The sequence below is a fragment of the Zootoca vivipara genome, chromosome 6 (genome assembly GCF_963506605.1).
Source record: "Zootoca vivipara chromosome 6, rZooViv1.1, whole genome shotgun sequence".
Lineage (NCBI taxonomy): Eukaryota > Metazoa > Chordata > Lepidosauria > Squamata > Lacertidae > Zootoca > Zootoca vivipara.
The window spans coordinates 19,188,767-19,312,019 of record NC_083281.1 but is presented as its reverse complement, the minus strand read 5'-3'; the positions used below and the strand labels follow the sequence as shown (position 1 = coordinate 19,312,019).

General features: G+C 48.8%; 3 protein-coding genes across 4 annotated transcripts; all 3 read right to left on the bottom strand.

Annotated features, from left to right (window-relative positions):
- Positions 1–16,689: 16,689 nt before the first annotated feature.
- Positions 16,690–27,388, bottom strand: CALM3 (calmodulin 3). The gene is made up of 6 exons (XM_035119432.2): positions 27,128–27,388; positions 21,087–21,117; positions 20,424–20,567; positions 19,436–19,542; positions 19,065–19,200; positions 16,690–18,270 (listed from the first exon to the last, which is right to left on the bottom strand). Exons 1-6 carry the CDS (start codon positions 27,128–27,130, stop codon positions 18,242–18,244), a joined length of 450 nt encoding a protein of 149 aa, XP_034975323.1. The 5' UTR covers positions 27,131–27,388; the 3' UTR covers positions 16,690–18,241.
- Positions 27,389–34,166: 6,778 nt separating this feature from the next.
- On the bottom strand, positions 34,167–82,326 carry LOC118086696 (protein jagged-1b). Of its 2 annotated transcripts, none has more exons than XM_035118633.2 (14): positions 82,034–82,326; positions 77,373–77,675; positions 62,311–62,374; positions 61,352–61,606; positions 59,309–59,369; positions 54,172–54,302; positions 50,059–50,178; positions 47,765–47,899; positions 44,103–44,216; positions 42,657–42,824; positions 41,158–41,204; positions 39,663–39,839; positions 38,541–38,682; positions 34,167–37,639 (listed from the first exon to the last, which is right to left on the bottom strand). In XM_035118633.2, the coding sequence occupies exons 1-14, from the start codon at positions 82,103–82,105 to the stop codon at positions 37,278–37,280; spliced, it is 2,151 nt and encodes a 716-aa protein (XP_034974524.2). In that variant the 5' UTR covers positions 82,106–82,326; the 3' UTR covers positions 34,167–37,277. The 2 variants fall into 2 exon arrangements, with proteins under 2 accessions (XP_034974524.2, XP_060131551.1); XM_060275568.1 differs by having other exon boundaries at positions 42,711–42,824.
- A 16,001-nt stretch (positions 82,327–98,327) lies between these two features.
- Positions 98,328–121,953, bottom strand: PPP5C (protein phosphatase 5 catalytic subunit). The gene is made up of 13 exons (XM_035119566.2): positions 121,710–121,953; positions 116,318–116,559; positions 114,642–114,789; positions 110,811–110,932; positions 109,196–109,261; positions 107,851–107,949; positions 106,248–106,353; positions 105,805–105,947; positions 105,606–105,693; positions 103,695–103,735; positions 102,917–103,095; positions 100,905–100,986; positions 98,328–100,265 (listed from the first exon to the last, which is right to left on the bottom strand). The coding sequence occupies exons 1-13, from the start codon at positions 121,840–121,842 to the stop codon at positions 100,203–100,205; spliced, it is 1,512 nt and encodes a 503-aa protein (XP_034975457.1). The 5' UTR covers positions 121,843–121,953; the 3' UTR covers positions 98,328–100,202.
- Positions 121,954–123,253: the final 1,300 nt, after the last annotated feature.

The window sequence follows — 123,253 nt, the reverse complement described above, 5'->3', positions numbered from 1 at the left end:
TTCTGCCCATCCAAGCACCTGTAGCTCCTGTTCTTCCTCCCCCAAGTTGCACCACACTTGCCAGAAGTGCCGGAAGACTTAAGGCCCCAGAGTAAATATTTCCTTTACTTGCTAATCTCCTGCATGTTCCTCCAGATCTCTCCATCCCCGCCCCCCTCCGCCCCCCTCCACCATCCAGCTAAGCAATAATCCCCTCTGTGTAAATATTTGGAATCCAAATCCCAAGACAGGAGTACTAGAATTCCCCCATCATAGCTCTCTCTGCACATGTGCCGAACCAAAGAGCTGTCTGTTAGAGGGCACTCTTAGCTGCCACCAATATTTGGGGCACCAGTGGGAGAGGAAATACCCCGTTTCCCCTATTTTAAGACGTAGTCATAAAATAAGCCATAGCGTAGGGCAGGAGAGAAAATGGACACCCTGTAAGTACACACAGAACTGCCACCTACCCCTCACCCTCTCTATTCAAAAGTGCCACCAAGGGGACTTTGCCATATACTTCATTTTATGGGGTGCAGGAGAATCTATAGGTAAATCTCAATTTTCGTTTCTCTCAGTCTCTTTTGCTTTTCTCAATCTTAAGTCCAGTTCTCCACATTTCCACATGAGTTTGCAATTTGCATGTGTCTGTGTGTTTAATAATAATAATAATAATAATAATTGATGCTTTTGAATTATGGTGCTGGAGGAGACTCTTGAGAGTCCCATGGACTGCTAGAAGATCAAACCTATCCATTCTTAAGGAAATCAGCCCTGAGTGCTCCCTGGAAGGACAGATCGTGAAGCTGAGGCTCCAATACTTTGGCCACCTCATGAGAAGAGAAGAATCCTTGGAAAAGACCCTGATGTTGGGAAAGATTGAGGGCACTAGGAGAAGGGGACGACAGAGGACAAGATGGTTGGACAGTGTTCTCGAAGCTACGAACATGAGTTTGACCAAACTGCGGGAGGCAGTGCAAGACAGGAGTGCCTGGCGTGCTATGGTCCATGGGGTCACGAAGAGTCGGACACGACTAAACGACTAAACAACAACAACAACAATAATAATAATAATAATAATAATAATAATAATATTTTATTTATACCCCACCCATCTAGCTGGGTTTCTCTAGCCACTCTGGGCAGCTCCCAACAGAATATTAAAAACATGATAAAACATCAAACATTAAAAAAAATCCCAAAATAGGGCTGCCTTCAGATTTTTTCTAAAAGTCAGATAGTTGTTTATTTCCTTGACATCTGACGGGTGTTCCACGGTGCGATCAGCACCAACGCTTTGAATTGTGCTTGGAAACGTACTGGGAGCCAATGTAGGTCTTTCAAGACCGGTGTTATGTGGTCTCGGCGGCCGCTCCGAGTCACCAGTCTAGCTGCCGCATTCTGGATTAGTTGCAGTTTCTGGGTCACCTTCAAAGGTAACCCCATATAGAGTATTGCAGTAGTCCAAGCGAGAGATAACCAGAGCATGCACCACTCTGGCGAGACAGTCTGCAGGCAAGTAGGGTCTCAGCCTGCGTACCAGATGGAGCTGATAGACAGCTGCCCTGGACACAGAATTGACCTGCGCCTCCATGGACAGCTGTGAGTCCAAAAAGACTCCCAGGCTGCACACCTGGTCCTTCAGGGGCACAGTTACCCCATTCAGGACCAGGGAGGCCTCCCCACCAGCCCACCCCCTCCCCACCCCAAAACAGTATTTCTGTCTTGTCAGGAGTCAACCTCTATCTGTTAGCTGCCATCCATCCTACAACCGCCTCTAGGCACTCACACAGGACCTTCACTGCCTTCACTGTTTCTGATTTGATAAGAGAAGTAGAGCTGGGTATCATCCGCATACTGATGAACACCCAACCTAACCCCCCTGATGAGGGGGGAGTGAGGAGGTTGCTTTATAGCCCAGAATTCCCTTTCTCCCTCCTCTATATGACATCCTTTTATATATTTGAACATGGTTATCATATCACCCCTTAACCTTCTCTTCTCCAGGCTAAACATACCCAGCTCCCTAAGCCGTTCCTCATAAGGCATCGTTTCCAGGCCTTTGACCATTTTGGTTGCCCTCTTCTGGACACGTTCCAGCTTGATGACACTTGAGATAGGGGCTTAGCCCTTGGGTGTTCTGGAAATGACTGCCATTAGCCCTGGTCAAGTCCGCAGTTGTAATTTTTAGGTCCTCATGAAAATTCACCAGCATTTTGGTGCAAATTTCTCCTCTAACATACACATTTTTGCAAAACGTATCTGCCCAGACATTTGTCCTTCCCCCAATATCATGCATTTGATACACTGTTTTCACATGCCTTTTAACACACTTTACACACTGTAGATGCATAAAACTCTGTTGGAGAACTGAACTGGAGAATTTTGCCCTGTCATGCTGCTTTCCCCTCTTCCCAGTTGTCACCAGGATGCAGTTTGCAGGGATAGCGCCATCTGTCTGCAGCCACGCCAATTACAGTGTGATGACAGTCTTGCACACATATAGCAATGGAGAGAAATAAAGCAGGCTTCTCAGCTGTGCATAAAGCAACTCATTTCTACATTTGCATCCTTTAGCTGGAATCCAACACCTGAGGATTCAGCTTTGCGGCCCAAACTTAGCAGAACCCTGATACTTCTGACCGTGGTGGCTGGACTGCGCAACGCTCTTCCTAGCACTGGTTGTTAGGCAACACACAGGCAGTACAACTCAGGCACACTCTAGCAGTCATGGCAGACTATGATAAAATGGCTTTAGCACAGGGGTGGGGGACGTGTGGCCCCTCTAGAAGTTCCTGGACTACAATTCCCATTATTCCCGACAGTTGGTCACACCGGCTGGGGCTAATGGGTGCTGGAGCCCAGCAAAACCTGGGAAGCCATTGGTTTCAAGTAGTTGTTTGAGAGAGATGTTTGCCCACCACCCCTCACACACCCCTTAGAAGACTCCACATGGAAAGCAGCTGCTCACACTAAATTGGAGGTCAATTTTTGTAGGAATCAGTCAGAAGTTTGAAAACAAGAGACCTAAGAATGTAAGGCCAGAAGCCTATCCTTCAATCTTTTCCCAATAAGAATAGGGAAGCACTGGCGCTGTGGTTAAACCACTGAGCCTAGGGCTTGCTGATCAGAAGGTCGGCGGTTCGAATCCCTGTGACGGGGTGAGCTCCCGTTGCTCGGTCCCAGCTCCTGCCAACCTAGCAGTTCGAAAGCACGTCAAAGTGCAAGTAGATAAATAGGAACCGCTACAGCGGGAAGGTAAACGGTGTTTCCATGTGCTGCTCTGGTTTGCCAGAAGCGGCTTCGTCATGCTGGCCACATGACCTGGAAGCTATACGCCGGCTCCCTCGGCCAATAATGCGAGATGAGCACGCAACCCCAGAGTCGGTCACGACTGGACCTAATGGTCAGGGGTCCCTTTACCTTTTATTCAATAATAATAACAATACCGTAAAGGTAAAGGTAAAGGTAAAGGGACCCCTGACCATTAGGTCCAGTCGTGACCGACTCTGGGGTTGCGGCGCTCATCTTGTGTTATTAGCCGAGGGAGCCGGCGTACACCTTCCAGGTCATGTGGCCAGCATGACAAAGCCGCTTCTGGCGAACCAGAACAGCACACAGAAATGTCGTTTACCTTCCTGCCGGAGTGGTACCTATTTATCTACTTGCACTTTGATGTGCTTTCAAACTGCTAGGTTGGCAGGGGCCGGGACCGAGCAAGGGGAGCTCACCCCGTCGTGGGGATTCAAACCGTCGACCTTCTGACCGGCAAGCCCTAGACTCTGTGGTTTAACCCACAGCACCACTCGCATCCCATGTAATACCGTATTGGCCCGCAAATAAGGCGCACCTTCAAAAATCACTGGGGGAGGGCGAGACAATATCAGAATATAAGCCACTCCCTTAAAATTCCAAAGGCACTCACACCTGTTCTGTTTTACTACCGGTATATGTCTGTTTCAGCAGCGATATCGCAAAAGCCCGTTTTTGCAAGGTTGTGAATTTAAGCCGCACTTTAACTTTTCACGGTCGAAATTTGGAAAAAAGTGAGGCTTATATTCAGGCCAATATGGTAATCGTAGTAGTAGTAGTAGTAGTAGTAGTAGTAGTAGTAGTAATTATTATTATTATTATTATTATTATTATTAATAATAATAATAATATTATTATTACTGGGTTGCCCCAGCCACTCTGGGCGGCTTCCAACATTTATAAAAACATAATAATTTTTTTTATATAGAATTACTTATCTCCTTGGCTCGGGGGTGACATAACTCCACACCACCCAATGTTTCTCCAATTAAAATAGGGACATCCTACAATACCCTCCAACATTTCTCTGGTGAAAATAGGGACGTCCTAAGGAAAAGTGGGACATTTTGTGATCAATTCAGAAACCGGGACGAGTTCTGTAAATCTGGGACTGTCCCTGGAAAATAGGGACGCATGGAGGGTCTGCAGAAGGAGAGAGCGCTGCTGGATCAAGCCAGTATCCTGTTCTCATAGTGGCCAACCAGATGCCCGTGGGAAGCCTGCAGGCAGGACTTGAATGCAACTCTGATGTGGTTTCTGGCAACTAGTATTCAAAGGCATACCATCTCCAAAACTAAGGTAGAACCCATACAGACAACCTGTCCCCCTCCCCACCTTCCATGGCCACTTAGCAATCAGTGAGTGTGTCACTGGTGCTGCCCAAGAGCTGGGAGGTGTAACAGCCTGTCCAGTTTTCCTGGAAGAGACGCAAAGCACTGGACGCCCAAGGACCATTGCAGAGACCAGCATCCTTTGTACAACACAAAGGGATGGTTCCGGGCCTTCCATTATCCCTGCACAGTCGAGAGCCTGCTCATTTGGGGGAGGGGGATTCAGCATCTTTAGCTCAATCGGGGGGGGGGGCACGCACCATTAAGTCTCGCTTTGAAAAGCTCTTTGCTGCCAAGCGTGAACCTCTTAATGTCTCTGCTGGGAAGAGGAGATCCCAGGTCGCCCTACCTGGAGGCAAGACACAACACGTTCAGCCACCTCCAGCTGACCGGCAAAGGGAGCTGCCGGGATGGAAATGCAAGGAAAGAGATATCTGGTTGCCCCACCTCAAAAAAGAGATTGCAGAGTTGGGAAAAGATTTGGAAGAGAGACTGAGATGATTAAGGGGATGGCGCAGCACCTCTGTAAAGCTGCAGCGGGAGAGACTTTTTAGTTTAGAGAAAAGGCAAGGGAGGGGGTGACCCAAGAGAAGTTTATAGAATTATACTCAACTTTGAGAGAGTGGGCAGAGAAAAGTTTGTCTCCCTCTCTTAACACTAGAACCCAAAGACTTCCAATGAAGCTGAATGCTGGAGGGGGTTGCCTCCTCTGTCTGGCGCAACACGTTCAAGAAGTTCCCACCACTTTCCTGACCCTCCACCTCTTTCTGTGCACATGACCCGCCTTGCGGAAGTGCCTGGTCATTGCCATTCACCAGGCAGATGGGTTCGCAGGATGCAAGGGCGGGTCCTTCTGCTGTCCTAGGGGTGGTTCGGCCCACGGTTTGAGCAACTGTGCTTCTTCGCAACAATCCCCGACTTTGGCTGGAGGAAACAACACCAGTAGATGGGGAGCAGTCAGTTTTACCCCAGAGTACATGTCAGCATCAGAAGATTTTCATGTGCTTCGCCCCCAAGAAAACACACAGGAAGAGGCCTGCACATGCTGCATCAATAGGAGTATAGTGCCTAGATCAAGGGAAGTAATAGTACCACTGTATTCTGCTCTGGTCAGACCTCACCTGGAGTACTGTGTCCATTTCTGGGCACCACAGTTCAAGAAGGATACTGAAAAGCTGGAACGTGTCCAGAGGAGGGCAACCAAAATGGTCAAAGGCTTGGAAACAATGCCTTATGAGGAAGGGCTTAGGAAGCTGGGTATGTTTAGCCTGGAGAAGAGAAGGTTAAGGGGTGATATGATAGCCATGTTCAAATATATTAAAGGATGTCATATAAAGGAGGGTGATAGGTTGTTTTCTCCTGCTCCAGAGAAGCGGACACGGAGCAATGGATTCAAACTACAAGAAAGAAGATTCCACCTAAACATTAGAAAGAACTTCCTGACAGTAAGAGCTGTTCGGCAGTGGAATTTGCTGCCAAGAAGTGTGGTGGAGTCTCCTCCTTTGGAGGTCTTTAAGCAGAGGCTTGACAGGCATATGTCAAAAATGCTTTGATGGTGTTTCCTGCTTGGCAGGGGATTGGACTGGATGGCCCTCGTGGTCGGATCCCTGGGAACTGTAGTTCCCCCCCTACAGAACTACAATTACCAGCACCCACAGGAAACTACTGTTCCCTGGATTCTTTTTTGGAGGGGATGTGCTTTAAATGTATGGTGTGTACGCCAGATGTTGGGACAAATAACAGGAGGAGTTTCGTCTTCCATATTCGGCTTTGGAGTTTCAGGTGACCGCTGTTGGGAACAGTGCCCTGGGCCAGAAGGAACCTAGTTCTAGTGCATCACAGCTCTACCATTTTTAGCCAATTTCTGAATCCCTGCTGGTAGTGCAAGTGAGCTTCGAGGAGGCTACAGAAATAGGCATCTTCATTGGTCACGGGACCTCCACATATTCTGACTCCCTGCTAGGTTAACTCCACTGTGCTCAACCACTGATCTCTTCACCGCCAGAAGGAAAGCAGAGGAAAAAGAGAAGATGGAAGTTTTTCACAAGCAAAGACAATGCGCATGACATAAATTCCCAGATAACTCTGCGGAGGTTTGCACACTTCATTCCTGTGGGAGCAGTTTAAAGCGGGGAAAGGTGTCTAGGTCCATTCCCCTCCCCCTCCCCTCTTAATCATCATATCACGTTATCGAAGTCAGATTGACAGCCATTAAGGCTCGAATGTGGCTTCTGCAAAGCGGCATTGTTTCGTTCTTTATGTTGACAGAGAAACCCACCGGAAGACTATTTGTGGAATGAGAATGATGGTGCAGTTTTAAAGCATGTGCTTTTATTGGAGCGCACTAAAATATACACGTATCTTAATGGCAACCGAGACACTGACTTATTTCTGACTTTCCTTTTCAACAAGTTTAGGATGATGAACAAAGCAAATCTAACATGGGAATTGGTTAAAACAGCCCAGAAGGAGGGCTTTGCTCTATGCCTCTGGGGTAGGTGTCCTGGTCACTGGTGGGGGCTTGAGAAGGTTGGAGGTGGGCAGTCAGTCACCTAGGAAAGACCCCCCCTGCCTTTCCTTCAGGCAGGCTGTGGTCCAGCTTGCATTATTTTTTTTAGGGGTGGTGGAGCCCAGCATCATCTGAAGGGACAAAGGTCCCCCATCCATGTTCTACAGAGCCATTGGTCCATCATACCCATTTGGTCTTGTCTGGCTGGTGGTGCTTCTCTAGGATCTTTCCCAGGCCTTGAGATCCTTTCACCAAAGATGGACCAAGGATTTTGTATGTGTAAAGGAGGTGGCTTTAGCACTGAGCTATGCTCTCTCTGTATACAATTGGGCTTAGGTGGGCATGCGGCATCCATCGTCCTAATTTAATTTTACCCTTTGCAAACTGCAAGTAGAGGTAGCAGATGGACACACACACACAGAGAAATGTGGTATTCAACCAAGTTTTAGTGCTCATTCACACTTCTGCTTGTGCCTAGAAAGCACAGGGATGGGTGGTTTTTCACTTGATCACACCTTCTAGGCATGGGTTCAAGCAGTTTCTTCCCTGAGCTGCTGCTTTCCAAGGGAAAACTCACTCTTTAGTGATAGGTTGGAGCAAATGGCAATGCGGGGTAAACCTGATTTGCCACTTGCTCAAACAGGACCATAGGATGTGCAAATGAGCCCTTACTCAGAGTCGACCAATTAAAATCAATGAATGAGTAGGTGAAGTTCTAAGGAGTGTGCAGAAATGGCACTTGTATGGCTCAGGCGGCAAGAATGAGTCCATTTGTTCTGTGCCTGCTACTGCATGGCATCTCCTCCGAAAAGTCAAGTGGTGGTGTGTGTGCGTGCGTGTGCATGCTTGAGTCAAAGCACCTGGTGCAATGGAAAAAATGCCAAACAAGGCATTGACCTGGCTGCCTTTGAATAAACAGCGGCGCCTGCATCTCATCAATCCCAAGGTGGAATGTCAATGCATTAGCTGAGCACCCCATAGATCTCAACTGTCCTTGCATGCAGACAGGAGGGAGGAGTGGGTGGGCAGACCCCACACCCCACCTATCAGTCACACGGAATTCATAAAAGCAGAAGAGGAGAAACATTCTTGAAGGATCTGATTACTTAGAAGCCTGAGCAACCAGATACAGACTGTTAAGCAACCAGATACAGAGAAGGTTAAGGGGTGATATGATAACCATGTTCAAATATATAAAAGGATGTCATATAGAGGAGGGAGAAAGGTTGTTTTCTGCTGCTCCAGAGAAGCGGACACGGAGCAATGGATTCAAACTACAAGAAAGAAAATTCCACCTAAACATTAGGAAGAACTTCCTGACAGCAAGAGCTGTTCGGCAGTGGAATTTGCTGCCAAGGAGTGTGGTGGAGTCTCCTTCTTTGGAGGTCTTTAAGCAGAGGCTTGACAGCCATCTGTCAGGAATGTTTTGATGGTGTTTCCTGCTTGGCAGGGGGTTGGACTGGATGGCCCTTGTGGTCTCTTCCAACTCTATGATTCTATGATTCTATGATTCTATGTTGCTGAGAAATGACTTTTTCAATGTTATTTCAAGCAGTAGGGTGGGGGGGCAGGCAACCCTTGCTCTCCAAGGGCCCCCACACTTCTGGTAGCTGAAGCGTTACATCTGCTTGTGATGGCCACACATTTCAGCTCCCCCCCCCCAAGTCCTTTTAGAGAAGAGTTGAGGAGCAACATGTTGTTGGACTCCAGTTCCCATCAGCCTCAGCAATCCTGGCCGATGGTTAGGCATTATTGGATTTAGAGAATCCCAGAATTGTGGAGCTGGAAGGGTCAACTAGTTCAACCCCTTGCAATGCAGGAATCACAGCTAAGTGCTATTTTCACTCATCATGCATTCTTCGTGCCAAACCTTCGATGTCCTTGTTTGCCGTGGCTAATATTGCAAAAGCAAAATAAAAAGTATCATCTAAGATCCATACAATACGAGAAGAACTGGCTGCCAATACGCTTCCAGCCCACTTTCAAGGTAAAATGTCTGGGGGACCACAAGTTCTCAACCCATTTTAGAGTAGTGGGGGGAGAAGCAGAGTCACCACATACCATATCTACCCTTATGTTAGACCAGCCCTTGTGTTTCCTGTGTTTCCAAGATTGAAGGGAATGTCCTGAGTAAAAATGAATGAATCTCTCAATTTCAGCTTCCTTCCATCCTATTTCTCGTTTTCAAAATCTTAAATGCAGTCATCTACTTTTTCACATCAGTTTGTGGACTTTTGGGGGTTTTTTTTAATGAAAACTTCTCAGCCTTTTAATGCTAATTTCTCATAACATGCATACATTTTTGCAAAGCAATTTCTCCTAAAATAGTGCATTGTTTTCAATAACATACATTTGTATGGATGATTTCTTCCATTATATGCCATTTTGTATGCATTGGTAGGCTGAAGAACTGCACTACAAAATCAGGAGAAGCAGACATTTCGACGGGTGGCCGTGTTTTAGCACCCAGTTCTGCAGCAGCTCTACCTGAGAAGTGCTCAGTTCCTGCATTCACCCCCAACCAGTGTCAACACAGATGTTTCCATGCTGTACCATACAGATTAAACAGCAAACCACACAACGGCCATTTGAAGAGGGAGAACTTCCTCTTGAAAGAATGATGACTGCAGCTGCTCCCATGCTAAGACCGCAACCTTAAATTTGCTGCCGCCTGGACAAACAGCTACATATAAACAGTCACTTGTTGTTGTTTAGTCGTTTAGTCGTGTCCGACTCTTCGTGACCCCATGGACCATAGCACGCCAGGCACTCCTGTCTTGCACTGCCTCCCGCAGTTTGGTCAAACTCATGTTCGTAGCTTCGAGAACACTGTCCAACCATCTTGTCCTCTGTCGTCCCCTTCTCCTAGTGCCTTCAATCTTTCCCAACATCAGGGTCTTTTCCAGGGAGTCTTCTCTTCTCATGATGTGGCCAAAGTATTGGAGCCTCAGCTTCAGGATCTGTCCTTCCAGTGAGCACTCAGGGCTGATTTCCTTCAGAACAGTCACTTCACATACACAAATCCAAACATGCTACAATATAGTGGGGGGCGGGGTAGGGAGAGAATGGTGGCCGCAGTTGCTTAAGGTCAGATGTGTACTGTACCTTTCTTTAGCCATTTCTGCTTTGTTTCTGCAGCTGTCCCTTTTTGGACCAGCTCTTGCACTTCCTCCAGAACAGCCCGCAAAGATAGCAAAAGACAGACCACAGCACGCGGGCAGGGCAGCATGTCACGCACTCGACACTTAAGCAAATTATTGACATCAGGCTTCCCCAGTCTGGCACCCTCCAGATAACTATAGAATATTAGAGCTGGCAGGGACCCCAACGGTCGTCTAGTCCAACCCCCTACAATGCAGGAATCTCAGCTAAAGCATCCATGAGACGGCCATCCAACCTCTGCTTAAAAACCTCCAAGGTAGGAGCGTCCACAACCACCCAAGGGACTCCGTTCCACTCTGGAACAGCTCTTACCATCAGACAGTTCTTCCTAAAGTTGAATCGGAATCTCCTTTCCTGTAACTCAAATCCATTCTCCAAAGCAGGAGAAAACAAGCTTTCTCCATCTTCCATGTGACAGCCCTTGAGATATTTGAAGATGATCTTTATATCTCCTCTCAGTCTCCTCCTAAACATACTCAGCTCCTTCAACTGTTCCTCATACGGCTTGATGGAGTCCTTAGGGAGTTGAATGGCACCTTGAATGCCTCCTTCTGCCAACTCTTGCAGCCCAGCTGATGCCAAATGTCTTGCTCTGCTTTCCTTTGGCCGCATCAGTGAGGCAGGGGGGGGCTGGTATTGTTTCCTGGGCAGCCCAGGACCCCCATACACTGTGCCCAGGCTTGCGCCCCGGGGAGGTCACTTTGGCAATGCTAATGCAGCAAAAACAATGCAGTTACCCGTCTCTGCAGCTACAGTGGGCGCTGTGATTCTTCAGTAGTTTGACTTCACCCCCAGAGGCACACTCCATTCTCTCCAGATTCACCTTGAGATGGTTTGTTGTTGTTGTTTAGTCGTTTAGTCGTGTCCGACTCTTCGTGACCCCATGGACCATAGCACGCCAGGCACTCCTGTCTAGCACTGCCTCCCGCAGTTTGGTCAAACTCATGTTCGTAGCTTCGAGAACACTGTCCAACCATCTCGTCCTCTGTCGTCCCCTTCTCCTAGTGCCCTCAATCTTTCCCAACATCAGGGTTTTTTCCAAGGATTCTTCTCTTCTCATGAGGTGGCCAAAGTATTGGAGCCTCAGCTTCACGATCTGTCCTTCCAGGGAGCACTCAGGGCTGATTTCCTTAAGAATTGATAGGTTTGATCTTCTTGCAGTCCATGGGACTCTCAAGAGTCTCCTCCAGCACCATAATTCAAAAGCATCAATTCTTCGGCGATCAGCCTTCTTTATGGTCCAGCTCTCACTTCCATACATCACTACTGGGAAAACCATAGCTTTAACTATACGGACCTTTGTCGGCAAGGTGATGTCTCTGCTTTTTAAGATGCTGTCTAGGTTTGTCATTGCTTTTCTCCCAAGAAGCAGGCGTCTTTTAATTTCGTGACTGCTGTCACCATCTGCAGTGATCAAGGAGCCCAAGAAAGTAAAATCTCTCACTGCCTCCATTTCTTCCCCTTCTATTTGCCAGGAGGTGATGGGACCAGTGGCCATGATCTTGGTTTTTTTGATGTTGAGATGTTGAGATGGTTTAGAAGGTGATTAATAAATCAAACAGCAGCCGCAATCTGGGCTGGCTGACCTGTAGCCATCTGGGGTTGTGGGACTACAATTCCCATCATCCTTTGCTTTTGCCTACAGTGGCTGGTGCTATTCGGGAGTTAGGGTCCAACCTCTTAAGGTGCAGAGGTTAGCAAGCCCGGTGTAGTCACACTTAATTTTTGAAGTTCCCCCTTACATGCAAGATATTGAGTTGCCATAGCAGATTTTTTAAAAATTGTGTGTAAAATGGGCACAGAGTCCAGAAGCTACGAATGAGATCCTGGCTGGCCTGAAGGCTTTGGCCTACTCTTAAGAAGGCAGGAGAAGCAAAGGGTTGGGTGTGCAAGCATGGAAGCTGCAGTTGCAGCCATGTAATGAACATAGTCTGCACCTAGCAGGTACCTAACAAATGAGATTAGGCAGGCGAGACCTAGCTGGAAAGAGACCAGGGCTTCGACAGTTACCAAGTAAGAAAGCCTCTTCAAGAAGCCATCTCCCCATGGTGGCTGGCTCCCTCTGCTGTGCGCAAGGAGACTTTGCAGATTCGGATACCCTTTGTCTCCCGTCAACTTCACAGCCAGCCGTCAGTTTTGCTTGTCTTCATGTCAGCTCCCAAATCTGCCCTCCTATTATTTCAAACTGCAAACGCCAGAGATTTGAGAGATGCCCAAGGCTATTTTGAAGAAAAAAGAAGAAGTCAGCTTTCCCCATCGACCTCTATAACCTATTTAGAATCTCAGGAGGACGATCAGAGCTGGCAAATGCTTGGTCCTGTAGGAGGAAAAAGTGAAAGAGGCAACCATCATCTTTAGGAAGGAGAGATGAACCCAAAACTTTTTTTTTTAAGATCCAAGCAATTCAGGACTAGGAACCTAGCCACGGGTTATCATTTATTAGACCCTGCTGTTTCACTTGCTCTGAATTTATATTTATCATATCCTATTCTTACTAATTACAGGTAGATAGCCGTGTTGGTCTGCCATAGTCAAAACAAAATAAAATATATATAAAAAATTCATTCCAGTAGCACCTTAGAGACCAACTAAGTTTGTCATTGGTATGAGCTTTCGTGTGCATGTATCTCGTGTGCATGTATCTGAAGAGGTGTGCATGCACACGAAAGCTCATACCAATGACAAACTTAGTTGGTCTCCAAGGTGCTACTGAATTTTTTTTATTATTATTCTTACCAATGTTCACTTGTGCTCTATCGTACACCACTTTGGTGTTTGCATATGAAACCATCTCTAAATACTGTAAGTAAATACTTGTTTTCACAACAGATGTTTTGAGTGCAAGAGTAGCCGACACAGACCCCATCATCCCTGACTATTGGCCATATAGCCTTGGGCTGATGGGAGTCAGAATCCAGAGCAAAGTCCTTGGGTCCCCAGCTGTGGTTGGACTACAAATCCCATCATCCCCGGCCAGCTTAGCCAATGGCCAGGGGTGATGGGAACTGTAGTCCAACAACATTTGGAATACCAGGTTTGAGGAAGGCTGATCTAGAGGGCCCCGTGTTTGAAAACACCAAACCACTAAAAAGGGGGAGCAGCAAAGACATTACCCCAACTTAAGCTTGCCAAGGATACAACTGATAAGTGTGCTGAAAGAACAGCAGGGGCTCCCACAAGAAGGTGCCATCAAAGGAGGCTGTGAGAGGCACTGGTCTGGCCCCACCTCCTTCCAAACATTACCTTCCAGGGCAAGTCAATCCGCTGCATCTTTGAACAGTGGAAGTGCTGATCAGAGGCACCATCTTTACTTTTCTCAAGAGACAGCTTCCCATTGCATCTTGGCACAAGCCCCTTCCAGTCAGACAAATCCACCTCAGAAACAGAACACAGGGCTCCAGCAAGGGTGGGTATGTATGTGAGTAAAAGCAAAGTATAAAGGTAGTCGCGGTTGACTCTGGGGTTGCGGCGCTCATCTCGCTCTACAGGCCGAGGGAGCCGGCGTTTGTCCTCAGATGTGGCTAGCATGACAAAGCCACTTCTGGCAAACCAGAGCAGTGCACAGAAACATCGTTTTACCTTCCCGTCAGAGTGGTACCTATTTATCTACTTGCACTTTGAGGTGCTTTCGAACTGCTAGGTTGGCAGGAGCTGGGACCGAACGGGAGCTCACCCCATCGCGGGGATTCGAACCGCCAACCTTACGATCGGCAAGCCCTAGGCTCTGTGGTTTAGACCACAGTGCCACCTGCATCCCTAAAGCAAAGTATAGGAACGCTTAAACTTGATCCCGAGAGAACCAGGATGGCAAACTGGTTAGAGCAGCTTTAGGACACCTCCAGCTAAGTGGGGCTTAAGTGCAATGAACGGATGGATCCAGGGCGGCTGGGATTCTGCCTCGAAGCAGCTCATGGCTGACCCCCTACGAGCAAGAAAGCTGGCATCTGTCAGGCAGCTGTAACCAAATACCCGTATTTCTGAGAACTCAACTTTAAAAGAGGTCTTTGCCATGTTTCACAGCAGAGGGTGTCATCTTCCGCTCTTGCAACTTGCAAAAACCACAAGCATTAGAAACCCCAAAAGTGCACACTATACTTTTAACAGCTGCAGATTTGTTTCTATCCTGTGTTTCTGGCTGTTCTTACTGTTCCCGGATTTTAATTTCTCTTCTTGTTGACAACCACCAAGAGGACTTGTGTTCTAGGGCAGCCTATAAATACTGTAAATAAATATTGCATGCAAGAGGAACTGGGTGGCCAGTGGGGCAGGGTTTTGGCAGCTAGTGTAGAATTTAAGTGCGCAGGCCACAGATAAACTCTCTTGGGCAGCTGTCCCCAACCTGGTGTGCTCCAGATGTTAAGAGACTTCCAGCTCCTATCGTCCGCAGCCAGCACAGCTCTAGGTCTTGCAGACAATGTTGCACTGAAATGCAAATGGGACTGGCTCATCCGCAGGTAAGTGCATGCAGACACACACAGGCACACACAAATGCCTGCTGGATCAGGCCAATGGCCATCTAGTCCAGCATCCTGTTCTCAGTGTGGCCAACCAGTTGCCCGTAGGAAACCCTCAAAAACAGGATCCAGGAACAAGAGCAACTCTCCCCTCTTGTGGCTCCAGCAAGTGTTATTTGGAAGCATTATTACATCCTGCTGTGGAGGCACAGCAAAGCAATCAAAGCTATCAGACAAGTGATAGCCCTCTCCTCCATGAATTTGTTATGAGTGTGAAATACAGTTCTCTATGCACTTTCCCCATGCCATGTATAATGTCATAAACTTCTATCCTGTCCACTTTAACTCACCTTTTCTCTTAACTAAAAAGTCCTGAACACTGCAACCTTTCTCTTGCCGTTTTCTGAACCATTTCCAACTCTTCAATATCCTGCTTGAGGTGAGGTGACCAGAAACATACACAGTATTCCAAATGCAGTTGCACCATGGAAGTTTGTAATGACATTCTATCAACCATTTTATTTTCAATTCTTTTTCTTAATGACCCATAGCATGGAAATTGCCTCACAGCTGCCACACACTGGGTCAATGCCTTCATCGAGCTACCTACTTTAACCCCAAATTTTTATTTGAGGTCAGTCACTGCCAATTCAGACCCCATGAGCATATATAAAATTAATGTTTTTTGCTCCAGTATTGCATTTGCCATTTTACCACCCACTCACTCAGCTTTGGGAGGTCCTCCTGAAGCTCTTTACAATCTCTTTTGCTTTAATGACCCAGAACCATTTAATATCATTTGCAAACTTGGCCACCTCACTACTCACTCCTTTAGATCGTTTATGAAGTTAAATAGCAGAGGTCCCAATACTGATCCTTTCTACTTCTCCCCATTGTCTATTTGTTCCTACTCTACTTCTTGCAACTTAGCCAATTCCAGATCCATAAAAGGACCTCTCCTCTTATTCCTTGACTGCTAAGCTTACTCAGGGGTCTTTGATGAGGTACTTTGTCTAAAAGCTTTTGAAAGTCTAAGTACACTGTGTTAACCAATCTATACCCATATGCTTGAACTCCAATAGATTTGTGAGACAGGATTTTCCCTTGCAGAAGCCATGCTGGCTCTTGCTTCAGCAAAGCTTGTTCTCCTCTATGTTTGGTTATTTTATCTTTAAGGACACTTTCTACCAGTTTTGCTGGGGCCAGACAGTATGCTAACAGCAGTATGCTAACAGCATTCCCCCCTGCATCCTTTAAAAAACAACAAAAAAACTAGCATTATATTGGTTACTTTCCAGCCCTCAAGAATGGAGGGGACAAGTTATATACTTTAGACAGAAGATCAGGAATTTCACATTTGAGTTCTTTTATAACTCTCGGGTGGATCCCATCTGGACACAGTGATTTGTCAATTTTTCGTGTTGCCTACTAGGCTCAGAGCATCATTTCTCATCATAACTATCTGCCCCAGTTCCTTAGACTCGCCACTTGCAATGGTTAGGTTTAGGCACTGGGATCTGCCTGTATCTTTGGTTATGAAGAGAGATGCAAAGAATTCATTCAGCTTTCTTTGCAATCTCCTTACCCTCTTTTCACGATTTTTTGGCTCCCTTTTCCCTCCATTTCCTTCCTTTGCCCACCCAGAATCAATGGGAGCAACATAAAGACAGAACGCAGCTGCTTCTGCTCAGAGCGACTAAGTCAAATGATGCTTTCCAATGCAAGTAGCTCCAGGCTTATACCAGGAGCCCATGGAAGTGGCTCAGCGATTACAACCTTCAGAGGAAAGCTCTTACCAATTTGTTTTCAAAAGGTTTCCCCAAGGGGCATTTGCTGCATTCGCCCCTGGGGAAAAGAGACACTCACATCTTAAGCTGTTCCAGCAACTGTGAAACAAAACAACAGAATGAGGTGGTCCACAGGATACCAAAGCAAACAGCCATTTCAGGTAGTCACTGCATTTTATTGGAAAACATTGATATAATTTTATTTTCACAGCTTGAACTGAACACAACACCACCTGCTTTCAAAGACATTCTTGCTCCAACCTTCCCCACGCCCCCTGCCTAAGTTCTCAGGTGAGATCCCTCCACCTCTGCTCAACACAGGAGTGCAGAAGACAGGAAATAATAAGAGGGGGCGTGGTCAAATCCACCACGGACTGCGCAAAGCACTCTTCTTTCACCCGGTTTCAGGGAAATTCTGCAGCTCTGTTTCGATTTCCCCTCCAAAACTGGTTTTTCTTTTCTTCTTTATTTATTTAAATTTTTTGGATTAAAAAATAAAAGTGAAAAAAGTAAAGAGAAGCAAGTTTGCGGCCCATGCTGTTTTGCCGCGAGGAAAGGGGGCGGGTGGGGACGGGCGGAGTTAAGGAAGCAACATTAAAAGAGCACAGACACTGAAGCCAAAGGTGCGGCACAAGCGTTAAAACCGAGAGCCACTACGAAAAAAATGAAGCGTCGCATGAGGAGGGGGGGAGGGGGGAGGGAGAAGAGGGCGTTCTGGCGCAGTTGGCATTCACTCAGCAGCAGCTTCACTGTTTTATTGCGGTTCCATTCTGATGCCCCCCCCCAAAACCCCTCAAGCTGCCAATCAAAAGCATTCGCCATCGCCATACGTGGGGCGACCCCCCTCCCCACAAAAGGGGCCTGTAGCATCAGGTATTTACATAGCAGCTCCAATGTCTGGACACAATGCTTAGGAAACTGTAAGGACATTTACAATTTATACAAGGTTAAGAACAAAGACAGAAGTTAAAATTATGGGCGGTTGGTTCAGTTTTGCGTGTTTTTTTTTCCTTTAAAGAGCCAATCGGGCAGTTGTCGGACGCTCCCCCCTCCCCCTTTTAACAGCCTCTTCTCCCCACATCATGCTGACGGAGCTCTCTGGAACCCGCCTTCAGCCACAGGCACCCAGGCGGTGGGATAGCGCCCCCCTCCCACGAAAACGAAGGGGGGAAATCAACAACCCAGTTTCCTCCTTGTACCCCTCCTCGGTGTTCCCTGGGGCAAGACCTTCGGTGGCAACCGCCATGTCAATGCGCACGACCACAGTGCCAGACACATGCAACACGATTAAGAAGGTTTTTTTGCGCTCTCTCCACCCCCATCGTGTGGATTCTTGAAAGAAAGAGAAAGAATCTGCGCCCTGGGAGACAGGCCAGCTCTGGCTGCAGAACAGAAGACCCGATGGAAACAAAAGACATCCACAAGGTTGGAGGAGGTTCTCAGGGAGGTTTTAGGGGGGATGCACCAGGAAGAGGTGGAAGGAAGGAAAGGCGGGGAGGAGGAAGGAGGGAGAGCAAGAAGAAGGAGGGAGAGATGAGTGCAATCATGCAGCTTGGGAAGTTTCTTTTTCTTTTTTTAATTGCTTGGTCAGATTTATTCCACAGCCGATTGTTTTGCTTAGAGAACCAGGTTACTTAAGTAGAGAGAGTGTGTTGGAGAAAAGTATCGAAGGAGAATGGGCATTGCCTGCCACCCACTCTGCGGGCTTCACTTTGCGGTCATCATCTGCACAAACTCTGCAAGAGACACAGTGTAAGGAAGCAAAGTCAGTACGGGGATGGCCACACCCTTTTAAGCTGGAAGACTTGAGATCATGTAGTCGCAAAGCTCCCTAAAATAGACATTAGCCCAGTCAATGGTCATACTGTTACTTTGGCTTGACATGATTCGACTCTTACGCTCAATGTAGTTTTCAAAAGATAAAAGCAAACAGAGCTGTGATAATGCTATGAACTGTGTCTGCTCCACTCTCATAATGCCTTCATCCAGAGAAAACTACCAGAGGGGAAGTCAAGGGTACGCCCGCCACTGAACACAACCTTAATGTGTACCCTGCTATATTGAACAATGTGTGGAGTACCGTAGGCTTCAAGAACCAAAGAGAAGTCCCCAGAATAGTACCATCAAGATTTGAGGGGAAGGGCTAAGAAAGCCCCGGCTTTATCCAGCCAAGGTCTGTGGAAACGGCAAACTTCAAAGCCTTTGAATACGTTTTGCATATATGTGAACCTCACTGACGGACTCGGGAGTATTAAATTTGGAGTTATTTCCACACAGCTCAAAACTGAAGTGTGATACATGTATAATCCAAGGCATCTCCCCCTCAACAGGATATATATAAATGGTTACAGTGCTTCCACACCACCCAGATGGCTGAAGTCTGTGACACAATTACTGCTCTCGAAAACCAGAGGAGGGCCCATACAGTTATTTAGAGACCCTCTGCCTAAGCAGAACCTCAGTTCTTTCATGCAACTTTCTGGCTGCCAAAACAGCAGCAGGCAAGATGCTTTTCCCATCCCCGACTCACCTTCATAGTTGACCTGCCCGTCCCCATCAATATCTGCCTCCCTTATCATTTCGTCCACCTCCTCATCAGTGAGCTTCTCCCCTAGGTTTGTCATCACGTGGCGTAACTCTGCTGCGCTAATGTAGCCATTCCCATCCTGGAAGCAAAGGAATCAGTTAGCAGGGAAGAGCACAGCAAGGCAGCACCTTCCACTTTTATCCTGACAGCTGGTGTTTCCTTCTCCACTCTGTATGCTCCAGATTAAGGGAAGGGGACGCTGCTGTTTCCTTGCCATTCTCCCTGAGAGTATATGGGGATGCACAGCAGTATTCTGTCCACTCTCCTCCCTCCCCTCCAGAAGGCGGGTGGGTGGTCCTTCTCAACTTCCTCACCTTATCAAACACTCTGAAAGCCTCTCGGATCTCCTCCTCACTGTCTGTGTCCTTCATCTTCCTTGCCATCATGGTCAAGAACTCTGGGAAGTCAATTGTGCCGTTCCCTGAAAACAGAAATGAGCACCAGTAAGATGAAGCCAGCAGAAACCAAAGCAGTTGCAGACTGGGATGCCGAGACCAATCTCAAATAGTCACCCTAGGACAAAGCCAGCCTCGGAAGACTGAAGCCCTGCTTGGAAGGGAACCTAACTAGCTGATGTAATGTGTTGGAGTTGGCCACATTATGGCACAAAAGTAGTTCCACACCCCAACACTGAAATTAGTGCCTGCTAAATGGTCTGCCTGTGAAGCAATCACAAAGAATATCTCAGGATACTGCAGGTGTAATCCAATTGTTGATATTTTGTTTTTATTTTAAACATCTTGGACAGTGCTACTGTAAGGCAGTATATACACTGAAGAAAGTGAGTGGCATTTTCAATACATCCATGTTGTACCCTTCCGTTATCCTTGGAAGGAAATAGGGTGCTACTTCCTATTATTGCTATTACTACTACTACTACAACTATTGACTTTCTGGGTCGTTCACAAGCCTTGACCCACCCCCTACTCCACAGTCAGCTAGTACCCCATCAGAACCAGCCCCCACCACTGCATTCATTGGCAACTTAATACATAGGCCAGTCTATGTTAGTCTCCCAAGATCAAATAAATCAGTACAGTATTCCTCTTGCTTTTACCTCTTAACTTGCCTCTCAGTCACAAAAGGCAGGGAAACAGCAGGGGTGGGTGGATGTCTAAGCACAGGAGTCAAAGAAGCTCAGTGGGCAAGTGGTAAACTGTTCCTCTTGTCCACCAAGAATAGATAGAGCTGTCTCCCCAATCTAAGCAACCCCAGCTGAATTTCTGCATAAAGTACCAGCAGAAGCTATGGGTTTTGGATCCCTCACTCTGCCCAGACCCCCTTAGTGCTGGGGCCACTTACCATCAGCATCAACTTCATTGATCATGTCTTGCAGTTCTGCCTCGGTGGGGTTCTGACCCAGAGACCTCATCACAGTGCCAAGTTCCTTGGTGGTGATGGTGCCATCCCCATCCTTGTCGAAGAGGGAGAAGGCCTCCTTGAATTCTGCGGGGGAGGGGGGAGAGCAGGGTTGTTGAAAGCTACATAGAGATCATGTACTTGCAACCAGTGATTATCCTAGAAGTCTAGCCAGCCCCATTCCAAACACTTGGGAGAGAGGGGAACCAAGTGAGTCTGGTGATATATTTGAAATCCCAAGTGCCTAAAATGCTGGTGGAAGCACAAGCCTATTCACATTTTCCCAGTCCAGGGATTTGTTTTGATTTTTTGTGGCCTTGCCCTCACACCACCACCAAACCCAGCAGATGGGGAAATTATCTCTCCTAAAGGAACTGTAGTAAGGATTCTGCACTTTAAGGACTACCAGGAAAAAAATCCTCCTTCTCTGCAGAGAAGCTCACAAGCTGCCCCTGACCATGTGCATTCTGGCTCAGTTTGAGCAGTAGTTAACCCAGCTTCAAAGCCAGTGGACAAGGGGATGTACTGCTCGTCTTCCCTCAACATGCAGATCAATTCAGTGCCAGACAAGTTAACATTTGCTGCCACTGCATGCTGAGGACTCACCTGCAATCTGCTCTTCGGTAAGTTGGTCAGCCTGAAAGAAGTGAGAGAAAAACAAATATAAAATGAAGAGTCATCCCAAGTCAAACCTCGCTACATCTCTTATCAGCCTCCCTGGTGGGGAGGCAGCAGTACCCGTGCCATTTTCCACATCACCTGTAAGCCTCCAGCTCAGGTTTGCACACCTTGTGACCTACCAAGCTGGATGCAGTCCACTTGCAGTATCCAAAGGATCTCCTGCTGCTATATGCGGCTGCATTTGGCATAACCCCCAGCCTCAGAGATTGTAGCAGCAGCCCAATCCACAGAGGGTGAGAAGGGGCTTCCAAGCATACCACTCCTCATACCAGGATGGGCCATGGCCTCTAAGCCTGTCCCATCATTCTATTGCTTTCTCCCTACGATTGTCATTGCTGCCTACCTTCACTCTGGCTCTCACCAAGAAGTCTTAAACCTGGAACTATGCACATTGCCCATAATATGGCATAATGCAGAAGAACTGCAGGTGGATGGTGACAGCTGCATCATTGGGACAAGCAGGGCAAAAGATTCCTGCATTGCAGGGGGTTCCCCTAAATGACCATCATGGTCCCTTCCAACTCTACAGTGTTTAAGTCACATGCAGAAACCTAAATGTATCGGAGCAGGATAGGTGGGTTCTGAACCTCACTGGTTAGCCTGCTCCATTAAACCCCTCAAAAGCCAATCTATGCCTGCTTTGCTGAGCGCTGACCCAGTGGATTGTGTCCTCTTGAAAGGAATGACCCTGGTGAAATAACGTTCTCCTTCCTCTTTCTGCTGGCTTTCAAAAATTGTCAGGAAGGAGCAAATAAATAATTAAGACCAAGTCGGGAGAATTTTTTTCTTTAGGTGGCTAGATTCTTCATCAAGTAACTTACAGCATCTGCTGAAATACCATAGAAATTAAGCCTAACACTCTCAAGCCCACTTTCCCCAACTGTTGCTCTGAGCTAGACATGCCCAGCCCCCTTCTGCATCATGCCTATGTTTACAGGAGGCACCAAAAGGCCCTTGAAGCCATGCCAGTTTAAGGAGCGGTGGCAGCACCCACCCACCCATTGGCCTCTCACAATCTTAGGTTCTGCAATCTAAGCCACAGTGTATCATGACCAGAGAGCAGATGCATCGCAAAAGGTGCAGACAGAGACCATCAGCGCCAGCTGCTTCATGCAGGAAGGACTGAAAAAAAGCCACAGGGGTGGAGTCATTAGCTAGCTTGCCCATCAAATATAGAATTCACTGCCACAAGATATGGTGATGGCCATTTACACAGCCAGAAGTAACAGGACTGGGAAAGGATCTCAAAGCAATGATTTCTTCCTGTTTCCCATTTGCAATGCTTTCAGAAATGAAACCCAAAATGGCATGCCTTTAGACACAGATAATCTATTTATGCTGTTTCGTTGTATTTATATTGCAAATTTGTGATTTTATTGATGTTTTCTTTGCACTGTATTAATGCTTTGCCTTTGGGTTTATGCTAGGCTGCCCCAGAATGGAGGAAAGGCAGGATATAAAAAAGGACAGACAGTGCAACACTGCAGACTCATTTCTGTTGGGATCCATTGAGCATTCAATGGCTGAACCCAACCAGTATTCTTCTTCCTTAAAATAAGGCAACATTCAGAAGGCAGTTTTCTGGCTGAATTTTATTGCAGAACTGTAGGGCTCCAGGATGACAAGGGCAAAGTTTTAGAACTGAATCAGGAAGACACTGGCTCAAATCCTTAATCAGCCATGGCACTTAATGGGTGACCGTAGGCAACTCAATAACTGAGCCTACCTTATGTCACAGCATTGTTTTGAGAATGATTCATATCTTAGAAGAATGATGGGATAAAAATACAAATGTATTGGTCTAAGGAGGAGGGTGCTTATCAGTACAGGTAGTGTACAGGTACTGAGTAAAGTAGATTCCAAGGGGAAGTGAGGCACATTGCCACCTTTGCATTACCACATCATGGGACTTCTGGGTCTGCCATCCAAGTGGCACATCCTGGACAAGAGCATCTCTGCCGCATTCCCCCTTGTCTGGCCTTGCTGAAGTTGGCTGCACCACTCCATCATGCTTCTGCGTTGGCTAAGAAGCAGCCTGCAGCTCACACCCATTATGGTGCACTTGTTTAAAAAAAGGAGTTTTAACATTCTACTTCAGTGCTTTTGGAAGTAAGAACTGCAAAACACGAGGATTGCTTGGACTCCAGCCTTCACTGCAGTCCCAGCCAGCCCAACACTGCAGCACAGCTAGAGCCAGAGCAGAAGATACAAGGCAAACCTGATCCTGCGTGAGAGTCGCTCCTTGCAAAATGCAGATATCACCAAGGACTGCCAAGGGTGCAACATGCAGAAGGGTGAAGCCCGCGGGGGGGGGGGGGAGGGTTAGAGGAAGGGAAGTCCAGATGCAGCCATATGAAGTCCTCCCCATGCCCCAGATTCGGGGGGGGGGGCATTTAGGCTTAGAGCTAGAGAGTTGGAATATTTTTAGAATTGGAATATTTTTGCAGAGAAACTAATGCTACCCCGGATTAACAGGGGGCAGGGGCTCAGTTAAACAGACTGCAGTGGACTTAGGAGCCCTCAACTGTCGGAAAAGGAAACAACGATTATAAAGCACTTCCAATGCAGTGACAGAGAGTGAGGATCTGGGGAAGGTTTTAATACACTGCACCACAAAGGGTCACATCAATGCAGGAAAGGGTGGGTGGGTCCACCCACATCTCAGCCAAGAGAGGAAAAATCCTCATTTTGAGCTCAGGCACAGAACTGTTACGGGCAACAGGGCAGGAGGCAGTCAGAACAGCAACCTGACTTTCATCTTGGCCAAAGATTTCTTCAGGGCAAAAGCTTGAACTCTGACATCCCTGTCTAAACTTGTCAGATTGCATAAGCTACACAGGGTCTGCTAGACGAGAGGGAAATGCAAAGAGCAAGAAGAACTGCATTGCTCTTCAGAATCAGCCTTCAGAAGTGGCTTGGCATTTATAATGGCACCCCTACAGGACAGAAGACCAAGGGCCATGGTTAAGATCAAGGAAGGACAGTCCTGGCCTTCATCTCCCTCCCCAATCAAATCGTGCTATCCCCACCCCCCACCCCCAATCTCACTGGCCTTTTCAGCATTGCTTAAGATGGCCTACATCTCAGTAATTGCTAGAGAGAGAGAGAAAGAGAGAGATGGTGGCCCTTCAGAGTAGCCAATCTAGATGGCTTGAGGGAAAGATGCTCTAGAAAGTAGGTTAGCATGGCAAGAGCAGCCAGCATGAAAATAATAATCTAATAGCTTCTGGTAGATAAGCCAAGCCACCAGAGGGAAATGCAGACTCAAACAGGAAGCCACTCTTCTATATTGCAACGGGCTGAGGGAGGCTCCAGCAAGGGACTGAAGGAATTAGTGCGTCATCCACGCGCCGGAAGCTGCAGTAGGGAGAGCAAGATCAAAACTATAAGGACCCCTGGCTTCATTACAGGAGGGTGGCTCTTTAAAGGCATTCTTTCTCCATTTTGATCACCCTTCCCACTCACAGACAAGTGACCCTGTAATACTGATACACCAAACCTTGTGCTTACATCTGGGCTACATGATATGCCACCAATATGGGACAAATCGGGAGCACCCAAATACTTCTCTAGAAGTCAATCGTCTTGGCCTTCTTTTCAAACCTCCTGGCTGCTCTCCATAGGAAGCAGAGTCCTTATACAGAGTCAGACCATTGGTCCATCTAGCTCTGTACTGTCTACACTGACTAGCAGCGGCTCTCCAGAATTTCAGACAGCCTTATTGGGAGATGCCAGGGACTAAAACATGGGTCCTTCTGTATGCAAGGCATGTGGCTCTATTACTGAACTATGGCTCCTCTCCAAGCATCCCTGAGGTCCCCAGGATTCCCTCTCCTCGTCACCAGACTACAAAGTAGTCTTCGCACTATTATTTCTTGCCAAATTGTTTGTCACGCTGCAATTAGACCAGAACTACCCACTACATTTAAAATTACAGTATCATGTTAGATGGCTTCTCCACTTCCCCCCAAAGCCAGTCAGAGGTGAGACACGGAGTGGATTGGTTACTTCCACACTTTTGTTTGAGCCAGGAGTTCGTCAATTTCCTTGCTGAGGCAAATCAAAGTGGCTTCTGAGGCCCAGTGAATGAGAACATCAGATGCTGCAGCTAAACAGTAACCTGGAAAGCAGATCACCAGGAGTCTCATGGAACCGAAGGACATGCATGCAATAAAACCTTCATTAAGAAGACAGCTCAAATATATTTGTCAGGATCCACACCCATGTTCTCCTGCATCCCCAGGACAAGCCTGTCTGGCTCTTCTAGATGATGGAAAGTGAATTCTCATCAGCAAACCAGCCACACCATTTCCAGCCCCAACACAGCTTATGCTGCCAAGTTATCCCTTTTTTAAAGGGATTTTCCCTTATGCTGAATAGGCTTCCTCGCGAGAAAAGGGAAAACTTGGCAGCTATGCTTATGAGACCATTCAAAAGACTACCAACTCCACGCATTATCTCTTCAAATCATACCCCAAGCTCTCTCAATACACTTCCCCCTATCTTTTCTGCCTATTAGACCTTCCACTCCTAGAAACACCAGCCTGACCTTTGAGGGTCCTGTCAGTTCACTTCCTCCAATTCTACACCATTAACTCAACTCACACCAGATACTCTACATGGCCACCTCCCACAAAGGCTCATTGTCTGTCGGCTTCTGAACAATGGGCTACAAACTCTCCCACACATCCCCTTCAACGAATCACCTCCAGCCCTTTCCCCATGGCCCTCGCAGCAACTCTCAGCTGCATCATTCAGCAGCCATCATGTCTCCTTACAGCACTGTTACCCAAGAGAACATCTCCAGAAACAAGACCCCCTACCCAAGGTACTCCTGAAGGGCAGACCCAAACACCCTCAACGGCTTCATGCCACAGGCCTTGTGATGATCAGCTGGCACACTCGGCTGCCACCCTTCCCCAGCCCCACCCCACTCCTGCCCCATGACACCCCGCAGCCAGGTGGGCCTTCGGCCCAGTGCCCCTGCTGCCATCACCTCCTCTATTCAGCACCTGTGGCGCTCCCACCCCCACATCACCTCCCACCCCAAAAGCCAAGCTCCCCGAAACCTCATCCACACCTGAGCTGTTCTACATGCCAAGCCCTGCGTTTCTGCTCCACTCCCATTAACCCTGCCACCTGCTCCTTGCCCCAATTGCCCAAGAAACTAACTGGCCAGGTAGCCAGTCATTCCGGAAAACCTAGCATCCAGGGCACTTCCTCCCAGCTTTCTTGAGAATTAACGCCAGAGCTTTCTTCCCTTCTCCGCGCCCCATCAGCTCTCCACAGCCTCACCCCCCTTGACCCCCAGCATCAACAGCCCCCCCCCCACTGCTCATCTTATCACATCTCGCCTCTCCCCTTCGTGCTTCTTCGGAAGGAGAGCTCAGGAGAGAGAGGGGGGAATGAGATCAGCCTCCCCCCACGCCTCGCCTCTCTCGCTGCCCCACTCATCCCAGCCCCCAAATGCTCACTGCACCCCCCCTTCACTTCGTAGGAGGGGCGTCCTAAGCGCCCAAGTCTCCCCCCAAAAACCTCCCCTGCAGTCAAGCCGGCACCCCAAAAACCCTGCGCTCCAACTGCGCCCCCTCCTCCCCATATCAGCTTCCTCTCCAGCTCCATTCACTGACCCGCCCAAAAAACCCTCCCCCAACCACTGCTCCCCACCTGCAACCCAGAACTTGCACACGCCGACCCCCATGTGCCCTGCACTGCGGTTAACCCCCCCTCGTTTCACGCACCCCAAATACCCATCATTTGATTCTGCACCCCCAACAATTTCACTTGCGCCATTTCTCCCCTGCCCCCCATTAACACCCCCCCACACACAATAAAATCCATGGGCCACTTACCTGGCCACCTCCTCAGAGACCCTCGGCCCCCCTGAAGACCCCGCTCCATTAACCCCTTCCCCCTCGCCCCCACCCCCTTCCTCAATTAACCCCTCAGGCGCCCATGCCCCTCACCATGGCTGGGTCCGGGTGGCGACAGCAGCTGGAGCGTCGAGAGGCTTCGCGGAGCAGCGGCGGCGATGTCGGGAAGGGAGGTGGAAGCAGCACTAGCCGGAACCCGCTGCGGACCGCCTCACGCACACACGGCGCGAGAGGGATTCCTCCGCCAACGGCACACCAACGGCCGCCAGGGCAGCACCCCGCCCCTTTCTTCTCTCCGCATTCCGTGTGTCCGAGCTGCTCTCGGCCGCCGGGTAAGCCCCGCCCACTTTCCCTCCTCTTTGCGGGGTGGGGTGGGGAAGAAGAGGGGGACTATTTTCCTCTCTCTCTTTTTTTTCTCCACCCGCTGCCGCTTTTTCTCCCGTCCGCCCCTCCCTCGAACCGCCTTCCAGCGGAAGGACACAGTATTGTGACTGCGTACTTGTAACGCGCCCCCCCATTGGCTGGGGAGCGAGGCGCAGGATGAGACTGCCGCGGCCATTGGTCGCCTCTCACCTGCAATGCGTCAAAATCGGAGCGGGCCATGTCGGAGCGGGAAAGAGGGGGGGAGGAGGGAGGAACTAAATCGGGAGGAATGGGCGGAAAGGCAGGGTAGCCAGCGGGGCAGCGGGCTGCTTGTTTCGTGGGTTTCAGGGAGGAAGGCAGCCGCTCGCGCTCTTTCGAATGGTACAAGCCAACTATCCCCCCCCACTCCCAGCACAAATAGATCAATCTAGGCATAGGGGGCGGAGCCACAATAACAACCAGGCCAGTCAATAGCCCCGCCTCCTTCATGCAGCCACGCGCTCCTCGCAATCAGATATGCCACACCCCTGTCCCTCGCCGCGCCCCATCCCATGTTTCCCCGCCCCTTTCCGCTCCCAAAGTTTTTACAGTGTAACCTGCAATTTTTTTCCTAGCCTGGTGCGTTTCCTTTTGCTACGTGGATGAGACTGGGTGTTAACAACCGCAGTTTTCCCCACGCAGTGCAGTGCTGGAGGGCGCTTTACCTGTTGAACTGCAGCCTGTCAATGAAGAAGTTAAAGCTGCAGCTGCTCTCCCTGGCTTCTCTCCTGTCTGTTTATCTGGCCACATTAGAAATAAAGGTCCACTAAGCTCAGTAGTCCCTGCACAGTCAACTATTCTCCAGCTAGGGTTTGAGATAAGAGGCCCTCCCAGCTTTCTACCTGTTAAAAAGGGTTTGAATGCATGAAACGTAGATCTGTTCATGCCCCTTCCAACCACAGATACCATCTTTCAGCAGGTGAGGAATAATTTGGTCAGCAAAATGTTCACAAGGAGTTATGGGGAAGTACAGTAGACAGGAACTCTATAATATCTCCCTATGAAATCACTGAATTTGATCTTTCTTTCATTATTATTATTTTTTAAGTGGAGTTTTGCTTGGAGGGGGAAAAGCATAAGAAACAGGATCTCATGCATTAAAATGCACAGGCAACACAGACATTTGGCTCACACTGCTGGAGGGGGTCATGGAAAGCATCTAATGTTTTGTTTCCAGTCATGCCTCCAGCAGAAATGAAGTCCTCCTAGAGAGAGGAGTGCCTCTGAGAACACACAAAAGGCCTTACAGACATTGCTGAGGTAAAAACCTAGGAAGCTGCCTTCCACTGAACCAGACCATGGGTCACTTGCTGTTTATACCCCAAGTGTTTCCCAAAATGTGGTAAGCATATATACCCATTTCAAAGAGTACACAGCAGAATGTTTTATTTTACTTTATCATAGGGCTTTTCTTTTACCTCTGGAAAACAATTCAAATATTAAATAATATTATTAAAACAAACCCCCATATCTTTGCCCAAGAAGGGGGATGTTGGTAAGACTCAACTCTCAAAAGCGGCATGCAATTATTGTAAGTTTGGGAAACCCTGTTCTACAGAGATTGGCGAGCGCTCTCCATGGTTTCATGCAAGGAGACGCCTGGAGATGCTTCCAGATTTGAACCCATGACCTTCTGCATGCAAAGCAGATGCTTTGCCTCTGCGTTTTGTCCCTAGGTGACGCCTAACCTTTCAATCAGCAAATTGCTACTTTTTCAAGGGGTTAGACTTCAGGCGAAATATTTGACAGCCTTCAGTCATTGTTGCCTTGAAAGCAGGTCACGTTTGTCCCTATTTTACAGACGCAGCACAGAAAGAGTTAATCTATACCAGTGGCAGAGATGGAGTATGAGCCAGGAGCCAAGCCAAACTCTTCCACTATATTAATCTCAGGATATTAAAGTCTCAGCAAGTGTGGTATTCAGTGACATACTGTCTCCAACAGGGGAGGCAGAACATAGTCTTAACCCTCCACAAATTTGTCTACCCCTCTTTTAAAGCCATCCAAGTCCATGGCCACCCCTGCCTCCTGCAGGAGGGAGTTCCACAGTTTAATCATGCGCTGCATGCAGAAACACTTCCTTTTCTCTGTGCTCAATCTTCCAACCCTCAGCTTCCTCGGGTGGCTCTCAGTTCTAGTACCATGGAAGAAGAGGGGGAAACGTCTCCCTGTCCAATTCCTGGACATTTGTTGTTTAGTCGTTTAGTCGTGTCCGACTCTTTGTGACCCCATGGACCATAGCACGCCAGGCACTCCTGTCTTCCACTGCCTCCCGCAGTTTGGTCAAACTCATGTTCGTAGCTTCGAGAACACTGTCCAACCATCTCGTCCTCTGTTGTCCCCTTCTCCTAGTTCCCTCAATCTTTCCCAACATCAGGGTCTTTTCCAGGGAGTCTTCTCTTCTCATGAGGTGGCCAAAGTATTGGAGCCTCAGCTTCACGATCTGTCCTTCCAGTGAGCTCAGGGGCTGATTTCCTTCAGAATGGATAGGTTTGATCATAACCTGGACGTAATCATGCATAATCTTACACACCTCCTGCTTGCTCACCTTCCCTCTAAATTAAAAAGCCCCAAATGTTGCAACCTGTCCTGTTTCTCCAGTGCCTCGGTCATTTTGCTCGCCCTTTCCTGAACCCTTTTGCAGCTGCACAATTTTCATTTTCGAGATGGTTCGTCCCTCATTCTCCTCCTCACCAACCCCTAAATGCTAAATGCTTATCCAGAAACACACACACCTGGCCTGGCGCCTGTCCGTATCCTGATCTCTCGGTGCTGAGTTTATTAACGATTGAACAAATGGCTCTGGGCCACGGATCCTGTAACAGAGACCTCTTCTCGCCCGCTTACTTGCCTGCCTTTCATGGACTGTAATGGACTTTCAGCGAGCTTTAACAGGGAAGATAATGTTACCCAGGAGCCTTCTAAGCAGGGCAGAGAGTGCCCAGCCTGTGAGACGAACTTGTTTTTCGCTGTTGCTGCTTTTACAGCCAAAAAAGTGACCTTGGTGGTTCTGATTCCACCCAGAATCAATGTGGCTTCTTCAGGTCTTATCAAGAATGGTGCAAGAACATAGGTTTAGATTTTTGTTACTCTATCCATTTTCGTTCTCACAAATGAAACTGTTGAGTTCCCCATTTGCTTTGCTGTATTTCACATTCCTTTTTAGCTTGGTGGTGGCTGTAATAATTTTCACAGCCGCTCTTGAGGGCTGCCATTTTGTTTTCCCAGAATGCCCCACATATTGCATCGTTTTGGGGGGTGGCCCCCTTGCCAGCAGAGGCCACTATGATGTCGCGATGGCAGTTATTCAGCCTCACTTAGTACAAGTAGACATACAGGTTAATTCCCCCCGCCACTCTTCCCTATTCCAAAGATATATGTCCCGGTTCTCCCTCAACAGCAGCATATTAGGAACAGTTTATCAGGAATAGAAAATAGGATTCTCTGACACTGAGGGGATGCTTGTTGCTCCATGGGCTCCCCTCTCTCTCCAAAGCGGTCCTTCTGTCAGATGTCGCTCAGCAGGACTGCACATGCTCAGAAGAACTCTCCCCTATTCTACAATACTGAATATTGCTCTGGTGTAAGGCTAGGCCAGGCTTTTGTGGAAAGATCTTTCTGCTCAAAACGCCTAAAAACCTCGTGCAGGCAGTTAAGTGCACATCTTTCCACAATTGCCGGTTTCTGCTTTTAGCTTTCTGCCATATGTATAATTGCTGCAAACTGCTCAGATATATTTTACGAGTACAGTGGTACCTCGACTTACGAACGACTTGACAACCAATTTTTTTCGACTTATGAATGGGGCAAATGGCCACACGCATATGAATTTCTCGACATCTGAACGGAAACCGCGCGGTTTTAGATAGGGTTTTTTCGACTTATGAATTTTGAGATGGGGTTGCTTCGACTTGCGATTTTTTCCATTTCCAATGCATTCCTATGGGTATTTGCGTTTCCAATGGCGCTTTTTGACTTATGAATTTTTCGACCTACGAAAGTGCCTTCGGAACGGATTAAATTCGTAAGTCAAGGCACCACTGTAGTGGCACAGAAATATTGTCAAATAAATGCATGAATTCTGAGACCTCAGCTGCCAACCCCAGTGTGGACCCATGAGGTCTAGAAACTTGCTCCAAAGCGATGGTTGGCGCTGCGAGAGAGCTGCCCCTGTTTCCGCACTGCAGGCGGCTGGTTACAGTGGTGCCTCGACTTACGAATTCAATCCGTTCCGAAGGACCTTCATAGGTCGAAAAAATCATAAGTCGAAAAGCGCCATTGGAAACGTGATATCCCATAGGAATGCATTGGAAACGGAAAAATTTGTAAGTCGAAGCAACCCCATTTAAAAATTTGTAAGTAAAAAAAAACCCTATCTAAAACCGCTGCGGTTTCCGTTCAGATGTCGAGAAATTCGTAAGCGTGCGGCCATTTGCCCCATTCGTAAGTCGAAAAATTTGGTTGTCGAGTCGTTCGTAAGTCGAGGTACCACTGTATTTTGAAATGCTCAGGAGCTGGAAATTCCCATCCGCACCGGGATTTCTCCATCCCAGTCCCACACTATAGCCACTGGGGCCGGCAGCTTGTGTGTATATGTTTGTGTGTGGTGAGCCAAGTGCCCTGATGCCGGTGTGTGTGTGTGTGTGTGTGTGTGTGTTTTGCAAACAGTTTGCCCTGCCCATACAGGCTGGGAGCCGAGGAACCCAGAAACACAGCCTCGCTCTGTTCTCAGGAGCCAAGAGCCGAGGGCAAGGCAAGGGCAGGCCAGAGCCTGCCCCCAAATCACTGCCATCTGCACACAGAATGAGCTGTGCTCCACTTTGCCTGGCCACCCGTTCTTCCTGCGGCTACTGCGAGGAAGGTGGCGAGGTGCAGAGAGCGAGAGCCAGGCAGAACAGGTCAGAGATGCGGATCGGGTGCCAAGGAAACTGATCCTCCTCGCGCCCAAGACAGGAGCACCCGGAGGGGGTTTCGCTCGCTGGGAAAAGCGAGAGAGGAGATCCCGTCGGCCTGGGTTTGTCAGAGGCTGGCATTGCCGTCACTCAAAACTCCCAAAACAACAGGGGTGGGGGTGGGGGCAGAGAGTGCAGAAAGACACCTATTTTTGCCCACAAAAACACCCCGTTTGTAGTCTTTTCTGGTGTGAGAGAGGCCCGTTTCCAAACTGCTGGATGGATTGCTTGACCCCAGAGATTGGACGTTTCTGAACTCCTGCTTTTATCATGTTGTTTTAATGCTATTTTTGTACACCGCTTACGAGGTTTTTCTTTTCTTTTTTAGAAAGTCAGTTAAAACAGCTTTTAAATGAATAAAAGAATCTATTGGGATTCTCCCTCTTGTAGATATTACACCTTAATAACTGCTGATATATACTATTGCTGTATGGTGTATTTGGGGTCCATGGACCGCAATAAAGCTGAGTGTGGCTTTTTTGAGATGGCTCTTAAACCGGCATTGGCTGCTGCAGAAGCCCAGCGTGACGATACATCTGCGAGTGTATTGCACGTATTGTGGGTGCATTTATTCACATCTCACCTTATTCTCCAAGGAGTTCAAGGTGGCGCACATGGACCACCCTCCTCCTCCTCCTCCTCCTCCTCCTCCTCCTCCTCCTCCTCCTCCTCCTCCTCCCTGAATCCCCACAACGACCCTGTGAGGTAGGTTAAGCTGTGAGATGCAGTGCCTGGCTCCCCAGTGAGTGTGGATTTGAACCCTGGTCTCCCAGGAGGGAGGGGGGCAGCTCTTGTGCTCAGGTCTCATACAGGGCATCCGGGTGGCCACAGTGGGTACAGGATGCTGCCCTAGATGGGTCCCCTGTGGCCTGATCCTGCAGGCTCTCCTTAGGTTCTTTGTTGAGGGCCGGAGGGTGGTAGGGTAGCCAAGCTTAGTCAGTGAAAAGGAGGGCGCGTCAAATTTTCCAACTTTCAAACTCCAAACTTCTTGGGGTTCCAAGAAGCTGCAGCATGACTTGGGAATTCAAAAGGGATTTTGGTTAAATTCGGGGCTTTTCTTCAGCTGGAACTTACCAGCACCTCTCATCCAATGCAGACTTACCAAGCTAAATGTTGTCCAATTGCAAAAGCAAAAAAAAAAAAAAAAAAAAAAAACACCAGCAGATCTGAATTAAAGGTAAAGGCAAAGGGACCGCAGACCATTAGGTCCAGTCATGACCGACTCTGGGGTTGTGGCGCTCATCTTGCTTTATTGGCCGAGGGAGCCGGCGTACAGTTTCCAGGTCATGTGGCCAGCATGACTAAGCCGCTTCTGGCGAACCAGAGCAGCACACGGAAACGCTGTTTACCTTCCCGCTTGGAGCGGTACCTATTTATCTACTTGCACTTTGACATGCTTTCGAACTGGTATGTTGGCAGGAGCCGAGACTGAGCAATGGGAGCTCACCCCATCGCAGGGATTCGAACTGCCGACCTTCTGATCAGCAAGCCCTAGGCTCTGTGGTTTAACCCACAGCGCCACCTGCGTCCCCAGCAGCTCTGAATTACTCACACCCAAAAATAATATTTTAAAGACACCTCACTGAAGAAATTTGCAAAAATTAAGTTTCACCCCCTAAAATGGCACACTCTAGTGACACAAGGAGCCAGTAGGGTCCCTTGTTTAAAGCTGCCCTCTGGTGAAGTGGTTTGGATGCCATAGTATCCGCGATGACAATCGGAACTGTCCTGGGACAGACCACCCCAAGCCAGGAAATGAAATTTCTCCCAAGCCAATAAATGAGGCAAATAAAGTATTTACTCGGGTTTCTTCAACTGTGCCCCAGTACAAAATAACCATCAATTATCATCTTAAAAGTATCCAGAAGATCAACAACAAAAAGTTATAAAGTCATCTTTACAGTATATTACAATTTAAATACATTCACCCACTCCCAGTTGGGGTTGGGGATACTGTTACCCTCCCACCCACTGTTCCTCCCCTTTTTTCAAATCTGTACAAGTTCTATTTGGTTCAGAGTAATGTATTATTCTTATGACTGACAATGGCAACAATGAATACTCTGCCCAGTAGGGAAGGAGGGAGAGACGGGCCTCAATTTGGGTCGGCAACTGGCGGACCTTGGTCCGGATATGCCCAACAAACTCTGGATAACTCAGTCGATACAGCGTGAGACTCTTAAATCGGTTTTTTGTGGGTTTGAGCCCCACGTTGGGCAAAAGATTGGACTAGATGACTCTTGGGGTCCCTTCCAACTTTATGAGATTCTAAGGAAGGGGACTGTGGGGTCCCCTGTTGGCAATGCGGTAAGCAGAGTATATGGAGGCAGGAGGATCTGTGGCAATGAACATTTGTGATCTTCGTCAACCTAGTGCCCTCCGGATGTTTTGGACTACGACTCCCATCAGCCCCTGTCTCTAATTTCATTCATTTGGTCAGCTAACGTTGCTGCCTCCTGTATAGTTTTGGGGTGTCGCTCTTTCACCAGATACTTCAGTTCCCTATTTATGTTGGAAGTTAAATGTGCAATAGGTAATGGTTTGACAAGGATACGTTGAGCATGTATAACGTATTATTTTGGTTTTCCCCAGCTGCCACTTCCAGTCTCCGCATTTCCGTGCCACATCTAGTTAAGGGCGCGCATTTGAGAAACCGTTCTGAATATATTTAAAACTCGTTTATTCTTCAGTAAGATGATCTCAAGCGTTTCCCTGAATTCAAAGAGAAAGTTAATCCGGAGGCTTTCCTCATCTCGTTTGAAAGAGCATGCAACGGCTGATGGGAGTCGTAGTCCAAAACATCCGGAGGGCACCAGGTTGGTGAAGCCTGCTGTAACCAACAATTGAACATCTCCTTGGAAGCACCAAGCGCAACTTGGGGTATGCAATGCGCAGGACTACGGCAACCGGGATGGTTTCACAAAGGAGTGGCTGGCAACTGGGCCGCCTCAGAGGCAGATAAGGGGACACGAAGGGGTCCAGCTTGGCTGCAGGCACCAGACTCAAACAGGCCATTTGCCATACAAGACCTGCCCATGACACTACGCTGCCTGAGGCAAAGGGCAAGATGGCATCGCCCTGTTCTGCGTACAGAATCCAACCAGACGGACGGGTGACTCTGATTTCAACACTAGGTTGGCATCTTCCGCTACATCTGAAGGTCATCAAGCTAGCTTAGGAGGCGGCGAGTCAGCTAGCTTAGGGGACTTGAGTATTGGGGTGTGTTTGTGTGGAGAAACTGCTTCCACCTTCCCGCTAACTGCCGCCTGAGGCAGCTGCTCGCTCAGACTAATGGTAGGGCTGGCCCTAGCTTTCCCCTCCGCAACTGCTCACTGTGCAAACTGATGCACCCCTTACATTGTCTTGTGCAACAGAAACCACAGCGGGCATCTCCTAATGTGGAGCGGCTTCTACAACCCATCATGCATTAGGACCAACACCCCAGCTCATTTGGAGATTACGTTTTTAGTCTCAGTTTAGACCACCGGAACCCCCCCCCCTTCATGGCTGTGAAGCTGGCCGGAGAGCAGGGGCAGGTGTCAAGGCGCTAGATATCTATAGCCAGAACTCACCAGCTGCTGCTTCCGGAGGCTAGGAAAATTCTCGAGGACGAAAAGTCTTGCATCAAATGGCTCTTAAGCATGATGGACTAAAACTGGGCCTTCCAGACGTTCACTAGACTACAACTCCCATCACCCCTGGCCAACGGCCACACTGGCTGTGAGGGCCAGCGGATAGGGGCTGTAGTCCAGTAACACCCAGAGGACCACAGGTTCCCCCATCCCTGGCTTAAAACATCCAGGAGCACAGAGGCACTAGACTTAGGGGGCGGACAGTGTGCCCACCCCCACAAGAGCATCCCGAGTCACCCGACAGGCTGAAAAGGCAGAAAAGATGACCTCTGGCCTGATCCAGGAATGGAGGTCTTAGCTTTGATGTCCCGTGACAAGAGGTGGTCGATACAACTGGGGGGGGTGTACGGCCTTCAAAGGGCTTCTCCTTAGCACATGCGGCACCCCTCCCAGCAGGGCCGGCCCATCATGACGCTCGATGAGGCAGTTGCCTCAGGTGGCAGGCTGTGATGGGTGGCAGATCCAGCCCTCCAAGGAGTGTGACGCTTGCTGCTTCTTGGGCTTTTCCTGTTTTCCCTCAAGTGGCAAACCAGCCCTTCCTCCCAGGTATGTTATGGCCGGCAGTTGTCAGCAACACTTGACCTCAAGGCAATCTTCCGCCCAACCCCCCTGCACTCCATAATGTTGCTCGCCGGACCATGTAGCCAATCACTGGCTAGGTCCAGATGGGCGTGGCCCAGCTCCTCCAATCCCTTCTCTCCATTCAAATTACACCCCCCCCCACACACCTTTAACCCCTTTGGAAGCAGAAGCAAGGCATGGTGACTTTTCATCGTCCTCCGGCCAACCTGGACTCTCTAGGAAAAGTCCGGCAAAGGGAAGTAGCGGAGCCAAAATCCTCCCGGCTTCCATATTGCCTTTGCCAGACTAAAGTTTCTCGCATCGAGAACTAATTTCCCCAACTGATCCCCCTTTAAGGGGTGGGGTCGTCATCCGGTGACCCAACCTGTTGGGCTTCCGCCAGCCAGCACACATGTTTCACAGAAGCTGCTCCTCGCTGCCCTAAAGTGAGAGCAGACAGGAACCCAGAAATACAGCAGTGCTGGGCAAGTATGGACGGACTTCTACTACAAAAGGCTTGATTGGTCAGGAAGGTGCTTTGGGGGTCGCACCCCCCACTTTTTCCGGGGGGGGGCATGCCACTGGGCTCTTTAGCCCCTGATCGCAGGGCTGACGGAGTCCTCCTCTGCGCGTCCAACTCCCCTATCCGCCCTTTTTTTTGCGCACAGCTGAAACACCGTCCCCTCTCCCGCTGGGTCAGAGCAGAGGCCTCGGCAAGGCCGGGGCGGCGTTCAGCCGGTTCAGTTTGGCCCTCTCCTCGTTGGAGATGTCTGTCTTTGGGAGCCCGCAGGGAGGGCGCGTTCCAGGGGGTCGCCCCGCCTTGGCAGCGGCATCGTCTTCCCCGGGCCCCTGCTCGGCGTCGCCGTGAGTGAAGTTGCGGATCAGGTGCACGGCGTCGGGCTGCAGGCTGTTGTTGGTGGCGGGCTCCGGTGCCGCTGGAGGAGTCCCCTGGGATTTGCGGTGGATCCACAGTGCCAGGAGGACCAAGGTGGGGACCGCCAGGACGAGCAGCGCAGCCAGCGGCAGCAGCACATAGAGGATGGTTTTGTTGGCAGCACCTGGAAGGGAGAGGAGTATGAATGAGGCCTTGCCCGCTGGGAAACAAAAAACAGGCATTCTCAAGCTGGAGCCCTCTAGATCTTTCGGACTGCCACTCCCATCATCCTCGGTCAGGCAGCGTGGCTGATGGGAGTTGTAGTCTGGAGGGTTCCGGGTTGAGGAAGGTGGTCCCAAATCACCCTAGGGCTCTGTAAGCCTAGGAGGCCCCAAGTTCAGTCCTTGGCCTCTCCGGGGTTGGGAAAGATGTTTTGCTGGACTACAACTCCCATAATCGCCTGAAGAGGAAACAGGGCTGAGTGAGCTGGAAGAGTCTGTGGCAGAGAGCAGTCCAGAAGCAGAAGCTGGAGAGGCAGAGATTGGGCAGGCTGGTGAGGAAGCCAGGAAGTCCCCCCTGCCTGGTGTCTCAGGATCAGAAGAGGCATGAAAAAGGGGGAGCAGAAATTAGCATCACACATACACAGTCTCCTATTGCTTGGGGGAGGAGGGGACTTAGGCTACTGTGGGAAGCCAGGGACTTTCAGTCTTGGCAACTGATTCATGGGGCAAAACCTACCAGGTTGAGCTGCTGTGCTCCTTAGGCCTGACACTGTGCAGATCGTTGTTGTTTTTTGGCTGATAAACAGTTAAACTCCAACTTCTAATGGCTCGCTCTTTTGACAGCTGGGTTTGTGGGTTCAACGTGGCCCACCGGGCTTCTCTATGTGGCCCCTCGGGACTTTCCCCAGGCCCGCCCCTCACTGGCCTGACTTTGCATCCTTCACCGGGCTGGAATGTGCCCTTGGACCTTGACAGCGCTTCTTCAGAGAGGAGTGTGCATACAAGTGACAGCTGCTGTTGACCTCTCCTATAGCACTCTGGCAGCATTACCCTGGGCCCCACCAGCGGCTCCCTGGCACCTACCTTGGCACACGCCGTCGAGGCAGGCCTCTCGCAGTTGCCGGCAAGCAGCACCTTCAGGGCAAGAGCAGATGTAGCTGCCCTTGCTGCCCACACAGGAAGCATTGTCAGGACATGGGTTCGAGGAGCAGGGATCCACAAAGACCTGCCGGATCCAAACAACAAGGACACAAATTGGTTGCGGAGGGGTGGAGAGGGGGCTGCAACCGGGTGGGGCAGAAATGTTCCAGATCACCAGAGGTGGTTCTAAAGATGACGATCTGCAGAAAGCCTGGACTCCACTCTTCTCTCCCCCCCCCCCTGAAAAGGCATAATTTGCACAGGCAACATTCTGCAATCCATACATCACACAAAGTGAACGCATTTGCATGCATTTTGCATAACATATTCAAATTCCGTTTGTTAATGCACTGCATGAAAGCACAGGTTCTGGAAAGCAAGCCTTATGAGGAAGGTAGGAATGTTTAGCCTGGAGAAGATGGAGAGGTGATATGATATACAAGGTGTTTTTTTTAATGTTTGATGTTTTATTATGCTTTATATTTGTTGGAAGCCGCCTCAAGTGGCTAGTGAAACCCAGTCAGATGGGCAGGGTACACACAGTAAAAATATTATTATTATTATTATTATTATTATTATTATTATTATTATTATTATTACAACTACTACTACTACTACTACTACGGCCACCTTCGATCAGAACCAATGGATTCCAATGACAAGAAAGGAGATTCAGACTAAACACCAGGAAGAACTTTCTGACAGCAAGAGCTGTTAGACAGCAGACTCCCTCAGCAGGTGATGGACTCTCTTTCCTTGGAGGTTTTAAGCAGAGGTTGGGTGAACATCTGCCACGGACGGTCTAGGTGAGATTCCTGCATTGCAGGGGGTTGGACTAGATGACCCTCGGGGGTCCCTTCTAACTCTGCGATTCTATGAAGGCACAGGGGATCGCGCACAGCTTTTGAGGCTTCATGAGAAACAACGCCCAGGTTAATGAAAGAGATCCGCGCAGCACTGTCTCGACACCCTTGCCCTGTGATTCCTTTTAGGAAGTGTTTTAGTTTGGTGCTTTGACCTTGCCCCACAGAAGCCCCAGCCACCCCAGGACCAGGGGACAATTACCTCGCAGTGACTGCCACTAAGCCCAGGAGGGCAGCTGCAAAAGAAGGTCTTGTTTTCCATCTCCTGGCATTGCCCTCCGTGCAGGCAGGGGGCGCCACGACAGGCGCTCAGCTCTGTCTCACACTCTGCGCCTGTGTAGCCCTCCCGGCAGGTGCAGAGGTGCCTTCCGTCTTTCACCTGTTAGGAACAGAGAGGAGGAGGAGGAGAGAGAGAGAGACAGGAACTGGCGTTAGCAGGTCGCCAAGTTGCATAGGGAGGGGAATTGTGGAACACAGGAAGGGGCACAGGAATTGTGGAGCCATAGAGTTGTTGAGTTGGAAGGGACCCAAGGGCCATCTAGACCAACTCACTGCAATGCAGGAATAACGCAAATGGGCTAAAAAGGATCCTGTTAAACGAAATTGTGGACAACTCACAGATGAACTTGCACCAAGGGAAACTGGCCCTCCAAGTATTCCGAACTTAAAAATGGAAAGCGTAATGCTGGTGGTCAACAAAAGAGGTTTAAAGACTGTCTCAAGGCAAATCTTAAAAAGTGTAGTATAAACACTGACAACTGGGAAACACTGGCCTGCAAGCGCTCCAGTTGGAGAACAGCTTTACCAAAGGTGTCATGGGCTTTGAAGAGACTCGATCTTAGGATGCAAGGGAGAAATGTGCTAAGAGGAAGGCATGCTTGGCAAATCCACACCGTGATCAACTCCTGCCTGGAAACCAATGTCCCCACTGTGGAAGGACGTGTGGATCCAGAATTGGCCTCCACAGTCACTTACGGGCCCATTGTTAAAACCGTGTTTATGGAAGACAATCTTACTCGGCTACGAGTGATCGCCAAAGAGAAGAGAAAAGAAAGAGAGAAACCACAACCCTTGTCACCCAGCTCATTGGGATTTTGTGATCCCAATGAGCTTGTGGGATCTGCAGTCAAAGAGGTTCCCCATGCCAGAATGAAGTGGAAGTCTTCCTCCAGGAGGCAGGCGTAAGGCCCACAGAAAGATCATGGGCCGGCAGATATCACAGATCTAGAATACCTAAGCTACTTTATACTGAGGCAACCCATCTACTATATACTTTGGAAAGTTGTCCATCCTGTCTGTTCTCTATAGGTTTGGCTGTCTCTTGATCTCTCGTTGCCAAAGTCAGAGGTTCCTTGGGGGTGGCGGGGAGGCAATCTTTGTCTCTGTTTGGACGCCGTGTTGAATCAAGATGGCGAGCCAAATTGGGCCTGACACTCAGCCCAGTCTGTGGAGATGGTGTTTTCGCTAACAAAGAGCTAACTCCGTCTTTGAACTTTGTGATTACTGGCTGGTGGGCTTCTGTGACAGCAGGGCAGTGGCCCAAGAAAGTCGGTATGGCTGTGAGGATGGAAACAACCTGGCGGGAAGTCTCTGAATTTTTCAGGGTAGCACCCCTTAAACAGCACCCCCCCCCCAATTCTTGATTTTGATTTTTTTTTCTCTTTCTCTCAATCCGACCTGAGCACCCACACACTTACCTGGCAGGTCCCTCCATTGCGACATTGTCTCTGGCAAGAGTTTTCTCCTATTTGGGAATAAGGGAGGGAAAGCAGAAAATGAGTGTAACCAGTTCCCGTGAGAGAAATGCACTATTTATTTAAGACAGTGGTTCCCAATGGGTGCTTCCACATAATCCATTTAGGGGTTCTGTGGCACAACTCACATAACAAAAACTACCATTGAGATATCAAAATTTTCAAAAGTAAAGGGGTCCAAGGGGTCCATGGCTTGGCTTTCGAAAAACAGGGGGTCCACAGTACTTTGCTAATTGGGAACCATGGGTTTCAGACATTTCTATACCCCTTGCGGGACGCGGGTGGCACTGTGGGTTAAACCACAGAGCCTAGGGCTTGCCGATCAGAAGGTCGGCGGTTCGAATCCCCACGACGGGGTGAGCTCCCATTGCTTGGTCCCAACTCCTGCCAACCTAGCAGTTCGAAAGCACATCAAAGTGCAAGTAGATAAATAGGTACCACTTCAAGCGTTTCCGTGTGCTGCTCTGGTTTGCCAGAAGCGGCTTTGTCATGCTGGCCACATGACCCGGAAGCTGTACGCTGGCTCCCTCGGCCAATAAAGTGAGATGAGCGCCGCAACCCCAGAGTCGATCACGACTGGACCTAATGGTCAGGGGTCCCTTTACCTTTATACCCCTTGATTATTCCCCTTTCTCAGCTGTGTACATAAAAAACTACCTATGGAAAACAGGTCAATAAAACAATAACCATTTTATCCGTAAAACCAAACACTACCTTAAAATGTCTGCCGGAACGAGAAAGTCATACATTATATCCGCACTATGCATTGAAAGTGCATCCAGTGCACAGTTAAAGCATGTGGCTTTCCTCAAAGAATTCTGGGAACTGTAGTTTACCCCTTGCAAAGACACAATTCCTGGCACCCTTAACAAACTACAGTTCCCTGATTCTTTGGTGGGGGAGTCATGGGCGTTAAATGTGCGTGGGGTGTGCTGAGGGATCTGCCCTCAGTCTTGCGACTGAGTTCAGCAAGGAAGCCAACCAGATTGCAAAAGGCCATGATGGTTTTCAGCTGAGGTGTCTGGCTCAAAAGCAGCAGTGGGCAACTTCTGGTCTACAAATCCACCTTACAACACCTCCATCCCGGCTTTATCCAAACCTCTACTGTTGCTTAAAACCGCCATTTTAACACCTGCCTTCCCTTTTGCTCTCCTCCTGATGCAAATCCAGAATTGTGATGTGGCACCCCCTGTCCTCCAAAGGCGTGACGACAGCCTTACAGTTCTATGTCTATAGGAAGATAGCTGCCTGGTTCAGAGTCTCACTAGTCATCTATCCAGGGCTCAATTGTCTCATCTGATTGGACAAAGGTCTCTCTGAAGTCTCAGGCACAGGTTTCCCCCTAGCCTTGCTAAGGTGCGCATGTGTTCTTATCGCTGGGTAATAGCCCTTCCCCTTGCTATGAGTACAACTTGCAGTGCGTCAGCCAGATTAAGGCTTACTTTGCTCCGACTCCTGAATGCATGCCGCACCCCACTGGGGTCCCCCGTCCTTACTGATATTGCAGTTTGTTCCAGTCCAGCCATCCAGACAGTCACAGAAATAGCCCCCGATGAGGTTTTTGCACCCACGCGCATGGAGACAAGGGTTCTTCTGGCATTCATTCACATCTGGAAACAAGAACATGGGGAAACGCCAAGCCAAATCAGAGCAAAGGTCTATCAAGGTCAGCACCAACAGCTTCGAACAGTGATCAGCCAGATTGCTCTAGGAAGGAGGGGCGTGATGTCCTAAGGGTTGCCTCTCACTGGTTGTACCCAGCCACTAGAGATATACTACTCCTGTTAATGGAGGTTCAGTCTAAGTATGTGACTAAAACCCAAATGCACCCTTCCTCCAGCAATATGCCCAGTCTGATTTGTAAAGCCATCTAAGAAGAGTGTGCTTTGTGGCAACTGTAAATCACACCAGTTAATCATCAGGGTTCAGAACCTCCATAATGCTTGGGCAGAAGTCATGCCCAAGGACTCCAACCCAGCTGACTCAGGAGAAAAACCACAGAGATTACACCACTTTGCAAGTATCTGGCCTCACGGTTACAGAGAAAAACCTGAAACCAAGATGGAAAGTATCTGGTATCAGTGCAGGATTTAGGCCAGTGCGGGTGGCTCTCCTGGGGATGCAAAATTGAAATGATCCATAATGGGAAAAGATCCATTTGGGGGCGCCCAATCTTGGCCTTGCACAGGGCGCCACATTACAAAAGACTACCCAAAGTCTGCCCCGGTTAAAAGGCTAAAGGCTCCCTGCTTTTCACCTCCCCTAAGTGGCAGTTCTACTGTGGAGCAGCGGAACGAGCACAAACATTCTAACATCCGAGGAGGAAGTCCCAGCCTTCCAGAATGCTGAAAACAGGGCAGGGGTGGTAAGGGAAAGAAGGGTGTTGATTTGGGGGCAGGAAAGAAAAGGAAAATCACACGGGACCAACTGAAAGGGCAACTGAAAGGGAAGAGCAGAGCTGTATTTCCCATAGGGCATAGTGGTGCGTTGTGCCAGGGTGCCAGGCTCTCAGGGGCGCCCCAGCAAGTGGGAGAGCTGTGTGGCTTTGCCGGCGGCCTCCCCTTTCCCTGCGCACCTGCCAGCTGCGCCCCGTCAACCATATGTCTGGCGGGCGTGCAGCTTGCCTCCCAAGCCTCCGCAGGAGGAGAGCAATCCCTGCAGAGGCTTAGGGTGGAAGCTGCACACTGCTAACTATATGGTTGGCAGGGCGCAGCTTCCCCCCCCCCAATCCATGGTAATTTGGGGGCGCTGGGCAGATATTTGCACCCCGGCACCACATCTGCTAAAGACGGCCCTGGGGAAGAGGGGAGGAGGGGGTGATGTGACCCAAGGAGGAAGAGCGACTCCGGAGCACAGAACGTCATGCAACGAAAGGCAAAAAGCCTCACCAATCTGGCAGGTCTTCCCTGTCCACTGAGGAGGGCAGAGGCACTTGAAGCCGTCAGGGAGGTCCTTGCAAGTCCCGCCGTGGCTGCAGGGCTGTGAGAGGCAGTCGGTCACCTCTAGGGGGCAGCAAAATAATGCGCTGCAGTTAGGAGGATCCGCAGCAACAGAGGCAGAGGAAAATCCCAGTGCCTTAATAATCCCTTAACTTTACAGCCATCTATAGGTAAGGCAAGACACCTATAGATCTCTATTAGAAGAAAGTGAGGGAACTCTAAAATTAAAAGAATACGCAGAAATAAAACATTTATTGACCACCTGGCTGCAATATTTTGAAATAAATCAAAGATTGAAAATTGACAAAAAATTGGGGTTCGATGGGGAAATGTCAAAATTAGAGGAAATACTAATAGTGAACAAGAACAAATATATAAAAAATTTATATCAGATAATCTTAAAATGGAGAACTGAAGAAGAAATGACGAAGGATTTTATGATTAAGTGGGGTCAAGACCTGGGAAAAACTATCCCAATACAGAAATGGGAAAATTTATGGGGAAAAGATTCAAATTTTACGCCCAATTACGATCTTAAGGAAAACATCCTGAAAATGCAAAATAGATGGTACTTGACCCCACTAAAAATGTCTAAAATGTACCCAGGGACCAGCAACCTATGTTGGAGGTGTAGAAAGGGGGTCGGAACATTTATCCACATGTGGTGGAATTGTAGTGTGATCAGAGAATTCTGGGAAATGTTGTATAATGAATTAAAGAAAATGTTAAAGTATTCCTTTAGAAAAAGCCCCGAAATGTTCCTCCTTGGAATGATACCTGAGGACATTCAACCAAGCGATAGATGTATAGTCAGCTATGCGGTAGCAGCCGCCAGGTTATTGATTGCAAAAAATTGGAAAACCACGGAAATTCCAAGTAAAGAAGATTGGCAAATAAAGTTATTCAATTATTACAACTTGGCGAAAAATCATGAAGAAATTAGAGGGAAAAACCCAGAGGAGACCATAAAAATCTGGATACCATTTATTAACTATATTAAGAATAAATTGGAAAAACCAAATATAATCTTAGATGTCTAACAATTCTGTCATAAATAAATTACCTAGAGAATATACAATTGTGCTAATATAATATGTATATATATATATATATTTTCTCTGTTGGTATTGTGGAATGAATTAAGGTATGTAATGAATAAGTGGAATACATAAGGATAAGCTAGAAGCAGGATGAGAAGCGCAGGGGGTGGGATAGGGGAGGGGTGGGGGGAAAGAGATGAAGTGGGTTCAATAATGAGATGAGACAAATGTTTTTATTGATTTTATTGGTTTGTATTGTTTTTTCTTTTTTGATACTAATAAAGTTTCTTTAAAAAAAAAAAAAAACTTTACAGCCATCTAACGACAGTGGAATTAACGCAGCGCCCAGCGGTTTGCAAAAGTGCACTTCTGCTAGCAGTTACGGCAACCTGAACCTTAGAACAGAGATGCCGCTTTTGAAGGTTTATGCCTCTTACCGTTACAGAGTTGGGGAAAATGAAACCACACAGAAAACATGCATGTGGAATTCAATGCATAAATAGTAGAAGAGTTGGAAGGTACCCCAAGGTTCATCTAGTCCAACCCCCTGCAATGCAGGATTCTCAGCTGAAGGATCTGCGGTAGATAACCATGCAATGTATTGTGGCAAAAGACTTGTTAGTCTAGCCCAGCCATCACCAATCGGGTGTCCTTCAGCTGCTCTGAACTACAACTCCCATCCCACACTGGGGCCGATGGGAGTTTGTAGTCCAAAACAGCTTGGGTCTCTGTTGGCTTATAGCCCAAACATGGCTATTCTACTGGAATGAATTAATACCAGTTTAGCATTTATTGCGGCTTTAAAGTTCCCACACTTCAGCTTTCCTTTGGAAACACCTTGGGCAGCCCTGACTCTGACATCCAAAAAACCTCTGAAACCGTTGTACTTTAAAAAGTAGCCTCTATTTTTGATGAAGTTTATAATTCCTGGGGCCTATCTCTGGACTGCATCTCATTTTTAAGCATCCGTGTCCCCAAAACTCATCAGTCCTTCCCCCACCCAAAAAAGTGGGAGGAGGTCATCCCGTTAGCTGAAAGTACTGATGTTTGAAACATCAACAATTTATTTTTATTTTATTTATTTCTTAAACATCCAGTTGGCATATACAGAGTTTTAATGCATATAATCTATCAGCAAAATTAACTTGATGCAAAGTCGAATTTTGCATAACTTGGGCTGGAACCTCAATAAAGGAGAAAATAAAAGTAAGAAAAAAACCAAAAAAGGAAAAAGCGAGGGAAAATAGGAAACACTTATTCATCCATTTGAGGTTCCCTTTCTACTCGATGGAAAAATTGAAGTCACATAAAAATTAGGCATGTGGAATAAATGATTAAGTAGGCTCGATCTTCTAAAATTCATGCCCATCTATTAAACGGTCTGAACTCAGTAAAAGATCGACGTTTAATAAGCATTTTCCATTCAGATTAAAAATTTGCAAAGCTGAGTGCTCACACACATCATGCGCATCCCTCCTCGAAAACATTTGTGCATTTCCACCTTTGAAAAACTTTACATCTGTTCCCAAAGTTTGCAAGTGAGAGTTCTAACACTCTTGTTTCCTTCTTTGTAAGTAAACACGGTCATTTGTTTATTTTTAAAAATGCCCTTTAGACCTGGACTGTTAAGATTAGTAAAAGCAAACATCGCATTTGAGCTCTTCTCAAGCTATGGAAATTGCATGAGGTTCCCCACAGCTCTGAGAGGACATACTTGGCCTGGCAGAACAGAGGCAGGGGGCAGAGAGAGAGGGAGGGAGGGAGAGAGGGAGGGAGGGAGGGAGGGAGGGAGGGAGGGAGGGAGGGAGAGAGAGAGAGAGAGAGAGAGAGAGAGAGAGAGAGAGAGAGAGAGAGAGAGAGAGAGAGAGAGAGACTGGCTCTGAAGAGTCCTAAGAACCTAAGAAAAGGATGAAAAGAAGAGAGAACTCCAACTAAAGAAGAATGGATAAAAAAGATGATGGACTACACAGAAATGGCAGAAATGACCAGGAAGATCAGACACCAAGGTGATAACCAATTTAATAAAGAATGGCATAATTTTTTATGGATTACATTAAGGAGCACTGTAAACAACTAAAAACGTTAACAGGATTGTTATAACACTTGTAATTTGGTACGGGTTAAAAAGGGATGTAAACAAAGCTGGAAAAATGAAATTAGATGCAGTAAAAGATAAAAAATGAGGGAGGGGAAGCCTGCAGGTTCAGAGAACCCCATAATTGTGTAAAAATGATTATGTTTAAGTATAAACAAAATTATTTGTAAAAAAAAGCGAAATTTATTAAATAAAAAAAGAACCTAAGACGTGTTTGCTGGATCCGGCCGATGGCTCATCTAGTCCAGCATCCTGTTCTCACAGTGGCCTCCCAGATGCCTGTGGGGAGCCCGCAAGCAGGATTCGAACACAAGAGCCCTCTCCCTTCCTGGGGTTTCCAGGAACTGGTACTCAAAAGGATTGCTGCGTCCAACCGTGGAGGCAGAGCAGCGCCATTGTGTGGGACCGAACATTATCACTGACTTCTCTTTCTCCCCAACACCTCCCCAATTTCCTCCAAGCTAGAAGCCGCTTACCGTGCTGACACAACTCCCCACTCCATCCTGGGGGGCACATGCACCGGAAACCAGATGAGGTGTTGAGGCACGTTCCGCCATTGGCACAGAGCTCAGGAGTGCAAGTTAATTCGGCAACAGGTAACGGAAGGAGAGCTGGCGTCGGGGAGATACAGGTAAGAGAAGGCACAAGGCTGCTTTGCAAACGGGCCTACCCCAAAGCTGCTAGTCCACAGTAAGGTCTACTAGCTGGCCCTCCCCTTCATGCTTACGGCCGCCATGGGGTTGGGCACGAAAATTAAAACAGACCCCACTCTCAAGAAGTTCCTCAGTTCACCTGGAAATTATCCTCACCTCGCCAAAGGCGATCAGGCAGGTGGCTCAGGAAGCGAGCCCTCCCAGCTTCTCCAAGCTCCCCACTTTGACTGCCGAATCCCACCCAATTTCCAGAGCTGGCGCGAAATGGGCGAGGGAGACACAGGTCTCTTCTCCCAGCCTGGATTGGAAAAAGAACCCTCCTCCGTTTATGACCTCTGCATCTCCTCCTGGAGCAAAGAGTGGAGTCATTTTCCATGCCCAGACTATCATTCCGCCCAGTTCTCTGTTAACAAACCAGCTTCTGATTTCCAGTCCCTCCCATCACACAGCTGAGAAAACATTTCTGAAGCAAGGGGGGGAGGGGATTTTGTCCCATCCCAAAAAGCAAATGCACTTCCTGGCTTCCAGACTGTAGCTAAAAATTAATCATTTTTTCTGGGAGCCAAGGACAGCCCGGATATACAAGCGACCCCACCAAGTAAAATGCATTGCAAGATTATATTTTATGTACCATATTTCTACTGTATCTCAAACTTCCTCCACGGAGCTGAAGCTGGCATAGATAGGAAGTGGGGGCACCTCTTTTTTCTTTCTTTTTTTGCGGTAAATATTTATTTCTTAGAAGGTGAAATTTCAAACTGATTACCTGATTAGTCAAATAAACATTCTAGGCCTACTTATAAGTCAGGTGACTCCTAGGTTGCTTGGAGGTTTTTTCATAGAATCAAGCGTTATATGAGTTTTACAAAAGATATAAAAAATAAATAAACAACATTAGTATATTTGGAAATAAGTTTATATATAGCTCCCAGTTAGGTCACTTTGTGTCCTTGGGTGCTAACAAGGTACCAGTATTTCAATCAGAAAGTAAGCTGTCCATCCCACAGGGTTTTGGGTTCTCCTTTTTTTGTAATTTTAAAATGTGCGCTGTATTTATCCTCTTTAGTTTGTTCCTTTGATTGTTTTGTGGTTTATATATTTTGGGAAGTGCAATTTGTATCGCATCCCTGCCCTGAGGCTTTTATGATGATGGGGAGATTAGAAGCGTGCTTAACAACAAATGGGGGCACCTCATTCAATTAGCTCGCTGGCTGAGTGGGGGTAGGGACCCCTGACACCCATGTTCAACTCTGACACCCAACCACTTTGCTAGTTTAGTTTACAGTGGTACCTCAGTTTAAGTACACAATTGGTTCTGGAAGTCTGTACTTGAACTGAAGCGTACTTAACCTGAAGCGAACTTTCCCATTGAAAGTAATGGAAAGTGGATTAATCTGTTCCAGACGGGTCCGCGGAGTACTTAAACTGAAAGTACTCAAACCCAAGTGTACTTAAACCGAGGTATGACTGTATTTGATTCTACTTTGGTTTATTTTTGTATAGTTAGAAAGTATAAGAAAAGAGCACGTTTAAATCAATATTTAACGGTATAATTATTTAAGGTTATCATCATCATCACTATTACCTTTTCTTTGTACGTGTATTTAAGATTGTGCATGATATCCATGGATTTCAATTAATAATAATAATAATAATAAGGGGGGGAAGCGGGTGGCCAATGCAGTGCCCTGAAGATCAGGGGTAGGCAACCTAAGGCCCGTGGGCTGGATGCGGCCCAATCGCCTTCTCAATCCGGCCCACGGACGGTTCGGGAATCAGTGTGTTTTTACATGAGTAGAATGTGTGCTTTTATTTAAAATGCATCTCTGGGTTATTTGTGCGGCATAGGAATTCATTCATTCCCCCCCCCCCCAAAAAAAAATATAGTCCAGCCCACTACATGGTCCACGGCTGAAAAAGATTGCTGACCCCTGCCTGAAGATGGACTACAACTCCCATCATCCCTGACTGGCTATGGCCAATAGGAGTTCCACTCAAAGCATCAGGAGGAGTATACCTGCAGCACACCAAAATAGGGGAGGGATTAGGGGAGGGATCCTGCAAGGCAACCGTTCTGGAGGGGCTTTTCTCACCCGACATTTCGAGTCGCCGCTCACCTTCCTCGCAGTTCCGGCCGTGGAATCCATCGGGACAAAGGCACTCGTACTCGTTCGGCTCGTTGTTTGCACAGGTGCCACCGTTTTTGCACGGGCGGTGCGACCCGCAGTAGTTCAGATCTGGGCAAGGAGGAAAGCTAAGGTGATCCCTTGGTTCCAGAGAGTTTGCATCTTTCCATCATCTCTGTGCTTTGATCTAAAGAAGTATCCCCAGTCTATTGGCATGTATGAAGAGCACTTCTATATATCTGACAGCGGCCTTGCTATCAAGAGTGCTTATGAAGGATTTGCTGGAGAGTACCCAGGTGGCTCTGTGGGTTAAACCACTGAGCCTAGGGCTTGCTGATCAGAAGGTCAGCGGTTTGAATCCCTGTGACGGGGTGAGCCCCCATTGCTCGGTCCCAGCTCCTGCCAACCTAGCAGTTCGAAAGCACGTCAAAATGCTACAGTGGGAAGGTAAACGGCGTTTCCATGTGCTGCTCTGGTTTGCCAGAAGCGGCTTTGTCATGCTGGCCACATGACCTGGAAGCTGTACGCCGGCTCCCTCGGCCAATAATGCGAGATGAGCGCGCAACTCCAGAGTCGGTCACGACTGGACCTAATGGTCAGGGGTCCCTTTACCTTTACCTTTTACCAGCAAAAATGACTCCTGTGTGCTTCAATTCTTCCTTAATATACCTGTTTCAGGTTCAGGATGCACATATATCTGGGTGTACATCACACTAGGGATTGTCAGGGGCGTAGCCAGGATCAAAACTAGGGGGGGGCAAGCCATGGTCGTTCAGGGGCGGGGCCAAGGCACAGAAGGGGAGGGGCCACAAAGTGGGCGGGGCTAAAGGGCCAACGGGCCTGATGACATCGTGGCGGTGGCAGCAGCGGCTACCTTGTGCTTCTGGGGCTGGTAGCGTTGGCGGCTACCCTGCTTGGCTGGAGAGGACGGGAGGGTCGGGCAGGCGAGAGGGGGTGGCAGGGCGGGCGAGGGCGAGGCAAGACATGGCCGCAGCCACGACGGCTCCGAGGCGTTGCTGCATATCAGCATAATATTTCAACCATGGTTCAAGCCCCACCTTAGGAAAAAATCCTGCATTGCAGGGGGTTGGACTAGATGACCCTTGTGGTCCCTTCCGACTACAATTCTATGATTCTATTGATATATTACCATAGCATATGCATCATTCTGCCTTCTTGAATTGTCCTACTCCTAGGCATAGCATCCAACTCCTAGAGGCCTAGGTGCCCCCCCCCCATTACTGGTAAATACCGTATTTGAAAGAGTCATCCCCCCATGTTGATGGGCTTTCTATGTGGGGCTTATCTGCCCCCCCCCGTATTTTATTAAGGATGGAAGAGGGAGGGAAGGAAGGAAGAAATAGAGAGAGAGATAACTCATATTTGTGGGTGTCTCTGGATGACGCTGTGATGCTGGAACTCTGCAGCAAGAGGACAGGAGGGTCGGGCAGGCGAGAGGGGGTGGAAGGGCGGGCAAGGGCGGGGCAAGGCATGGCCGCAGCCACGACGGCTCCGAGGCGTTGCTGCATATCAGCATAATATTTCAACCATGGTTCAAGCCCCACCTTAGGAAAAAATCCTGCATTGCAGGGGGTTGGACTAGATGACCCTTGTGGTCCCTTCCGACTACAATTCTATGATTCTATTGATATATTACCATAGCATATGCATCATTCTGCTTTCTTGAATTGTCCTACTCCTAGGCATAGCATCCAACTCCTAGAGGCCTAGGTGCCCCCCCCAATTACTGGTAAATACCGTATTTGAAAGAGTCATCCCCCCATGTTGATGGGCTTTCTATGTGGGGCTTATCTGCCCCCCCCCCGTATTTTATTAAGGATGGAAGAGGGAGGGAAGGAAGGAAGAAATAGAGAGAGAGATAACTCATATTTGTGCGTGTCTCTGGATGACGCTGTGATGCTGGAACTCTGCAGCAAGAGGACAGGAGGGTCGGGCAGGCGAGAGGGGGTGGAAGGGCGGGCGAGGGCGGGGCAAGGCATGGCCGCAGCCACGACGGCTCCGAGGCGTTGCTGCATATCAGCATAATATTTCAACCATGGTTCAAGCCCCACCTTAGGAAAAAAATCCTGCATTGCAGCAGGTTGGACTAGATGACCCTTGTGGTCCCTTCCGACTACAATTCTACGATTCTATTGATATATTACCATACCATATGCATCATTCTGCTTTCTTGAATTGCCCTACTCCTAGGCATAGCAGCCAACTCCTAGAGGCCTAGGTGCCCCTCTCCCCCCCCCAATTACTGGTAAATACCGTATTTGAAAGAGTCATCCCCCCATGTTGATGGGCTTTCTATGTGGGGCTTATCTGCCCCCCCGTATTTTATTAAAGATGGAAGAGGGAGGGAAGGAAGGAAGAAATAGAGAGAGGGATAACTCATATTTGTGGGTGCCTCTGGGTGACGCTGGTATGCTGGAACTCTGCATGTACAGGAGCCTTGTAAGCAGCTTTCTCTCTGCTTGATTTACAGCAGGCACGTCCAACAGGTAGATTGTGATCTACCAGTAGATCACTGGATGTCTGTGGTAGATCACTGGTAGGTCACTGGCACCCCTAAAAAAAGCTCACCCAAAATTTTCCTCCTCCCTCAAAAAAGTTGAACTATGACCTGAAGCCCTAAACAAAAATGGACCTCCCTCCCTCCTAAAAGAAGCTCAACAAGTTTGACCTAAACCCCAAAAAACAGGGCTTCCCTTCCTTTAAAAAAAACTCAACAGCTTTGACCTGAACCCCCCAAAAGGGGGTAGATCACCCCCAGTTTTAAACTCTGAGTAGATCAGAGTCTCTTGGGAGGTGGCCACCCCTGATTTACAGTATACAGATGCAGGAGGAGGGGCAGACTGGAACACCAATGCTTTTTATAAACATCACTGTGTCTGTCAAAGCTACAGCCCCCCCCTTCTTATTCACTTCTTTTTAGCCTTGCAGAGCCACCTTAGTCAAATTGAATCCCCTGAGTCTGCACCCTCATTAAATCGCCAATAGAACTCTTAATGCTCCTGAATGCTCATTAACAGCTCCCACTTAAGAACAATAGGGTGAAATGGTCAGCTATCGAATCTTGCCTGGGGATATATGCTCCATTGTCTTAACTGCTTAACTACTGGTAGCCACTTTGCTTTATTTATTTGATGTGTTTTTGTTACTGCTGTGTGTCCCCCCCCCCCCAGCAAGCGGAGACTTAGCTGCTCTTGCTAAAGCAAAGCCCTTTCCACTTCAGTTTTTGGAGGGGGAAAGTGCTGGTTATGGTCTGTAAAATACATTAGTTTTTTTGCTTCTAGGGGGGGGCAGCTGCCCCCTCCTGCCCCCCTGCCTACGCCCATGGGGATTGTCATGGTTTGGCTGCTTTGTTGTATAATTAGTTTAGCCAAAACTAAAGAGAAGAAGCGCCCATTTAACCTTGCCGCTTAGCAAATGGACCTCTGCTTCCTGGGTCATCAGAGGTACAAGAGAAGTGGAAGAGAAAATGCAGACTCTCTTATCCCTGGGAATAAAAACTTCGCAGTGTGTGGTTGCAGAAGCTGCAGGATCTTGACCTCTCTGTGTCTTAGAAGTATTTATTGTTGGGTTGTTGTTGTTGTTTGTATCTTTAGTATATAGATCTTATTGTGGTTTATGTGGAAATCATTCAGCTTGGTTGAGTATTTGTTTAATATTTTATGTATTGTTTATGACCAATTTTGTTATGTTGTAGTTATGTATTTTTTCATATTGTAAGTCGCCTTGAGCATGGTTTGAACTGTGCAAAGGCAACATACAAATAAAATTATGTATGTATGTATGTATGTATGTATGTATGTATGTATGTATGTATGTACGTACGTACGTATGTATGTATGTATCTACCTGTTTGGGCCTGACTCTGCTCCCTTCTCTGGCCTACCATCGCCAGGCTTTTCAGGCGCAACACAAAATAATTTAAAACAAAGGAACCTGTCAGTAGAACATGAAAAGCAATGGCAAAGAACCCCAGAGGTTGGGTTCAACTTGTGTCATAGAGTAGCCTGGGGGAAATTCCAGACTGTCCCATTTCCAGTAGTAGCCAAGCCTCTATTGAGCATGCTCCAGGTGGAGAGGGCTCACCTTTGTCGCAGAGGATGCCCCCCCAGTTGGTCTCACAGTCGCACTTCCAAGGCTCGGTGCAGCTGCCGTGGACACAGCCTGGGAAAAGAATGCACTCGTCGCAGAGGTGGCCGGTCCACCCATAGTGGCACCTGGGAAGAGGAAGGGGAAAGCTCAGAGCTGGTGCAGCACAGTGGTTATGAGCAGGAGATGCGAGCATCTTTTTAAAAAATACTTCCTCTCTAAAAGCGATTCCTCTCCTTCTCCCTGGCTGTCCTGGAACTGCCTCCTAGAATGGACTCTATGACTCTCTGGTGCCATCTCTCTCTCTCTCTCTCTTCATCCAAGTCCCTCCTCAGAATCTACTGTTTTGAGTAAGTCCTCAAGTGCCTCGGGGCAAGGGACTGTTCTTTTGTCCTCATCATACTGTAGCAGGGGTCCAAAGGGCCACAATTAAGGTGATAGTATAAATCCTTATAAATCTTGGAATATGCTTATATTAGAAGAGTGATGACATCCTATATAATAATGTCCATGTTGTCCCTGCGTCCAGATGTCCCGTGTGTCCCTGGGTCACTGCGCATGTGCCCCAGGGATACAGGGATTGGACAGCAGAGACTGCGCGCGCGCACTCTCCCCCCACTCTGCCTCCTCCAACCGCCGCTCCCGCCGGGGTGGAGGCCGGCGAAGGCCTCCTCACAACCCTCCCTGGCCGTGAGGAGCGGCGGTTGGAGGAGGCGGGGGGGGGGGAGAGTGCGCGCGTCCTTCCTGTCGGCGGCTGGGGGAGAGGAAGGAAGGAGGAGAAAGCGCCGCTTTCTCCTCCTCCGTTCCTGTCCCCCTGCCGCCGACAGTAAGGACGGGTCCCAGGGTTCGGAGAAGCGCTGCGCAAGCGCTTCTCCGAACCCCGGGATGTCTGCTTCCTGTCGGCGGCTGGGAGAGAGGAACGGAGGAGGAGAAAGCAGCGCTTTCTCCTCCTCCGTTCCTGTCCCCCTGCCGCCGACAGTAAGGACAGGTCCCAGGGTTCGGAGAAGCGCTGCGCAAGCGCTTCTCCAAACCCCAGGATGTCTCCTTGCTGTCGGCGGCTGGGAGAGAGGAACGGAGGAGGAGAAAGCAGCGCTTTCTCCTCCTCCGTTCCTGTCCCCCTGCCGCCGACAGCAAGGACAGGTCCCAGGGTTCGGAGAAGCGCTGCACAAGCGCTTCTCCAAACCCCAGGATGTCTCCTTGCTGTCGGCGGCTGGGAGAGAGGAACGGAGGAGGAGAAAGCAGCGCTTTCTCCTCCTCCGTTCCTGTCCCCCTGCCGCCGACAGTAAGGACAGGTCCCAGGGTTCGGAGAAGCGCTGCGCAAGCGCTTCTCCAAACCCCAGGATGTCTCCTTGCTGTCGGCGGCTGGGAGAGAGGAACGGAGGAGGAGAAAGCAGCGCTTTCTCCTCCTCCGTTCCTGTCCCCCTGCCGCCGACAGCAAGGACAGGTCCCAGGGTTCGGAGAAGCGCTGCGCAAGCGCTTCTCCGAACCCCGGGATGTCTGCTTCCTGTCGGCGGCTGGGAGAGAGGAACGGAGGAGGAGAAAGCAGCGCTTTCTCCTCCTCCGTTCCTGTCCCCCTGCCGCCGACAGTAAGGACAGGTCCCAGGGTTCGGAGAAGCGCTGCGCAAGCGCTTCTCCAAACCCCAGGATGTCTCCTTGCTGTCGGCGGCTGGGAGAGAGGAACGGAGGAGGAGAAAGCAGCGCTTTCTCCTCCTCCGTTCCTGTCCCCCTGCCGCCGACAGCAAGGACAGGTCCCAGGGTTCGGAGAAGCGCTGCACAAGCGCTTCTCCAAACCCCAGGATGTCTCCTTGCTGTCGGCGGCTGGGAGAGAGGAACGGAGGAGGAGAAAGCAGCGCTTTCTCCTCCTCCGTTCCTGTCCCCCTGCCGCCGACAGTAAGGACAGGTCCCAGGGTTCGGAGAAGCGCTGCGCAAGCGCTTCTCCAAACCCCAGGATGTCTCCTTGCTGTCGGCGGCTGGGAGAGAGGAACGGAGGAGGAGAAAGCAGCGCTTTCTCCTCCTCCGTTCCTGTCCCCCTGCCGCCGACAGTAAGGACAGGTCCCAGGGTTCGGAGAAGCGCTGCGCAAGCGCTTCTCCAAACCCCAGGATGTTCTAGCGCCCGTTATTGAACGGGCTGAAATACACTAGTTTATTAATAACAGAAGATGGGTTGAGTTTACTCATACACTGCTTTTCCACAGGTAAAGGGACCCCTGACCATTAGGTCCAGTCACGGACGACTCTGGGGTTGTGGCGCTCATCTTGCATTATTGGCCGAGGGAGCCGGCGTACAGCTTCTGGGACATGTGGCCAGCCGCTTCTGGCGAACCAGAGCAGCGCACGGAAACGCCGTTTACCTCCCCGCCGGAGCGGTACCTATTGATCTGCTTGCACTTTGACGTGCTTTTGAACTGCTAGGTTGGCAGGAGCTGGGACCGAGCAACGGGAGCTCACCCCGTCGTGGGGATTCGAACCGCCGACCTTCTGATCGGCAAGCCCAAGGCTCTGTGGTTAAACCCACAGCGCCAGCTGTGCCCAAAGTCGCTTACAACAAACATTTGAAACATAAAAATACAGAGCACTGGGGAAACACAAATATACAAACTACAGAGCATGTCAGCAAATTCCTATAGTATTAATAATAATAATAATAATAATAATAATAATAATAATAATAATAATACATGCCATGTGCAACAGGGGAAGAAATGGCAGATACTTATCGTATGAAGGAAATGTACAGGGGGGGGGGGAGAGAGACGTTTCTTCCTCCCCTTTTCCTAACACTAGAAGTCATTGGAGTCACACAATGACACTGATTCACAGAGATCGGCAAGGCCAACAGGCACAGTGTTAACCTCTGGGACTCACCGCCTGCCGCAACAACGTGGTGATGGGCACTAGCTTAGACGACTTCGAAAGGGTGATAGGCAAAACCAGGCTCTTTCCGGGAAACATAGTGGGACTTTACCTCCTACGCCAATGCAGAACAGCGACAACAACGGCTTCACGCTAAAGAATTGTGAGGGCCATCACCTGTCCAGGGTGCCAAGAGGTGTTAGGAATCACACACACACCCCAGTCCCCTCACAGAGCTACAATTCCCAGAGCAGTTTGACAATCAATCCTTCTTCCTGGGGAACTCTGGGAATTGTAGCTCTCTCTGGGAGGGGGATGGACGTGGGTCTCCTAACCACTCTCAGCACCCTGAACAAACTACAACTCCCAGGATCTCCTGGGGGGGGGAGCTGTGGCTGTCTAAAGGAGGGTCACAGCACTTGGAAACGGATGGTGTAAATGTGGCATCGGAAACCCCATTTAGCTATCTTTGACGCAGCTGTTGCTCAGCTCGGCTGCCCCGCAGCTTGCCAAAAAAGCCTTCTTGCCCCACCGGGGCCATCGCGCTGGGCGGCCGGACAAGATCCTGGCCCCTGCCCAGCCTTCCCAGTCAGGGGCTGGGCCTCCTCATAACTGCAATCGGTGCCACACCCCATCCTTATCGGCCCTGGGATCCAAGGGTGACATAATTTTTCCTGGCCGGGACCCAGAACTTCCTTCTCCTCTCAGGGGGGTTGGCTGGCTGTTTCCTGCCCTAGGCCATTGCCCCGGCGTCAGAGAGGAGCTGCCGGGCTTCCACTTGCCGGGGCTGGCCGGGAAATTGGCTCCTTGGGGGCAAGGGGAGAATTTGGGAAGCAGGGAAAAGGGGGAGAGGTAACCCAGTTCCCAAACATTATGCACCTCGCAGAGCTGTGTAAAACAAATTTTATGCAGAGAAAACCCACTGAAATTAATGGCCCCTGATTTCAACAGGCTACATCCACACGGCACATTTAAAGCACTATGATGCCACTTTAAACAGACATGGCTTCTCCCAAAGAATGCTGGGAAGTGTAGTTGGTTAAGGGTGCTGACAGATGTTAGAAGACCCCCCCTATTCCTCTCAAAGTACCGCAATTCCCAGAGTTCCCTGGGAAGAGGGGTTGATAGTTAAACCACTCCGGGAGCTGTGGGTCTGTGAGGGGAATTGGGGCCTCCTGGCAAACACTCAGCACCCTTGACAAACTAAAACTCCCATAATTCTTTAGAAGGGGGAAGCCATTGCTGTTTAAAGGGCTAGTACTGTTCACAGGGGTGTGTTGAACCACCCTGGGAACCATAGCGCTGTGAAGGGAATAGGGGTCTCCCGGCAATTTTCAGCACCCTTATCAAACTACAGCTCCCAAAATTATTTGGGGGAAGGAGGGTGTGACTGTTTAAAGTGGGATCGTAGTGCAGAGGGGGCCAGATCCACTGTTCTGAACTGTGCTCCATTCTCCTTTTTACCTTTTGACCAGAAACATGTGGGAAATCCTGAAGGGACTGACAACTTAAATTCATAGGTAGCCGTTCTTGAAAGGATTGGGACAGGCTGCCCCTGTCCTAATGGGCCATGTCTAAAGTCTTCCCTTTTGTCTATAAAGCACTAAAGAACTCAGGACCAGGTTATTTTAAGAGACCACCTTGCCCCCTCCCCATAGCCCCACCTGGTGGCTGAGCTCAGCTGAGGGGGCCAGTCTGTGGGAGCAGGGCCTTCACTGTGGTGGCACCCACATTAGAGAACTCTGTCCCCGTGAGACAGGCACCTCCTGTTCTGTGCTTTTGAAAGCCTCTCTTTTTATTCACTCCTTCCCCAGCTGAATTGTTGTTTTCAGTTTGCGGCCAGTAAGATCAACAATGCAGGATTTGCTTTATTACTATTTACTTTATTAAATTTCTATGCCGTCCTTCATCTGTGGATATTTTTATTTATTTACAATTTTCAGGTTTATACATTTCAGTAATTTTACAGTCATTTTAACATTTCAGAACCTCAGAACCTGACTTCCTTCCCCCTCTTTCTGCGGTTCCTTACATTTATTTTCAATATCTTCTGCATATCCAAATTAACTCAATCTGATCATTTATTCATCTGCTTTAAATATATACTCTTACGAAACTGCATGTTAGTGCAATAATCCTGCCAATGTTCTTATCTGTTTTACAATTTGTCTGTAAATATTCAATAAACCATTTCCATTCTTTTTTTAATAAAAAGTTTGTTATCTCGATTTCTTATTTTTCCGTTAAGCTTCGCCATTCATCCAGACTCAACTGTACATACCTGCATTCGCCAGGCTCCTCACAGGTCCCATGTGTTTCGTGGCATCCTGGCCGGCAAATGGCTGCAAAAAAACATGAGGGGAGTTTATGTGAGCGTTGCAAATTCAGCCCAGGGCAGAGCGATGGTATTCATCACCATTACAATCTAACAAATTTATAAATCTAAAAGACAATCCAGATAATTAAAAGCCAAAGGCCTGGCAGAAAAGAAGTGATTTTGCCTGCCGCACTGATGACGCCAGGTGAGTCTCTGTGAGAGAGAGCATTCATTCCACAAGCAGGGAGCCACCACGGAAAAGGCCCTTCCCGGTGGTGCCACCCTCCGGACCTCTCATGAAGAAGGGCCTCAGATGATAATTGCAGGGTCTGGGACAGTTCCTAGGGGGAAGAGGCATTGGGGTCCTTGAGGTATTGGGGTCCTGAGTTGCACATGGCTTTATAGGTCAAAAGAAGAAGTCAACTTTCCCAGAGGTATGCTCCAAAGTTAGGCATTTAGGAGCACTAAAACACAAGGTGCTTCTGTTTCAAGAGAACGAGACACAGGTTCTTATTAGATAACAATGAAACTTCACAGAAAACACAGCTTAGGTCACTTGGAAAGAAGATATCTGAGCACTCCAAATCATCTAGCTAAAACTGATCATTGCAAGCAGTGTTTGAAACTGAGATATGAAAGCTAGGAGCTAAATGGCACCTTGAACCTAGGTTATGGGTGCAACAACGGAATGCCTAGACGTGCTTTTTTATAATACAGTGGAATACAGTGCTGAAAATGAATGAACTGCAGCTTAAATATTATGTTCATTTTTCACATGGTCTAGTCCAAGGGTCAGCAAACTTTTTCAGCAAGGGGCCAGTCCACTGTCCCTCAGACCATGTGGTGGGCTGGACTATATTGGGGGGGGGGGATGAATGAATTCCTATGCCCCACAAATAACCCAGAAATGCATTTTAAATAAAAGCACACATTCTACTCATGTAAAAACATGCTGATTCCCGGACTGTCTGCGGGCCGGAATTAGAAGGCGACTGGGCCGGATCTGGCCCCTGGGCCTTAGTGTGCCTCCCCATGGTCTAGTGTCCTTCCCCTGCCCACAACCCTAATATGCTTAAGAGGGTCTCTTCACCAGTCTTCAGAGAGTAGCTGGAAGTGGGGAGGCAGAAAAAAGCTCCTCCTTTTCTTCCACTCTGCAGTTTTAATTTGAAATCTTAGATGCACTGCTGAGCTCAGAGCTTAGAAACTGCTCGTGCTAATGAAATTCACTGTCGCAAAATGCGCCTAGAACAATGGGAGTTTTGAACGCTGGTTGCAAGGTGTTCCTAGTTATGATTACTGCATAACTGTAAGTTCACTGTACAACCTTAAAAAGCTGTCTAATCTTAGAAGGGGCGTGGCTGTGAGGAGCCATGGGACCCTACACTTCTGAATTTGCCACTACACAAGTGGGCACTTCAGTGTAATAAATGAATGAATGAATGAAGGGGCTGGGTAGGGTTGAAGCAGAGCCTCAGGTTCTCTTTCCCAAATTTGTGGGTGCGTACCAAGGGGGATGTGGGTGGCGCTGTGGGTTAAACCACAGAGCCTAGGGCTTGCTGATCAGAAGGTCGGCGGTTCGAATCCCTGCGACGGGGTGAGCTCCCATTGTTCGGTCCCAGCTCCTGCCAACCTAGCAGTTCAAAAGCACATCAAAGTGCAAATAGATAAATAGGTACCGCTCCAGCGGGAAGGTAAACGGCGTTTCCATGCGCTGCTCTGGTTCGCCAGAAGTGGCTTTGCCATGCTGGCCACATGACCCGGAAGCTGTATGCCGGCTCCCTTGGCCAGTAAAGCGAGATGAGCGCCGCAACGCAAGAGTTGTCTGCGACTGGACCTAACAGTCAGGGGTACCTTTACCTTTGCCTTTTAACAAGGCTTCATTACTGGCAGGAGGCCGGGATGGAAAATGGCACCCAGTGCAGGACTCCTGGGTTCTCTCCCCGCCCCTGCCCCCGGTCCCTTCTTCCTCTCCTCCGCCCCGTGCCAGCCAGACGTCCCGGGACATACCCCGTGTACATTCGTCTCCCGTCCAGCCGTCCAGACAGACCTTGTTGCCCGCAGCGTCACAGCTGTGGTGCCCAAAGAAATCGTCGCGGGGACGGCACAGGAAGTTGCAGGCCGGGCCGTAGTAATGTTCCTGGCAGCGCACTCGCACCCGGTACTCCAGCGAGGTGCTGCGCCCGTGATGCCCCAGGTCCTGCCAGCCTTCGCCAGGGTTCAGCATTCCCGAACGGGTCACCCGCTCCATCAGCTGCCCTCCACCTGGAAGGAGAAGGCGAGAAAGGCAAGGGGGCGGGAGCTGCAACTCACTGCATCACCCGGCTAATTTCCAAAGACAGAGGCAGAGGTGGAGGACCCAAGGCTGCCTGGGTGCATCAGAAGAGAGGAAGCTAACTTACAGCCAGTTGGGCCACTGGTCCACCAAGCTCAGGACGCTCTGCACTGGTTGGCAATTGCCAATCAGGACTTTTTCCACGCAAAGCAAGAGATTTGCCACCATACTATAGTCCTGCACCTGGATGGCACTGCAAATGGGCCCGCGCAAGTCACCAGTCCACAATAAGGTCTGTGTGGCAGCCTGCCCGTGAGTCACTTGCAGAGTGGCAAACACATTAAAGGAACCCAAAACTATATTCACCCGGTGTTGCAAAAGCTTCCTTGCCTCCGCACCTAGAGACATCTAAGGAGCTCTGCTGGATCAGATGAAAGGCAGTTCATGGGCAGTGAGCAAGCAGGGTTTGAAGGCAAGAGACCTCCTTTGCCGAAACTGGTATTCAGGGGTATAGACTGCTCTGAACATGGAGGGTCTCGTCCTTACGTGCCATGGCCAAAGGTCATGATTGACCAGCTTGGCTTTCCAAACCCAGTGCCCGCCCATTCAGGAACTGGACCACAAAAATCTTAACCATGTCCCTGTCTGGAATCTCACCCTGCTGGCTCCCACAGGTGAGAAAGCAGCTCCTTACCTTGGCTGGTGACATCAGAGGCATTGGCGGCATCCCAGGCCTCCAGAACCAGAGAGTACGAGCGCTAGAAGGAACAAGGCATTTGGTTATGGGAGATTTTCATCCATGGTCCCAATTTAAACAGCCATGGATTCCCCCCCCCCCAGCTCAAAAAAGCATAGGAGTTGTAGTTTGTTAAGGATGATCTGACGTTTGCTATAAAAGACCAATTATTTTTCTTTTCGTAGGAACATGCCAACTAGTGGCACAGAACTGGAAAGCATTCTGTTTTTCTCGTTGGAAACAGAATGTATGGTCAACATCTGTATCAGGAAAAATTGACAAAGAAATTGCATGCATTGAATAATACAAATGCTGGAAATGATTCTGGTGAAATATAGCATCCTTTTAGAAAATATTTTACTGAAGAATGGAAACCACCCAAATCACAGATTGGACTTCAGCAAACTTAAATAGATTGATCCGTCCCGGAGGGGGATAAAATGGGATTCTGCTTCTGTATTTTTGCTTTCCCCCCCCTCTTTTTAATTGTTATTTTACAATGGAAATCAGTAAAACTATATTTTATATTTTTTTAGTGGAGGGTAAAAATGGTAGAGTATATGGAGTTGACCAAACTGACTGGAAAAGTGAGAGAACAAAAAGAGCAGAAAGCCCAAAAAGAATGAAGTAAATTTACAGAATATCTAAAAAAATATTGTAAACCAACAATAACACTAGTCGGCATGAGTTAATATCTACAACTGTAATAATGGAATATAATCAAGATTTGGATAAAAGAGAAAACATATGGAAATGAAAGAAAAGGAGCAGATAAAAGATAAAATAGGATAGAAAACCAAATGTGAAGAAAGGTGGAAGTCTTGTTCGGCGGAACTAGAGGAGACAGAAGATAGAAAAAGATGTTGAGACAATAAAGGGGTGAGGGTTGGAGTTTTTTGGTTGCATTTTGTGAGATAATTGTTATTGGTATTATTATTGATTTTATTTTTGAACACATATTGATATTATTTTGTTACTGATATTTATTTTGAACAAGAATATATAAGTCTGTATAAATGATCATGTATTAAAAATTAATAAAAATCATTAAAAAAATTATATTTTATATTTTTTAAAAAGGGTGTTGAGACTCATTAAGACACCTTTAATTCCCCTCACTTGTTGTGTAGTCGTTTAGTAGTGTCAGACTCTTCGTGATTCCCCTCACAGATTCCCAAAATTCCCTGAGAAGAAAGATGGATTGTAAAACCACTCTGGAAACTGTAGGTCTGTGAGGGGAACTGTGGCCGCCTGACGTCTCTCAGCACCCTTCACAAACTACAGCTCCCAGAATTCCTTGGGGGGGGCATGACGGTTTTGAGTGCTAGCACGGTGCTTTAAATTAATGTGGCACGGTACTGGCATGCCCCATTTCCCAGAAGCTGGGAAGGGGGTGGGGAAGGGGCTCACTCTCCAGCAGCCATCCCAGTAGGGCCAGCCAAAGACCTTTTGCTGAACAAGGTGAATGACAAGATGGCGGCCCCAACGTCTACCACATTCCACATACAGAAGCCAATTGGGTGGGCCGCCGAATCTTAATCAAACACTGGTGACGGCACAGCATGCTCCATAACACCTGAGGCGCAAATTTAGGGGCAGGGCAGCAACATGCTCAGTCCTCCAACAGAGGGGCCTGTTACTCCCTACGTCCCAAGCATTTTGCTGCCTGAGGCAGTGGCCTCATTTTGCCTAATGGTAGGACTGGCTCCACATACTAGGAAATAAAGCAGGGCTCACACACATCTGGAATTTCCCAGACATAGCCGGGATTTGCCCATCAAAAATGGTATCTGGGTAGAATTATTATTATTATTATGAATTGAATTTATATATACCGCCCTATACTCGATTTTGTAAAACGGTTTAAATGTTCAGGAAAACCTGCCCATATTGGAGGTATAGATTTTTTTGGCAATTTTCCTCCAAAATAGCTTTAAAACTTCTTCTTTGCAAAAAAAAAAAAGCTCAAGAGCTTTGGCCAAGAAGGAAGCTCAGCAACTTTTGTGTCCCGATTTTCACTTTTTGAAATACGGCAACCCTAAAATAAAGGAAACACCAGGTTCAGTGTCCTTGTATTCATTTACCAAGCCCTGAACAGCTTAGGTCTAGGGCACTTCAGGAATCACCTGCACCCTCAAATCCCAGCTCGATCACCGAGATCACCTGAGTTGGTGAGGCTTATGTGACAATGACAAAAACCCAAGCCTTTAGTGTCCCCAGCCCGGTCCTATGGAACGCTCTGCCACTAAAGATTCAGCAAGCATCTTCTCTTTCAACTTTTGAATGCCAGCTGAAAACTCTTCCATCCCACCCAGGCCTATGCAGGCAATTCACAAAATACATTTTCATTCCTTTATTTAATATACAGCCGAACCATCATCTTCAAGACAGCCCCCATCAAAGCCTGGCAAATTTGGAACTAGATCTGATAAGGTTGATCGTCTTTACTTGGACTTTGTTATTATTTTAATTCACGCACAAGTACTCATTCCTCGTGGCTATTTGACAGTTTCGTTTTTCATCTTTTAATTTCCATCCGTCGCTATAATTGTTCTCTCTGCCTTTTTATACATTATAAAATGAAATGGTAATTACTAAAGCAGGGTTGAGCAGTAAACGTGCTTTCACTTTGAAGTAAATGATTCTTTACTGGTGCAACCCCTCCAGTTCATATGCAGTTCATTAGGAATATATTGTGATTTTATCTGTGAATCACCCTGAGATCTACAGAATAACAAAAACAAAAAAAAACAAAAAAAACTTTACCCCTCAAAAAAGCCCTTAACAAAATACAACTCCCAGGATTCTTTGGATAAAGGGCTGTGTACAAATATTTTTATAGAAGTATTTTTTATAAATAAATAAATAAATATTTATATTATTATTATATTATATTATATATTTTTATAAATAAAATTTCGGATCTAGGGTAGATGGCTGCACCCATTTTAGGGAGGTGGAAACTGAGGCACATGAAAAAGAACAAAGGATTGGTGGACAGAATCCAGGAGTCCGGGTTCCCAAAATCCCAACACACACACACACACACACACACACACACACACAGAGTCCCTTCCAACTCTATGACATACCCCTTTCGCACATTACAAAATTCTCCCAACGATTCATCTGCACTTGGGAAGATCTGGAGACAAACAAGAGGACGTCTCCCTGGCTCCCAGCCCCTGAGCTGTAGCCCTCGGACACCACTCCCTCAACCACCACCAGAACTCCAAAGCTGGGAAGAGAGCTCAAGAGAGATTGGCAAGGTTCCTCACAAATTCCTTCTGCCCACACAAAGATCTAGTTTTGGCACACAGAGAGAGAGAGAAAAGGAAAGAGTCACAAGCAATGATCGCCCCCACAGCTCCCCTTTCGGGGAAACCCAGCTTTGCTTGCAGGTAGGGCAGATGGAAAATGTTCACACAGGAGATCGGATCTGAAATTGGATCGGATCTGTCAAAACCCTGACTTGGAAATGCATCTTGTGAGATTTCCCATGCTTGAGAAACCCAACAAGGAAGGAAACCATTGTGGTCAACGCAAGTCCTACTCAGAGTAGACCCTCTGGAATTAATGTAGGCCCATTCATTTCAGTGGGGGGGTCCACTCTGGCAGGACCCAACCCCAAGGACCTGCTCCCCGAAATTTAGAATATTCTTCAGATGTGTTGCAACAACAACAACAACAACAATTTATTATTTATACCCCGCCCATCTGGCTGGGTTTCACCAGCCACTCTGGACAGCTTCCAACCGAATATTAAAAACAGTACAGCATCAAACACTAAAAACTTCCCTAAACAGGGCCGCCTTCAGTTGTCTTCTAAAAGTAAAATAGTTGCTTATTGCCTTGACATCTGCTGGGAGGGTGTTCCACAGGGTGGGTGCCACTACCGAGAAGGCCCTCTATATGGTTCCCTGTAACTTGGCTTCTCGTAGTGAGGGAACCGCCAGAAGGCCCTCGGCACTGGACCTCAGTGTCCGGGCAGAACGATGGGGGTGGAGACGCTCCTTCAGGTATTCTGGACCAAAACCATTTAGGGCTTTAAAGGTCAGTACCAACGCTTTGAATTGTGCTCGGAAACATACTGGGAGCCAGTGTAGATTTCTCAGGACCAGTGTTATGTGGTCCCGGCGGCCACTCCCAGTCACTAGTCTAGCTGCCGCATTCTGGATTAATTGCAGTTTCCGGGTCACCTTCAAAGGTAGCCCCACGTAGAGCGCATTGCAGTAGTCCAAGCGGGAGATAACCAGAGCATGCACCACTCTGGCGAGACAGTCCGTGGGCAGGTAGGGTCTCAGCCTGCGTACCAGATGGAGCTGGTAGACAGCTGCCCTGGACACAGAATTGACCTGTGCCTCCATGGACAGCTGTGAGTCCAAAATGACTCCCAGGCTGCACACCTGATCCTTCAGGGGTACAGTTACCCCATTTAGGACTAGGGAGTCCCCCACACCCACCTGCCCCCCTGCCCCACCAAAACAGTACTTCTGTCTTGTCAGGATTCAGCCTCAGTCCGTTAGCCGCCATCCATCCTCCAACTGCCTCCAGGCACTCACACAGGACCTTCACCGCCTTCACTGGTTCTGATTTAAAAGAGAGGTAGAGCTGGCTGTCATCTGCATACTGATGAACACCCTGATGATCTCTCAAAGCGGCTTCATATAGATATTAAAAAGCATGGGGGAGAGAACGGAACCCTTCGTTAAGCAGCCAGGAACGAGCTACCGTATTTTCCCGTGTATAAGACTAGGGTGTTTTCTTTAAAAATTCGTTTTCATATTTGCCCCCGTCTTATACATGGGTAGCGCATGGGGGGGGGGAGTTGGGTGTTTGGTTGCAGCCGTGAGCAGGAGATGTTCTGTGGCAACAGGGCAGGTGACTGGAGGGTCTGCGAAGGACTGTTTGCAATTGGCTGTCTCTGTGGCAATAGCGCGGTCGATTGGCGGCTGTGGCAGGATCGGCAGGTGAGCGATTTTTGGCAATTCCACCCCCAAAAAAGCTCAACAACTCTGCCGGCGATGGGACAGACAGGAGACAGATGTAGCAATGTGTGTGGGTGAGCAATTTTGGGCACTCCCCCCTAAAAGAAGCTCAACAACTGTTTCATCTCCCTCCCCCTTTTCATAAATTGGAGTCCCCCAAAATAGGGGTAGTCTTATACACGGGGGCGTCTTATTGACGGAAAAGTACGGTACTCTTTTCTGCTCCGGGGAGCCCCTGTGAACTTGGGAAAGTCAGAGCCTCAGTTCTGCTGTCTGTGAAAGGGGAACACCGGCAGCCCTGTGAGGGTTGTTGTGAGGGCAACCCGCTCTGAGCTTGTTCCCCAGAAACTGGTACTCCAAAGAAGCCTGTCTCTGATCTTGGAAGGATCGCACAATGCACTCCTTGGATGTTTCTAAGCAGAGGTTGGACGGCCATCTGTCAGGGATGCTTTAGTTGAGATTCCTGCATTGCAGGGGGTTGGACTAGATGGCCCTTGGGGTCCTTTCCAACTCTACAAATCTATGATTCTATAAGTCCTCATCCTCTACAACCCCACCTGTTCAGGTGGCAGCTCCACTGAAGCCAATGGGACGTACTTCTGAGTAGGATTGCACCGTAAGTTTAAATGCAGGTAACTGCAATAACCTGACTTTCCAAAGACATTTGAAGGCAGCCTTGTATTGTAATGCTTGGTGTTTTTTTAATTATGTTGGAAGCTGCCCTGAATGCCTGGAGCAACCCAGTCAGATGCGTAGGGTATAAATCAGGGGTCAGCAACCTTTTCCAGCCATGGACCGGTCCACCTTCCTTCAAACCATGTGGTGGGTCAGACTATATTTTGGGGAGAAAATGAACGGATTCCTATGCCCCACAAATAACCCAGAGATGCATTTTAAATAAAAGGACACATTCTACTCATGTAAAAACATGCTGATTCCCGGACCGTCCGTGGGCTGGATTGAGAAGGCGATTGGGCCGCGTCCGGCCCCCAGGCCTTAGGTTGCCTACCCCTGGTATAAATTATTATTATTATTCCACTATTTTACCCCATTTTCTCTGTGTCGTTCCCTGCACCTGCTTTCTCGTTCTTTGCAAAACGCCACGCTTGCAGATGGCTCGGCTGCTCCCCTTTATTTATTATCTTACGAAGCATTTGAATATTTAAATGCATACCTTCGTACGATCCATTTAAATGAATGCATTCCTATTTATTAAATGCAATTAGAACTTTTCAGTACTCAGCACAGTCTCGGCTCCGGCTTACTGGAATCCTTGGGAGCGAGTGTGCGTTTGTTTGTGTGTGTTGAGTAGAATGACGAACCCCAAGACCCAGCTGTTGGCCTCAGGCTGTGAGCCAGTTGGTTAGGTTTCAGCTTGCTGGCCTGGGACCTGACAGAGCAGGTCACAAAAACCACCCCAGGCGTTTTTGTTGCCTGCCAGCCAAGCCAATGGTCAGAGATGCTGAAAGTTGTGGTCCCATAAAATCCGTAGGTCTACCTCCCCGCTCTCCAAGGGTCCCTATTTTCCAGGGACACTCCTGAATTTACGGAAGCCACCCCAGTTTCTGATTTGATCCCGGAATGTCCCGCTTTTCCTTAGGATGTCCCTATTTCCATCAGAGACATGTTGGAGGGTATGGAGATATGCGACCCTCGAGCCAAGGAGATAAGTAGCTATACGACCTTTAGAAGACATTTGAAGGCGGCCCTGTATAGGGAATGTTTTATTGTGCTTTATATATGTTTAAAGCCCTGAACGGCCTCGGTTCAGGATACCTGAAGGAGCGTCTCCACCCCCATCGTTCTGCCCGGACACTGAGGTCCAGCACCGAGGGCCTTCTGGCGGTTCCCTCGCTACGAGAAGCCAAGTTACAGGGAACCAGGCAGAGGGCCTTCTCGGTAGTGGCACCCACACTGTGGAATGCCCTCCCACTAGAGGTCAAAGAGAACAACAATGACCAGACCTTTAGAAGGCATCTCAAGTCAGCCCTGTTTAGGGAAGCTTTTAATGTTTGATGGATTTCTGTATTTTAGTGTTTTGTTGGAAGCCGCCCAGAGTGGCTGGGGGAACCCGGCCAGATGGGCGGGGTATAAATAATAAATTATTATTATTATTATTATTATTATTATTATTATTATTATTATATATGTTGGAAGTGGTCCAGAATGGCTGGGGCCACCCAGTCAGATGGGCCGGGTATAAATAATAAAAATATTATTATTATTATTATGGAATGGGATGTCCCTTTTTTTAATCAGAGGAAATTTTGGGGTATTGGACTCTTAGAACATAAGAAGAGCCAATGGCCCATTTAGTCCAGAATCCTGTTCTCACACCAGCTTGTTGGAAACCAGCAATCAGGATTCGAACTCGAGGGCCCTCTCCCCTCCTGTGGTTTCCAGCAACGGGGATTCAGAAGCACTGATGCCTCTGACTGTGGAGGCAGTGCAGAGCCATCGTGGCTAGAAGCCATCAGAGGCTTCTCATCCAGCCCTCTTTTAAAGCCATCCAAGCTGGTGGCTTGGCAGCCTCCAGTGGAAGGGAGTTCCACAGTCTATGCGCTGCATGAAGAAGTCCTTTCTTCTATCTCCGCCTCGTTGGACGTCCAACAGTTCCAGTGTTGCGATAGAGGGAGAAAAGCTTTCCTCTGTCCTGCCTGGTTTTATAAACTTCCACCCCCTCGCCTGTTCTCTAAACCCTTCCTGCTTCTTTTCGCTGGGGCTGTTGGGAGGACTGGGGTCTGAGCCAACCTCCCCGCTGAGCTGGCAGAGAGCAGCAGGGAGGTTTTCCGAGCCACAAGGTTGTGATTTCCTGAAACTCAAGGTTAAACTACGGAACTCCCTCCCACAGGAGGCAGTGATGGCCTTGGATGGCTTTGAAAGAGGATCAGGGAAATTCGCAGAGGATAAGGCTATCCACGGCTTGTCCTACCTCCTCTGTAAATGGCTCTGGGTGCTGGGAGTCACAACATTTTCTAATGTTCTGTGGGCATGTTATGAAATAAAGGTTTTAATCTCAAATTGAATCTGCCCCCCACCCAGTTTAAACCCGACACGTGCTAAATTCAAAGACTCAGTGCTAAGCCACATTCGCAATGTACATATAAAGCACTCTGATACCACTCTAAACAATTTTGTTTCCCCCAAAGGATTCTGTGAGCTGTAGAATCATCATCATCATCATCATCATCATCATCATCATCATCATCATCATCAGTGCTGTTTTTCTAGAAAAAAAGAGATGCCAAAATCGCTTCACTTATAACACCTGAGAGCTGATGGAACTGAGTTCCGGCTGAAAAAAAGGCCTGATGTTGTTGATGATTTAATTATTTATTGCCACCCATCTGAATAGACTGCCCCCCAGCCACTCTGGGACGCTTCCAACAAAATATTAGGAACAAATATATAAGGATGCTGAGGGTTGTCCGGAGGCCCCCTGATTCCCCTCCCAGAACTAACATTCCCAGAGTGGTTTAACCGCCAACCCCTCTTTCACGGGGAACCCTGGGAACTGTAGCTCTGGGAGGGGAACAGGGTGGGGGGGGTGTCCTAATAACTCAGCACCCTAAACAAACAACAACTCCCAGGGGTTTGGGGGGGAAGTCACAGCTGTCTAGACCGGTATTGAAGCACTTTAAATTTATAGTATGAACATGGTCTTCTTCTGGTCTGCTTTACTACTGCAGCCTTGCCAGAATGGAGTATCAGGAATCTATTGAAACTTATCATCCTGTTTGTCTTGGCTCTCAAATCTAAATCAAGTTTCTAGTCCTTCTAATTAGTAAGATAAATAGGTTAGGATGGATGTATGGAATATTATATATGAAATATGCAGCATTTAAGGGCAAATATGAAAACCGTGGAAGGCGGGTGGGGCAGGAAGTCTGTAAAGTGGTGTTTTGTTTTGAAAAAATCAATAAATATATATTTTTTAAAGTTGCTAGTCCTTAAACTTGGAAGGGAGGCACACAATATTTTTCTTCTGCCTTCAAGAAACCTCAGCTAAATCTCCTGGCTTAGAGGAAACAACTAGCAGGGCCAACCAGTCCCCACAGTTCTGCCTTAAAAACATTCACGGGAGGATCTGGGTTTGACCCACAGAAGACCCAGGCCCCGAGATTTGCCCCATCTCCACCTGCAAAGCCTTGCATGGCAGATCCAGAGCGCTGTGAAGAATTAAGCCGTCATCTGGGGAGGAGGGGAGGAAAGTGACTTTGCATCAATTAAGGAGAGAGACTTTAATTAAGTTATTTATCTCCAGATCTCGCTCCTCTTCTCTGCCCTCCCCCCACCCCAGAGGGATGGGCAGAATAACACAAAGAGCTGGCAGGGGGAGGGAGGGAGGGAGGGAGGGAGGCGGAGGAATCCCAACCCTTCTTTGCCCTCCCAGCGCTGGAAATCCCCTGGGAGAGAGAGAGAGAGAGAGAATATCAAAAACGGCCACATTATAGGCTCACCTTTCCGCTGCACATAGAGATCTTGCATCGCATTTAGCAACCTCATTTCCAGTTCTGAAATGCGACCCTTCAGAGGCTGTGGGCAGGCGTGGGGGGTTATTCAAGCCCAAGGATGCAGCACTCTGCACGTGCCTAGGAGATCCTCACCACACTGAGCTTACAGGCTTGGCTCTGAGTCAGAGTCACAACGCAGCACCATGAACAAATATTGCTTTGATACCACTTTAACTATTGCAGATTCCTGCAAAGAATTCGGGGGGGGGTTTCTGGGGGGGAAGGGGGATTATGAGGATCCCTGGCTTGTTGAGGGGGTGATTACAGACCCTCCAAGTGTCCCTATTTTCCGGGGACAGTCCCGGATTTAAAAAAGCCATCCGGGTTTCTGATTTGATCCTGGAATGTCCTGCTTTTTCTTAGGTCGTCCCTATTCTCACCAGAGAAATGTTGGAAGGAGAAATGTCGGAAGGTACGGAATACGATGTCCCTATTTTCTTCAGAGAAAGGTTGGAGGATATGTAATTGTGAGGGTTTTCGTCTGAGATGGCTCACGGGCCTCTCCATTCCCCACCTGGAGAAAAGCTTTAATGATGAGCGACACAACCTTACGCATGCTTACTCAAAACTAGGTCTCTTCAAGGGAACCAAGGACATAAAATCCACACAGAACTATATTGTTGTCTGTTCTAACTCACTTGTGGGAATACGGTAACTCAGAGACTGTGAATGAAGGAAGGACGACAACAGAAGAGAAATAAGAATTTTCAGGTGATTTGAAATGCAGTAGGGTTATGATGTTGATTAGAGCCCTCCGAAGTTTCGAAGCATGGGGAGTCCCCCCAAAATTATAATCCGACAGAATATTTGGACTATTTGATATGTATATGTATAATGTGGAACATTTGATGTGATTGGATTGGATTGTTAAAATGGAAAATTTAATAAAAACGATTAAAAAAAACAAAAGTAGGTCTCTTCAATTGCCATGGGACTAATGCTCAGGTAAGTGGGCATAGGATTGCAGCCTTAAGCAAATGCCCTACCAGATCGGGCCAATGGCTCACCTGGGAAACCAAAAATCAGGACTCGAACACAGGATTACTGCCTCCCTCCTTGAGAGCACAGCCACTGAAAGCCTTCTCCCTTATTGAATTTGCCCAATGCTCTCTTTTAAAGCCATCCAACTTGGTGGCTATTGCTGGCTCTGGTGGCAGTGAGTTCCAAAGTTTAACTCTGTGCTGTGGGAAGAGACTGCATTGTGTCTCAAGCACCAGTTGCAGAATTCTAGAGTTGAACCCCAAGGGTCATCTGGGGCAGCCCCCATGGCGTGTGCATGAACGCTAAGGCATTGCGCTGTTCCTCATGCACCTTCCAGCTGCCCTGGTATGCTTTGAGCCGTTGATGACCTATTGGAGGACAACAATTTTTCTGCATATCTCCTTGAGCCAAGAACCATGACCCTCTTAGGGCAACCATTTTTGCAAAGACAGTCCTCTCTTCCAAAGGTTGTCTCTGCAATGGTTAGAGTTAGCAGGGTTCGAATCCCCCACTCAGCCATGAAGCTCGGGCCAATCTCCATCTCCCAGTCTAACCTACCTCACAGGGAAGGAGGAGGAGGAAGAGGAGGAGGAACCCTAATCTAGGACAGCAGGCCAAAAGGACACCCAGGCTGCTTGCATTTCTGTTTATAAATTGGAGTATTTCTAAATTTACAGCTATGCATAAAAATTATGCAAATCTCTTTTAGCCTTTTTTTTAAATAAAATAAAAATAAAATACAAATCTCTTTTCGGCAATGCGTTAAGTGGCCACCCTGGTGGAAGACCAACATTTGCAGAGTAAATTAATACAAAGCACAGATGGTAGAATTTGGCTTTCGGCTTGAGAAGTGAAATCTACAAGAAGCATGTCCTTCTTTTCGCAAGCGGCGCCGCAGAACTTGCCTGCGTTCGTCCTCAGGGCCGGCTCAAAGTTTAAGGGTGCTTTGTCTCAACTGAAGTAGAATCATGTGAGTTGGAAGGGACCTCAAAAGTCATCTAGGCCAACCCCCTGCAATGCAGGATTCCTGCCCACAGCCATCCCTGGGTGGACTCGAATCACCAACCTTCTGGTTAACACAACTAACCCATTGTGCCACAGGATTAGGGCTACTCCCTTGATGTTTTTTGTCCATGGGCCTTGGCACACCTACCTGGTGGCGGTGGGTAGAGGGGGTGGGTAGAATGTGGCTAAGTCCAGGGCATTCTGGGAAATTAAAATGGCAGCTAGAGGTTTGGGATTCCCGGCACTGCTCGCTGGTGGGGAGACCAGGAAAGCTAAAGGAACCGCCAGGGCACAGAGTGCGAGGTCTCCAACAACAAATGCCCGAGGATGCCAGATTCTGGCGCCAGCCTTGCTTGTGCCAGCAAACCTTTGGCACAGCCCTGACCCCAGACAGGTATTTCCAAAGTGATTTCCGTCCTCCGCTGAGAGAAGGGAAATTGAGAGGCAGATGGATGGAGTGGCCAGGCATATATACAAGCCAGCGGAACTTTTTAACCCAGAGCCAAAGTATCCCACCCACTTAGCTGCTGTGCTCTTGCGGCGGGGGAAAGGCATAGGGGCGGGCCCCATAGAGAGTCAAAGGTCATCGGTGCTCTGTGACCTTTCCCAGGGCCGGAGGAGAGGAACGGCTGGGCTTTCCTCGCTCTTGCTGTCTTTCCAAATCCAGGTGGACCTTTTAAAAGGAACAAAACAGAAACGGCAGGCCAGCCTGTCCAAACAGAGATCGCACCACCCAAAAGCATCGGTTGGGTGTGCTGGACACCGGCTGTAAAGTTTCGACCCAGGCACTTGAAAAGAACACTTTTCATCAGTTTAAAAGGAGCGAAAGAAAACGCTCTCTTCTCATTCATCGGGGAGGAGATCTTTCCCCCAATTTGGATGACATTAAGGGACGTTTCGGTGTGAATAAATGAATAGAAGAGGCCTCGGAATATTCAGAGAAAATCAACGCACGCTTTGTTTTTTAATACCAGGGCTTTTAAGAGCTGCAGGTGGCTAGCATCCTCTTTGTAGAATCATACGAGTTGGAAGGGACCCCAAGAATCATCTAGTCCAACCCCCTGCAATGCAGGAATCCTCTTGGTAAAAGAGGACTGCGAGGGCACCCATTTGCCACATAAAATTATTATTATTATTTATTATTATTATTAGTTGCTTTGCTCATAAAAATGTCTCGAAGCAACTTGCAAGCACAGCAGAAATCAATTACAATGAACAGAATCAACGAAAACCTAAGCAAGCAAACACATTGATACAAGTAAAAGGCACGTCTAGCAGATCCTGTCCCCCCAAAACAAGTTATTATGGGTTACATTTGATTCTCGAGGGAGAGGGGATGCCAACAGAAGCAGCCGCACCCATAAACCCTGGGAAATCTGTCCTGACCCCCACCCAGCCCGTCACTTGAGCCACAATGTGCTGGGGTTTCCTTAGCCCCGGGACCTGTTTCAAATAGCAGCTCCCCACCACGGGATACTTCAACTGCTACTAATATAGAGAAGAGTACCTCTGAACACGTGCAGAGCGTCTCTTCCCTATCAGGCAGGCCAGGCCTGAGCGTCAACCCTCTTTTTTAGAAAACAAGCAGGACCACACCCCACACCAGATCTGGATCTGGTAGAGGCAGAGAGCAAAGATCGCTGCAGGTTAGGAGCAGATCCACGCCCAGCATTTTTACCCTTTCAAGACAGAATCTGAAAGGGAGAGCGGGTGGGTGGGGAGCGAAGAAGGCATTCCCCCCCCCCCCGCTCCCCTAGCAACCGTCTGCAGCTCTTGACTTTGAAAACAAGGGTTGCCACATCCAGGTCTTTGCAGGTTCTTATGCTGTTAAGAACAGCTTGGAAAGAGAACTTGGCCAGGAAGCAACTTTCCCCCGCCCTGCGTTTCCGTGACGGGAGAAGGTGCACATGGCAGAATTCCCCCTTCCAACATATAATCTCAAAAGGCACAGGAGTCCCGATCCTAGGACCAACCCGATCCTTTCCCACCTCCTACAGGCATTTGGGGGTGAAGGGCAAGAAACGGGGTTCCCTCTGCTCAGAATCTTCCCCCCATTTCCCACTGGGCTAATATAATCGGAGACCTAATTAATTAGAATGAGGAAATGGCGTGCACACACACCTATCTCTGTGTCTTTGGCATCGAAGGCAGCCAGATAAAAGCTCCGGAAATCAATAAATCACTAGGCAGACAGTTTGTACAGGAGCTGCCTTGCCCAGCTGATTGGCCAAGTGAGCTATTGCATCTGCCTCAGTTCCCCCAGGGGAAAAGAGAGTCTAAACAAAGTCCATCTGGCTCTCTCCTGTTCCCTCCCCGTCGGCCCCTCGCCAAGAGCACCTGGGTCCCACGCTAGCAAAAGAAACTGGCTCCGGTTTCAGAGGTTAACACCACCACCCCACCCTACAAAATATCGCCACCCTTCAAAGGGAGATTATTTGTGGGGTGAAAGGAAATGGTTTGCAATTGGATAGACTTAGGCAGCAGGGGGAGGGGAGAGTATGCAAGCTTCTGGGTTTCACCGAGCTCTGCGCCATCCCTGATGCAATGTGCCAAAGCGTTCTGTGAAACGTTAAAGCTTGCACACCGGCTTCAGTTAATCAAGGCATTTCTCTCTTTGTCTGCACCTCTTTCTATGCTTTAGGTTGTGAAGTCAGAGCGGAGGTGAGGGCTCAGTGCCTGGAATGAGTTTGTGCCCCTTCCCAGTCTGGCAAGGAAAAATGGTTCCATTCTCAACTCCGGAAGGGGAATGCTACCTAGTGAGGAGAATGACAGGGAACTGGGCTTCAGATTTCAGGGCCCAAAACTGAGACCTGGGGGCGGCCCCCTGGTGATGTCACGATGGGAGGTCCTAGTGATGTCACAAGGTAGACCCTGGAGACGGAAGTTAATTGGGAGAAGGGAGCAGAGGGGGGAACATTTCTCAGAGCATCTAATTTGCAGCCAGCTCCTGCTAGCCTGAAGCTTGCAAACTGCATGTACAGCCTTCTTAATTTTTTTTAAAAAAATTATTATTATTATATTTATTTATTGATATCCCGCCTTTTTCCCCAGACTCAAAACAACAAAACACAGAAGGCTAACTACATACAGAAGGCAATAGTTGAAAAGCAATTGAACTACAATCAGAATTTAGTTACAGGTAGGTAGCCGTGTTGGTCTGAGTCGAAGCAAAATAGAATTTAAACATTTCTGTTAAAATAGCAAAATCAGAATTTAAACATTTCTGTTAAAATATAAATAGTGAAAACAGTGCAGCACTATTTAAATTAAAGCCACTCTCGCCCACCTGGAAGGGGGAGCAGGCAGCCTTCAGGTCGGGCCTGGAGATCTGGCACCCTAGCAAGGTGAAGCGAGCCCCTGAGCATGTGCAGAATGCCATTTTCCCCCAATCACCACTGAGCCAAGGCTGGAGCTGCCAGCTTTCTTGAGCTCCGGCGCTTATTTCCCGAGGAATTCGCAAGCTCCCCTCCGAGTGGCCCCCTCCCACACCTGCCACCCACCCACCAAGAGAAGGAACCCGAGTCCACCTTACCGGCCAGGCAAAGTCAAACGGGATCACCACCCTGCCGGTGTGGTCGCTCCTCTTCTGGTGACCAGTAGAGAAGACATTGCCCCCTAGGACGGGTGTGGTGGCGGCACCCAGCACGCAGGGCCCCCCGGGGAGAGCCCGCAGCTGGTATTCCTTGAGGCAGACCCGGAAGAAGGTGTGGCATTGCTGCGCCACAGGGCACGGCGGATCCAGGCCACTGCGGCAGCACCGCCCGTCAGCCAGCACCCCTTTCTCGTTGCGGGCAAAGCGGATCTGCAGCTCGAAGGTCCCTGCCGCCTCGGAGACCTGGAGGGGCAGAGCAGACAGAGAGGAGAGATTGGGGTGGTTGAACTGCGGAACTCGCTGCTGCAGGACTCGAGGAAGCGACAGCCCCCAATTTGGGCAGCTTTGAAAGAGGGTTGTAGACAAATCCATCCAGACACCTATTGAGGGCTACTAGCCAGAATAGCTGTGCTCCACCTTCAAGGTTGGAGGCAACAACGCTTCTGAAGGCCTGTCGCTGGAAACCGCAGGAGGGGGGAGGAGAGAGGGCTCTTGTGTTCGAATCCTGGTGGCTGGTTTCCCACAGGCATCTGCTTGGCCCCTGTGAGAACAGGATGCTGGGCTTAAAGGGCCATTGGCCTGATCCAACAAACTCTCCCTGCGTTCTTATGAAAGAGGCACACTTGTCATTAAAAAAAGAAGAGATTTTATTGAAGTAAATCAAATCAATCAATACAATAAAAAAATTGAAGTACAAAAAATTCAGCACTGTGTATCTGGGAGTAAAACCAAATTTCACCCCATACTGTCCATTGCTCAGCCAATGCTAAACTCTGGTTTTAAATCAAACCAAAAACCGGCATCCGAATCTCCTGCTGGTCTGACAGCGATTTCAGATTTCAGCGATTTCAGACCCAAAAGATCTGTGCTGCATCCAGAGTTCTGAAGCTCCCAACAGCAGCATGGCCAAATGCCTCTGGGTGTTCACAGGCAGGAAAAATATTTTTTGTTTTCATGTTTTGAAAGGTGCTGCCGTTCTCCCCCTTCCCCACCCACATCCCAAGTTGTATGGCCTTCTTGCGGATTTTCACATGCACGCACACACACAGCAGAAATTATGCCTCTAGATGTGGCTATCCTGGCTCAGGATCAGGGCTGGCTGTGAATCAGAGCCTGGCCCCAGAACCTGTTTCATAGATTCACAGAAATGTATAGTAGTCCAACTCCTGCAATGCAATATTTCACGGAAATGGTGTCTCTGAGCATATGTGGAGTGCATTTCCTTATGCACAGCCACCCAAACAGCTATGGTCCCAGAGCATGTGCAGAGAGGTGCTCCTTTGCTAGAGAGAAGCCCGCCCAGGTGTTCCATTCACGGTGTCACAAACCTCACACAAGGTAGAAATTTCCAAGCCTGCCCCTGCGGCCTGTTCCCTGGGCAAAGGAACATCTGCACATGCTCAGGGGAACCCACAAAAAAGGAGGAGCACAGAAATCCCACTCTCAGACTGCTACCTGGGAATGCCAGGTGCACATCTTTGGCTGTGGATAGGGAAACAAACTCTGCTTATGCCCAGAGGCACCATTCCCATTATTGTGCATGTCACACTGCGAGGTCAAAGCAGGTCCTTGAGGTTGGGTGGGCCCTGATCCCAGGCCAAGGTAACCAGGTCTCGGGGCATGATTTCTACTCAGGAAGGGGCAAGAGCCCCCAGAATTTAATGGCCAACCCCCAGATCCCCACTTACGAAACGGCTGCTAAGAATTCATGCCTTTTGGTAGGAAGGGAAAGGGGTGCCCGCTGAAGGGCTGGGGGAAAAGGGGGCCAAAATGTCCCCCACCTCCTTCCCCGCTCCTAGCTGGGGAGGCCGGATCCATTCCCCGCCTTCCCCAGTGAGGAAATCCATCTTCCAGTAATGCTGGGCGTTACTGGAATCGCAGCAGGCAGGATTTCACCTCTGCCCCCCTCTCCTGCGGGGAGGGAGGCTCCTCATTTTGCTCTTTGCGCCTGCCAGAAGCGGAACCCTGACAGTGGCACAGGGCTGCCAAATACCACCAGCGGCCGGGGGGGGGGGGAGGCTGCTGCCCGCCCACCCACCCACCTGGTCCAGCCCACCCGGCCCTTGCCAGCTCCCCACAGGACTCTGCAGCCTCTTGCAGCCGCAAGAAAGGAAGCTTTTCTCGAAAACACACACACGGACGCACCAACTCTGCCAGCCTTTTGTTTCATGTCTGAACAAGGAAATCAAACCCGAGCCAGGAGCAGGTGCCTGAGGTGCGAAATCCACTGAGCGCCCTGCCTCCTTGCCAAGCACCACGGGACCCAATCCACCGGGAAGTTCCCATTCCGCTGAAATGAAACAGGAGGCACGCAAGTGATCTTGCACAACGGGAGGTGGACCCAGGGAGACAGTGGGGTGCAGTGGTTAGAGTGTTGAACCCTGGGAGACCTGGGTTCAAATTCCCGCTTAGCGACAGATAACCCACTGGCTGGCCTTGGGCCAGTCACTGCCTCTCAGCCAAGCCTACCTCACAGGGTTGTTGCAGGGATGAACTGAGGAGGGGGCTGCCACATTAAGTTCCTTGGAGGAGAGGAAGGGTAGAAAAAGAACAGCCTGGGATAACTCAGTTGGGAGAGACTCTTAATCTCTGGGTTGTTGGTTCAAGCCCCATGTTGGGCAAAATATTCCTGCATTGCAGGGGGTTGGAATAGATGACCCCCGGGGAACCCTTTCAACTCTACTGTTCTATGAAACAAAATCTGGTTGGCCATAGGATGTTGGACTAAATAAAAAAATTCCTTCCAGCAGCACCTTAAAGACCAACTAAGTTTGGATGTTGGACTAGACAGCCCTTTGTCCTGATCCAACTATGGGCCCCCCAGATGATGATGATGATGATGATGATGATGATGATGATGATAATAATAATAATTTATTATTTATACCCCGCCCATCTGGCTGGGTTTCCCCAGCCACTCTGGGCGGCTTCCAACAGAATATTAAAATACAATAATCTATTAAACATTAAAAGCTTCCCTAAACAGGGCTCCCTTCAGATGTCTTCCAAAAGTCTGGTAGTTGTTTTTTGTCTTTGACATCTGGTGGGAGGGAGTTCCGCAGATGATATTACGGGCTCCCACACGGTCCGCTTTCCATGCGGCTTCTACAGAAGACCTGATCAAAGGATCGGGGCTCTCAGATCTGCCTCTTAATGGCGCCCAAACCTCACAGCCTGGAAAGGCTCGGCCACGCTGTGCCTCCCGAGCGTCCCTCACCCGCTCTGACTTCTGAGATGCTGTCAGTCGTGGGGTGAGCTTGACGCAAAGGTGCCTCTGGGATGGGGTGACTGCTTCCCTCCCAGTCCAGAGATGCAGCTGATTCTGGGGTGGGGCACAGCAGCTGCCAAACAGCACAGCAGCAGCTTTTGCAGTGGAACCGAATTAAGATCGCATGCCCTCTTCTCACCCCTGGTTGGTGGCAGCGGGGAAATACAGGGAGGTCGTGGGAGCTTCATTTGGCAAGGTTCCTTGGAAGTGAACGAGGGGGGTGACGAGACGACAGATAGGACCCTCTAGGATCCTGCAAACAAAAGAGCTGCCCCAGCTGCAAACGGAAGCCCAGTACAGCAGGGGTTGATACAGTGCCAGAGCTACCCCGGGGGATGAGGCTGGTTCAACACCAAAGAGATGCACCCACACCTAACCAGTTTAACCAGGTTCCTTCCTCCTCCTCCAGGACCGGGAACTAGGGGAACTATAGTTCTGTGATGGGAAGTGGGGGCCTGGGAAAATCTCTCATAAGAGAGCAGTCTAGCCGCCTCGTCAAACTACAAATCTCGGCCTTTTTTTGGAGGGGGAGGCAGAAAGTTGTCGCTCAACCGGTATATCAAGCAAACCGAGAGAACGATCCGGTGCATGTTGCCTTCGCCGGCGCTTACTCCCTGCAGTCAGTCAGTGTGTCACCCGATGCCCCAAAGATGGTGGCATGTCGACTCAGGCAAGGCAGCACCCACTATGATCACAGATCTCTCCCCCAGTCTGTTTACCCCCCTCCTGAAAAAAACATCCCCTGCCCGCCTCTCTCAACCCGGAGATGCAGACATGCTCTCCACATGGCGCATTGATGCTCTTCGCCTTGTGGCTGGCCAGGTAAGACACCACGCCTAGCTCTCAAAGGGATTGCGCCGTCCGGACTGAGTTCTCTCTCTGGACAGGGTGCGATGCGCAGAGACGAGAGCGCAAAGGGTTCTCGGAGGTTGCCAGGGGCAAAGTGGCACCCGGAGGTGGCTGAGAGCCTGGAAATGGGTGCAAAGCAGCCCTCAACGAGCCTCATGCTCAGTGGTGCCCACACCCAGCCAAAGAGCCCAGGTGCCATGGTGCCTCTCTTCAAATGCCACCCCAGAGAGAATGCTAGGCACCCCTAACTATCCAAACCTGCAGTTCGCAACTTGGGGTAAACAGAGGCTGGGCATGCCTGGGCAAAGTTGGCACCTGTCTCTTCCAGCGTGGGGTTGGTGCACCCATTTCAAGCACCCACCCCACCCGCAAGTGTTGGAGGGAGCCTTTGGAGAGGCATGCCTGAGTGCCCCGCGCGGGCACCTCCAGGGCCCCCCAGCAAAAGGGTGTGGGTGGGTGGGCGTCCGAGAAGTGGGGGTCTCACCTGGGGCCTCGCGTAGCAGAGGAGGAAGAAGAGGGTGCACAGCACGTCGCCAGGGGTCCTCCGCCGTCTCATTGTGCTGGCGGCGGTGGGCGGCGGACAGCCCCCTGCCCCTCGGCCGCGGCGCCCCGGCAATGGGAGCCCCTGGCCGGTCGCCCAGCGCGGGGCATCCAGGACTCGCTGCCCAGGCCACGCCGCCGACGGGTGCCCAACCTCCCGGGAGCGCAGCTACGGTTCGGATCGGGAGCCAGAGCCAGAGCCGTCGCTGTTGCTGCTGCTGTTGCTGCTGCCGAGGACGCCCGGCTGTGCTGGGCAGGGCCGCCTGACATCACGCGCGCCGGGGTGGAGCCTCGTCGCCCGGCCACTTTCCCTGGCCCTCCGCCCCTGCCAAGGGGGCGGCGGCCGCGGCGGCAGAAGCAGCATCGTTTCCCGACCCTCCGGGGCAGGGAGGGGTCGGCACCGGGACCGGCCAGGACGAGCAGCCGGTTCCTCCGCGGTACGCGGGGTTCATTGCGCCCAGGGCGCGTCAGCCGGAGGAACGCTGCGTCTCCTCCTCCTGGCGAGGGATGGAGCGCGCGGACTCGGACCGGCAGCACAGCAGCGAGCCCCTGGGTGCCTGCACGGGCCGGCAGCAGCGGCAGCTCCTCTCTGGGGTTTCAGGCGAGGGACGACCCCAGCCCTGCGCGCACATGGCTTGATCAGGGATTGGGGTTTCTCGCGTGCCCGGCAGACGCGCTTCCCACAGAGCTGCTTCCCTTTCCTGCAAAAGGAAAAGCTAAGGCGCTAGTCCTCGTGGTTAAGAAGAAAGGGTCCGTTTGAGTAGGTGCGCAGAGGGTGGATGGCTGCCTTCTGCCAAGTCATTGAAACATCCATTTGGAGAGTTGGAAGCTCCAAGGGGGAAGGAGGGCAGCTGCCTTCCCCCCCCCCCCAAAAAAAATCAAGTGAATAAATAAAAATACTTAAATAACCGACCAAACGCGTAGCAGATAGCTCGGTTCAGCCCTCCCCAACATAGATCCTGTCCCCCTCCCCCGGCAACGTAAATCATGGTTACGCCCATGTTTGGAAGGGACCCAAGCGTCATCTAGCGCACCCCCCCCGGCAATGCAAGACTATTTTGCCAAACGGGAGGCTTGAACCCACGGCCATGAGATTAAGAGTCTCCTGCTCTACCCACTGGACCATCAATAGTGGGATCAATCAGGGGTCCTTCTGCCGCATTCTGTTGGGTGGTCCCAGCCCCTTCCAGGGCTTCACCACTGTGCGTCTCTGGCTGTTGTTAGACTGCGACTCCCATCATCGCTAGCCAGCATGACCAGCGGTCAGGGATGATGGGAATTGTAGTCCAGCAACAGCCAGCTGGGGACCCAAGAAGCGCTTCCATAGCTGCCAAGTTTTCCCTTTTCTCACGAGGAAGCCTATTCAGCATAAGGGAATTTCCCTTAAAAAAAGGGATAACTTGGCAGCTATGAGCGCTTCCCGTTACAGACTCTTCAGCTAGGCCAGTCCAACTGGCTGTTGCAAGACCCCACATTCCCATCAGCCCCTGCAGCAGTCAGCAGGGCCAGTGGTCAGGGCTGGCGGGTGTCCAGCAAGGTCCAAAGGGACCCAGTTGGCTCCACCTGGGTGGAAGGGAGCAGGGAAACGGGGGCTGCAGCTGGCCAAGGTCCAGGGTGGATGAGGGGAGTGGCAGCTTCAACATCTGGAAGGCTGCACTTGCCGTATTTTGACTCATGGAAAGAGCTCCCCGGTGGACTAAGGGGCTGTGTTGGCCAAAACCTCAAGACCGCAGCTTTTGTGAGATCCTGGAAGGAAGACAAAGCTCTTTCAATTAATGTGTGTGTGTGTGAATATGACGGAGCCACAAAACTGGCCACTCTCCTCTTTGTTAAATGGCGTGTGATTAAAGGGAGAAACACCTAGCTTGGATCATTTGCTTTTATCCTAGACAGTGGTGTTTCATGGCAGTCTCCCTGGCTGGGGGTCTTCAAGCAGTTGGTGAGGCAGCCGCCAGCTGAGAAGGCTCAAGGTGTGGCTTACTTGCTCTGAGGAACATAAGAACAGCATCCTCTTCTCACAGTAGCCAATTGGCTGCCCTGAATGGGAAACCTGCATGCAGGATTTGAACCCTCTCCTCTCCTGTGGTTTCCAGTGACGAGGCAGAACATCATGGCTAGTGATCACTGACATGAATTTGCTCATCTTCTTTTAAAGCCATCTCATTTGGTGGCCATCCCCGATTCCTGTGGCAGTGAGTTCCATCGGTTAACCTACACTGTGTGAAGAAGGACTTTCTTTTGTCCGTCCTGAATCTTTTAGCATTCAGCTTCATTAGATGCCCACGAGTTCTACTAGGAGTGAGGGAGAAAAACTCTTCTCTATCCAATTTGTCCGTGCCAGGCATGAGTTAATAAATGTCAACCATGTTTCCACCTACTCGCCTTTTCTCTAAAAAACCAAGGTTCCCCGAACTTGGGTCTCCGTCTGTTGTTGGACTACAACCCCCGTCATCCCTAGCTAGCAGGACCAGGGATGGTGGGAGATGTAGTCCAAAAACAGCTGGAGACCCAAGTTTGGGGAACCTTGCCTGAACTAAAAAAATCCCGAATTCTGCAAAGTTTCTGCGCCGGGGAGTCTCTCCACCCCCCTTCATTACTTTGGTTGCCCTTTTCTGAAGCTCTCCGCCAAGATGGGTCAGCCCCAAAATACAAAAGAAGAAGAAAAGAAGATTTTAAATGGGGTTGCCAGCTTTGACAGTGGGCCCTGTTCTTACCTCTTTGTTGGCAGCAGTTGGCATGAGGAAATGTTTGTTTCTGTCCATGCCTAAACAAGCCTCATCCCCTTATTTCTGCAGATGCAGATACTGCCATAAAAGGCACAGCCACAGGTGCTGGTTGGAAAATTGGCAACCCTATTTAAAACTCAACCCTTTCTCTCCCCATCCCGCAGCATACTGCATGTTTAATTGGTCCTGTTAACAGGAATATGGGCATAGGATCATTTTGGACTCCCTTTATCCGATATACCTCCAGCATATCCGGGAAGAAATTAATCCGGCCGTTGCCGGGTCGCTTGGACAATTCCAAGGACTTTGCCTTCTGTCCAATGGAGAAAAAAAACAGTGAGAGCTATGGAATTTGCTTTAGCCACACAGACACTGAAAATATCATTCATGGCAGCAAATGCCATCAACTGAAGACAACACATATTAAGATATACCTTTAAATATATGGGCTGCCAACTTGCACCCTGTTTGCTGGCGTGCTTTGCTTTTGTTTCCGTTTAAGTCTCGATTTTATCTGCTTGCAGGAATGACAAAGTCTTAGCATAAACTAATTCATTAAGCAATTAATCTTGGGCTGACTGACCTCCTTATCTATCTGTGTATGAATCTGCGCACAGCGGTTGTTGCTCTGTGCCTTTCTTATTTATATGTTGCCATGAAAGCATCAGGCATTTCACAAAGCTACCCAAGTCAAAAGACCTTTGCGATTTTGATTGTTGAAAGCGTGGGAGAACACAAAGGGCAAGGAGAGGCTGGCTTTTCGTATCCTGGTTGTGAAACGCCATTTCTGCATCTCACCTAATTCACGCCAGTCAGGGGTATCATTGTTCTTTTAATCCACTTTCGAACCTTCCGTCCCATTTATTTGCATTAATAGCTCACCTTTTTCCCCAAATAACTCAGTGTGACATACAAGCTTCTCCCCGCTCTTCATTTAAGCCCCAAACAACAACCCTGCAAGGTAGGCTTAGAGGCAGTGACTGGCCTCCAAAGTCACACCCAGTGAGTTTCATGGTCAAGTGGGGAATGAACCCTGGTTTCTTCCAGGTCCTACTGACACTCTAACCACCGCACAACACTGCTTCTTTAAAATGAAACTCCCGGTGCCTCCCGGGTAATTCCCCTTGATGAAGAGCTCTGTGCTTCTCACAACCTTGCACACTTCATTGGCAGCAATCCGTGGCCTCAATAAAGTGCATTTCTGTATCTCTGTGCATTCCTTACTGATCTTTGACATACTGCCCACAGGTATCCCATGGGCAAGACAACCTTTTGGTCAGCAACCTTTTGATCCCATGGCCAGCAACCTTTTTCAGCCGTGGGCCGGTCAACCGTCCCTCAGACCATGTGGTGGGCTGGAATATATTTTGGGGGGGGAAATAATGAACAAATTCCTATGCCCCACAAATAACCCACAAATGCATTTTAAATAAAAACATACATTCTACTCATGTAAAAACACCAGGCAGGCCCCACAAATAACCCAGAGATGCATTTTAAATAAAAGGACACATTCTACTCACGGAAAAACCCACTGATTCCCAGACCGTCCGTGGGCTGGATTGAGAAGGCGATTGGGCCGCATCCGGCCCACAGGCCTTAGGTTGCCTACCCCTGGGCAAGGGCACAAGATTCAATCAAGTTTCAATCAAGTATTATTAGTACAAAAAGAAAACAATAAGAGAACCATGTACAAGTGCTGACACAGAAGCCAAAACCAAACGTCTTTGAGGCTATATAGCGGTCAGCAAAGTGGCAGCAGGTCGAAACCCAGCTGACACTTTGCTGACCTCTATATAGCCTCAAAGACCATAAAGACTGGTTTGCCTTTCAGTATTTATTTGTATATGCTATCTGCTTGACGTTTGATTTTGGCTTCTGTGTCAGCACTTGTATATGGTTCTCTTATTGTTTTCTTTTTGTACTAATAATACTTGATTGAATCTTGTGCCCTTGCGTGCTGCTTGTTTTGTATTGGACTTTTGAAGAAATTGGCAGCATTAGCCCATTATTTCAGTTTTTGTTGTACCCCTGGGCAAGAGCATCACTGCAAACTTCCCTCAGCTGTCTATTTAAGTCAGAAACAGGATGCAGTCTCCCCCTTCTGCTTACCTACGGTAAAGACACCCACCTATTGCGGGGGGGGGGGGACTAGGAATTGTTTCCAGCACAGCAAGAATTTGATATTTAAACCGGTTCCCGCACTGTGCTTGCATTTTGAATGGAAAGACAACTGAGTCTAACAGCTCCTTAAAGGCTAAGAGATCGGTTGTGGCAGAAACTTTTCATACGTCTCATGAGTGCTCCCTAGTCCACCAATACTTTTGTGGGCATTTGTCTGACTTGGGGGGACAATGGAGGACTGCGCAACCAGGTTATGAAGTCAAACCGTCGGAGAGTCACTCACAGCGCCTGTTGTGGCTGTAGAGACTGATGCAGGAAAGACATGTTTCGTTACAGGCGGGGCAAATGAAGGCGTCTGGTTTTCCAGTTACAGGTGCACTGCGGCATTTTGTATGTGTCAAATGAATCGGTTAGTGCAACAAGATGCTGGTGTTTGTTTTGCAGCAGAGTAGCATTGGTGTCGAAAGCCCCAAATGACTTAGGTCCCAAATGTCTGAAAAACTGCCTCATTCCCTACAGACCCTCTTGGGCATTCAAGATGGGCAGAAGGCCCTCGACGCTGGACCTCAGTGTCTTGGCTGAACAATGGGGATTGAGACGCTCCTTCAGGTATACTGGGCCTCTGAGGCCGTTTAGGGCTTTCAAGGTCAGCACCAACGCTTTGAATTGTGCTCAGAAACATACTGCGAGCCAATGTAGGTCTTTCAGGACCAGTGTTGTGTGGTCTCGGCGGCTGCTCCCAGTCACCAGTCTAGTTGCCGCATTCTGGATTAGTTCTAGTTTCCTGGTCACCTTCAAAGGTAGCCCACGTAGAGCGCATCGCAATAGTCCAAGCGGGAGATAACTAGAGCATGCACCACTCTGGCGAGACAGTCTGTGGGCAGGTAGGGTCTCAGCCTGCGTACCAGATGGAGCTGGTAGACAGCTGCCCTGGATACAGAATTAACCTGCGCCTCCATGGACAGCTGTGAGTCCAAAAATGACTCCCAGGCTGTGCACCTAGTCCTTCAGGGGCACAGTTACCCCATTCAGGACCAGGGAGTCCTCCACACCAGCCCGTGCCCTGTCCCCCAAGAACAGAACTTCTGTCTTGTCAGGATTCAACCTCAAAAGCACAATAAAACACTAAACCTTTTTTTTTAAAAAAAAAACCCACCCCACTTCCCTACACAGGGTTGCCTTCAGATGTCTTCTACTCCAACAATTCTCTGATGAAAATCGGGATGTCCTGAAGAGAAAAACGGAACATTTCGGGATCAAATCAGAAACTGGGACAGCTTCTGTAAATATGGGAATGCCCCTGGAAAATAGGGACACTTAGAGGGTCTGTAAGATCAGCTTCCGCCAAATATGCATACCCTCCAACTTTCCTCCAAAAATAGGGACATTCTCTTTGACATCAGGATCACTGCTTGAGCATATCCTACAACAAAAGTTATTAGAGGAATCGTAATAATAAAAATTATAGGACCCACCCTATTTTTCTGGTTGGAAATGGTTTCACCTGATCTTAATCTAGATGTTTTTTAACATTGTTGTAACCTGCTCTGGGATCTTACAGTGAAGGGGAGGTAACTAACATCTTAGAAGTTGCTACACCAGATGGCCTCTGGGATTTTAAATATAAAAGGAGGCTTAAGGAAGCTGCTCCTGAGAACCTGGATGCAAGATGGGGTACGTTTCTTGGACGTCAGATGCTCGGAGGAGGTCAAAGGTGCTTTTTAAAAAAAGTTTCCTGCACATAAAAAAGTTCTTCAAAATGTGCTTCTAGTGTCATGTAGAAGCATGCCCTCTTGGATCACTCATAGAGAAAAATTAGTTGATGAAAAGCCTCTAGCCTTCCCCCTGCTTCCCAGGATAAAAAACATCTCTAGCTCTCTGAAAGGGCTTCTTAAATCTTCATGTGATCCAAGAATGAAAGGGGGGGGGGAGAGAATCAGGCCAGGGTGCTCAATTCCCAGCCAGTTGGCACTGCAGGGATCTCTTCAGGGAAGAAGTCCAGATCCTGTAAACTGAATGCAGCTCCTCAGCTTCTGCATCTTAGAATCATAGAATCATAGAGTTGGAAGAGACCACAAGGGCCATCCAGTCCAACCCCCTTGCCAAGCAGGAAACACCATCAAAGCATTCTTGACATATGCCTGTCAAGCCTCTGCTTAAAGACCTCCAAATAAGGAGACTCCACCACACTCCTTGGCAGCAAATTCCACTGCCAAACAACTCTTACTGTCAGGAAGTTCTTCCAAATGTTTAGGTGGAATCTTCTTTCTTGTAGTTTGAATCCATTGCTCCATGTCCGCTTCTCTGGAGCAGCAGAAAACAATCTAAATATTCCAAAACTATGCCTAATGTCCCCTGGGTATACACAGAGTGCCTTTCTCCCAAGGAAAAGCAACATCTCTCTCTCTCTCTCTCTCTCTCTCTCTCTCTCTCTCACACACACACACACACAGAGAGAGAGAGAGAGAGAGAGAGAGAGAGAGAGAGAGAGAGAGAGAGAGAGAGAGAGAGAGGAAAGGGACATTTAAGGGATACAGAGTGGCCTTCTCCCGAGGGAAAACAAATTATAAAAAAAATTCATAGAAACTGCAGGAAAATTGTTTCTCATACAGAATGCCTTTCGCTTATGACAGAAACGCCTGCTTTAGGAAAGTGAAGGAGAGCTTCCACTTGGGGGGGCTCCTCAGACACCTCAGTTAGGAAATGATGGAAGAATCTATCACATTTCCTTTGTTTTCCAATTCTTCTGTCCTTTGAGCTGGGCTAGGAGAATGAAACTCTGCTCCACCGTCAATCCCCCCACCCCCAAAAGAGTGGGGTAGCAAATGAGCCAAGAGGGGAAGATAAGCCCCGACCCCACTCAGCTCCCCCCCTCCAAAATGGATACTCTGCCCCCTCGTCTGTTTGTTTAAGGCATTAGCAGAAGCCACCCACTGCAGATTCCCACAAAACCTCTTTTGTTCTCTTGGAGAAGGAGGGGGCAGCCGGCAGAAAGGAGTCAATGGGCTTTAATGCTGGGAAAAAGAAAAGCCCCCACTGGCTGCAGCCAAGGGTCAGGCCTTTCTCAAGCCCCCCCCCCAAAAGGAATTAACCATCAGCTCACCAGCAAGCAGGGCTTGTACTGCCTTAAAACAGCAGCACAGTGCATTCCATGCAGAAAACAACCTTCCCCACCAGTCTGTGTTCTAAGCCTAGAGGAGTTTGGGGTGTTTTTTTTGGGGGGGGGTTGCAGGGGGTGTGTGTGAGAGAGATTACAAGCTAGCATTGGTCAGAGAAATGCATCCTGCAGACAATTGTAGAATTGAGAGGGACCCCCAAGGGTCATCTAGTCCAACCCCCTGTGATGCAGTTGCTCTGAACCACCCCCTGAGCTGGCATGAAGCAGGATCATCTCTGCCCTGGGGGAAACTGGTTTACAGCTGAGGAAGGAAATGTTGTTGTTGTTCTTGTTGTTGTTGTTGTTGTTGTTGTTGAAACTACAACTAATCTAGAATGCGGCAGCTAGACTGGTGACTAAGAGCGGCCACCGAGACCACATAACACCTGAAAGACCTACATTGGCTCCCAGTACGTTTCCGAGCACAATTCAGAGTGTTGGTGCTGATCTTTAAAGCCCTAAATGGCCTCGGTCCAGTATACCTGAAGGAGCGTCTTCTGGCGGTTCCCTCGTTGCAAGAAGCCAAGTTACAAGGAACCAGGCAGAGGGCCTTCTCGGTAGTGGCACCCGCCCTGTAGAACGCCCTCCCATCAGATGTCAAAGAGAAAAACAACTACCAGACTTTTAGAAGACATCTGAAGGACAGCCCTGTTTAGGCAAGCTTTTAATGTTTAATAGATTATTGTATTTTAATATTCTACTGGAAGCCACCCAGAGTGGCTGGGGAAACCCAGCCAGATGGGTGGGGTATAAATAATAAATTGTTGTTGTTGTTTGGTTTGTTTTCTGGAAAAATGAGGTGCTGGAACTCGCCATGAACACATCACTCGTTTTCTAAAGCCCTAATGATGACGACGATTCATTTCATTTCTTATACCGCTACATTTTTTAAGGGGGGGGGTATCAAAAATTAGAATCACCTGTAGCATGCCCCAGGGATGAGTCCTAACACTACGTAAGTCCCAGTTCTGGGGGATATAAGGCAGGATATAAATAAAACAACCAAGAATCATAGAATCATAGAGTTGGAAGAGACCACAAGGGCCATCCAGTCCAACCCCCTGCCAAGCAGGAAACACCATCAAAGCATTCTTGACATATGCCTGTCAAGCCTCTGCTTAAAGACCTCCAAATAAGGAGACTCCACCACACTCCTTGGCAGCAAATTCCACTGCCAAACAGCTCTTACTATCAGGAAGTTCTTCCTAATGTTTAGGTGGAATCTTCTTTCTTGTAGTTTGAATCCATTGCACCTTGTCCGCTTCTCTGGAGCAGCAGAAAACAATCTTTCTCCCTCCTCTATATGACATCCTTTTATATATTTGAACATGGCTATCATATCACCCCTTAACCTTCTCTTCTCCAGGCTAAACATACCCAGCTCCCTAAGCCGTTCCTCATAAGGCATCGTTTTCAGGCCTTTGACCATTTTGGTTGCCCTCTTCTGGACACGTTCCAGCTTGTCAGTATCCTTGAACTGTGGTGCCCAGAACTGGACACAGTACTCCAGGTGAGGTCTGACCAGAGCAGAATACAGTGGTACTATTACTTCCATCTAGATGCTATACTCCTATTGATGCAGCCCAGAATTGCATTGGCTTTTTTGCTGCTGCGTCACACTGTTGACTCATGTCAGGTTTGTGGTCCACGAAGACTCCTAGATCCTTTTCACATGTACTGCTCTCAAGCCAGGTATCTCCCATCCTATATTTGTGCCTTTCATTTTTTTTTGCCCAAGTGTAGTACTTTACATTTCTCCTTGTTAAAATTAATCTTGTTTGCTTTGGCCCAGTTGTCTAATCTGTTAAGGTCATTTTGAAGTGTGATCCTGTCCTCTGGGGTATTAGCCACCCCTCCCAATTTGGTGTCATCTGCAAACTTACTCAGGATGCCCTCAAGCCCATCATCCAAGTCATTGATGAAGATGTTGAATAAGACTGGGCCCAAGACAGAACCCTGTGGCACCCCACTAGTCACTACTCTCCAGGATGAGGAGGAGCCATTGATGAGCACCCTTTGGGTTCGGTCAGTCAGCCAGTTACAAATCCACTGAATGGTAGCATTGTCTAGCCCGCATTTTGCCACCTTCTTTATAAGAATATCATGGGGCACCTTGTCAAAGGCCTTGCTGAAATCAAGATAGGCTACACCCACAGTGTTCCCTTCATCTACCAGGCTCGTAATTCTGTCAAAAAATGAGATCAGATTAGTCTGACATGACTTATTTTTCAGAAACCCATGCTGACTTTTAGTGAAGAAGATAAAGATTAGCCTACGGAACTCCCTCTTGCAGTGATGGCCACCAACTCGGATGGTTTTAAAAGAGGATTGGGCAAATTTATGGAAGATAAAGTCTGTCCATAGCTGCCAGTAACAATGGCTATGCTCTGCCCTCCACGGTCCAATGCAGTATTGCTTCTGAATCCCAGTTGCTGGAAACCACAGGAGGGAAGAGGGCTCTTGAGCTCAGATCCTGCCTGCGGGTTTCCCACAGTGGCAAAAGGATGCTAGATGGGGCATGGGCTTCATCCAGCAGGTCTCTTCTGCTCTTAAGAAAATCAAAAAGAGCTGAACCTTACGGGAGAGGATGCCTGTGTCGTAAGAGGACAGCAATGAAGGATAGAGCTAAACTCGTCTTCCCCTAGAACAGTGTTTCTCAACCAGTGTGCCTCCAGATGTTTTGGGACTACAACTCCCATCATCCCTAGCTAGCAAGACCAGTGGTCAGGAATGATGGGAGTTGTAGTCCCAAAACATCTGGAGGCACACTGGTTGAGAAACACTGCCCTAGAATCTACAAATACAGCAGTTGTCCCCCTAGATCCACAAATATTATTGAAAAGCATTGAAAGTACTCAATTATCTGAGTTTCTGCCCCCACAGCAGAAGCCTGCCCACACCCTAAAGAAAGCTCAACAACTTTGATTTCCTTAAAAAAAAGCAGCTCTAGCTCCGCCCCCAACAAAAATCCTGGCTATGCCCCTGAGCCCTGCCCCCAAACACCCCAAAATGAAAAGTATTCCTTTTGGACAGAGGGACTGATCCGAACCTTCTTGCCTTCTTGCCACGGTTGCAGGATTGCAGAGGGAAGCAGCTGCCCCCTGTTCTGGAAGAGCAGGGTTGCAACTTTACTGGCATTTGCCAATAGGGCCCAACGCTCCCTGGCCTCTTCACAGAGGGGTGCTTTGCTGGTTTCGGCCGTAGCCAACAGCTCCTTATCCAAGCGTGGTTTGATATTCTTCTCCCAGTGTTTGCCTAGGCAGGCTCCTCCATTTCCCAGCTCTTGGCCTGGCATTTGCTCTGTCTTGAACCTGTTCCTTCTTGCCTTCCTTTCTGTGTTTCAACGCTTCCTTCCTCTCCCTTTATAGCCTGTCTTTCAAGTAGGCAAATGAGAGAAAGTCCTCCAAGCGTTTTCCAAACTTTCTCCTGCAGAAAAAAGAACATTTTCCACACTGTCCACTCTAACCCAGAAAACTACCGACCTTGGAGCCAAAGTGGGTTGCAAGGGATTCTGGGTAGAGTGGTTGTTGTTGTTGTTTGGTTGGTTAGTGGTGTCCGACTCTTCGTGACCCCATGGACCAGAGCTGTCTCTGCTTTTTAAGATGCTACCTAGGTTTGTAATTGCTTTCCCCCCCAAGAAGCAGGCGTCTTTAATTTCGTGACTGCTGTCACCATCTGCAGTGATCAAGGAGCCCAAGAAAGTAAAATCTCTCACTGCCTCCATTTCTTCCCCTTCTATTTGCCAGGAGGTGATGGGACCAGTGGCCATGATCTTAGTCTTTTTGATGTTGAGCTTCAGACCATATTTTGCACTCTCCTCTTTCACCCTCATTAAAAGGTTCTTTAATTCCTCCTCACTTTTTGCCATCAAGGTTGTGTTATCAGCATATCTGAAATTGTTGATATTTCTTCCGGCAATCTTAATTCCGTCTTGGGATTCATCCAGTCCAGCCTTTCGCATGATGAATTCTGCATATAAGTTAAATAAGCAGGAGACAATATACAGCCTTGTCGTACTCCTTTCCCAATTTTGAACCAATCAGTTGTTCCATATCCAGTTCTAACTGTAGCTTCTTGTCCCACATAGAGATTTCTCAGGAGACAGATGAGGTGATCAGACACTCCCATTTCTTTAAGAACTTGCCATGGTTTGCTGTGGTCGACACAGTCAAATGCTTTTGCGTAGTCAATGAAGCAGAAGTAGATGTTTTTCTGGAATTCTCTAGCTTTCTCCATAATCCAGCGCATGTTTGCAATTTGGTCTCTGGTTCCTCTGCCCCTTTGAAATCCAGCTTGCACTTCTGGGAGTTCTCGGTACCCAAGATTATAACAGGTCTGGAAACCGAGCCTTATGAGGAATGGTTAATAATCTTGGGTACCACTTTACCCAGAATCCTTTGCAACCCACTTTGGCTCCAAGGTCAGTGGTTTTCTCGAAGCATTTAAACACTCCATCATGGTTTTAAATGCATAATCTATTAGGGCATGTCATTTAAGGGGGTGAAACTTAATTTTGCAAATTTCTTCAGGGACGGGTCTTGAAAATATTGGGTGTGAGGATTTCAAAACAGCTCCTTTTTTGTGATTTGACAACATTTAGCTTGGCAAGTCTACATTTGATGAAAAAGTGCATAAACTGCTTTCGGAAACTCAAAGAATCTGAAAATGTCAATGCTAAATACTAATGTATAACTGCAAGTACTTGGCAATCATTTCTAATTATTTCTATTCAATTTTACATACATTTTACCAAGCAAAACTATAAAGGGACAGCTCCAGCCAGTGTTTTTTCCTGGGGGTACTTAAGGGCACGCAGTACTGGCACCTTTTTTTGTTTCCTAGAAGAAAAGCATTTTTCTTAGCCAGAAACAAAAACCTTTGATAATTCCAAGCAGACTGATTGGTACAAATGTGAGCTATATTCTCTTCATGCTCTTTTAACAGAGATTAAGTTTTGTTTCAATCTTTTTATTCTAGTCTAATGTCTATCACTTAAAAATTATGGTTGCCTTTTTAGGCAGAAAAACGATTACCAGTAAACCACCAGTGAATATCTCAAGCAAAACTTCTCTGACCTGGGTATATTTAAAGTGACTTCCCCACACTATCATCGGTTTCATTTTTGTTCTAAAAATATGAAGAGCACATAGCAGAAAGCGGTGGAATAATGCAGTCAGTTCTGTCAAGCACTGAACATTCAATGCGGAACTCCATGCAACTTTCAAAATAATTCAGATTTACTCTGTAAACCACCTTGAGTCTCTGTTAGGGAAAAAGGTGGGATACAAATAATAATAAATAAGTAAATAAATTATCCAAGGAGCTCATGGCTCTCCCCTTCTTCAATGAATCCCAACCGGCCTTTGGCTGATTGACATCCGATATACCCTTTTGGATGGAGGGGGCAGTTACTGGTTTGTTTTTGTTTTTATTATGTACTTATTGTGTTTTTTTTCCTATTGCATTTTTGTGCTGTGGATCACCCTGGGATCTGTGGATGAAGGGCGCTATAGAAACAAAAGTAATAAAATAATACTAATACAGTGGTACTTTGGTTTGCGAACAGCCTAGTTTACGACCATTTTAGATTACAACCAATTCAAACCCGGAAGTGCATGTCCCGGTTTGCGAACTTTTTTTTGGATTACGACCCATGGGCTTTTTTTTATTACGAACAAATTTTGGTTTACGAACAAATTGTTTTGGATTACGACCTGGTTTTTTTGGAGGCCCTGTTGGCAAAAGCGTGCCTTGAGTTACGACCTGTTTTGATTTACAAACGAACCTCCAGAACGGATTATGGTCGTAAAGCAAGATAAAGGTAAAGGCGCCCCTGACCGTTAGGTCCAGTCTTGGATGACTCTGGGGTTGCAGTGCTCATCTCGCTTTCTTGGCCGAGGGAGCTGGCGTTTGTCTGCAGACAGCTTCTGGGTCATGTGGCCAGCACAACAAAGCCGCTTCTGGCGAACCAGAGCAGCGCACGGAAACGCCGTTTACCTTCCCACCGGAGCGGTACCTATTTATCTACTTGCACTTTGATGTGCTTTCAAACAGCTAGGTGGGCAGGAGCAGGGACGAAACAACAGGAGCTCACCCCGTTACGGGGATTCGAACCGCCGACCTTCTGATTGGCAAGCCCTAGGCTCTGTGGTTTAGACCACAGCGCCACCTGTGTCCAAGGTACCACTGTAATAACCACTACTACTACTGACAAGGGACGCGTGTGGAGGTGTGGGTTAAACCACAGAGCCTAGGGATTGCCAATCAGAAGGTCAGCGGTTCGAATCCCCGCAATGGGGTCAGCTCCTGTTGTTTGGTCCCAGCTCCTGCCAACCCAGCAGTTTGAAAGCACAAAGTGCAAGTAGATAAATAGGTACCACTCCAACGGGGAGGTAAACGGCGTTTCCGTGTGCTGCTCTGGTTCGTCAGAAGCAGCTTACGGTAGTCATGTCCCAGAAACTCCCTCGGCCAGTAAAGCGAGATGAGCGCCGCAACCCCAGAGTCGTCCGCGTCTGGACCTAATGGTCAGGGGTACCTTTACCTTTACTACTATTGACATTAGGATTTCAGACAATGGGATTTCCTTCCCGGCGCTTCATAGCAATGCTAGGATTGAATGCACAACTGTCTGCATGGAAAAAGGTTCCCTGGCCTGACCCTCCCATCACTCTCTGGAGGTTTCGTTCTTGAACGGGGGAGGAGATGCGAGATCCTGAAACTCGGTCATCAAAACAGTTGGTCTTCTGGCCTTTCGCCACTAGATGGCTCTGCTGGGGATGGAAATGCCACTCTCTTCCTCTAAGGCTATCCTGCGATCAGGGCTGCAATAACCATTAAGCAAAATACCCCCCCCCCCCGCTTAGGGCAACAACTATGCAGCAAGGCAGTGGGGAGACCTTATCCCTACTAAGTACAGAAGACGAGAGATTAAATTCAAAAAATCTTTAACAAAAAATATTTTTTAAAAAAAGAAGACGAGAGATTAGTTTTGAAGATCCGATCAAAGACTTTGCAATTAGAAAAAGGAGGAATTTCTTTCAAATATAAATAAAGCAGAAGTTTACAAAGGTAAACATTATTTTCCAGCTTACGGTACGTTTTGTTTCATTTAGAAAAATACTCCCCCCCCCTTTAGGGTTTATTATTATTTGTTTTGAATTAGAGATATACAGTAAAGGGACACCAAAATCTTTCAAGTGCTCCAGGCACTTAAAGGTCTCAATCCGTCCCTGCCCGCTATCCATAATGGCCCCAAAGCCAGATGTCTGGAGTCTCTGTCTCTCTCCAGATGTTGATAGTGATTCCACCTCTTGGTAGTTCCAGCCAACATGGCCAATGGCAAACGCTGATGGGGGCTATGGGCTTCTCATCCCTGACCCCCAAAGGAGGGAAACATTCCCCCCTCAAATATATGTCCCAATGGGCTCTGACTAAAGCAGCGTTTTTCATTCCCAGCTGTTTTTTGGACAACAATTCACATCATCCCTGACCACTGGTCCTGCTAGCTAGGGATGATGGGAGTTGTAGTCCAAAAACAGCCAAAGACCCAAGTTTGGGGAACCCTGGACTGAAAACAAGGGTGACGTTCAAAGTGACTCAACAATTAATAATAATCCCTTCGCCTTAAGGCCACAGAGTTAAAGCAGTGTTAAAAACAGTCTGAAACAACAACCAGCTTGAGGTGGGTCCTAAAAATGTACAACCCAAGTGTAAAAGGCCAGGATAGAGGCGTGCGTCTTCAGCATTTGTCGACAGCTGTATTACGAAGCTGCCGGACTCACCTCTGTGGGTTCCAACATTTGGACAGTGTTTCTCAACCGTGGGTCCCCAGATCTTGTTTCACTACAACTCCCATCACCCCTGACCACTGGTCCTGCTTGCTATGGATGATGGGAGTTGTAGTCCAACAGCAGCTGGGGACCAAAGTTCAATAATCACTGATTTAGGGGCTGCCGCAGAGAAGGCCCTCTCCCAACCTGCCCCCCTGAGCTTCAGAGGGAGGAGGAACCCTCCTCTGCTGATCTTAACATACCAGAGCACGCCTGTGGGGAAGGAGGCCATCTTCCAGATATTTGGGGCCTGAGGTGCTTAGGGTTTTAAGAATGAAACGTCTGGGAAGGAAAAAACTGAGGCTGTACCCAAGCTGGCAGGTCTTTCAATAGTTACTTTATTTTAACATCTTTTGTTTAATTACAGACAGTAAAATAGCTCAAATAGGTAGGAGGGCGAGTGGAGAGGAAATCCTGGATGTATAAAAACCCTCCATGGTCAGCATGGAACTAAGAACATCCAAAGTGCTTCTGGAATATTCGCTGGTTTCTTTTTTCGGCCACGATAGGGGAAGAAAGCAGCCTCGTTTCAGTTTGGAAAAGCTGAAATGATGATGCCTTGCCAGAGCGGGAGCAAGAAGAGGAGGTCCCAAGAAGGTGTGAGTGTTTTTTTTTGGGGGGGGGAAGTAGGAGCAACAAAAAACAAACAAACAAACAAAAAACCCACCCCACCAAATGTTTCCATTTCCCAGTTTTTCAGCCCTTTGGCAAAGCTGGTCCCCTCAGGCCTGATTCCCCCACCCCCAAGCAGTTTTATCCTCTGGCGACGAAAACTTAAAACGCTTGAGCTAGGGGAAGGAAATAAAACCAACCAGGAAGAAACCAGGAACCACAAGGCAGATTCTGCTCATCTCCGCTGCCCAACTGAGATTGAGCTTTCTCTCTCTCTCTCTCTCTCTCAACCGAGTTTGTGCGATATCAGAATTGGAAGGTCTGCCCTAGAGAGAGGACCCTGGCCTTCCCGAGATCCCATCAGCAGCATATCCTGGACTAAAAGAGTGATCCCTCCAAATCAGTCACAGGGAAGAGGTCGAGAAGGATCTCGAGAGGATCAAAGCCCCAGAAGCGGTGTTAACTCCCCCTCCCCGGCCAATCGAATCCCCAAAGCCTGCAGATCTCAAGACGGGAGAGTCGTAAAAATGCCCAGATGAATTTCTCCCTCCCCGGAACGCGTAACAATCCCTGCGAGGCTGGAATGAAGGGGCCCCGAAAGCCAAGGGTCAACCCTACACACTTCCCGAATGCCCTTTCTGAACACCTTCCTGTCTCCACCTCAAAATTACCAGACCCCCGCCCCCCCTGCTCTGTACTGAGCTGGGTGGTGGTGGTGGCCAGTAATAGCCCAGCTGAGGCTAATCCACAGTTAGCATCTGGATGGAAAAATTCACACACACGCAAACATGCAAACAGGCTACACATTCTCCTGGGGTTTTCGGCTTAGGCTAGCTGGGAACATGATAGGAACAACAAAGAGGGGTGGGTAGGTGGGTTGGAGCTGGCGGGCAGCTAGGATCCATCTTTGCCCAGAGATGGCAGATCCCTTCTCGCTATGACAAGGCGGCACAAGAAAGAGGCAGAGGTAAGGGTGAAGCTCTTCCCCTTGAACTTTGAGCGCCTGGGCAAACTGGACAGTTTCTCTGCAGCGACGCAGAACCTCCGGGAAAGGTGGCAGGGGTTGGGTGTGTTTGCACACGCCTAATGGAGTCGAGCTCTGATCTTCCAGGACAACAGCCATCAGCTGGAGGAGGGGCAGGGGAGAGGGTGGCAAAGGCAGCCCTCAACCTCTGCCTCACTCCTCTAGGCTGGTGGGTTGCAGAATCGTGAGTGCTTTCAAGCTGGAGAAAAGATGAAGGAGAGCCAGCGGGCAGGCAGGGGAAAAAAATCAGAGTAGGTAAGGAATAAATACAGTCTTCCAATATATTAAAAAAAATGTTATCTAACATTCTGGCTGCCATTTTCTCGTGTTGCCTGCGTGCAACACACAACACTAGCAAAGGAGAGGGTCTCCCTGGGACAGTACCTGCCTTCTGGGGGTGGGGGCGGGGGTATTACAGATGCAGTCCTCAGCACACACACACACCCTGCAGGAGATGCTCAGGCTTAACTCCCCACCCGCCAAAATATCCCTTGCTTTGTAGTGAAGGCTGATGTTGGAAGGAAATGTAACCCAAAAAAAGGAAGGAAGGAAGGAAGGGGTTTTTTTGTTTGCCTAGCGCAGGGTCTCCTGGCAAGAAGGTGGGGGTGGTGGGGCGCGAGCTGGCAGAGGTGGAGGGCAGCTTACATCATCCCCATTTGCAGCAGCGAATTGGCATACATCATTGGCTTGACGTTCGGATGAGGCTGGGGAAGGAGGAGGAGAAGTTTGGTTAGCAAAGGTGCACCCCCTTCTAGAGCAGGGGCCCCCAAATCAGGTCCCCGTCCCCTTGGTTCCATAAACTCCTCCCCAGTGCCCCCTGCCCCACCGAAAGCACCACTCAGAATTGTAGCAAACTGTTCCAAATCCAATTAAAGCTTTTTGGTTTAACTAATTCAACAAAACCGACACACTTGATCCAGTGATACCTGCGTGAAAAATATTTTTACACCTTCTTACAAAAACAAGGGTGAAGGAAACTGACAGCATGTTTTTACATGACTACTTCCTGAACATGCACACACGTCTTCACGTGTTCAGTAAGTAATTCATAGAAAAATCAACAGCTTTTGCCAGTAATAAACCTTGGAACTTGTGCCAACTCAGGATTGTGAATACAAACAGACTTGGCCAAATGGATCACCCAGGGTCTCCAGTCCAACTTTCTGCAGTGCAGGAATCTTTTGCCCAATGTGGGACTCGAACCCACGGCCCTGAGATTAAAGGCCTGTTTGCGTGGCAAGATCCCAGGAAGGGAGCGGGAGGGACTTGGGGCATCGGTGCAGGCGCATTTGAGAGCTGAGTGTGACCGCTAAGCGCATCGTTCCAGTGGAGGAAGGACTCACCACTGCTGTGAACTGGTGGAATTCCGGCCGCAAGTCTGAGCCTTGCAAGTGGATGTAGGAACCCTTATTGCCCATCTGGTCACTGGGAAAGAGAAGATTGGGGGAAAGGGTGGGAAGAAGAGGGTTAGTGCAGCATTTTCTCAGGGTTATCAGGATTCCTCCCCCCCCCCCGAAAAGGCGTGAAGTGCCATCAAGGGAGGGCATGAACAGTTTTTGCACGTTATGGGGGCTAACAGGCCGATAGGCACAACAGGAAGACCCAAAGCAGAGGAACGGTGGATCAAAATTTGGGGCACTGCCAAGCTTACAAGTATGGTTAGGTTAGGGCATGTGGTCCCTGAAAGGCTGCCCAGAAAGGAACAAGGCCCTTTGGCTGAGAAGGGTTCTCTATCCTTGATTTAGGCCTTTCTTTGCCTAAGAGCCTGGAGAGGAGCTGCGCATCAAAGCAGACAGCAGGTGGCTAAGTGTCCCACCAACCTAAGGCGTCTTCCAGCGTCCCTCTCCGAGGAAGGCAGCCTTTGTTAAAGAAGAGCTTCCAACCTCTCTCTGCCCGACAGGAGCGAGCCAGCAAAAAACCACACTGAGCCAGCTGGAGTTAACTTTTTATCAGCACAAACAGGATCTGCACAGGAGGGTGAGGCCTACATCTCTGGCAGTTCTTGCCCCCACAAAGCAGTTGCTGAGACTGAAGGTCCCCGCTCCCCACAGTTGCCTAAGTCTCCTCTCCAGAGCCTTCCCAATCTATCTGAGACTACACCTGCGTGAAGCTAACTTCTCCTCCACTCTCTTCATGCCTCTCCTGGTCCTGGCCTGGGAGACAAGGGTGGAGAAGGAGAGTTTGTCACAGCAGGAGGGGGAAGACCCCCTGGCTCTTTCACCATTCTTACTCTTCTCTGCCTCTTGGCCTCCTGCTTCAGCTTCTGCCTCTGTTAACCCTCCAGCTTCCAACACTTTCTCCTCCCAGCCTTCTCCCTTGTGACCCCTCGACGTCGTCCCACCACCACTCCCCAGGCTCGGAGACTTCTTTTCTTGGGGGTTCCCCAGCTGGTTCCTGCCACCATTCCTCTGCATTCAACCAGTCTGCCCTCCGAGCAGCACTCTCTGCTTTCCAGTCAATGGCTGCCATTGCCCTCTGTTGGCTAAGTTCCACCTCCACTGTCGGAGGCAGAAAATGCTTCTGAATGCTGGTTGCCAGAAACCGCAGCAGAGATTGGCTCTTGTGCTCAGGCCATGCTTGCGGTCTTCCCGTCTTCTGGTCGGCCGCTGTGAGAACAGGATCCTGGATTAGACAGGCCAGACTGGACCCAGCCACCAGGCTCTCCTCCTGCCCCAGCCGTCCAAGCCGGAGGTAGAGCACCACCTGCCAGTAACTCTTTCCCTAGGCTGATGTATTTATATTGCAACTACAACTGAGAGGAGAGAGAACGGCTGGAGCGATATAGGACTTTTTGGAATAATGGATTAATATTTGGTAAAGAAAGAAGAAGAAAATACAGACAAATAATTATTACACGTAGCAGTAAGGATATAGATCAGGCATCCCCAAACTTTGGCCCTCCAGATGTTTTGGACTACAATGGTCCTGTTAGCTAGGGATCATGGGAGTTGTAGGCCAAAACATCTGGAGGGCCGCAGTTTGGGGATGCCTGATATAGATCTTCACTTGTGGACTAATAAATTATTGGATGCGTTAATACGAGTAGAAGTCATAAATATTGCAGCTGTTGAATAAGGGACTATTATTATGATTGGAATACAACTATATCAAGTAAGACTTTGGAAGCAGAATTTTTTTAAAAAATTAAACCTGTAATTCTAGCATGTGGGGGGCCACCAAAATTATACTATTGGATATTTGATTAATTGATATTTGATTTGGTATTGTGATTTGATATGGATATAACGAGGCGTATTTTGGATTTTTGTAATAAAAAATAATAAAAATATATTTATATTAAAAAAATAGGAAGTATAGAGCACCACCACGACAGCGTTACCCCTTGCACACTCACCAGTAGTTGGGGGCAGAGAAGACAGTGACGCACTTGCCATCGTGAGCCATCTCATACCCTTCGGGCTTGACTTCGTGGCTGCGGATGATGTAATCTAGGTGGTTGCGCTCGAGGAAGCTTTTGGTGACGTCGGGCCCGAACTGGCAGCTCACGCCACGCTTGCTGATGGACCGGCCGTTCTGGGTGGGGAAGAGAAAGACACTCTTGGGTGCAACGGCAGTCTTATAAAAATGAGATTTTTGGGGGGGGGGGTTCAGGTGCCCAGTATGCAGGCGACACCAAGAAATCCACTGGCATCCATCTGTCTCCGGAGACATAACCAGTCAAAACCGAGAAGGGCTCTTGATATAACCTCTGCAGCAGAGTTCCCCAAACTTGGGTCTCCTGCTGTTGATGAACTACAAGTCCCATCATCCCTAGCTAAGAGGACCAGTGGTCAGGGATGATGGAAACTGTAGTCCAAAAGCAGCTGGACCCAAGTTTGGAGAACCCTGCTCTATAAGGCAGGATAGAGAAGGCTGTACCAGAAGTGGTGCCGCTCTGTACGTTGAAGACAGCACTCAGCCAAGCAAGGGACAGACTCCTCCACAAAATCGTTTACCAGGCCCCAAGAGTAATTTAGTCCCAGGGACATGCTACTGTCCCTCCCCACCCGGTCAAAATGCCCAGGGAGATCTCAAGATGAAGAATGAAATCAGGGAAGCATCCGAAACAGGAGACCTTGTAGTCATGGAGCAATGGGCACGCAGCTCATGAGTCTCACCAAAGCAAGACCTACCTGGGGTTGAGGGTCTGACCAGAGTAAGTCGCACATGGGACCTGCAAATGAGAAGAAGGCGAGTTCAATAAATGAGCGGGAAACAACGCAGACACAGAAAGTGAGGCCTGTGGCTGGTGGGCACCAATGTTGGCTGCAAGCTGACTGCCGATCAACCATCTCGGACTCTGCGATTGCCAGGTGAGGCCTTGCTGGTGGTGCCACCACTGGGGGATGCCTGGCTGGTGCTGAGTCGTAACAGGGCCTTTCCTGTGGCAGCCCCCCAGTTGTGGAACGCCCTCCCTAGTGAGGTGCGCCAGACTCTCCATCATCATAAACTTTCAGAAGGAATTTGAAAACGTTCCTGTTTGCACTCAGGCACGTGGTGGCTGAAGACTACTGTTCTGGGCAACCCTAAAGTCACTGGGTGGAAGAATGGTTCTTAATTGTAACTGCTTTTAGCTGTTCTTAATTGCAGTCGTTTTGAGAATGCTTTCATCAGTTTTCAAATTTTTTGCTTTTGTTTTAAATGGTGCTTCCTCCTGCTATCCTGGGCTCTTTGGGGAGGTAAGGGCAAGATATAAATTCAATCCATCCATTAATCACAGAATTAAACATAGAATCATAGAGTTGGAAGAGACCACAAGGGCCATCCAGTCCAACCCCTGCCAAGCAGGAAACACCATCAAAGCATTCCTGACAGATGGCTGTCAAGCCTCTGCTTAAAGACCTCCAAAGAAGGAGACTCCACCACACTCCTTGGCAGCAAATTCCACTGCCGAACAGCTCTTATTGTACATGCCTTTGCCAACTTACCTGGTGCCCTCTAGCGATGTTGGACTGCAACTCCCACCAGCCTACTGGACTCTCCTTTACTGGAGGTTTTTAAGTACAGGTTGGATGTCTGTCTGCTATGGATGCTTTAGTTGAGATTCCTGCATGGCAGGGGTCCCTTCGAACTCTACAATTCCATGAGTCAACTCTCAGGCATTCTGCCCTACCCCTAATCTGCTCAGATCTAGGGTTTACACCTCTTTTTTTCTTCTTCTCCAAGCATGGTTTCTCTTTCTTAACAGCAGCTGACTGGCAGCAGTCTTCCCCATCACTTTTGTCTCTATGCCAGGGAAGCTCCGCCTGCCAAATTTCTGCTCCTCAAAGTCAGGGGAAGCAACAGCAGGACAGTAGGTGGGTGGAGAAAACAGGCGGACAGCTAAACCTAAAACTTTTAGATGACTACATCGGTCAGATTCGCCAGTCAACCCCCCAAAAGGTTCAAGCTAACAAAAGGTGCCCCTAGTGAATTAAGACAGGAAATTTGTAACTCCCCCCTCTAAGAAGGGCAACCACAACCTGCTAGGCAGGAAGGAAGTGAAGGGGGGGGGCTGTCCTCCCACACAGGGCGGTAAGCATTTCTTCATTTTCAGAAAGCGTCCTAGTGGAGTTTGTGGGAGAGACAACCCATCGAAGATCCCCTTCTCCACGGCAGGAAAAGCCATCCTCGTTCCCTCCTAATAATTTGCCATAAAATAAGTGCAAGTGGCAAGTGCCATCTTAAAAGAGGTCCTCTTGGAAGAGAAGGGGATGCCTCTTCTCAGATGGTGTGTGCCGTGACTCACGCTACACATGTGCATCCTCGAAAAAGAGAGAGCTGCTTTTGTTGCGGCTCAGAACAGTCTCCCACCCCCCCGTGCAAATTTATGCCTGTTTAAATCGCTTAGTCCAGAGTTTCCTCGCACAAGGAAGGTCCCAGGTTCAGCATTTCCAGGTAGGAGAGCAGCTGCTGCCAGTCAGTGCAAACAATATGGAGCTAGATGGACCAATCGTATGGCTCATTGTAAGGCAGCTTGCTTTGCTCCTATGGGTACACAAGGCTACCCAATCCCCACCAGACAAATCATTCCACTCCAGCCCTTTGACCCCGCCACTGCTCACCCGAATCTGGAGGTTGCCGATTCCTCTCGATCTTCCTGATATCATCTAACGTTATGCCGTCTTCACTGAAGAGGCCACCGTGCATTATCTATCCAGGACAAGTGGGGAGGGGGGGGAGAGAAGAGGAGAAAGAATAGCAAGGGTCACGAAGAGTGCTCAGCTGAGCTGCAGCCCCCCACCCAAGCTGCCGGCTCCTCACCAAGACTTTGCCGTTGATGCACTGCGCCAGAGGTAGCCACTCAAAGACCTCGCTGAAAAGCTCAAACATCTGGGCTGTGTATTTGGCTTTGACCTCTCCCTCAAACCCATAGATCTGGTTCATATTGTCGGTTTCGTGGTTCCCTAGAGAGCAGGAGGAGTTAAGAGGCCAAAATGAAGGGGGATTTTGGTTCGAGTTTGCAGAAAAGAGCTTCTCCCTCCCACCCACAAACTTCCAGGGCTGATGATATTACAGTCATACCATGGAATCCGTTCCGGAAGTCCATTTGAATTCCAAAACGTTTGGAAACCAATCAGAAGCCGCGGAAGCCCCGTCGGACGTTTGGCTTCCAAAAATAGTTTGCAAACTGGAACAGTCACTTCCGGGTTTGCAGCGTTCGGGAACCAAAACATTAGAGAACTAAGCTCTTTTGATGTTCTTACCTCGAAGTAGGTGGAAATGATCTGGATATAGCAGCTTAAAACCGAAGAGCGTCAGTATCACCTCCACGGAGAAGGAGCCACGATCAACAAAGTCCCCGTTGAATATCTGTGGTGGGGAAGCAGCTGTGCTCAAGGGAAAAAACCGTAAAATGCAGCCTTCCTATGGCGGGTCCATGTGGATTCCCGCCCCCCGCCCCCCACAGCTTCCTTCTTGTCATCTGATGCATCTCTTCCCCAAGAAATGCCACGCCTTGTGTGGAGCTCTTTGGAGGGCAAGCAAGACAGGTAAACACAAACTCAAGGACAGATTGCCATGATGGGGCAGAGGGTGGCAATGAAGGCAGGCACCAAACGTGGCTTCAGAAGAGCTCAGGTCAGGGAGCAATGACAGAAGCAGGTAAACTTGGCTGTGCAAGGATCCTGCCCTCAGAGCAAAAATACAAAATGAAAGGGAGGGAAGAGAGAGGTTCACCTGGATGAACCTCCAGAACATTCCAGCTCCTGTGGTTCTAGGGAGGCTCTGAAAACAAGCTCCGAAAGCATGACCCTAGGCATGTTTACATGGAAGTAAGTCCCATGAGCTCAGGGGGGTATGTTCTCTAGTAAGAGCATCTAGGATTGCAACCCGAATGTGGATCCCAGGAGCCTGTACAGAATTCTTGGGAGCCTCAACGTTCAATAGCAACAACAGGGAGTGGAGAGGGCAAAAGGGGGGGGGGAGGAAGGGAAAAGTTTCTATCCCTCACATTTGGAGAGAGAAATCTGAGCATGCATGGACAAAATATGTGGCAGTGGCCACTGGCCAGAGGGCAATTCCAAGTGAGATTTCCAGCTCAGAAAGTCTTCACATTGCCTACACCAAAAATTAAGAGGATTGGGAGGAATGAGCATTACTTCTTAATTCATAACAAATTAATTAAGCAGCAGCAACACATTTTTTACCTGCCCCTAATCAGCAGGTCCCAGGGTGGGAGTCAACCATTTAACATTCAGTACTAAAAGTGGCTTAAAGCAAGTAACAGCCACTGGAATCGGGTGGGCCCTGAAAAAACACATCTCAGGTGTCAAAGAGGTGTGTCTTCAGCATCTGCCAAAAGCTGTATAGTGAAGATGCCAGACACACTTCCAGGGTGGGTGGGCGGAAGTCACACAATTTAGGGGCTGCAGCAGAGAAGGCCCTCACCTGGGCCACCACACACACACCTTGAAATCTTGGGGGTTTCTGAAAGTTACCAAGATCTTAGCACCCGAGAAAAGGTCTGCAGGGAAGGTAGGTGGCACCCTCCAAGATCTTTTTCCCAGATAAATTCAGATGTACACAGAAGTTCTACAAACTGGCCTACAATTTTCCTGGATGGAAGGAAGTGTTTTCCCCCAGCAGGCCAGTTCCCTCACATCTGGGTGTGCGGAGAAGGGGGGATAACAGGAAGCCGCACAGGCCGCTCCTTGCTCCCCATGTCCCCTGCCCTTTCTCCCTTTTCCAAGTCCGTCCATCTGTCCCCTGTCAGGAACCCACCAGCACAGTTCCCTTTCTACCCAAGGAGGAGGAGAAACAGATGAACAAGGCCTACAGTGGCCCTAGAGGAGTGGCAAGAAAGGATACATATGGATTAGTTTCCGACGGCAGCCCGTTCAATTCAAATATATTCAGGAGGTCGTAATACTGTCCGTGGGTGTCTCCGCAGACAGTGATTTTCTCTGTCTGGAACAAAAAAGAAGCGGGGGGGGGGGGGGGAGGCAGAATAAGACAACAGAGGGAAGAGGCGTGAAGCTCAGCCAGATAATGCTTATTTATAACCAACTATTTTTGGATGCTTCTCCTCCTCCCACACTTTGGATTTCCCCACACAAGACATCACGTGTTATCCCACAAAGAAGAAATCTACACAGGGCACTATAGGGCTGGCGTGGTGAACCTGCGCAGAGGTGCCCTGCTCCAGAGGTTGCTGGACTCTGACCATTGGCCATGCTGGCCAGGGCTGAGGAGAGCTGGGAATCCAGCAGTGCCTGGAAAGCCCAGGAGACTCCCCGCCCCTGTTTTAAAGAGATGGGTTGCCCACAGAATTTGCAGGCGGTGTACGCCAACCCAGACTCTTTTAACTGTTCTGGCCTCCTTTGCAGAATGACAGCGCTGCAGATCTGCTGGCAAACCCCCAAAAGAGCCCTAGGCTCTCATGATTATTCCCAGTATTTCCTCAGAAGGAACAGCAGAGATGACAGCAAAAAGCAGTCTGAGCCTGCAATGTGGATAAACTTTTGTGCTGCTGTGGTGGCTCATGGGGATAGCAGTCACAAAACAAGGCATGGCTGCACTCTGTGTGTGGGGGGGGGGAGAGAGAGAGAGAGAAAGAGAGAGAGAGATCACTTAGGAAGCCATGATCTCTCTCAGAATCCCGGCATCCTATGGCCAGGGATTCACCATACTCTCAAGCTAATGGAACTTTAAAAGTTCTTAAGGGTGGGATGTAGCGCAGACACTTTTGAAAGAACGACTGCCGGGCAGTTCAAGGAGTTTTGAAAACCTGGAGATCTATTTGCAGAATGGATCTCTCAGGCCTTGATGGGAAAATGCAACCCAAGAACCGCAGGCCAGAAGGAGAAATAGTAAGACTGCAGGTGATTTTGATTTTATGTCTTATGTAATGACTGAAGAAGACAGGGTTACTGCCCTGCGCATCTACAGAGCAGTATTCTAGAGTGAATTTTTTTTTTGACAGCTCCCTGTCTTTTTGTAATGCAGGGAAGCTGAGGAACTGCTTTGGAGATATTATTCTTTGTATGTTTCCTTTTCCCTTCTGGTTTGAATTTTTTATGTTATTTAAAAATCAATAAATATATTACCCTGCCCCCCAAATGGGGAGTTCTGAGAAGAAAAGAATTGTCAAGGAGGGAGGCCCAGACCTGCAGCTTTCAATTTAAACGTTTTGGGCACACAGAGAGGCACGCACCTCTTTTAACGTAGTTTCTACTAGGGTGGGGAGTTTTGATAGCACCTCTTTCACTTGCACCAAGATCTGCAAGGAGGAAGAGAGAGGTCAGTCAGTCAGTCAGTCAAGAGAGAGAGAGCACATACAGGCACGGTGGCAGAGAAGAAAGATGAATGCAAATTATTATTACATTTATATACCACCTTTCTTCCAAGGAGCTCAAGGTAGCGCACATGATTCTCCCTCTCCACGTTTTATCCAAACAACAGCCCTGCAATGGTGGCTAGGTTGAGAGGCAGTGACTGACCCAGTCACCCAGGGGAGCTTCAGGACCAAGTGGGGATCTCAACCCTGGTCTCACAAGCAGTCTAACCCAGTGGTTCTCAAATGTTTTTCCTCTGGGCCAGAGGGGCTGGGGCAACCCAGCCAGATGGGCAGGGTATTACAACTACTGCTAAAAAATTATACTATCCTATGCTACACTGAAATGTTTAAATGTTTCTTTGATTGTCCTTGAATCCTCCCACCATCCTCACCTTCCACACCCTTTGAAAACCACTATTCTAACCACTACATCAAGGGGGGACGGGACGGGGAAGAAGAGTCGAAGCTTCCAGTGGGTATGGCTTGGATTATATTCTGGCGTATAAGACGACTGGGCGTATAAGACGACCCCCAACTTTTCCAGTTAAAATATAGCGTTTGGGATATACTCGCCGTTTAAGAAATACGACCCGGTGTATAAGATGACCCCCGACCTTTGAGAAGATTTTCCTGGGTTAAAAAGTAGTCTTATACGCAGCAATATACAGTAGCTTAGATCAACCTTCGCCATCCTCTTGCCCTCCAGAGGTTTTGGACTACAACTCCCATCAGCCCCGGCCAGCACTGCTGAGAGCTGACCTGGGACAGGGCCTTCTCAGTAGCTGTTCCCCATTGGTGGAATGCCCTCCCTAGTGAGGTGCACCTGTCTCCCTCATTAACGACATCCAGGAGGAACTGAAAAACATTCCTGTTCACTCAGGCATTTGCGGGCTGAAAGATACCGTTCCTAACCCTGATATTATTAGCTGGGAGTATATGCGCAACTGTTTTTAAATGTTCTTAATGATTTGAAAAGCCTGTTCAGCTGTCTGCCGTCCTGGCCTCCTTTGGAAGAGCAGGGGAGGCATAAAGTTGTACCTCGGGTTACAAACGCTTCAGGTTACAGACTCCGCTAACCCAGAAAGTACCTTGGGTTAAGAACTTTGCTTCAGGATGAGAACAGAAATTGTGCTTTGGTGGCGTGGCGGCAGCAGGAGGCCCCATTAGCTAAAGTGGTGCTTCAGGTTAAGAACAGTTTCAGGTTAAGAATGGACCTCTGGAACGAATTAAGTTCTTAACCAGAGGTACCACTGTAAACGCGTACCTGGCGGAAACGTCATGTGGTTGTGGCCCACAACCACAGCCAATGGCCTGCTGGGATATGTAGTCTGCATGAGATATGCCTTCAGTTAAGGGCAGGCTGCAACGATCCCCTCAGAGCAACCCTTTACACCTCTTGCAGCTCCATGCCATAGCATAGAGAACCCAGCGTTTCTGCAGCCCGGGGGGGGGGGGCGGCTCTCAAGGGAGGAAGAGGTGGAAGAGGAGTTACCTGATAGGCACATTTCCTGTGGAGCTTCTTTTGATCCTTGTACCACTGCATTAATTCCTTCATGAATGCAAGCGTCACTTTCCCGTTGTCCAGCTTCGGGCCACTGTACTCGTCTTCAATGGCTGGGGAAGCAGGAAGATGAAGTGGGTGGAGAGGCAGCAAGCAAACACAAGGCCAGCCTAGCATCACACCGGGGGGGGGGGGGGAAGAGTCCACCTGCCCCTTGGCACCCCCAGCGACCACCCAGGTAACACCCACTGTGTTACCGGTAAGCAACTGCGGGTTCAATACCTCGCCGGCCCTTGCATTTCACAAATGGCTCCATCCCAAGCTGTCCTGGGAGCCTTTTTCCTTCTGGCAGAAGAGTTTTTAAAAGTTCCAAGTAGACAAAGCTGGGCACCTCATTGCCCTCCCTTCAATGTTCTCGGGATGCCTAGTGCATTATTCCTCCTTGTGCTTCCGTCCTTCTGTTCAGACATAAGGGAGAGGAAGGGGGAAAGTCTCTCTTCCCAAAAGGCCAGCGGTTTTCAAAAGTTTTTTTTTTTTAAGGTCCTCCATCTGTGTCAATTTCTCTGCTGAGGAATGCCCTGCGTGCTGCATGTTCTAGGACACTGTTCTTCAAACTGGGGGCTCTATTTAATTCATAAAATTTATATACCGCTTCTTTGTTTTTTAAAGAAACAACAACAACCTCAAACTGGTTTGCTAAAAAGGTAAAACCATTAAATCAGGAAAAATTTACAAGACATCAAAATATACAGTAAGTTAAAATACAGGCAATGACTTTGTTAGGCGCCTCCAACTGATTCGTGACGGTGCACGCACACATCATGCCAGGGGCATGACAGGGGCTGAGTGGGGTGGGGGCAGAACAGGGTGGAGCAGGCTTAGACGGGCTCCACCGACGCATGCAAAACAGTCGTTGCCTATACAAAAACAGATCAAACTTCACACCGGCTTTTTTAAGCATCTGGGCGGGCCTGACTAAACAGGCATGTTTCTAGCAAACAAGTGTTTGCTGAAAGTGGCTACCTGCGCAGCTCAGCTGGAGCAGTACCAGAAAGCTATTGAGATCTACGAGCAGGTATGTTTATGACTCGTCTTCTCTCCCCCTCCCAGCACAAATCTTTGTTTAAATCAAATTCTTAAAATAAAAGACGTACAACGTATGAAAATGAAACCATTGCCAGGACGGTGTACCGCATGTTTTAGTTAAAATAACACATCCAGACAATACAAATTCTGACCTAAGGAAAGTTGAACCCTGAATTCAGGAAGAATTCATTGAAGGCGACTGCTTGACATCAACAGGCAGGGAGTTCCAAAGCACAAGCAAGGCTACACTAAACGATCAGATTCTTACAAGCGTGGAATGGGTATTATGTAGCACCTGTGGTCATGCCAATTCCATTGATTGAAGCGAACAAGTGGCAGCCCAGCAATATTTGGGGGTGCACTGAGGGTCCCAGTCTGCCTTGCTGGGACTCTCAACCTCTGTGAATCAAAGGGATACCGCATCCCCGAAGCGGAATGTTGCAGGGAAATGGTAAAGTCAGCGGGACGGAAACGCCAACTTTCAGAAAAGTTCCACTGCTGTTACTGATTGTAGAGGAGTCTCTTGCTACACCCCCCCCCCAAAAGACTGTTCCCTGGGACAGAAGCTGCCCTCTGCTACAGCATATTGCTTTACCAGTTTTCCAGAGTGTGGGCAGGACACCTGATCCCCAGAAACCATCATAGAAACATAGATTTGGAGGGGACCGTGAGGATCCTCTAGTCCAACCCCCTGCAATGCAGGAATATCTTGTCCAATGTGGGGCTCGAACCCACAGCCCTGAGATTAAGAACTCATGCTCTACCAACTGTTTGCCTGAGGTGGAGGCGGGCAAGTGCCTGCGTGTTCACCTCAGAACAGTGCCGTTTCTGCAAAACCAAAGTGTCTTGCCAGGGTTCCCTTCCTGTAATTGAAAAGCCTTTCCACTAATTGGGCTGAACTGCCAAACTCGAGGGACAGCAATTTCCCCTCCAGCTCCAAATGTCAGGAGGTGTGAGGAAGGCCCCTGTTTGCAAAAATAAGCTTTGAATGCAGAATCCACAGGATGAAACCGTGCAGTGGCTTAGTCCAGACAGTGAGATTAAGGGACATGGCTCATGCCAGCAGCTGGCCCACAGAGGAGAAGACCAGTCTATTTATTTTTCCTGATTAAGCCTCTCCACGCCAGGGATCTATTTATGATCAGAGATCTTGATCTATTTCGGGCGCTGGCAGAAAAACCTTGGCGCAGCCTCCCGTGTGAAATGGCATTAGTCACCAGCCTGAGGATGGCAGGGCTTCCTCGGAAAGGAGGGATGCTGGGATGAGGAGCTGGTGCTGCCTGACGATGGCAGCGGCCCCCAATCCAGACCATAACAAGCAGGGGTCCGAACAAGCTAAAAAGGGGTTCCATCCAACAGAAGCTTGAAGTGGCTGCAAACCACTTTAGCCTTGTACCAGGTCAGAGACCTCCTCGTTGCCTTTGCTTTTTGACTTCTAACAAGCCTGATCTCTTTCCTTCTGGTCCTTATCTTTCAGACAGAGTTCTAGAGAATCCCCAGGATTTCCTAGTGAAAAGATCAGTAATGGTAGATACTTTTGCCTGCCGTAACCTATTTTTTCTCCTGCAGTTTCTGCCAGGGGTGAAGGCAGTGGGCCTCTTCTCGAGCACACCCTCTATTCACTCAGGGTGTCAGGAACTGGGTGGACGAGGAGGAATGGTGGGAGGCACCAGCAGGAAAACCCCCCAGGGAAATCCCAGAGGAGGATGGCTCAGAGCCTTGGGATACTGAAGAAACAACAGGGTTTAGTGAGCAGGAGGAACCTGTGACAGGGAGCAGTTCAGACTCTGAGGCTGAAGCAGAGGAAAGGGGGTCAAGAGGCTGCTGGAGAATTCAGGGAGTCTCCCTCTCCTGCTGCGACAAGAATGCACAGAATAATGAGGAGGGCAGAACAGAGACCAGAGGTGTGCAGGCACAGTTTAAGACTGCTTGGGCAACATCCGGGAGAGGAGGAGCCTTAGAGTGGGTGGAAGGCAGGAACCTTCAGTCCTGGCAACTGCTCTATGGGGACAAGACCCGCTGGGAAGTGTTGCTGAGTTGTATGCCATTTCCTTGAATAAAGAGTTGAGTTCACTGACAACCGATTCTGCGTCTTCCTGCTGACCTGCATCTGACTCCAGCCCTGATGCAGGGCAATGCTAGAGTCCTGTGTGAGCACCTTGGAGTATGACCCAGAATCCTCTGCAATATGCAAGAATTCCACAGCAGATATGCAGAGACTCCTGAGCACAGGAGGTTTGAGAACCATGGGCTCGAGTCCAGCAGTTAAAAGATCTACTCTAGCACACAGCCTTGGGAAGAAACTGGAGACAAGCAATTAAGAGCAGTGAGCACAGGAGACAATACATATGATCATGGGCCATGCTCCAAATCAGAGACTACGCAAAGGATGCTGGGTAATTGGGCCCTGTGGTACATCTTTCATGCCACCAGAGGACTTGTTCCTGCCTCTTGCAGCCCTCTCTTTGCCTGTGAGCATTACTATGAGGGTTTGGTCTCTGCACAGAGCATGTTAAAACACCCGTCAGAACGGCTGATGCCTGAAACTTTAGCAATGGGGTACTGATTAGAGCCCGGCTGAAGATGTCTCGTGTGGATTAGCAGAAAGCTTGGAAGCTCTCCTCTGGGTTTCAGCTGCACCTTGAGCACCCTGCCCCAGTCAGGCCACAGTCAACCCCCCCCTCCCCCAGTATCCACTGTAACAGCTTCCCCCTGCCACAGCTGCCACAAACTCACTCATGTTCTCTATGTCCAGGGAGTCAACCACAGACCGCTTGTGCTCATCACTGGCGATGGCCCGCTCGAAAGCCTTCTGCTTCACAATCTTATTGCACTCCTGATACTTCATCTTAGCATCCTTATCGTTCGGCTTCACCTTGACAACCTGAGGGCAGAGGAGGGAATTTATATATATTCATCATCTACAAGTTGGGAATCTTGTAAATTCACGACGGAGCCTTTGTGCACAACACCAATTTCTCAAAATTAAGTGGATAACAATTTTATTATGCTGTATTACAGTTATTACTTTATATTTACAAGATATTGTAAACTGTCTGAAATGTGGCCTATGAAGTCAGGTTGTAAACAAGCTACTTTGATATGTTTCTCTCCTCCTTTTGCTCTCCATCACAAAAAACATACAATGTCCTCACATGCACTATGTTGGCACATGGAGCTGTATCCATTTTTTGCCGCCTCCGCTCCATTTCTTGCCGGAACCTTCCCAACCAACAACACGCAGCTCCACTTGTCCGCAGGCCTTGTCTGCCACACACTCTTAAAAACCTCTGAGCAAATGGAATGCTTATGAACATTCCTGAGCTGCTGAGCTACTGGATAGGGTGGGCTTATATCACTCTGCTGAAACTGGAGGCCATCTACGTTTACCTCGGGGGTTTTGCCCCTCCACTCTTAGCACCTCTGAGGGGATAAATTGACAGAGCATTCCCCACCCCCAAACCCCTGCATATTCTGTCCTGAACTTGATACTCTTTTCGTCTCTGACCATTGTCAGGGCTGGGGATGCGGATGGCGCTGTGGTCCAAACCACTGAGCCTCTTGGACTTGCCAATCAGAAGGTCGGTGGTTCAAATCCCCGCGATGGGATGATCTCCCATTGCTCTGTCCCAGCTCCTGCCAACCTAGCAGCTTGAAAGCATGCCAGTGCAAGTAGATAAACAAGTACTGCTGCGGCAAGAAGGTAAACGCATTTCCGTGCGCTCTGGCTTCTGTCACGGTGTTCTGTTGCACCAGAAGCGGCTTAGTTATGCTGGTCACATGACCCGGAAAGCTGTCTGTGGAGAAATGCCGGCTCCCTTGGCCTGAAAGCGAGATGAAAGCCGCAAACACATATTCACCTTTGACTGGACTTAACTCTCCAGGGGTCCTTTACCTTTTTACCTTTTATTGTCAGGGCTCCACAAAGCCAAGTGCTGGGTGGCCAATCACAATCGCCCTTCCCCATCTTGCCCAGAACAATAATGCCATCTGGGCATTCTTAGTGAAATGAAGATTTCAGTGTGTGTGTGTGTGGACATGTGTCTTCTCTCACTCTGTCCTGGAGCTTGGAGAACATGGAACATCAGGAATCTGCTATGCTGCTCAAAAGAGGTTCCTTTGCTGCCTCCTACCTTTGCCACACTCTCGTGCGAAGGAGAGAAGGCCACACTCCTCCCACAAGTCTTCTGTCTGAGTAGCAGGATTGGAAAAGGAAAAAGGTCGTGGTGGTGGTCTGGCACTGTCCACAAATAATGGCTTGCTGGAAAGCTGAGCCAAGATTTGTGGACTTCCGAGGAATTATTCAAAGCTGACACTGGCTTCGCAAGCTTAGCCCCATGTGAAGCAACATGCCCCCACCCCATCGCGCCAACCCTAGATGCTCAAGAGGAGAAAGCCACCACCCTGCTTACCGTCTCATAGTCCCGCAAGGCTGCCTTGAACTTGCCCAGGGCCATGTTGCTGGTGGCCCGCCTGTAATAGCCTTTGATGTACTTCTTGTCCAGCTCAATGGACTTGGTGGCGTCGGCCAGGGCATAGCCATAGCATTCCGTCCGCAAGTAGGCCAGGCTCCGGTTGCCATAGTAGATGGCGTTCGTGGGGTTCAGTTCAATGGCCTGGGAATAATACTTCACGGCATTCTCGTAGTCCTTTGCTGGGAGAAGAGGGGAAGACAGGCAGGAAATGGCTGTTATCAGGGAGCCAACGCATGTCGCCAGAAGCAACCCTTTGGCTACGGAGCCTGTAGGTGCAACTAAACAGATGCCGAGCTTTTATTATTTCATTAAATTTCCAATACTGCCCTTCATCCGAAGATGACAGGGCAGTTTAAAATATAAAAGCACAAAAACGCACAACAAAGCGACAAACAAAAACTGTTATTCAAACAAGAAAGAGAAGAAAGGCGAGGCGCGAGAAGCTAATCCGTGGAAGGCTCACCTGTGTTGTTTACACACAGGAGTGGGCTACGCACAGAATCACAGAGTTGAAAGGGACCTTGAGGGCAATCTAGTCCAACCCCCTGCAATGCAGGGATCTCAACCATACCGGACCCTGCTTAGCTTTGCATGAATACTGTATGTCTAAACTGCTTTTAAAGTCATCAAAGTTGGCATGAAGAGGACAAAGAGTCTGGGGAAAAGCAGGTCGGGATATCCCATAGTTCTCCTCTTTTCTGTCAAAAGGAAGCAGCATTCCTCCATGACAGGAAGAGGCACCCTGGGAAGGGGGACCTAACTGGTGCAATTCACCTAAATATTCAAGCAGAAAGGCACGCAGTGCATATAACTCAGTCGGTAGAGCCCGAGACTCTTAATCTCAGGGCCATGGGTTCGAGCCCCACATTGGGCAAAATATTCTTGCATTGCAGGGGTTTGGACTAGATGATCCACACGGTCCCTTCCAACTCTACAATTCTTCTTTCAAGAAGAACCCGCATTTTAGCTCCCTTCTGATGTTAGCTTCTTGGCCGCTGAAAGACACTGACCTCGGCCTGAACATGGCCCAAGGTCACCTCTAGATAATACATTAATAGCTTAGACCAGCTTCTCCCAAGCTGCTGGTCTCCAGATGGGAGTATGACTCCCATCAGGTTGGTGGAAGCTGGTTTAGACCAAGATAGATAGCTGTATGGTAAGCAGACACATGACTGTGCAGCAGCTTCCTTTGCTACTCAAGCCCCGAGGCATCTAGGAACAACAATAACCCTGTTCCTTATCACCAAAGAATCAGAAACAAATGCAGATCCACAGGTGCTCCATTCCTCATGTGTTTCTGCTGTTCCTATTATGTCCACTCTGCAGACTTTCCCTCCCCACACTGCAACTGGTAAGATGGACTGTTGGCTACTCCCAAACTGAAGAGGTGGGTGGGTCTTTGGGGGGAGCATTCCCCCATCCAGCTTCACTATAAACCTCCACAGCTGCAGCCCCTCCCTCTTGCATGAAAGTAACCTCTGTTTCTTTGCCCTCGCCCATCTCAAAGCAGCACCCAGACATGGTTTTAGGGATCCCGCAACCCGATCAGAGATGGGACAAGAAAAGCATAGCTGCATGTTATCAGCATGCTGGTGAAATGGAAGCCCAAACCTTTGGATGACTCCCCTCTGTGATTTCATGTAGATGTTAGAGCGCAGGGGGATAATACAGACTCCTGGAACCCCGTAATCTAAGGGGCAAAAAGCAAGAGCTCTCCCTCGCCATCATCTGGGTATGCCCGTCCAGAAAGGAGCAAAACACCGAAGAGCCTCCGAAGTCTAGCCCCTACAGACAATCCAGGCAGATACCAACGGCAGTGGTATCAAAAGGAGCTGAGGTTCAGGAGAACTAAAAGAGCAGCACTCCTCACTCCATCTTCCTGGCCCACTCTCAGGTGTAAAGTCATCCACCGGCAAAGCAAGCCTTCTTCCGTCTCATAACTGGGCCTGAAGCCAGACTGCAATGGATCCAGATAGTCAGCACCCTCTAAGGCTGAACAACCGTCCTCAGGCCCCCTCCAGAGAGAAAGGTTGATGAGACTGATCCACCACCTCTAAGCCACAAACCTGGTGAGCTGTAAAATGCCAATGGGTGCAGAGCTTTGGACAGCACAACAAGCAGCGTACCAACTTCCTGCGCCCCAAACACGCTTGTTAAAAGCAGCTCCATGCTTTGCTTTTCCACTTACAGCCTGGAAAGGTCTTCAGTTGGGCACTCCATACAGAGGGGCGCTGGTTCCCCTTCCTCAAACAGGTCTCAACGTAGGATGGACAGCATTTGCTATTGCTCTCTCCACAGCAAAGGCAACCAGGACCCACTCCTGTACCAGGAGCTTATTTTTCCTTTAAAATCATTTTTAACCATGCACACACATACCTAGGAGCAAGTCCCACTGGGCGCATGCATAGGAACGAGCTGTTAAACAGACCTTGGAGGCCAATGAAATTATGGAAGGAAATGACTCCTCTCTCTTGGGGCAGCTAGGAGGGGACATTCTCATTGACAAACATACTCCTCTTTAAATATGCTTTTCTGCTTACTTGCTTAAGAAAGCTGGAGAAACCAGCCAGATGGAGATATCAGTAGCCAACCTGGCATCCAGAAATCACCATGTGGTCACATATAGACCCATGCCAGCCACAAAATGCGCCCAGAGCCCAGCTAATTTCTAACAATGTCAATGGGGCTGACTTCTGAGTAGACAGGATTGTACCATTAAACATCTTTCTGTACCCAGAATCAGGGTGATAAAGAGTGACAAAATGGAAGGGCTGAACGTTTAACAGATATTTCAGCCAGAAGCAAAGATTCTGATTTGCCTTAAGGATTTAAAGTTAGAACTAGGGTGGAAATAATGCTAGACTGACGACACAATCAAATTTCCCCCAACAAATTACAAGTTATGCGTTTTATGTATGCAATGTCAGTGAGTACAGAAACCAAGATTACATTACGGCTCTACTGAATGAAAATAACCAAACATGTGAATGTGGGGCAAGTTAGTGCAGCTTATTTGACAAAATATAAAGAGACAGAATTACTCCAGAAAATAAACAGAAATGTGCACATTTCCATATATGCGAAGCTGTCCTCACTTGTCTCCATCGATCCGTAGAAGCCAGAATTACGAGGCTATAAAAACATCTTGAGTTTCAGGGCATGAGCCAACATCACAGGGGATTAAAAGAGAACCATATTCTGGAAGTTGGCAGAGGTTCTACCAAATGCAACAGAGTCCAAGAGGCCTGGATTGTTTAATTACAGTGTTGGTCATCATGTGACCCGAGGGCACAATGAAAGGTTAAGCATCATGGCTGTGGGAAGGCAGGAAAGCCTCCCAAATCCATCTTAAGAGCCAGGTCTCAAGGAAGGTGTTGGAGGCTTAAGAACAAGAGCTCATAGAGGCCTACTTGAAGGAAACCCCATTCTGCCATATCCCAAAATGGGAAGATGGACCAAGTCTGATCGTTGGTCTATCTAGCCCAGTCTTGGTTGGCAGTGGCAATCCAGGATTTCAGCCTTACCTGGATTTAACCTGGGACCTTCTGCATGCCAAGCAGATGTTCTACACCTGAGCTATCACACTTGCTCTAATAATCTGGGTCACTCCTTTACACTCTCCTAAACAACACACCTCCACCACTTACTCAGCCAGAATTTCCCCATTCATCTTAGATTCAACCCTCCTAAGAAAGTTATTGGGAAGAAAACTTCTTCAACAAGGCCATCTACTTCCTCACTGGGTGCTGTGGATCCAGCCTGCTGTTCAGCAATGCCTGCAAAACTCTGCAAATCTGCTGCCACCTCAAGAGATTAGGATCCCTTTGAATGCTAATCCTGCAAATTGATCACAATGCTTTCCCCCCTGAATAGATCATTCTAGTGGACAGACCGTGTGTCATGGGATGGAAAGTAGAAAGTCTACTTGCTTGCAATTAACAGGTTTAATGTAACAATTTGCCTGGCGTTTTTCCTACCTAGGGGACATCAAGAACCCAATTATGGACAATTTCACACGTTCAAGTCACAGAAAGTTATATGGTCCCTTTAACTACCCTTCTTCTCCCCCCTGGAACCACAGATAAGCCACCAACATCCCTAAAAAAACCTTCCAAGGAAGCCACTGTAGGCAGACCTGTATTCCCATAAGTTGCTCTGCCCCAAGAGGACTCTTCTTACTTCCAAGCCAAAATTACCGGTAAGTCCTTTGCTTTGCTGCAATATCCAATGGGTTCCAATTACAAACATGGCTGATTCCAATTAAAGACTGGAAAGAGCCTTTTGACAGCAGGAGCTTATTCCACAGCAGAATAATGTACTTCAGAAGGTGATAAACTCCCTATTACTGCAGGTTTCTAAGGCAGGAGCTGTCTGGCTTCCTATCAGGGGATGCTGTTGCAGCCGAATTCGCCGCTCAGCCAAAGGGGTTGAGCTGGATGACCTTTGGGATCCTTTCCAATACTATGATTCTATGCCCTCTACCCCATGTACCCTCTTGCGGACAACCACCCCAGGACACATTTCATACTTCCTCCCTCACTGACTGAGCCCCCCTCCCCACACACATCCCAAGGGAGCATCTTCCTCGAATCCTCCTCCTCCATCAAATGGAGCCAGTGGTGTCATATGTCCTCTTTTTCCAGGACACGTCCTCTTTTTCACAGGTGTGTAAAATAAGAGTCATCACAGAGGTCCATAGCTAAAACAGAAGTCGGCAAATGTGTCCTCTCTTTTGATTTTCAAAATATGGCACTCAGATTATGAGCTCTGGACAAGGACCAGGCTTCAAATCCCCATTTGGTCAGGAAGCTCACTGGGTATGACCTTAGGGACCAGCTTTAGCCTCTCAGCCTAACCTACCTCACAGGGTTGTTGTTGTTGTGGGGGTTCGACGGGAAGCGTAGGAAGGGGAGGGGGAGGAGCCATGCAGATTACTTTGAGCTCTTTGGAGAAGACAGGAAATTAATGCAATTAAAAATAATTTTATATTATTATTAATGCTCCCCCTCATTAGACCTCTCTCACACAACCACCCCCATGGGTGGCACAGGAGGCCCCTCTCTCACTCCACCCCCCATCTCTTCCCCCACATTGGGAGCCCCCACTTCCTAGAGGAAACTCTAATCAAAAAGCCCCCTCCCCAAAAGCAGCCCAGTCCTCCCATTGGCCACCTCTTCACTCATATGCCCCTCATTGGCTCCTCCCCTCTGGCAAACCCCGCCCCCTTTCCCATGGCCCCGCCCCTCCCGGCTCCGCCCCTCCTCTCCTGCCTCCCTCAAGGTGCCCCGCCCCCTTCCCCTCACGGCTCCTCCTCCCTGCCGGGCGCTACCTTTGAAGAAGTCGTTGGCCTGCGTCTTGAGGGCCTCGGCCCGCTCCAGCGCCCCCGGCTCGCCCTCCTGAGGCGGCCGCCCGGAGCTCCCTCCGCCGCCGCCGCCGTTCTCCGCCCGCTCGCCCTCCGCCATCGCCGCCGGGCCGTAAAGCGAGCCGCCCTGACAACCAGCGAGCAAAGGGAGGAGGGGGAGAGAGCCCACCAGCCGTCAAGCGCGGCGGTCGCAAACAGGCACCTAGCGGGAAAAGAGCGCGGAGCGGGGGGCGGAGCCGGCGGGGACGTCACTTGACCGACGTGCGGAGGAAAAGGGAGGGGGCGCTTAGCGCCCATGCGCAGAACCGAACCTGGAATCCTGGTGGTTTCCCTTCTCTCGCGCCGAGGAGGCGGGGCCTGAGCGACGCGCCAAACCACAGAGAGGGGAGCAGAGAGGATTCCTGCCTCAGACACCGACCTAGAGCGCCCTCCCGGGCGAATGGAGGCGGAACTAGCGCCATGATAGGCCGGCAGCCTAAGAAGGCGGCGTTACACGATTGGTTGCAGTGGTGCCCGGGGAGCCACGATTGGTTGCTTTGTTAGGCTAGGCCGGCTTCGAGAGCAAGGTGGAATGTCACTGGCCCGTGCCTCTTTGCAGCTGGCAGGGGACGTCCTGTAGTCCTCTGAGCGCGTCACTTGCGTTGGAAGACAGCGGAGGGGGAGGACCAGTGCAAAGAGGGAGATCCTGTGGAACGATGCTGATGCATGCGGGGGGCCGGTGGACGGCAATCTAAATCACAAATCGGACGCTGTTTATTTATTGAAGGGAACCTTCGTCCTTTAGGAATCCAGAGCAACCTACAAAATATTATTTACACATACAGTATATACAATCTCAGCCTATGATGGAGGGGCTCAAAGCATTACACTCCAAGAGGCTCTTGCTTCTCTCGTGGCCAGTTTTGAATGCCGGCAGAAAACAGTCACGGCCCCTCTGTCTCTCTGCTTCTGCTTGCTGTGTTTAACGGGCTGCCAGCCTTTTCTCCTGGAACATGCCACAGCTGACCAAAATCCTAAAAACTCAAAGCACTTCTGTCTCTGCCCACCAACTCAGAGCTCAGGGTGGGCTCCACCCATTTGCATCTGCCACTCTCTTAATGCTTGATTAAATTCTAACACTTAACAGGGATCGAGGGGAACCTGGCACCCCTGGCTCACACACAAGAATGTGAAATGTCACCACACTCTGCAGGCGGACAGCTAAACCAACTACACTGTGAGAAATGCCAGCCCAGCCCAGCTGAAATGCACCCACAGTGAAGTTTAATGGAAGGGTGAGGAGACCCTGGCCCTGCAAGTTGCTCAGGTTGCCAAGCCGCTGCAAGAAGGGTCCCCCCCCGTTAAACCTTCCCACCGTGAGTGGAAAGAGCTGTGGGAGAGGGCTTCAGTTGTGGAGGGTGGGGAGTTAGCAACGTGGGTGGGGGTTTGGCAAAAGGGAGTAGGTGGGGTTGGGGAGCAGAGGAGCAAGGGCAGAGTCCCTAGTATATATATAATAGATGATATACAGTGGT

What these genes read in the sequence shown, in the direction of transcription:
- CALM3 (XM_035119432.2), bottom strand. An exon ending in TACCGAAGAGCAGATTGCAG is followed by an intron (nt 20,568 to 21,086) that starts GTGAGTCCTCAG and finishes CCTCCCCCGCAG; the next exon opens with AATTCAAGGAGGCCTTCTCC. An exon ending in CGGGCAGGTCAACTATGAAG is followed by an intron (nt 18,271 to 19,064) that starts GTGAGTCGGGGA and finishes TGTCTCTTGCAG; the next exon opens with AGTTTGTGCAGATGATGACC.
- LOC118086696 (XM_035118633.2), bottom strand. Translation starts at nt 82,105, where the DNA reads ATGAGACGGCGGAGGACCCCTGGCGACGTGCTGTGCACCCTCTTCTTC. An exon ending in TCTGCTACGCGAGGCCCCAG is followed by an intron (nt 77,676 to 82,033) that starts GTGAGACCCCCA and finishes CTGCCCCTCCAG; the next exon opens with GTCTCCGAGGCGGCAGGGAC. An exon ending in CTCTGATGTCACCAGCCAAG is followed by an intron (nt 61,607 to 62,310) that starts GTAAGGAGCTGC and finishes TTCTCCTTCCAG; the next exon opens with GTGGAGGGCAGCTGATGGAG.
- PPP5C (XM_035119566.2), bottom strand. Translation starts at nt 121,842, where the DNA reads ATGGCGGAGGGCGAGCGGGCGGAGAACGGCGGCGGCGGCGGAGGGAGC. An exon ending in CCTGGACATAGAGAACATGA is followed by an intron (nt 110,933 to 114,641) that starts GTGAGTTTGTGG and finishes CTGCTTCCCCAG; the next exon opens with CCATTGAAGACGAGTACAGT. An exon ending in GGTCAGACCCTCAACCCCAG is followed by an intron (nt 103,096 to 103,694) that starts GTAGGTCTTGCT and finishes TTCCCCACCCAG; the next exon opens with AACGGCCGGTCCATCAGCAA.